The 144,179-nt window shown below is 38.4% G+C and overlaps 1 protein-coding gene across 1 annotated transcript; it reads left to right on the top strand.

The window, feature by feature from the left end:
* Window positions 1-76,006: 76,006 nt before the first annotated feature.
* Window positions 76,007-143,484, top strand: IMPG1 (interphotoreceptor matrix proteoglycan 1). Its single transcript, XM_072857852.1, has 19 exons — window positions 76,007-76,073; window positions 88,672-88,905; window positions 93,747-93,913; window positions 94,128-94,156; window positions 96,809-96,876; window positions 97,919-98,010; window positions 101,031-101,177; window positions 104,237-104,295; window positions 106,072-106,092; window positions 107,479-107,732; window positions 109,205-109,281; window positions 109,764-109,984; window positions 110,084-110,301; window positions 135,195-135,766; window positions 136,551-136,770; window positions 140,569-140,779; window positions 142,671-142,847; window positions 142,945-143,126; window positions 143,453-143,484. Exons 1-19 carry the CDS (start codon window positions 76,007-76,009, stop codon window positions 143,482-143,484), a joined length of 3,048 nt encoding a protein of 1,015 aa, XP_072713953.1.
* Window positions 143,485-144,179: the final 695 nt, after the last annotated feature.

The following is a 144,179-nucleotide window of genomic DNA, read 5'->3' as shown; positions in this document are numbered from 1 at the left end:
CCTTTAAATCTTCAAGCATGCATATTGCTTGTTTGTAATTTCTTCTTCTTTCAAAAATGTAATCAAGTCTTGATCATTTGCACTTAAGTAATCACTTATTATTAGTTCTGTGAAAAAATATTTTCATCTGAATACAAATTGGGTGCAAAGTTCTTGCCTGAAGAATTTGTCATTTAAATTTTTTTTTACTTTCTAGAAAATTGCTAATACTGGCAGTACAAGCCCTCCTGAATGTCTTGGCCAGATTAACGTCCTCCTTAATAACAGGTATTTTTTCCTGCTTCTTGTAGATGGGTGTTTAAATGATTGATCTTTGTGTTTTCTAGTCTGTGCTTTATCTATTAACGCATTGATCTATGCACTTCTGAAATTATTTGCTTTAGAGTTGTCTGCAATTCTGGAACAGGCAATGCTGTTTTGACATTAAGTGCCTCTACCCTTTTCTGTCCTGCCTCTTTGTCTATTAAGTCCTTCCCACAAAAGGTTTATAAACTTTGACTAATATTCAGCGATGTTCAAAGATTTAGTGATAGCCAATAGGATCTATTTTATGCTAACAAAATATGAATTCCCACTTTGTTTAATGATTAGGTTTGTAACATTTATGAGCAAGCAAATAAAAAATTTCTTCCCTTCAGAACCATCAAAACCCTGACTTTCTGTTGACATCTTGATTTTATTCCCTTTCTCTCATAGGACATAGATGATAATTCCATAAAATCCTCAACTTTATATCATGTCCAATTAAGTTATTCACTTGCAGAGTCTGCTTTCTTCCATACACTTGCTCCTAACATAATGCAAGTACTAAAGTAAAGCTGTTTATTTTTGTGTTAATAATTGTTTCTAACTGCTTATCTATAGGCCTAATTTCCTCTTCACAAATTAGGTATATTCCAGTGAATGCACCAGTGTCAAACAAAGGACTGAGAAGAATAAAGCCATTTATTTGACCCTAAATGGGCAGAGGTTTGTACGCATATCCTAGGCACAGACAGAAGCAGAGATAAGCTAAATTTGGTTAGAAAAAATCTGTTTTGCATCTTGGTCTACCATAGTTGGGTCCAAGCAGTTATAATTTTCAGCCCTGCTGACGAATGCCCCTCAAAGTGAGAGGAGCGTTGAAGTCTCTTGCAAGAGAAGCCTGTTCCAGCTTATTCAAGGTGCCATCATACCAGAGCTGAGGCACAGCCACCCTCCCTGCACCACTGACTGCAGCCCAGATGGACCAGAAAGGCTGGCTCAATTGGTAAACCTCTGGCTTTTCAGGAGAGGCTATATTTTGTGGTTTAGCTGTACCTTTCTATAAACAGGGAAGTGATTAATAAGATTAGCAGGCTTCTAGAGGAAAACAAACTGTGGCACCCAGGGGAAGAAAAGAAATTAAGACATATGATAAAACTGGACAGGTAGTAGCAGGGAATTCTCCCAGGAACTTGAAGTAGCAAGCAGTGCTGAAAATAAGAGGCATCTACTTTTTTTTCAGATAAATCAATTTGTGAAAATTAATATCATTTTCTCTCTGGCTCTGATATTCTCTCTCACTGTGTCTCTTTCTTACAAGACTGTTCATTTGTATAAAGAATGATATTCTTTATACATTTCTATATCTGAGGGACTTCACAAACTGTTGTCACAGACATAATTTTAATTACTTTAACAACATAAAAACAAGATCAATACAGCACAGCAGGCAGAAATGCTATCTAACCTTTGAGTTCGTCAGTTAATGTCAGCATGCAGCTGGAGAAGGACCAAGCTTTGATGCTTTTATTCACTCTTAGCAAACACTGGGAGAGTCTTAATGAGGGCGACTGATGTGTGCCCTCTAACACACAGGGCTGAATGCACTCCATGTTGCCTTGCCTTCATAAGCAAACAGTGATGGTTTGCTACGTACTTAATGGTGATATTTCCTAGAAAATCACAAGTCAAAGAATCACAGTCATCAGCAACAACAGCATGCCAGACCACAGACACCACTCTGCTGAAAAGGACAAGCCTGGTGCATATGGCAATACCTGCTTTTGTGAATCCAAAAGTCACTTCCAAGCCCTCCAGCTCAGGTGTGCATGCCACAGTTGAGATACGGGGGGTACTCAGTCCCTGCCTGGGAAGGAAATGGCACACTCCCATCTCCATGGCTGGAAGATTTGGTACCACAGTCCAAAACCACTGAAAAGTTTCTGTGCACCCAGTCTTGCAGCTAAGCTGAGCATTGGGAAGGAGTCAAAGGATACAGGAACGGACAGCACTTTGACAACAAAGGATAAGTGATCCGAAAAGAGAGCACAACTTCTCTAGGAACCAAGGGCATGCAACATTTAACAAAGATTGGACCTAAAACCACCACTCTCTCACCCATGTATTACACATTACCCCAACTTTAGGGGAGCACCCAACTCCCACATACATTTCCAATGCTTAGTGGAAAAACAATGCAATGAAACTCCTACTTGTAAATGAACATTTGCTTAAGTATTAAAAAAACAAACTCCAAACCTCAGAACAAAACCAGCAATGTAAAGCTACATGAGTCTTATTTTGTCCCTTTAACAAAATTAAGATAACTTGCATCTCTTGTTGCTCTACGTGCCTGTTTCCAGTTATTTTTTCATTGCTCAAGTAATTTCCCAAATCAAAACTAGGCCACGCATTGTTACAACTGCTTACAACACTAAACATGTCAACATATTTCTGCAAAATTTACATTTCTAACACAAAACAAATCACCATAGTAACTAAAAGTTTTTTGTAAAGCTAAAAGACTCACACTGAATCAATGCAACTATGTACAATATTCCAGAAACACAAATAAATTATTTTTACTGATTAGATTTTTTTAAAATTAATGACCAAAATATTTGCAGAAGAGAAAGAAATATGTATACACTTTATACCTCAAAGCAAGAAGATTTTGATCAGTTTCTAGGATTTCTTAAGCTCAGAGAGGATCCTTGCTAACTTGCCAGCCATTCTGTGGAAGCCCCAGAGGTGTGCTGATGTGCTGCTGTGCACATTCTCAACCACCTCCCAGATGGGAGGAAGTTCTTTATTTTCTTGTGGATATTCAACTGAAGAATTTGCTTCTGTCATTAGCTGGGGTTTATTTGAATGACAGAAGTGGCAAAAAGGACTTTTTTTTCCTTAATACCTTTTTCTAGTCATTTGGTTTTCACTTCAAGTCACCTGTAACAAAAGACACAGCATGACTATGGTTCCAGGATGCAAGAAAAGAAAAAAGCACTTGTCGGGTCATTTTGTAAATAATAACCTTGAGCTTTTATACACTTTTTTATTAATAAAATTTATGACATCATCTTTATTAGATGATGATTGCTTCCACTGCCAGACACTTTTAGTTCTTTTGTGGCACTACAGCAAGCAGTGCTGTGTTAGGCTCTTGTTCTAGCAGGATCATCTCCCAGATTGACTTCAGACAGAATTTATTCACTATCTGCTCTCAATGATTCCAGGTTTTAGAATATATTTTACTGGTATCATATCTGTAGTACTCTGAGCAAGTCAAATATGAAGTAGTTGTTGCTGCTTTTGTAATGCAGAGATACCAGTTTTTACTCTTGCCCAATGCACGTCTAAAATCTTATACAACTAATAGACAGAACAAATAACTTGTTACATATTTCTCAAAATCTTTGATGGTTAGAGAGGAAATATGTCTTGAAGTCACGTAGGTCTCCATGTCCTCAGTTTTCACTCATAATAATTATGTGCCTGATTACCTATCACTTTCAGCTTCTGGCTGTAACAAGGATCAAATACTTTACTGAGTGATATCAAGTACCTTTAGTTTCTGCTTAACATGACTTAGCTTCTTCTTAACTCAAAAGGGTGGAGACTTGATGCTTCGGTTAAATAATACCAAATCCATTCAGAGAGGCATTCGGGTTTGCTGCCCCATCTTAAATCAGCATTTACATTCTTTGTTAGATTGGAGTTTCAGTGCAGAATTTGACAGCTTCATCTCCACTGGCAAACATAGTGTCTAGCTGTACAAGTTCTAGGTTAATTATTAAATAGTCAATGTAAATGCAAAGAAGCGTATGCCCGGTGGCTTCATGACAGCAACTGGGACAGACATAAGCTACTTAAAAAACACCCACTGGAATGAGAGCTATTTGTCTTCTGCTTTTCATCAACTTTTTTTCCTTTCAGGCAATTTTTTAAAAGATGCTGTAAGCTCAAGTGGCCTATTGAAAAGTTCTAAATTGCCTTAAGTAGGAAGATTTATCAGGCTCATGATTGACAGATGGTAACAAATCTCAAAGGATTTATTGAGCATGAGAGCCTTTGGTCTCCAAGAGCTCGTTATATTATGTCTAACATGTCAAGGGTACAGACTGCAAAGCAGGAAAATCTTTGAAGATTTTAATAAAAAAAGAAAAAGTCCTGAATTGGGGCACTGAATGAATGAGAGTGGACAACACTGCAAAGCAATGGGGGAAGAAGAACACGGTGCACAAAAAGAACATCTGCACATTGTGCAGTGTTCATTGCTCCAGTCTCCAGCTTGCAACATTTTGCCTTTGCAGATGAATCTGCAGATGGACTTTAGGTGATGAAGAGCACTCTAAAATTTATAAGAGGAGGGGAGCCACAAACACTACCTAAACTTAAACATAAGAAGGTGTGTCCCTCTAATCCTGGCTCTCTCCAGAAAGTAGGTACTTAGGGTTTCCCGGACCTGAACTCCCTCCTGAAACAGGTCATCTAAGCAATTTCTTCAAAAGTGGGCCAGGTTTTTCATTCAAAGCTGTGTTTCTATTTACCTAATTGTTTTTATTCAGCCAGTGTGTGAGAGCTTCAGTTCTCTACTGATCTCAAGCAGATTTAGAACCATAGAATCCTAGAATCATAGATCACCTGGTTATCCCGTACGTGCCACGTGATGGCACTCAAGGTGATCTGCTCCATAACCTTCCCCAGCACCAAGGTCAGACTGACAGACCTGTAGTTCCCCGGATCCTCCTTCTGGCCCTTCTTGTAGATGGGCGTCACATTTGCTAACCTCCAGTCAACTGGGACCTCCCCAGTTAGCCAGGACTGCTGATAAAGGATTGAAGGTGGCTTGGTGAGCACTTCTGCCAGCTCCCTCACTACCCTTGGATGGATCCCATCCAGCCCCATACACTTCTGTGTGTCTAAGTGGTGTAGCAGGTTGCTAACCATTTCCCCTTGGATTATGGGGGCTTCCTTCTGCTCCCTGTCTTCCAGCTCAGGGGGCTGGGTACCCCAAGAACAACTGGTCTTACCATTAAAGACTGAGGCAAAGAAGGCGTTAAGTACCTTACCCTTCTCCTCATCCTTTGTCACTATGTTTCCCCCCACATCCAATAAAGGATGGAGATTCTCCTTAGCCCTCCTTTTGTTGCTAATATATTTATAGAAACATTTTTTATTACCTTTTACAGCAGTAGCCAGATTAAGTTCTAGCTGGGCTTGGGCCTTTCTAATTTTCTCCCTGCAGAACCTCACAACATCTTGTAGAGCTCCTGAGTTGCCTGCCCCTCCTTCCAAAAGTCATAAACTCTCCTTTTTTCCCTGAGTTCCAGCCAGAGCTCTCTGTTCAGCCAGGCCGGTCTTCTTCCCTGCTGGCTCATCTTTCATCACTTGGGGATGGCCTGTTCCTGCGCCTTTAAGATTTCCTTCTTGAAGAATGTCCAGCCTCCCTGGACTCCTTTGCCCTTCAGGACTGCCTCCCAAGGGACTCTGTCAACCAGGCTCCTAAACAGGCCAAAGTCTGCCCTCTGGAAGCCCAAGGGAGCAGTTCTGCTGACCCTCCTCCTTACTTCTCCAAGAATCAAAATCTCTATCATTTCTTGATCGCTACGCCCAAGATGGCCTCCAGCCGTCACATCACCCACAAGTCCTTCTCTGTTCGCAAACAACAAGTCTAGCAGGGTGCCTTCCCTAGTTGGTTCATTCACTTCACAGTGTCAGGAAGTTCTCTTCCACACACTCCAGACTGTTTCCTCTCTGCTGTACTGTATTTCCAGCAGACATCTGATAAGTTGAAGTCCCCCACAGAACAAGGGCTAGCGATTGTGAGACTTCTCCCACCTGCTTATAGAATATTTTGTCTGCCTCTTCATCCTGGTTAGGTGGTCTATAACAGACTCCCAACAAGATAAGTGCCTTGTTGGCCTTCCCCCTGATTCTTACCCATAAACACTCAACCCTATCATCACCATCTTTAAGCTCTAGACAATCAAAACACTCGCTAACATACAGGGCTACCCCACCGCCTCTCCTTCCTTGCTTATCCCTTCTGAAGAGTTTATAGCCATCCATTGCAGCAGTCCAGTTGTGGGAGTCATCCCACCATGTTTCCATGATGGCAACTATATCATAGTTTTCCTGCTGCACAATGGCTTTCCAGCTCCTCCTGTTTGTTGCTCATGCTGTGTGCATTGGTGTAGATGCACTTCAGTTGGGCTATTGATCCTGACACCTTTTTGGGGAGAGAAGCTCTAGTTCCTACATGACCATTCTCAGGTGCTTCTGTGGTTTCCAACACATCAATCACCCTTGCGTCTTTGCTGCTGCATGGATCTCCATCCCCTGCCTCCACTGAGACAGCAGACCGAAGGACCTCGCTAGCACACCGTCCCTCAAACATTGGCATGCTGCCCCCAGGCTTATCTCTAGTGAGCCTTGTTTTACCCCTTTCCCCTTTCAACTCTAGTTTAAAGGTCTTTGGTCAAGCATTTCCAGTCTTTCAGGAGGGTGCAATAATTTCAGGGTATGGGGAATACCTGTTTGTTGACTCATGGAAACTATTTCCTTCCTTACAGTAAGGAAATGATTGAATGCTGCTACCCCACAATTCATGCAGAAGGCTCCTCATCATGAGGCTAATCATCATGAGGCTAATCATCATGAGGCTAATCAATGAAAGGGGATGGAAGTATTTCTGGGAGAAATCCAATACATTGTGGGTGGACAGCTCACCTAACTACACCTTTGTAAAAGTAATATTGTTATTTGAAAAGAAAGGATTACTAATATGACATAGTGCAATTTACCAGCAGTACAGTGTTCTTCAAACTTCACTAAATCCTTTGAACATGAAAGACAATTTTCTTTGGTCTTCTGTCAGCAATTGGAAATACCAGACAGCAGACATGAGACATCTTTCCTCTCTCTTCCTCCACCCTATCAAAGATACATCTGTATGATTTTGATGCATTCCCACACTGCAGTTTCCCATAGGCCACAAACGAGAGATAGGTGGTGGTCATCAACTGTTTGCATCTGCAGCCAATGAATCCAAGCCAATATCCCAGTACAAAACCCATTAATTCTCAGCAAGGAGTAAACTCAAAGTTGCCTAGGGAAGTACAAAGGGGTGTTAGTACCACTACATTTTCTACAAGTATTCCACTGATTTCCTTCTTTTTCCTAGCTTTCTCTAGCCAAGTAGCATAGAAACTGTTTGTCCATGAGTGATGAAAATACATAAACTGAAAACAGTACTTTTTAAAAAAATGAAAGAGGCAAAATTCCTGCAGATTTTAATTTTTTTCTCTGTGTGCTGGTATCAAAGCATAAATATACAGGCAGAAAATCTTAATTATGTATGACTGTTTCAATCCCTTTAAAGATCTTTGTTTCTTTCAAGGCAGTGATTTCTGTTAAAAACCAGTGCCTGAACTAGAAGCCACAGGCCATGTAAATTGCTTATCTATTGATTAGTAAGTAGAAAGTGCACAGTTGCAAAGACTGAATCGGTTTTGCATGGAGGCACCTTGAGTTTAACAATAAATGTCATGTGTAATTTGGGACTAAAAACAAAGACGTGAGTGGCTGCCTTTAGACACAATTTGACAGCTCAGATATGTTTGTGAAACCGGAGGGATCCTATATAATAACCTATTCAGGCAAATGTGACATTATCCAGCACAGAAATATGCTGGAAATGGTTCACTTTCTACACAAAAATGTTTTCAGTACCTCACTGATAGTCACTGGCAAATAATGTGGGAAACTTCTCCTTTCTTCAAATTTCTGCATTTTTTCTTTTTTATGTATAACACTATATTCCATGAATGATATGATGAAATGGTTCTTATTTTTCAGTTGAAATATCCAGAATATTACAGTACTTCTTATTACACAGATAGTTATTGTGTGAAACTACAGCAGTCAAAAGTTAAGGCATCAATGTGTATTCTTGTCATCTTCTTTCTTACACAGACTTCACTTCTCTTATGCAATAAATGTTTCCAGTTTAATGGCTGATCAAAATAATGATGCTGTTAACTAATTTCACATTGTGTCTGCTCTTTACCTCCTGCCACAGAGTGTTAATTCCTGGGTCTTTCCTGTCACCTCTGTCAAAATATATAAATGTTGCATTTCATTGATAAGTATTATGGCACCATACGTGTATCCCTGTGGTGTCCCTGTTCCACAAATCATGCGGAGTTGTACAATGTGTCTTATCCACTCTTGGAAAGCTAAGTTAAAACACAGCTAATATGTTTCTAGCTTGCAGGGCTGGAAATGGTTGTGACAGCTACAAGGCTGAGAACTACCACATATAACTGAATACAGTAGATAGCGTTACATGTTTTGTTATGTCACTGTGTACCATTCTGCTAAAATAAAAATCACTGAAAATCTAGGTGAGCATCTTTTGCTTGACCTTAGGCAAACCTCAAACATATACGCTTTGATTTCCTCCAGTAGAGAAACATTGCTTATAGCAGTTATTTGGCTGAAAATTACGGCTGTTGCATGGTTGCACTAACTCAGGTTTCTAATGTAAGCAACAAATGCCTGGGTTGTGAAAGATTCTCTACAAATATAAAGCATCATTGTCAATACCTAGAAATCTTCATGTCACTGTTACATGCACTAGTAACAAATTAACAAATTTTTAATTTCAGCTCTGTTCAATCTTGATGTATCTCCCTGCATTATGAACTGAGGGATAACCAATTGAAATTTCCTATTTACCAGCCTGATGCAAAGCAAGAAAACTCTTGCTTCTACGGCAGAGACTTATGCTACGTTATTTTCAGGTCCCGTGCAGTTCTTTGCTATTTGCCCTGGTGACCCTTCACTTCTCCCTCTCTCCTACCAGGTGCTGCTGGAACTGCCCATTCTCCTACTGCAAGGACTGGCCTCTCCTACTGCAAGGACTGGCCTCGCCTCTCCTGGTGGAGATGGTAAAAGGAAGCTTTTAAATGGGAGAAAAACTACAGGATGAGGGGAAACAAAGTGACTGCAATAGGGCTATTGCAGGTTAGAGACAAAGTGAACTTAAGTTCTCTAATATCTGCTACCAAAGCAGCTACCAAACATCCGTAGGACTCCTTCTGCGTTGCTTTACAGCCACAAGGTTGATGGGGAGAAACTGGAACTACGGCCTTGTCCTGCTCCAAGACTACGCAGTGCCTTATGGCACCAAGCATTTTTCTCCTCTTGTGCTCAGAGGCCTCTAATTCCAGCATCCATGAACTTGATTTGGAAGACGTCAAGCACCCCTAATCCAACCAAAGTCAGTAGCCTACCACTCGTACCGTACCACTCCTCAGATTGGCCTTGTTAGTACAGATGGGCAGAATAAAAAGTTTACCTTAAGAGCAAGTGTGTTACGGAGCAGGATTCAGAGTTCAGGTGCTATGACTCCCCATCTCATACCTTACTTGCATGGTCATGCTCTCTTACTTCTTTCCAATCTTGAGGCCGAAGGCAGAGATTTCAGTAGCAACAGCAGAAGAAAGCAAACTCATGGAGGAGTCTGGCAACTAGATTTCTGTAGGCTCAAATCACCGGCTACCAGCAGCCAGGCGATAAATAAGAAGCTACATGGATTCAGCTCAAGTGGAAAGGCAATACAGCAGCAAGGACAGGTGTAGGAAAAGACATTTTCTAGGCTGATATTGATTGCCATCACCATTCTTTCTTGCCTTTGTTTCAATCCAAATGAATTCTAGTAATTTCAAGCATACTGACTTGATTTCTCTCTGGATTTTATTTTCTCTCCTTGCACTCAGATGGGTTTATTATGCAATAACTCCGCAATGAGTGCTAGGCAGGAAACAATGATTCATTTAATTATTTGTTTGCCTTTGATATAATAGCATTTTAGAATTTGTTTTGGAACACCACATTTCTCAAGAGTCTTAGCAGTTATTTTAAGATTGCAATCCAGCAGGCGCTCAGATGGGCTGGACTAGTAAAATCTGAACAAAAGCTTGGAAATAATGAATAACCTTTTCCACTGAATAATTGTGAAACAAAATGGGCAGCTCTTTCTGTCTTTCTCCCTATAGAAAAAATATAAAGACCATTATTTATCTAAATAAAAAGCAAAAAGCTTCCCAACACCTTAGTCTGTACAGAGAGTTTTAAAATGAAAAAGTAACTGGCTTTTCATGATGCCAGCTAGTGACTTCAGTGTTACAACTGATTTTACCTAGGAACTTTCAATTGCACTCTTCCCGAAGGAGCAGCAGAGGAGCAGTGTGCCATTCCTGTGCAATCCTGAACAGCAGCTTCCAGCCGCCTCGCAGCAAAGCTAGCAGAAAAGTGATAATGCCCACTGTGCTGGAGCCATAACTGAAGTGAAAAGCAGGATCCTTCTTACATGGCATTATAGTTCTTCCAGCAAGAAACAGACAACCCCTTGACATTGAAAACGATAGCACTGCTCTTCACACAGCCAGCGCTGCATTTTTGTGGGGATGAGCCATGATTACCGCACCCGCTGGGGCGTGCGAGATCCACGTTGGACCCAACATCTCACTGCCTGTTTTGGCGAGGAAATGTCAGTCCTACTGTCCCATATCAGACGTGAACGTCCTAATATTCAGACAACTGGGCACACAGTGCAGAGACTCTTACCAGAAATGCTGGCATGTGTCAGGGCCCCACATCCCCAGGCAGGCTCAGCAGCCTCTCCCTCTGCGCCTGTCCCCATGGTGCTGTGGGGAAGCTGTGGGGCTCCTGCTCAGCCTGAGTGCCAGCCCCACGGAGCTCAGCTCGGGGGAAGTTGTCTTACAGACAAGCAACCTCAGCCAGACAGCCTGGACACACAGATGTGTCTCAGCACCTGTGAGTACGGGGGTGCAAGCATGAGTGGGTGCAAGCCAGGGCAGACCGAGTGCCAGCTAAATAGCTTCTGTTTAAAATAAACATTACTTTGCCTTTCAAAAAGATCTCACATGAGGTTTTGCTGATTATTTTCCTGCAGCAGAAGAGCACCACTCTAAAACTGCCCTTCTGAAACTGTTTCACTTTGTACAGGGTGCTTAACACTTTGCTTGCCCTGGAAGAGTGGGAATGCCCTCAGAGCTCCTCAGAAGATCCTCACTCTCTCTGCCCACACAGAAAAGAGACCATGACCATATACAGAAAGCATTATGCAAAATCTAATTGATAAGAAAGGTCTGTGTTTGGTTTTAGAGCCAAAGAAAGCAGGTTTTTCCTTATACAATACAATGGATGACGGAAACTATGACAATTTAAAAGTGGATAAAAAAAATTAATAGACTTGCCAAATTATGTTCCAGAGAACAGGTAGTGAAAATGGTAATTTTGCTTGGCTAAATCTGGGTATACGTTTTTGGCCAGGTGCGAAGTAGTGTGTTTTAGAGACATAAGTACGTTTGAAATAACTTAAAATAGCTACTTAATTTTGACTAAGTCAGAACTATATTCGTTACATTTTCTTCAGTACAAGAGATCATTGTTTTAAGAAGACTGCAATTGCTTTTCATTATGCAAAGAGAATAATCTTCAGTAAGTGGAAAAGCTCTTGTGTACCACTGGTAAAAGTCATGTCAGAAAATGTTTCATACAAGAACTATATAATTGGTATATAAAAGTAATAAAATAAGAGGGTGAAATTGTAAGAGGATGAAATTATTCTGCTCTCATCTAAGGAGGAATATAAATGTGTATGGGAGAAACACATGCAGTACCTTTGGGGATAATCTACCATATCAGTCTAGGAGTCAGTTCTGACAAGACCTTGTTATTCACAGTTTAGTATTTTTGTGAATATGAACATATTTGCTATTCCTGCTTGAAAATCAGTGTGAACCTTTACTGCCTAAAGGACACTTCATGGAACAGAGGATCATATCCTTCCTGTTGTAAAGTTAACAGTTTAATCTCTGGCTTCAGTAGGAGTGGAGACCTCCACGTACATTTTTTTTCTTCATTTAGCATTATCCCTTTTGTATGTAAACATATCCTGCCACGTAACATTTTGGGGAGAATCTTCTTGTATCTATGACAGTTTAAGGCAATAAGAAAAACAAGGTTTGGAGGTGGAAGTAATACCTTTTACAACACCAACTGGTATATTTGTAAAACTAAGGGTCTTTCAGGCTAACAAGCCCTCCCTAAGGTCTTCATCACAGTAAAATTGAGGGTTGACTATGAAGTTATCAATAATAAAAAACCCCACAATACTGGCCTTTTTAAATTTCTTCAAAGTTTACTAACAAAAAATAAACATAAAAGTTAAATAAGCAGTATTATCAATATCTTGATTTTTAAATGCTTCTTGCCCCAAAGGATCACCCACTAAAATGATTAAAAAAAAAAAAAAGTAAAACAACTAAATTTAAAACATCATAGTCCTTCTATAGCATAAACTGACCGTGATATGAACTAAGCTGGACCTTCTCCACCTTCTCCACAACTCTGAGAATACAAAACAACTCCAAAAGGAAGTCTGAAGTAGTTGGTTCTCTTTGCATGGTGATACATTTGCTTAAGAAAAGGGTATCACTTGGATTTGTAAACTTTTTACTAGAAATTTTAATTCTAAATATTTAATTTTATTTTTTTAAAACCTCCTACAAAAATTATTATCTTAAAGAGCAATTGTTTTAATTAAGGATTTTCTCCAGAAAAAAAAAAATAATCACATTTTCAAACAAGCCTAAGCACTTTCAGCAAGAAAGAAATGTATACTTAACATTTTAACAATGATAAAATACTTTCACAATGAAACAAGTTACAAATGCCTGTCTGCACCCATTCATTTAAATCGGTATCAGCTAGCGATAAGTTTAATAGGTACCATAGCTCACACAAAGGTGATAACAGTGCTAGATGAGACCTATAGCCTTCATATGAATAAAACAGATAATACTGGAGATAAACTGCTGTTGGTTTGCCAAAAGGTATTTATAAATTCTTTTAGAACTCTTTTTAATATTAATAACCCCCATCTCCAGACACACGGAGATCACAGTCCATGCACAACTACACCAGGGAAAGCAAAAGGTCACTAAAAGCCTTGGCCAGTCTCAGGCCAGAAATCAAGTCTACTTCACACAGACTGGAATAATACATAACATCATAGACATCTGCCAGGGAACTTCTCCTTGCAGAACTGCACCAAGCACTGCAACCTGCAACTTGTATCTTGGTATATTACCTAAATCAGACTTCCTTTCTTTAGGCATGAATATTAATCTGTACTCTAGTTCTGAGCAGCAGCTCTGCAAAACACACAGCATTTCCACTCTGGATCAAAACAAAACCCACTTAAATACATGCTTGTGTGTCCTTATTTTAGGAAGATATTCTAGCAAATGTTTAACTTTAAGTACATGCTCAAGATGTACACAGACAACTAAACGTTTCAGTATTTTCAGTAGAACAGAGAAGACGTGGAGCTCTAGTCAACAAGATTAAGGTTCTTAAAGTTAAACGTTCTTCTAGGGACTAATGGGTAAAATGATATGAGAATTATTCTACTTTGACATTGAAGACAATTCATCCTTGTTCATTAGATAGAAGGGTAATGAGCCTGTTATGTGTCATTTTGTTAGGACTGAAAGGTGTTTTGACTAAGTAGAATAAAGTAAGTTGATTTGATACTTTCAAATGATATTTATGAGACGAGTTGTTTTGACTTTGAAATAATTTGTTTGTAAGAATAAAGCTAACTTTTTTCTTCCATAAATACAAATGTCTCTATGCTTAAATCAACAGAATATGATGCCCTGCCTTTATCACAGAGTCATAATGACCATGTGCTATAATTTAACAAGTATATAGGCATGCGGTGTAAAAATAAAAAGGAGCTGAGAGTGATTGTTTAGAGATGTTCTCCAAAGTGACAACTTGATGAGTGACAACTTTGTTCAACCTTTTTTTCTGTCATAACAAGATTTTGAACAAGTTCACTGTTAGAACTCACTTTGGTTTAGCAATAAGAGGAATACCTTTTATTTAGTTTGTTTTTTTCTGTGCAAACGTAGGTCTCTACAAAGGATCTCAGGTAAGGCATAGATCTACTGTCATTCCAAGCTGGAGAGTTGCTGAGTTACTTTAGCTTGCTTGCTGTTAGCCTAGAACAGACAGATAACAGCCTTTAAGAGGCAGAGCCGGGGGAGTTTCTGTTCAAAGCCATAAGGCAGGACTGTTTGGCACAGAGGACAGAAGAATTTTGGGACCTGCAGAGAATACCTGTATTAAGATATCAGTGTCTGATGCAACTGTCATCAGAGGACTCTCAGGACTGTGGATGAGATGGGGTGAGGCACTCAGCTACACGCTCAAGAGCAAATGGAGACTTATTTGGAAGTATAATGCAAGTGTTCTCTGGTTTAAATGAAGGAACTTGAAAGGCAGGTGTTGGGAAATGGTGTCTGTAGTACTTATCTTGTTAGTCTTTATGTATTTGACACTATCAAAAGCCAGTTGCCAGATTTTCACTCTCTCACTGACCAGAATGGAAAACTTCCTTTTGTGAAACAATTAATAACAAGCACTAACTTTGCTTGAAGCCCCCCACTTTGGCTACCATTCACCTCTCCATAACAGAAACATTCTTCTGGGCTAGTGTTGGAGTTTCTTTGGTATGAATCAAATGGTGAGAATAAGGAGTCGTACAAAGATTTAAACAAAGACACCAATAATGATATTTTTGTACCATCCACTACTTTCAAAAGCACTCATTATTGCTCCTCTAACTTATTCTGATTCAAAAACATACTTGCAATTAATTTAGAGTGAGGCTTTGTTATGCTTACTATTCTCAGAGAAATATTTAAATTATATTCTTGTTCTTATAGCTTCCAAGGGCAGGATGACTAGCTGTATACCCCAATTGGGGAATCTTCTGCTATTCATTAAAGATACACTGATTAAAAGGATATTAAAATAAAAATCCTTCTTACAGATGAATCAATCACTTGGTTTCTTTTTAAAAGTAGCTTTCTATTCTTGATAATAAGGAAAGGATTCAGATTCTTAGTCACAATTTTCCATATAGAGCATCATTTTATCGGCTTGGCATGCTACTAAGGAAGTAACACATACTGTGTTGCACATTAGCAGAAGGAAAGAATGCAATAGAATGCAGGAGGAACTCCTTTAGATTTTAAAAAAAAAAAAGTTTAAGAACATCTAGGAAATCATGTTTGAGTATTCAGATAACATTTTGCCAAAATGCAAACTCCACTGAAGGACATGTCTCCTTTAGAAAGAGTGTCCCCCTTCCCTGTCTGTAGAGGTGAACTGTGTTTCCTTCAAGGAACAAAAGAGAGTTTTACTAAATTTTCCTTTCAGCATTGTATGAAGATTGAAACAATCATTCGACCGCAGGAAAAACCTGGTCATTTTCTCTGTTGGACAACTCAAATTCATAAGATCAAAACAGAAGAAAAATCTACAAAAACTGCAAGGAAGTTTCTGGGTTCAGAATTGAATTTGAATCTCAAAGGACAAAATGACTGCTATGTGCCAAGGAGAGGATAAAAGGGTTATGATTTAGGGTAGCATCTTCTATAAGGTCTTAAACTTGCGTGTTTCTTAAGCTTTTTTAAAGGGTCAGGACTAATGTGAAATTTCAAATGTGAAAATGGTTGAAAATGTGTATGTCTGTGATGACAACAGAAATACACATTTTGTGTATTCATCACAGACATACACATTTTCAACCATTTTCACATTTTCAGTAATGACATAGTAGTTCTTTGAGGGAGGCTCATAGAGAGCAGTGAAATGCGGAAAATGTTGTGTCTGAGTGGACCAACAAGTGTAGGCTTTGAAAACATCTCAGAGCTACTTCTCTAGAATGCCTCTACTAGTCAATGGAGAGAGATTCCTGTGACCCTCTGACTCAAGTGTAAAAGTGATGGGGACAAACTGTCCTATCCATGACCTATCTTTCCTCATTGACGATAGGAGGTGTCTTGTCAAGAAGGGTAGACAAGACACTTAGCTTTCAGATGGCTAAGCTAGGTGAAACTAATTTTTTCCTAAACAATGTGGAACATGTGCTTCCTATTTCCAGGTTTATCTGTGGAACTATGAGAAGCCACAGTAACCAATCAAAACTCAAAGATAATTCATTATAATCTGCAATTATGTAGCAGTGGGGGAGTAAGTATACAAAAAGCTTTAAAACTCTAATTAACCCTAGGAAATAAAAAATGAAAAGTGACTGAATATTCATCATAATAAATGAAGGATAAATTATGCTGCAGTGACAGCTCAGACAAAAGACTCCATTTTCAGTGGGAAAAAAAACATGATTTCACATTTAAACTGAACTCTCACTTTTTGAATACTAAGTTTGTAAAGGCAAATTAATATAGGATATCTAAGCTGGTAGTGAAATGCCCAGAGCTTTTATATTGTTTTCTCCAGTCCAACACCTTCAAAATATTGTGACTCCTCCATCTGACAAAAGTTTACTCACCTCTCCTTATCATGAGGGGAAAGATACTTAGGAGAATTTCAAGGTTTTCAACTGCAGTAGAAAAGCTCACCCTTATTCTTATTTTCCCATCTCCTACTCTCATCCCTGCCTCCCAAAAGAGGCACCTCCAACTGCACCTGAGTTTTGCTCTGTTTTTTTAACTTCCTTAGTGAAATAAGAGGCAGGGCTCTGAGCTCCATCTCCACCACCTTGAAAAACTTCCCTTTACAATAGCTCTCCCATCATTCATCATCTGCTATTTTCCTATCATCTCCTGTGTGTCTAGGAGCACCAAGCTGGTTAGAGAGGTATTGTTTCTTTGCGGTAGCATTCCTGCTTCACTTCATGTACCTAATGAACAGTGTCCAGGGAAAGAAGCAAGATAATCTCCTGTGTTTTGGAAATGTTTCCAACTTAAATTGATCCTCAGCCCATATTTTTCAAAATTCTTATGATTCACGGCAGCACCTGAATTCAGTCTGAAGAAATTTAACCTAAAATATCAAAATTTAAGTCTTAGGAACCACAAACCAGGAGACAAATTTAATAGAATGTAGTCTTGTGGATCAAGTCACTTGCCTGTAAAATAGATCTGTTCACTTTCTGGAGTGGTGTCAATATGAAATCTTTGTGAAGCACTCAGACTTTATATGATGAACCATCAAGCTACTGAGAAAAATGCATATTTTTTATTTCATAGGAGAGTTTGATTAGCGTGCAGTAAATAATATATATATACATGCATTATCATAAAGCAAAGTCAAGCATATGGAAATGTGTTTCCAGCCTTAATTTCAGCCTGTTTTTATATATATGTGTGTGTGTGTGTATAAGGAATATATTTTTAAAATATATAAATATATATATATGTTGCAATACACACATACATGTACTCTGAAGGTAAAAAAAATTGTTTTCTTTGATCAAATATTTCATTACGATAATTTTTTGAGAATTTGTACTTGGGAATTATGGAGACTTATGTACTTGACATAGACAAGCCTGCATACAAGACATTATGTACTTGGGAATTATGCAGACAGTTCCAGAAAGCATTAAAAATACTTGTAATACAGTATTTTACATGTTTCAGGGGGAAAAAAAGCTATTCTAAAATGTCGGAACATTTTGAAGAGAAAATGGTTTACAAGGCTTTTCTAACTGGAAAGAGGTTTGAGGAAAAGAAAATTACAGAAGATGCATTTAAGATGTTTCTTAAAAAAAAAAAAAGAAAAAAAAAAAGAAAAAAAAAAAAGAAAAAAAAAAACCCACCAAACTCAAACAACTAATGTTTTCTTATTACAAACAACCCCACTTACTGTTCCATCATTCAGACTCTTACAGAACCAGAAGCAGAGTTGAATGGCCCTACCAGACATCTAGGAAATTTTATTGTCAAGAGATATGAAGTCCACATTTTTTACTCTGAAAGGCTAATAGATACAAGATTTTAAGTAATCGCTTCTGCATGATTGAACAACACCCTCCTGTTCTCAGTCCAGCTTGTTTTTGAGGTAAAATTCCTTAGCTGAGGGACAATTAAGTTTGATTTTTAAAAGACAGGGCAGCTATTTAAAGCTGCTTAGAGACTTGGAGCATTAAAATTTTCCTAGCCAAGACAGGTTTGTAGACAGAAGAGTGATGAACTAGATAAAATATTAGAGGCATAACAATTGCAGTTAATGATCTGACACTGCAATTTATGATATATTTATTACTCTTGCCAATAGTCACTGTCTCTGTAATAGAAATAAGTAGTTGATCAGGCCAAAATCATAACAAACCATTAATCTGCATTCAGGGATTATTTTTAACGAACGGTTTTAAGGTAAGGACACAAAAAAAAAGTGGATGAACCACAGTGTAAAAAAGATAGTTCTGACAAGACTAAAAAGAGAACAGATCAGCTGACCTTGATAGCCCAGGAAAAGCCAGTCTGAACAGTTGATCTTTCTAGTCATACTTTTTTAAAAAACTACCTGGATTTCAAGGAGACACAGTGGGGTGAGTTGACCTTGGCTGGATGCCAGGTGCCCACCAAGCCACTCTATCACTCTCCTTCCTCAGCTGGACAGGGGAGAGAAAATATAATAAAAGGCTCCTGCATCGAGATAAGGACAGGGAGAGATCACTCACCAATTACCGTCACGGGCAAAACAGACTTGACTTGGGGAAAATGAATTTAATTTATTACCAATCAAAATCAGAGTAGGGTAATAAGAGATAAAACCAAATCTTAAAACACCTTCCCCCATTCCTCCCTTCTTCCCAGGCTCAACTTCACTCCCGATTTTCTCTACCTTCTCCCCCCTCAGCAGTGCAGGGGGACAGGGAATGGGGGTTGCAGTCAGTTCATCACACATTTTCTCTGCCTCTCCTTCCTCCTCAGCAGGAGGACTCCTCACACTCTTCCCCTGCTCCAGCGTGGGATCCCTCCCACGGGAGACAGTCCTCCACAAACTTCTCCAATGTGAGTCCTTCCCACAGGCTGCAGTTCTTCATGAACTGCTCCAGCGTGGGTCCCTTCCATGGGGTCCAGTCCTTCAGGAACAGACTGCTCCAGCGTGGGTCCCCCACAGGGTCACAAGTCCTGCCAGCAAACCTGCTCCAGCGTGGGCTCCTCTCTCCCCATGGGTCCACAGGTCGTGCCAGGAGCCTGTTCCAGTGTGGGCTTCCCACGGGGTCACAGCCTCCTTTGGGCATCCACCTGCTCCAGCGTGGGGTCCTCCACGGGCTGCAGGTGGATATCTGCTCCACCATGGACCTCCATTCCATGGGCTGCAGGGGGACAGCCTGCCTCACCATGGTCTTCACCACAGGCTGCAGGGGAATCTCTGCTCCAGTGCCTGGAGCACCTCCTCCCCCTCCTCCTTCACTGACCTTGGTGTCTGCAGAGTTGTTTCTCTCATGTATTCTCACTCCTCTCTCTAGCTGCAGTTGCTGTTGCGCAGCAATTTTTTACCCTTCTTAAATATGTTATCCCAGAGGTGCTACCACCACCGCTGATGGGCTCAGCCTTGGCCAGCTGTAGGTCCATCTTGGAGCCGTCTGGCATTGGCTCTGTCGGACATAGGGGAAGCTTCTAAAAGCTTCTTACAGAAGCCACCCCTGTAGCCCCCCTGCTACCAAAACCTTGCCACATAAACCTAATACACACACTGAATCCCATTTCTCCTGCTGAAACAAAGACCAGGAAAACCCCACACTCTTAGTAAATGACATATTCGTTATTGTAAATACTGATCAAATCTTTCTGACTTTTAAAACATACCGCGATATTAAAAAGCTAAAAAGGAGTGAGTTAATTTGAGTTTATGTAAGTGATTTATTTAAGTTTGAACAATATGGATGCTACAAATCAAGAAATTCAGAAATTGTTTGGTAAAGTCAAGTAGCTGACAAACCGTTAGTCACCATCTCCCAGTAAATCAGTGTATGCAGTCTGTTCTGTCAATCCAGGGGAGAAAGCAAGGGTAAGGTGCTGCACCCTCTTACACTCTCTTATTAAATATAATTAGTTTATCTTAGGCTAGTATCTAGAAGCCATAGTCCTAGACCAAGACGTCTCTAGAATCTGTGTAATACATAATGATAATAAACTTTTATTACAGCTGTGCTTAAAGGTGCAAATCAGATTGAGGGCCTTCATTGCAGTCCATGTGGTACAAATGGAAAAAAGACGACATTGTTGTGAGTAACAAATATATGCCTGACTAGAAAGCACAGTGATTAACACATTGAAGAAAGTAACCAAGATCTTAAGATACTGAAAAAATGGGAGCACTAAAATGAAAGCTTCTCTTGGTACAGGGTCAGGAGTTGTAATCAAGTCAGAATGGAATAAGGAAACAGAAAAGGGAAAGAGAATGAACACAGCATTTGAAAGAGAAGATAATACATGGAAAACCAGAACTAAAACAGAAAAAAAGCTGAAGAAAAGCAATACCATGTTGACAGACTCTCCAAAACTGCCTTCAAACCTTCCTCCACCTTCTTTTATATTATTCACTTAAAATACAATAAATTTAATCCAGTAATTTTGAGGTACTCCAAAATACATCTACAAAATACTACAAAGTAGTACTTGTAGGTACTACTTGAGGTACTACAAAATACAATGGACATACATACATCTATGTCCATTTTTGCCTCTTAAGAGATCAGTAAACATGAAAAACACAAGGAACTTTGGGAAAACAGGCAGCTTGGGAAGAGAGAAGCAAAAGACATGCCAAGCACAACACTGCTAAAAAGCTGCTAGGACTGTAAGAAATGAGATAATGAAAAGAGTGGACAGGAGTCAGCTGGGGAAAAGAAAGGTTGACTACAACCTGTAAGAGCAGAAAAATATGGAGGCTACATATTCAGAGTAGCTGTCATCTAAAAACATGGAAAATAAGCACTCTGTTGGCAAGAAATGAGCCTGAATGCCAGGTTCTCTCTAAAAGCTCCATTTTCCTTCCCTGACCCCTGTTGTGGGACCTCAGGAACTCTGTAAAAAAGGCAATGTCTTTTGAGTAGTATGGCAAAATTCAAGCTTCAAAATTCGATCATCTGTTCAGATTATTTTAATTCTCTTACTCTGTACTCTGTCCATATGCACAGTTCCTGCTAATGCAGAATATCAAGTGATATTTACCATGCATATCTGTAAGCAGATTTATACTTAACATTTCTTATTTAACAGAAAGAAACACAGATACTAACACATTAACACAGTTCACTTGAAATATGCTCCTGCTACAGAAACAACATGTTATTTATTGACCAACAACTTTTGCCTGTGATATATTTCTGCACAAGGCAACCATCGCTGTCTCATGCCATGCAAGAGTGCTTCAGTCCTCAGCCTGAAACTTAGCTGTTAGCATCCTGACAGCAAAACACACAAGGCTGTCACGCCATTTTAAAATACATTTATCTGGTTGAGCAGCAATCACCAAATTTCCAGAAAGGCCTTCTTAAAGCTAAGTATTATGTCAAGAACCACAACTTTTAAGGAAAAAAAAGTTAATAGAAGAACATGCACTCTATGTGCATTTTTTAATTCCTTAAGGTTTACCAGCTCCTGCAACACTTACCATCATTACCAACTGCATCAAGCCTCTGTACAGGTGTATGAAAAACTTCCCATTTCCTTCCTCTACAGAGAGTTTTCAACTATTTAGATTTCCTAACCTCCAAACTCACTTCAGATTAGAGTTTGGAAGTAAGCCACTGCCTATTATTTGCCCTCCCCACATATGGTTGTTTCTCTTCTCTCTCCAATATGCTCTTATTAGGACAGACTACCACATTTCATAAAAGAAAATGTAATAACCATGTTCGATAATTTTACTTCACAGCCCATGCCATATGAAGTATTCGTAAACCCAGTACAAACCAGCTTTACATTGCATAGCAGGTCACACCTTCATTTCCTGTTTCTCTCCGTTTGCAAAGCATAGTCAGCTTTCACATGTAAGGAGGATGGTGGATCAAAGCCTCATATACCTTCAGCACGAAAATTTGTATTATTTGCCACCATCATCCTTTTTTAAGCTGTCCAAACTGCAGTGCTTCTGAACAAAGGGTACCACAAGACAAACATATTCTCCAGAGGACAAACTCTTGGCCTAGTTGTTTCCATTACTGAGCCACCAAAAGACTTTCATATGTGCATTCAACCATCAGCATGAAAATGTCTGACGAGCGGGACTGTAGATAGGAGAATAAAGTTCTAAATGAGAAAGCACAAGATTAATTTATTCTCGAAAACTCAAGTGTGCTAGTACAGGAAGAGTATTGTTTTCAGTTTAGTCCAAGATAGCTCATTTACAAATTGAATGAGTTTTAAAAACTCATTCCCAAAGGAAACTTTTTCCTTTGGGAGGGCTGTGTATATGTCAGCATTCTACCTGATCCCTTTTAACACTCAGGGAGAAGAAACATATCAGTGGGTAAGGCAAGTAGATTATATAGCAGATAACAACAGCTTGGTGAAGACAGATTTTTCATGACAGTTGACGCAACACATCTATAAGATATATTACCCATGGAGGTCCATACGCTGCTAGAATGTCTCATAAAGAGAAAAAAAAAAGACATGTCTCCATGTCTCTAGCTTCTTTTTAGCATCTTATTTTATTTAGCATCTTATTACTGCAAGTTCTTTTTCATAACTTGTCTAATTGTTTCACTTTTTTTTACTGAAGGCCAAATGGGATTGAAAAAAACACCTTATTAAATACAAAAACTAAAAGAAACATGTCAGCCTGTTCACTAAGTATCCCCAGTCTTTAATGAACAACACCTTGAGGCCCACTCCATTAGCACTTGAATGACAACATATTCAACCAGTAAAATAGTATCTTTGCACCTGGCAGATAATGCATTATTTTTCAGGAACGCACACTCTTTGCCTCAAATGAAAGAGAAAAAAGTCTTTTTGTATGCAGAGAGCATTCAAAGCCAGGTCTATTGACAGTAACACATTATTTTCATCCACAGGGCTCAAACACAATCCCATGCCCTTAGCTCATATTTTATCACTGTACATCACCTATCTCCTTACAGAAATAGTTCTCATCCTGCATCACAACTCAACGGCAAAATCCAGAACAAAAGCATATGAAGAGCTATTACCCTCCTGCAAACTTTCTGGATAGAAGGAGCAGGTATAGCAAAGGATGCACCTTACATTATTATTATTAAAACATTGCAGCTACATATTTTGCAATTTTGACTTGTGAATGTTGGTGGATGCCACTTAGTGGCTAAAGATGCTCCTGCCACAAGATATCTACCCATATATGTTCCTTGATTGCTGTTGCCAGACAGGAAGGTGCAATAGCCCCAAACCCACTGCAGCATAGTCATGTAAACTGATATTCATTTTCAGTTACCTTAGTATGCTTGACTGCAAATGCTTCAGCTCAGGAACTGGTTCATGTATGCTTCAGCTAGTCTTGCCATTTATAGCAAGATTTGCTACAGAGCAAACAATAGGAAGCACCAGCTGCCTCGGACACACAACTTTAATCCATCTGTTTTCATCTGCATTTCATTAATATTTTACTAATGGATATAAGTTCTCCCTTACTGCTGTAAACAACAGCAAAGATGTGTAATAGATGAACAAACGCTGTATGCTATACATATGCATCCTGAAAATAACACAAAAATCAGCAGAGTGCCAGGTAACAGAGTATAGAGCTGCTATGCACAGTAATCTGATTGTTCCAGAAGATGTATTTTTTTGAAGACCATGCAATTTGCAGAGACAAAACCAAGATCTAAAAACAAAATGGGAGACCACATTCTGAAACACATTTACGCTGAGAAAGATGCTGGGGTCATAGTAAATGAGCTAATTAAGCATGAACATTCAGCACAGTGCTATAGATAAGAAAATTACTGGGATTCCTAGATGCTTAAGCCAGCAAATACTAAGATTACTGAAGAGCTGGTATTTATCTCTGTAAAGAGTATTAGTGAGATCATTACTGGAATATTATGTCATGCTGTGCAGTACACACTTTAAAAATTACTTGGTAAAAAGTTAGAAGGGATTCAAAAAAGGTCTTTAAAATAACGTAATATGGAAAATCCATCTGTGAAAGCGTCAATAAGCTCTAATTAATTTATCAATTAGAAGGCTAAGATATGACTTGATCAGCATCTACAAATATATGTAAGATTCCTGGCTTATAGCTCCTTACAATAACAATTTTAAAACTGTATAATGAGATCCAGTAACCAGAAAACAACGAAATATAAAGTTCAGGCTCAGGTTTACATTTCAACTGTGAGCCTAAAGAATCACAAATATTAGGAGGGGGGTGGATTCTCAAGAACTTTTGTCTTTTTGAAATCATACCATTTTTTTCAACATATGCCATATCTCACACAAAAATTATGAGTTTCAAGTGTCCTGAGCAGCCTAGGGACTGTCACTAAATGAACACAATGGTCTCTTCTGCTCTTGGAAAAATATGTTTCTTTTCCTATATTTCTCAAGTGGATGTCATCTAGAACAGTATCTGATTATATTTCAAAGTCCTTCACAGTCTATTCAGAACCTTTTTGTCATATTCCGTACTCAAATATTAGTTCCTAAAGACTTTTTAAGAGGCATATAAACTGAGCATCAGGAATCACCAAAGACAATTGCAGACAACAGCAAGACCTGGACCACATGGTGTAAGTCACACACAGGTAGACTGAGTTCCAGCAGACTGTTTCTAATTAAAATCTTGTTTATAATGCTCTAAACAATGCCTCTGCTTTGACCATCCTAGAATAAAATCTTCCACTACCATGCATGGTTTGATTTTCAAAGCTTTGCACTTGTTCTTATGAAGTTTCCCCTGTGTAGGGTAGCAGCTGTCAACAGCTGAACAGCCACCCTGCTGCCTTTTTTCAAATTGCGCCTGTATGTCTGGGATGATTACAAAAAGATTGAGAACATTTAGGCTGCTAATAGTCTATAAAAATGTTATTTTCTAGGCAAGCAATTTTGTCTTAATGTACTATACTCCCCATTTATGATACCCCCATTTTCCCCATATGGTTAAACCATATACTTCTAGGGACAAGGACTGCCTTTTTGTCTTAACTCTATACAGGCCTGGGCCAATAGAGTCCTAGCCATATCTAGGTCCAGCTAGCAATAAGTAAGAATTAAACACAGTTAACTGACAAAAGTCCTGCAGTTTATAATATTTTGATATCTTTGGAAAAACTGAACTGTGGATAGAAAGTATAATTCACTAGTTTATTTTTACAATAGCTGTCACCAGGTAGAAAGTTTCTTTTCAATCATGGTGTAGATGTGACTGTTTCAGGACTGAAAAATCCCACTTCAGTTCTTGAAGGTGAGTTCAGCTAAGGGCATCTAAAGCATAAGCCTGCTTCAGAAATTACTTTTTCCCAATATTAAATTATTGTACAATGCTTTTAAGCATTGCTAACTGTTCCCAGCAAGTCAAGGAGCCTTTTGCTATGAGGAATAATATCCAATAAATATCACATTTAACAATTCAAAACAAACTTATCTAATTCTTACTATCAGTCTTCATTTTTTGTCCTTACCTAGTTATTTGTACACCTCCTTTTCTTTAGTTTTCCCCTATTGCCTTTTTTGTCATGTTCATTGAGTGCAACCATCAATTTGTTTACTTCACAGTCACCCCTTTCACAAATACCTTTCCTGACCTGACATGACCATCTGCATCTCCTTCATATTAATCTCTTTGATTTTCAACACTCTGTATCGCTGTTACTGCCCATATACTATTTTCAGTCACCTGCTGCCCTTCTTTCCAGTTCTCATGTTCTCCTGTGCCAATGGCCATTCACATTCCTTCTGTTGACCTCACTCAAAATCTCTCTTTCATTGTTTTTTGTCACCTGATCCCTGCATGCAGAAATGCTTTTGGAAATATGTGTACACACAAAACTTCCACTACCCTCTATAATCTCTCCTCATTAGCTGGCATTTTTCCTACAGTCTCCCCAAAAATAGTTTTCTGATTTCCTATAAACTGAAGAGTCCTGCCTTGTTCTTCCCTGGTCCCATAGCTCATAGCTTAAGAAATCTTGGTGTAATCATTTTTTTCCATCTGTAAGACCATATCTAGTTCACTGATGTTTGTAAAGTTAATCCATCAAGATATGTACCATATGTAAATAACCATATGATATTGTTCCCATTACTTTCTTTTATTCTTTCTTTGTATCTCATTATTTGTTATTCTTACTTGTTGCAGGATGACAAAATTACACACAAAGTCTCTGTAGATATCTCTATTCACTCTGTAATATGCTGTGCTCCCTTTTGGCTGCTGCATAGATGATGTAAGCAATGGAAGTTTTGTATGAATAATATGAAAAGAATTTTGCTAATGCAAGGAGCACTTTAAGAAAGCATAAATCCCAGAGGAAAAAAGAAATTTGAACAGTTCACTGCATCAGGAGAGAACTATGAGGTAGTAACAAAGAGACAGGTGGTTAGTACCAAAAGCCTATTAGCCACTGATGATATAAAATCTGGTAATGTTCTCATGCACACGTGCATCCTCATTTTACATGAGGGATCTACGACAGAGATACACAGCTGCACTGTCAGCAAAAGGCAGCTATTATGCTCAACAACCAGGCCGAAGTTGAAGTAGAATCTGACTCAGAATGTGAAAATAAGAACAAACAAAGCTGTGTAAAAAAATTTGCAATTGGCCCTACATGCTGAAGTACAGGACATATGCTGTTTAGTCTTGTATGTTTAAAAAGGCACTATCAAAAGTAGTTTAAAAATGCATGACAAAGCACATTAAGCTATTCACTATGTAAGAGGACATACTTTGGTACCCATACTTTACTGCTCACCTTTTCATAAAGTGCTTTTGAGGATGTAATTACACTTGAGAAACTAACGTGGAAAGTTTACATCTAGTGGGCTTGTTGATTAGGCATCTTCCTTTCACCCCCTGCATTCAGTTGTTTAGCATGAAGTAGACTACCAGTGCCATTAATCCTTGGTGGTCACAAGCTTTCAGAACTCTTTTTCAAGTTACACACTGCTATAGCTTTGATAGATAATAATTGGGGTGAGCTCTTCATACCATCTCCCTCATTTTCTTTTGTCTTTTGACTATTCTCCCACTCCCACTAGGAACTTAGGTACAAATGCTAAAACAAATATCAACACACCTGTGCTTCCCTATTTTAACATTTGGTTTAACCAGACAATCCTGATAAGCACACATTTAAGACTATAGGCTGCATAGGAGACGTGCATTAATCAAGTAAAAAAAAGTGGTTTAACATCAGTCTTGTTTTGCAAAAATAGGGGGCTCTCTAGGCTCCCTGTTTATTTGTCACATGGAGCATTCAGCAAGATGTGGCTGATTAAGTGAAGGAAGGTTCTTTTCAGATGCACTGAAAGGAAGAAGATGCTTTCAAGGGAAAACAATGCTCTGCTCTTCATTCTGCAGCAAATAACTGTGTGCAAATCTGGTTTGACTAACTTGCTAGTGCTACAAAAGTACAGCACATATAATAAAAGAGGAACTTATTTATTCATGGCTGTCTAGGGACAGTAGGCAAAACCCTACCTTTTTGAGTTCAGTTAAAATAAACAAAGTTATTCATATATTAGTGTGCATTTCAAATAAATACTTAATTTATAAATTACATTATATCTCATTGGGTCTTCATCTTATTAATTCATTTCTGGTAAAAGATTTAGGGCCAAGTTTTGAGAATCAACAACATCCGCACCTTAAGTTTATGTCCAGAAGGACAATTGCCTACATCAAATGTGTCTGGCATCACATGTGTCTTTATTTATCTTACCCCAGTATATTGAAAGTCAAAATCCCATTATTTGTACCCACGTCAATTATGTTCATCAGTGGGTGGTGGCACAAAATTAAAACCTGGCTTTAAAACCTGTTCTAGAACTACTTTACATAAGCTGTTCTGTGAAAACAGAAAAATAATGGTAAACAAACAAAAAGCAAAACACAGTTCTGCTACTTAGCACAGTCTAGATGAAATTACTTTCATATATAATTCATTAAAGCTCCAGTATTAGTATTAAACAGGTTAAAGCATTTTTCCCATATAAGTTATTTAATGGGTTTCAGTGCTATGAATCCTTCAGAATAATAGTTAAAATTGAAATAATCTTGCATTACTTGTAGCTATGGTGGAGCTATGTGTTTTGGTTAATGCGGTTATAAAGGAATTTTCCTGAGCTGCAAATGTACTTTATTAAATTACCAATTATTGCCATAGATGGATGTGCTGGGAAATGCTTGTTTTGCCCGGTCCATCCCGAGGACAGTGCAAATTAGAATGAATGAAACAGCATGGTTCTTTTCAAGCTGCATTTCCATATTTCTCTTCCTGATAATTCTGAAATCAAGAGTATTCTAGACTATCTGCTGTACTATCTACTCTTCCTATTGAGAAATTCATTTCCCATTCAAGCTTGTAAATCTATGATTCTGTCTCTTTAAGCAAATGATTATTCATTTTAATGACAATTAAAAATCAGGTGGAAAAATTATGTATTTGGATCAGAAATGTAAATCTTTGTTTTGTTCAACAAAGCAAAAACGCAGATTTTTTAATTATTATTTCAGAATTAATTAAGAGCCTGTCTTCTCTCATTTTTTTTAACACCTGAATCTTAAGAATTAATGGGATACACTGAGAAGACATTCACAGAACTGATGGGGAAGATTTGGCATCTTTTTTTCAAAGCAAGGCCTTTCAGTCAGATGTGAGACTCATGTTCAAACACACACCTCTTCTTTTTGATGGGATTTGAACCTTTATATCCCAGGAGAGTATCTTTACCAACAGGTTTCAGATACTTCTCAGTAAATTGTTCTCAATCCCTCTTCTTGACACCAACACATTTTGTAGAAAAGTGTGGTATATATTGCATTAGAAAGGGAGTAAGAACTATTTTATGGCTGGTAGATAGCTTACTTGCAAAACCCAGTTTTCAGTCAGTGCCTCAACTAAGATGCATTTTCTGCAAGTGGAATAGCGGGAGAGACCATGACAGATAGCATGCTTACAATTTGCCTATGGAAAATTTGGACAAAAAAAGCTACAGAAGGATCTTTGGTTAAAAAGTGCTGGAAAGCATTGCCTGCTTCTCATTTTTCTGAAATATTTCTTCTTCTAAACAACCAGAAAAACCCAATTCAAAGTCACAAACAGTTTTGCATTAAACTAATTTTTAATATCTTAAATAAATAAAATCACCTTAAAGTATCTATGTCATGGATCCAAAGGCCATACAGATATTTCTGAAAAAGTATTGTTATTTTGACAGTTGGAGCAAAACACTTGCAAAGCTGGATTTTAAGACACATCTATTTCACTGTCTTCAAATAGCAAGTTGGCTCCGATATCTGAAAATGTTACTTAAAGTTTGCACTTGAAAAAGCTTGTAAAGGTTTGCAGACGTCTGTCTTATGTTCAGCTATAATTTTTCCTCTTCTTGCTTGTTTTTCCTAGCAGACCCATATTAAACCAACCAACCAAACAAGAAACATTCCCACAGCTTGGTGAATATACCACATTAGCAAAAGATTGCAGTGCAGCTCCAGATAACCCACAGAGGCTACAGAAAGACAGTCACTTCTATTTTTCTGTTGAAGTGTTGGAGGAGTTGACGTATTGACCAGCATGAATTAGTAGACAATATCTTAACTATCTAACTGAACCCTAGTTCAATCACATGATAAACTTCAGATGATAAAATATTTGCAACTGCCAAAGGGGGCCTGTGAATGCAGAATAACGCAAGGAAATGCAGTACCTGAAATAGCCCCAAGCCTCCCTGTATGGCAAAATGGCACAGGCAGACACAGTGAAATGATTTTAGGTACTGGCCCCAGATGAGTACAGGGGTATCCCACTGACACTTGGTTAAATGAATAAACTATGCTTCATAGTCAAATAAACCATGCTTAGTGTAAGTACTCCACTGCTGTGAGATGGCTACATTGCCTCCAACTCCGATTTGGTAGTCAGTTGAGTACTAGTTCAGGGTTGTCCCTGCTGGGCTCCACTGCATGACATGGGCATGCTCTGAAGAGCTGAGGGACACAGCTCCCAGTGACTTTCAGTGGAGTTGCCACAGCCCACCCTTGTTTTCTAGGTGAGTGTGACTTAAAAGTAAATATTTTTGCATTGGTGCCATGTTAGGTGGAACACATGTGAGATGTACACACACATTTTAATAAAGAATGCTTCCCAAAGAGCTGAAGCAAGTATTAAAAAAGGAAAACATAAGCAGTACCTGTTGAAATTATTTTAGTGAATCATTCAAGAGTGCTCAAAAAGCAAGGCAACTCATCAAGACCCTAGCAAGACAGCCAGCTGGCAAGCCCTCAGCATTTCCAAAGCAACAGCCAGAGCAGACTGTGGCAGCTGCCAGCTGATCAGATGTTGTAGCTGATGAGATACTATTTTCCATATATTTATATCTAACTCTACTACTATCTAAAACATACTTTTTGTTCACAAATATAGTGCATACAATGGAAAACTGATGTGAAGTAGAAATTTAGAGGCAAAATTATATATTTTATGTTTAAATGGCAAAGTTACACTCCATATTCCAAGAATGCACAGGGCTCTGAACCATAGTTCATCACCTCTACCTCAAATACTTCAAGAGATAGAGTATATGAATAAACTTGAACCTTCAAAAAACCCCCTTTATTCTACAGAAAGGCCTTGCACACGATCCACACAGAGTTCTGCAGAAGTGTTTTCTGGCACTGGTCATGGGATCCCCCTTGTGCAGATCAGATTATAAATTCAAAAGGAAACACTGACAGGATCAGCTCTTGGGCTTGAAACCACCTTATAAGACAGCCTGAGAGTGGGTGCTTTAAGGTACAAAGTCAGGACTCCTGTGATAAAAGCAGCTCCTACCCTACGTCCCCAGCCAGAGTCCAAACCATTGCTTCCGCTGGCAAGGCCACCACCACTGCTTGAAGACAAGGGCATGAATGAAAGGTGGCAACTCATGGTCTCAGTACGTTGTTCTAAAACCAGGTCCCTGAACTCTGCATTGGCTCCTGGCCACTGAGCTGCATGAACTTTTACAAAGGCTAAAAATGGCATATTTGCACACTGTTAATTATATATAGTGGGCTAGCCTATTTATACCATCTGTTGGTGTTTGCAGTAATTTAAGCACTTCAGTGGCTCACTGGACATTTATTTCTAAGCTTCTAGGAGGTGTACTAAGGAAAAGAAAACAGAAATACTGTAAAACACTAATCCTGTCTCTCAAGGCTATGAAATGCAAATGGCCACACAAGTCTTTTGATGCTGATTCTGTTTTACGGGCTATGATCAGGTACCAAGTAAGGAAGTTAGCTAAAACCATGATATCTTCAAAAAAGTATTACATGACAGCTTGACTGGAACGTTAGATGAGAACACCTCTTTTCCAAAGCTTTTATTAAAAATCTCAGTGTTCAAGGGCAACAAATTAAAAGTGTTACTCAAAGTTTATTTAAAGACAATTCAGCAGATGTGCACTTAGCCTCACAACTGCTTGAATGTGCAGCATAGGACAGGATACAAGACTCTTCAGCATAGTGATCCAAAGAGATGAAGAATGTGTAAGAAAAACTCTATTCGTTGAAACAAAAGATGATTAGAATTTCTTTGAATAGCAGGTGTCCCTGGCAATACTGGCTTAATTAGGCCCTAAGCAAACTTTGTCATGGACTACTACTAAGACACTTCCCTCCCAAAATTCAGCATTCCCTGTAACACTGGGCCTCCCCTCTCAAATGCAACATGCAGTCTGTAAATCACACCAGCTACTGTGTTAGCTGTTTCATGATGTAAACAAACAGGGACTAGCTGTTCAAGCTCTTATTTTTGTAGACAGAAGACAACATCCTGCTTAAATTGCATTCAGGGTGATTTTAGTGATCTTAATTCAAACCCCAGTTAAATCACAGAGCCACCTAATCCCATGATCTGTTTTTTTCTATTGTACCTAATAGAATTTCTTCCGTTGCTCAGTCTGAAATTTTCACATCCAGAGTTGTTTCTCTGAAGTTCAAGTTCTCAAACTTTATCTCTTTGGAGAGGACAGCCTTCTGGAATGGTTCAAACTCTCAACTTATTTCTTCATCATATTTTTAATGATATTTTTAGCTCTTCATGGTCTCCATGTCTACAGAATCTAAAAAGGCAATTCTGAGTTCAAGAGGATTTTCTTTTATTCAAGGTCAAGTGCAACCCAATCTCCTTATTTCTTCCCTTTCCACACCCAAGGGATGCCACCTTAAGGAAAGAGAGCAAGTTACATAAGGAAGAACAAAGAACTTTGCGATATTCCTACCTGTGTTGCCTGTAAGCCTCTGATCTACTTTTGCAAAGACGAATATGCTATTTTGGCTATCTGTATTGTCAGAGCCTGCTCTGGAAGAGAGAGGGTGGGGCATGAGGGGAGGGGAATAGTTCCTGCAGGGCCGATTCTCACACCACATATATCTGGGAAGATAGTGATGTATTGGAACGAGTGTGGAGAGAGAAACAAAGAGTTGGGGAAAATGATACTCCTCACCGAATGAAGAAGACAAAAGACACCAGATTAATCACAAGCAGGTTCCTGTCTTCTTGAAGCAAACTAAACAAATGCATTGTCTCAGACTACAGCTAGACTGCAAAATTACAAATTAATGACACACAAAAGGATCTATATTAAAAGAGCATTATTAAAGTTGCCATTCAAATGCTGGAATTCAGACTTAGGAATGACAGAACTGTCTGTACAGACATCATTCACCTCTCATCTGCTCCAGGAATATATCATCTACAACAATATTTTGTTGCATAATCACACTCTGAGTGCAGACCTACCAAATCTCACAGACCAACAGTTAGACTCAGACAACGGGCTCACATCCCATTGTCTTCTACTGCAAGCTCTATACCTTTCAGCACAACATGGGACCTTCCTCTTGTTCTGTGACATTACATCAAGTTTCCCCAAGTGCACGGATCTGAGGCAGTCTGTGCGCTGCCCACAGAAGAAGCACTGCGAGAGGAGCTGTGCCTGGTGGGTAATGTGCCACCCAGCGCTTCACCACTGTGGTCCACTTCATGTCATAGTGTCCAGATGTATTGGATTGAGTACACCTAGAGGGAAAAAAAATTGAGGCATGCATCATTTCTTCAACTGCAGAACCTGTCTGATTTGATGTGCAGAATGGACTACGCTCAGCTAATGGGTTTGCCTATTTCCTGCACGCTCTTCAAACCTTTTTACATAGGCAGTATGATTAACTTACTTAACCACAATTCTTCCCACAGAGTTCCTCAACAGAATTTCTGAAGATTTCATGGGCATTCAACCATCTTTCCAAAACACATCTGTGAAAGAGGCTAGTGGCATTAACCTTGTATGGCTGAATCTGAAGCAAATGATAAAATCATACTTTTTCTCACACCATTCCCAAGTCTGGGAACCTGCCTCACTAAAGAGATCCCTAACTAGTTCCCCTGTTCTATAAATTGGTTCCTGACGTACTTGGCCAGCCCAGCTCATTCTTTGACTCTTCCACTCTAATTCCTGTTCTCATGATTCTGCTTTTGAACCATTTCCCATTTATTCACCCTTCTCCAATCCTAAGAGCAGGATCTCCATCATTCCTCATCCAATTATCACAGCAAAATTCAATATTTTGTTTTCTTGCCCTAATTCATCACCAACTGCTTTCTCCAGTTCCTTCTCCAGTTTTCTTTTCTGACTCTCCTCCAGTCTCTGTCTCATCACGCTTTGAATTTATTCCATTTCCCCCTTCTGCTTTTACTCTACTCCCCACAGCAAGAACAGATTACTTGCTCTCCTTCAGGAGACCAGGCTCACCAGAAATCAATTAAGGGGAAAGACTTCTGAAACTCCTGTAGCCCTGACGTTGAGCATACTCAAATATTTTGTAGCAGCAACAGTTACTCAGCATGGTCATTTCTGAGCTACAGGGACCATGTTTGGTTATTCTATAGGGATGATACAGATGTAGCTTGAGCATCATTTTGGGATCTGTCTGAGGAAAACCAGTGTGAAGACATATGTCAATTGAAATTTTTTACCATTTTAAGTATGGTAATTCAAAAAATCTCTACCAAGTATTTGCCAATTTTAGTTTTCATAGAGATTGCAAAAAGGTTCCCCTGACAAAAAGAACCTTTTCTCCAAACATCTGGGAAGGCTAGAGAATTTTAAAGATATAATCTCAGAACATTACAGCATGGGCAAAACAAAAGATCTTTCCTCTAATAGTTTAACAGTGTGCGAGGAGCAAAAGAGAGAGAATGATAAGAGGAATTGACTGGAAAAAATTACTGTATCATTTTGGCTGAAATTTTCTGAAAAAAAATTCAAACATGCAAAGTGAAAGTCTGGAAAGCTACAAACGCATTAAGGCATCCTGCTCAGACCAGTTTCCAATCGCCACTTATTGTAAGGAAATCCTGTAAAAGTTTTGATACAACTATGCTTATGTATCTTTTAATTCCTGTGTTTCTGTGGGAATTAAATTATTGCTTAGGAAAAATTTGTAACATTTTGTATACTATGTTTATAACTTAGATTATAAAACTAGAAACTCTATGTCTTTCTAGGTTCAACAAATATTGGTCAGGAATGGTTTGTGTGCAGTCATTCTTGACTTGGGACAGAAGGATGGATTTCTGTCCTAAGTTTTCTTTCAAACATATTTTCTCTGATTAACATAACACTTTTTACAAGTCCTACACCTACACACCCTAAAAACTACAAATATAGACATTCACATCAGCAGTAACCTAAAACAATCACTCTTGCATCAGCAACATATAAAGAGAGGCAGTAACTGCTTGTGCTAACTGCAGCTAAATTTATGAAACTGAGTATTTTGCCTCTAGCCATTTCAGTTATCACAAGTCGTGCAAAGATACCACAGAAATCAAAAAATCTGAGGACTGTTGAGGCTAAATTTCCATTAGCAAGAGGCAGAGCTGCCAACAGAAGCAGATTTATAGGTTAAACAATTAGTGCTGAGGACCTACTGTTGGCAACAATAGACAAATACATATTTTCCTATGGACTAGCCCTACTCTGGTCCCATGGACAGCCAGTTAACTGTTGGAGTAGAGTGAGTGAGTTCCTGGAGTGCACCTTCTGACTTAATTTCACCAGAAAGGAGCTAGTTCCTGTCCAGCCTCTCCAAATGAGACACTCACTTCAAAAGAGCACTCCTGGCCCAAACCAGGACCGTAACGTAGGCACACTTTGTGACACTTCTGAAGCTATAGTACAAACCAGGACTGACCCTATTGAAGTCAGTGTTATGAAGGGAAGTAAGCAAGATCTAAATCAGGACCCTGTAACAATATTACTGAGCCTTAAAACTGAATTACCAATGCTTACATAAAGCTTTATATTTGCCTACAAGGCAAAGGAAGGAAAGCAGAGAGCTTGAGGTCTGAGCAGGTAAATTAGAGATGATACTCATCAACATTTTAAAGAATTGCCAGGAACTGTTACCTTAGCTGGATAAGCTAGGTAGCCTGCAAATTCACTGCTATCTTAGCTGAACTCTCCAGATATGCTGCAGGAAGAGAAAACCTTCTTTACTTTTTGTTGGGATCATGCAGGACTCAATGCAGAGAACCTGGGTGGACTGTGTGACATGAGGAATTGGCAAACTCTTGCAGGGTAGCTAGAGTAGCCAGGGTAGCCAGAAGCTACAAATTTCTAGATTCCCAGAAGTCCCTATTATAACTGAATTCTAAAAATTTAATGGAAGCTGTGATATAAACATACGTATTTTTCTAGTTATAATGCCTGCAGCCCAAGTAACACTTATCCAAATGAGGCATGTAAATTAATTCTTCTGATGAGCAAGGGAGATTCTCTGCTTATTTATCCAGTGTGGGTGAAGGGACTTGTGCATGTGTGGAAGGGTTTGGGGAGTAGTTTGTTTGATTTAACGAGTATAATTTCTGTATTGGATTTTCAAGCACACATGAAATTTCAAGCAACCCAGTATTTCTAGGCAGAGCCTGATGGAAATATACCCTTACCTTAACAAAGAAAAACACACTATATGGTTTGAGATATTCCTCCCTTCTACTTTTCCATAGAATGAAATTAAAAAAATCCTATAGCAAAACCTGTAACTTTAAAAAACAGTATTCAGCAAATATGGAAAAAAAAGAGGAGGAAGATTCAGGCTCTTTCTCCTTGACCAGCTTTTCTACCTTCCCAATTCAACCAGCTAAGGTCAGTCCAGTAAAAAGAAATCAATGCTTGATCCAGATCCCAGGCCAGATATTATTTCTTTGACAAATTTCTGTCTCTGCCACAAAAGTTTGAAATATTTTTCATTCTTATGTACTTATTTCATTCAAAACTTACTCCAATAGTTAATCATCATTCATGATAAAAAGAAAATTGCACCTTATTCGTATTGTGTATCCCAATAATAATAAATGGAAAATCTTATGTTCTTTGTCTGTTAGGTTAAAAAGTTCCCTACTTCCCAACATCTGCTCCCTTCTTTCCCTGTAGACTGTAGTAAAATATATTTTCCTTAAGATAGAAATAATAGATTAATAGATTAATCTATAGATAGATAGATTAATTTCCTTAAATCTTATCAGTGTAATCCAGTTTTCCAGATGCCAAATCATTCCTCTGGTTCTTTCCTAAATATTCCCCAGTTTTTCAACTCATTTTTATGTGTGAACTCCAAAGCTAGACTTTAAAGCAGAAATTTAAAATACAAGTTTCAGAAATGCTGAGTATGGGCAAAATGTTCTGTGAAGGCCGATCTTCTAAGTTGCCAAACTAGAAAAGAAAATCCGTCACCATTAAAGTGAACCTGCTTATGAAAGTCAGCCAAAGCCCAAGTGAAACAGAATGGTACAAACTGTATGGTTTAAAAGCTCTCTGACAAAGGGGTCTCAAAAGCACCTGATGTGGTTCTAGGTCAGCATGATTCTAGTCTGAAGGATTCTACAAGCAAAAGGAGATGTTTAGCACTGAGGCCATTTACAGATACCTTTCCTGTACATTGATAATAGGTTGAGGCTGCTTATCCCTCTTGAAACTGGTGGAAACACAGGAGATGACTGGAATTTACTGCGAGCTTTGTCATCATAGTTACCATACCCATACCCAAATCCTGAAACTCCTCAGCCCAATTCATGCTTTTATAGACCTGGCCTTTCAGAGGCATTGAAAGTAGATCAGGTCAGACTGAGGAGAATGAAGCCAAGGCTTGTGACTAAATTATGAATGATGTGCAGACTTGGGGTCCTGCTCTTAGCATCTCCTACCTATGTTTTTTCTATCCCTTTTCTAACCCTTTCTTTTCTTTGGCATACTTCTGTCTTCATTCAGTAATATATGGGCTTAGCAGACCAGGAATATCTCTCTTGAAATATCTTTTGAGATCATGATTAGTGAAAAACTAGATGTAATATCAACAAAACATGTGACCGACAAAAATTTTTTCAGCTTTGGAGTGTGCTATTGCAGCAGTCTTCCAGCAATGGAGTTAAGAGTCATTATCATCCTCAAAACTGCCTAAATCAAGTCAGCCAGGTGCGTTTTTCTTCTAGAATTACTCACTAGCTGAAGGAATAAAGAATTTTATCTAAACAAGACTTTTATTTCACAGCTGCTGTTGAAGTTGATGTATACTTCAATTGCTTTAACATCGATCCTATCTGTATTAACATGTAATGCTGGTCATCTACTATAAACTCTAAAAAAAGTTAGTTTTTAAAGAGAAGCCTCTTACTCCTTAAGTGCATTTACCACTTTACTGGCAGACTAGTCACTTTTTGACTCTCCAGCTCAAAAGGAGAGAGGGGAAATTGGCTTCATATCCCAATGAACAGAGAGGAGTGCAGAGTTGTGCACATTCCACAGAAGGGGACCATTGAGAAAAGAGGTGAGATAAGTTCAACTATAACCACATTGGAAGACCCCAGTACAACTCCACTGGATCTCACACAAGGCCTGTACTTTCTAGGATTATAGTAAAAAGTGTTGGGGGTTTTTTACCATTTATAATTAGAATTGTTACATGTTACTAAAAACAACACATTTCCACATAAAAATGACAGGCAAGTACAGTCAGGAAAGACTATGTTGAGGCTTTTTGATAATTACCCATGAAACCTTCCATTTTCTCTTCTGTTTTTTCCCTCTTAACAAGAGGTACCTGACAAGTGGCTAAAATCCAAAGCTGTAACAATCAGCAGAAATATTATTTCTCTTCTCGATCTCCTCATTTTACTCAAAAGTATTTTCTTTTGTCTTTGGAACAACCTTTCAGTCAAAAAGCTACGCAAAATCAATGGGGTTATTTTCTTTGTAAGGCACCATTTCTTGTTTCACATTGAAACCTTAATAACTTTAAAGCAACTCATCCTTCCCAGGGGAGGAGAACTTGTCAGCATCTTAAATCTACTACATGATGTCTGTGCTGTATGAACTAGACAAGAAAACAGTTATACATGATGCAATATAAATCCGTATTACATGAACTTTGTTCAAGTGAAATTCTGTCAGTTTAAACTGAGATAGTCAGAAAGTCAGGGAGACCTCACCCAATACAGGAAAAAGACGAATGGATAACAGTATTGTCCACCTGGAGGCTTCTACCTGCGAACTTACACAATAAGCACAAATTCGTGTTAAATTAGTTGTTAACAATTCGTGTTAAATTAGTTTGCAGGATCTCAGCCCTATCCAAGGGGAGATCCCGTGGCTCCACTTTTCATTCCATTTTGCTGTAACCTCTATCTCGCCCACCTCATTCCAAAACCCATCTTCTCCTAACCCTGTTGGCTGACCCACAGCCAACCTCCACTCCCCCTCCACTCCCCCTACTTGTTCAGGCTTAGCCAAGTGCTTTCAGATAGGCCTATGCTTTCAGATGATTGCACAATCATTAGTGCCCTTAAATTGCTTATGTCTTCTGCTTCGTCTGCAGGAGAGGTCACACACATGCTACAAGCCCTCAGCAGGACCCTGAACCACTCAATCAACTATTTCCAGTCAGCAGAGAGTACTGCTGGAGTGCTTCAAACTGTACCAGGGAGTGGTAATGGCCTGCACTGTATGGTATGAAGAGGAAAAACCCTCTTTTTTAGAAGAGTTCTTTAGGCCAGACCATTACAGCACAGATGCACTGGCAAAGCAATGGGGGCTGAGAGTTATGGCACAAGAATGGGATTGAAGAAGGACAAAAGGCAAGACCAAAGCTTCCTCAGCCAGTTTTGCTGCCAGAGACAAATGGAAATACCATCTAGTCTGCTCAGGTGTTGTCCTGGAGAGCGGGGCAGGCACATCACGGACAGGGCAGGGGCAGGAGAGGCTCACAGCTTGGGCAGGGGCCTCCAAACTCTATGTCCTCCCCACACCCAGGCCTGTCCGTTCTGCTTTGTGAGGGGCCGTTCACAGGAGAGATGTTTGGCTCTCAAGGCAGCCATGTCCCTTCCATTCTAAGGAAAGAGCATCACAAAGGCAAAAGCATTTTGAAATGTTTGTAAAAGCCTGTCCTGAGGCCTGCCAGTTTCTGACACTGTGCAGCCTTGCTTTTTTACATATCCAAAGAAAATGTCCTGCCAGAAAGATTTGTTCTAGCAGAAGTTGTTTTGTGAGGAAGAAAATGGAAGCCCCATTTCAAGCACTCTTCCTTCTTTTATCGTTATCTTGGGTACACTGACATGAAATTAATCTAATCTCAAAGTTTAAAGGACTTAATTCCATATTCTTTTGTGTCTGTTAAAAGAGAGAAGCAGGAGGCAAATTTAACTACAATGTGAGGTTCAATTATTTCAATTACCACCTCCTGCCTGAACGAAGTCTGTTCCTTCAAAGACATCTGCAATTTTACACTCATTTGCTCTTAAAATAGCATTAATTATAATAGTTTCACTGGAAAACATAGAATCATAGAATCATAGAAAGGTTTGGGTTGGAAGGGACCTTAAAGATCATGTAGTTCCAACCCCCTTGCGATGGGCAGGGACACCTTCCACTAGACCAGGATGCTCAAAGCCCTGTCCAACCTGGCCTTGAACACTTCCAGGGACGGGGCATCCACAACTTCTCTGAGCAACCTGTTCCAGTGCCTCAGCACCCTCATAGTGGAAAATGATAAAAAAATATTTAAAAAAGATGAAAGAATACATGAACAAATTAAATAATTACTTACATACATTAAAAAATTGCATACATGTTTAATTTATAAATTAGTTATTTACCTTACATAATTAATCATGCAACCAAGAACAAGTCTGAACAAATATTTCATGTATGTAACATGAGATTTTGTTCCCTTTTTTACAGGTACTGAAGGAGTCATATTGTGCTGGTTTTGGCTGCGATAGAGTTAATTTTCTTCATAGTTGCTAGTATGGGGCTATGTTTTGGATTTGTGCTGGAAACAGTGTTGATAACACAGGGGTGTTTTCGTTATTGCTGAGCAGTGCTTACACACAGTCAAGGCCTCTTCTGCTACGTGTACCACCCCACCAGCGAGTAGGCTGGGGGTGCACAAGAAGCTGGGAGGGGACACAGCTGGGACAGCTGACCCCAACTCACCAAAGGGATGTTCCATACCAGATGACGTCATGCTCAGCATAGAAAGCTGGGGGAGGAAGGAGGAAGGGGGGACGTTTGGAGCGATGGCGTTTGTCTTCCCAAGTAACCGTTACGCGTGATGGAGCCCTGCTTTCCTGGAGATGGCTGAACACCTGCTTGCCCATGGGAAGTAGTGAATGCATTCCTTGCTTTGCTTTGCTTGTGTGCGTGGCTTTAGCTTTACCCACTAAACTGTCTTTACCTCAACCCATGAGTTTTCTCACTTTTACCCTTCTGATTCTCTTCCCCATCCCACTAGGGGGGAGTGAGTGAGCAGCTGCGTGGGGCTTAGTCACTGAGTGGGGTTAAACCACGACACATATTAATATGGGATTCCATTCTGGAGGCCATTTCACAAAACAGAATAGACAGATTCTAAGTAGTTGATACTTACAAAAAGCACAGTAAAGTGGTATAACTTACAAGGGAAATTATCATGCTATCACTTTGGTGGTTTTTCTGGAATGGGGATGGATAGATGTTGGTGGGACTGTTTCTCTGTGTGGGATTTTTGCTAGAATGTGGATCAATGAAAGAACAAAGAGAAAAAAAGAAGAGAGAAAAACAAAGCAGAGGAGCAGGACAGAAGAGAACGAAAGATTGTTACACAGTCAGAAAAGGAGTGAAGGGACTGTGAAGCTGGCAATGGTGCACCATGCAGAGTCCCAGGACATCCACTGCAAAAAGCCTGCTAGGAAAAACATGGATAAAGGCCCACAAAGGAAGGAAGGCAGGTCTTTGTGACATTTTCTGTAGGAAAACAGTATTTGTCAGTCTCCATTTAAGGATTTTATTTCTGTTACAGAAAATGGTAGAGAATAAAGGTCTTACAGTGGAGAAAATACTGTAGCAGGTATACAGGAGTGAAGTGAGTTTTAGTTAAAGGCAACCCTGTTACTAAATTTAGTCAGAACAGAAAATGAACTGACACAAAGGGGTACAGTTCTGAAAGATCCATTTTAAATCATAATCATGTTTTGTGTCTAATCCTAGGAAATTGTTTCTGCACCCAGAAAAGGCAGGTGCTGTAATTTTGAGGTGAATAGGCAATAAAGTAATTTAATTTCTGCTTAGACTGCCAGATTCCATTCAACTTTACCTATGGAAATCACCCTCTATGTATCCAGAGTGAAACGGAGCGAAAGATGTATAAACCCAACATGAACAATCTGCATATCAAAAATTTCATTCCCAGACTTCAGCCAGAAAAACCAGAGTGGGCACTGACAACAAAACAGTGCAAGGAACCTTTAATTTCTCTGCTCTTTTTACTGTGCTCCACAGCACGGATTGATGCACCTGCTTTGCCGGGATCAGTGTCAAAGATACCCCTACTTATTTTCAGAGTATTTCTGTGCAACATACTTACTGGCTTCCCAAGACATGTACATACCTAGGTACCTTAGGTACATACCAATTCTGCATGATTAGCTTGTAAGACTGAGTCAAGAAGACAGAGAAGAATATGCTTCATTTTTTTGCAAAACCATATTATTTGTCCTTATAGATCTAAGGATGGAGTTTGTCATGATTCTGCAGTGGGTGTGGGTGACCAGGTTTAACAGCATGAATATTAATGGAACCAGACATCAAAATTCTCTGCACAACGTTGAAGAACCTCCTGTGTTAACATTGTACTAAACACAATGGCATAATTCTGCAAATAATAATGAATCAGATCCCGGATTATTGCTTATCTCTAAATCAAAAACATGTACATTGATTTTATTCCTCATCTGTAGAAAAATTCGCAAGAATTTTATTCTTGAACCACAGTCTATATGTCCAGTTACACCTCAGTGACTCTCTGTAGGACATGTGAAAGCAGGGACTGGACTTTTAAGAGTAACCCCTGAGTATTGTCAGTGGCATCATGAGCAAAGAAATGGTACACACATAATAAACCTGACGTAAAACAGCTAGCATCTCTTCCCTATTATTTCAAGAAGTTAACTGATAAAGGGAGCAGAAAATCTTAGCCTTGGGGACTCACTAAAGGCATACTTTCTTATTAGGATCTTGCTGAAGGAGGAGATTTAGTGCACCAGGGCCAGGAGATTACCCTTTCTGATAGAGTAGTGATTAATGAGTGATATAAAAAGTGGGTGGAAGCACTGTTGAAACTTGTACTCCTCAGGGATGTTCTATCTGAATAGTGAGATTGCTAGATAATAAGAGGTGCTGGCTCCTTGCTCCTTTCCATCTCAAATAATTCCAGAAGTAAATCTTATATACAACAACTCCCACTATCTGACCTCTGATCCTTCAATCCTTCTCTCTCTGTCTCTGCATTTTACTCTTTGTCGTTCCTTGGTGTTTCTCCTTAGCTGTACATATCGCAGTTGCTAAAATTCTGCAAGTGTGGCATGATAAAAACACCTAGACAAATAGCTAAAGTACATGTTTAAACGTCAAACATTGCTATATTAAAAATGTAAGTCTTTCATTCATTGGACGGTATTTCCCTCTGCTTAATCAAACATTGGCAGAAATAAACAATGATTCACAGAAACAAGAAAAGTACACTTTGCAAAAAATCTGTCAGATTTTTTCCATGATTTTTTTTACACAAATAAGGTAAAATTGGGGGAAAAAAACCTCAAATGCTTATCCCAAATCACCTTCATTCATTCTCCATAGTGATACAAACAGTTCTCTGTATGTCCTCAAAGTTACAGAATATAGTTTAAATAGTTTTAATATTTAAAAGGAACTTTCACAAATGGGAAAAAAATTACAGAAACTGGTAATAGTTTTATTTTCTGATTTTCTTTTACTTTAAAGTTATAAAAGGTATGGCATATTCCTTTATTAGTTTACAGCCTTTAAAATTGCACTTAAAAGCTCTGCCATTGATATCTAAGTAACTATCATGCAGAAATTTCCTTTTCCTACATTGTCCTCATGATTGAACATTACTTCTAGACATGATTCTAATCCATGATAAGTTACAGCTCTGAAATCTTGGACTGAAATATTGTGGCTCCAATACTGTTGACATTTTTCAAGAATTACCAGTTCTGCTGACACTGGAAACACTCATCTGGAATTTGCTGGCCAGTGAGGATGGACAGGAGCCTTCCTTCCTCTACTGTGGCATCACCATCTAAGTGACAGTGAATACAAGTAGTCCCCGGATAAAGGAGACTGGGATCTGAAGTGGTTCCCCTGGAAAATGGTCTTACTGCCTCTTTCAGAGGACAGAGCGAATAGGATCTGGGGCCAGAGAAAAGCAAGAGCTAGATAAGCTGCCTAAAGAGCCCAGCATTCACAGAGATATCTCCTTTGTCATTTTTAACCCATGATCCAGTGGTGAATTCCCTGATATACTAATTTCAAAATGATCCTCTTGGCTACCTACATGAACAGCAGCATGACAGCTACTTTCACAGGAGTCTTTAATGCCAGAAATTGAGACACGGGTAACTTTAGTTCTCACACAAATGCATGTGCTTCCAAGGATAGCCACAGTATTTGCCCTTCTCCGGAAAGACATGCTGAGGTGGGAAGGCACAGGAATACAGGAATGGTGACAACATGAGGCTGACTGTTAACATCACATTTCAGTAGGATATTTCTCCAGGGGCACACCAGCTGGCCTAACCTCTAGCATGCACCAGCAGATGTGGAGCAGAAAGAGACACTGCCAGTAGGTATTCTTGGAGAATACGACTAACAAAAGGAATGGCAGATAAACTGTCCCGTCCTCCCTGAGAAGACTTTGCATGGTCTGAGGCTTACGCCAGAGGCCAAGCTAAGAGGACTGAATACTGCACACACATTTCATGTGTGCACAGAATCTGATGGACTTTAAGGGACAGGCAGGAGCTGGAAACACATGGCAATGGTCAGGGAGCTCCTAACCTGCTAGATGAGACACCTGAGATGCATTCCTAACAGGTGCCTATAGATCATGTAAGAAGAAACTTGACTCACGATCGGGGCATGATTCATGACAGATGGAGGCTGAGAGAGTACAAACAATGTTTTTTGCCTTCCTCAGCACTGTGTCAACCAGGATACCTCATGATATCCTCAAGAGTGTTCAAAGGGCTAGACAGTCTAGACCATCTGGATGCAGGCCCCATGACCACCTCTGGAGTGCCTGTTTTGCTGACATGATGGCTATTGTCTAAGTAATTGTACAATCTGGAAATAAAGCAACTAATCTCTAGAGCAGTCTAATGTATTGAGCATGTTATGAACATTCATAATACAAATAAAAAATACTGACATCATTCAGCACAACCCAAATCAGCAGCGGATAATTTAATAAAAAAAAAAATCTGAACATTGCTGAAGTTGGACCAGCCATATTCTGCATAATAAATCCATTGTTCAAAGTATCCATGCAGATTCTAGGCCTTCCTCAAGAGAAAGGAATACAAAGTCTCATTTCCAGTTTTCTGGAGAAGTCTAACCATTAGGCAGTTCTGTAAAAGGGTAGGCACCACACCTGTGCTGTTAGAGAGCACTGACGCAGAGCATAGTGATAATTTTCATTCAAGAAGCACAGTGGTGGCATTGGCTGTCAACCAGTGTTCCCACTCACTTCTTAAGTTTTAAATAAGATGAGCCATGAAGTTCAGAGACAAGGAACTCAAAACCATGTATTTGTGCAGTATTTGCATTCATCTAGCTCAATGTGTGGCTTTTTGAGATTACCCTAAAACAGCCTCAGTCTATTGCTTAAATACAGAACTTAGCCAACTATTGATGCTGCTGGCAACATCAAGTTGTTCATCCTTGGGCCAATATGCTGCTGCCTAGGAAAATGAGGGGAAAACCGTACTTTAAAGAAATATGTATATTTTTTGTGACAGCTGCAGGTACATACATGTCTTTAATTCACCTAGTCTCATCTTCACTATTTTATAATCCTGTGTCATTCAAATAGGATTTTATGAAAGTATCCAGGTCCCTGCAAACATCTGTAATGACACTGTTCCTGCTGACCTTTCTGTCAGGAGATATGTTGACGTCTTTTAAAGATTCAACTGACCCTCAAAAGAGCATCTCTTATTATGCCAATATAAAACAAGTAGATTTGTGCCCCAGCTCAATTTCTGTCCATCCTTTCCATAAAAGGAAAGACTTAATGCCCTTGATATCTAGGTGAGAAGCCTGGTGAAACATATGGAATTATTTTTATAATTGTTATTGAACTCTTTCTGCAACCTATTAGTAGATGCCTCAGGAATGGCCCATCATGGCATGTTACAGGAAAGAGCATTACTTCAATCAAGAAGGGTTTCAGTTGCTTTATTACTTAGATTTTTTTAGCAGACAATTAAAGTTTCCTTGAGAAAGGAAAAAGTAACATAAATAATACACATACATGTGTATTATGTATGTGTATTATTATGTAAATGCAAATAATACACATAAAGTATCTGCCTTTTGACACTGTTTCATGCCTCCTAAACTAGCCCAGACAGGAGAAGAGGGCCTAAGAAAGGATAGTCATACGGTCAGAAACATCTTCCAGAACCATTACAGAAAAGAAGACTCTCCATATGTTTGTCTATTGCTGTGCAAAATAATTAAGAGTGGAAGCTAAACAACAACAACTTTCTGGCAACTGTACTTTCTGGTACAATTAGCTTTCTCTGGGTTTGTCTCGGTAGAAAAAAACCCTGTAATGTTTTTCACTGACCCCTTTTATATAACCATCCTGTTTCATATATTTCTTCTGATTTCTTTTTGTCTTTGCTATTGCAGGTTTTCAGCATGTCCTCCCAAGGCAAAGGAAAACTAGGCTAAACTGTAATTAAAGGACAATACAGAACTACTCTTGGTGGGCAGATTACAAAAAGAAGAAGAAACCAGCAATATGTTAAAGATATTCTGGAGGTATTTTCTGTTTCCACATGAAATTTCTCATATAAATGCAATTGTAGATACACTTCTGCAGAGTATAAGAAAACAATGATGTTAATATTCTACACTATAACTATTTATAGATATTATGTCATTCTACCAATATTTGATTTCAGCCTTCCTTTGTGTTTACAGCAGTGAAGTCTTTGAAAGAAGCAGCTGTATGGATAGATGTATACTAAAGAGATCTTGCCAGCCAGCAAAGCCACATGGGTTGCTGGTTAGGTAAAAAAAACATGTTTGAACACGGAATTAAGTAAAAGGCTGCTTAGCCCAACATACTCTCTCTGCCCATGGGCTAATGTCCAAGCTTAGGAAAAGAATACAAGAAACAAGGTGACTAAAGATCCTTTCCCTAATGGATTCCCTAGCTTCTTGAAAAGAGCATATTGAGGGACTTCTTCAGTCAGAAGTTGTAGACAATCATGTTTAACAGCTGCTTCATAAATTCACCCAACTGTTATTAAAACCTATATAGGCTTTTGGCCTGTACGGTATCCCCATGCAGTAAATATCAAAGTTTAATTATGTTTGATCAGCAGCTCTTTTTTTTATTTGTTCTGAACCTGATGTCTGATGGTTTCACTGGATATCCCTTCCTGCTTATGTGAAATAAAGAGGAAGTATCCCCAGGTATTTTTTTACCAGCTGTAAGATCATAAAGTTTATTGTATTCTCATATAGAAACAATCCTGTACCTTTGACCTTTTCGTTATCCTTCATTGCCCCTTTTCTTCTGTGTCTGGGGTGAGGAGAGCTTCATTCAGCACATGCAGATGGAGTATACCCTGTTACAACAAGCCCAAGATGGCAAAGTTGTGTTTTCAGCCATCCTGCTAAGCATCAATTTTCATAATTCTAGCCTTCACCACAACTGAGCTTAAGTATGAATTTCACACATAAACTGCTTAAATAATAGATTTTAAGGCAGAGCAATTAACTGTATAATGAAATAATAGACATTGAAATTCAGTTATCTCCCTACCTCCAAGTTATAGAATCATACTTATGAATTTTAGGGTTCTTGTTTTAACTATTAATTTTAGAGTAAGTTTTTTGAGTTTGCATCTTTTTCTAATTAATCCTGCAATGCCCCTAGTCAATCCAAGTTTATTTGAGAAATTACGGTCTGTCACACTATTAGGCTGTGATGTCATAAACAGAAAGATTTGCCTCTCAAGCAACAGCAGAAGGACAAGTGGTGTTAAGTTGTGTCTAGGAGGAAAGTTTCTCATTCAAATATACATTTTTTCAATAAACACAAGTGGAACACAACAAAAAGTGAATTGCTTTTTCTGTCAGTTCTTTTTTTCTTGCAGTGAAAGTACTTATTCCAATGCATAAAATTCACCAAAAAAAATGGTTTTTAACCCTAACTAGTATGTTAAACACTTGACCTTCAATACAAATCTGTAAATTAGCTGTTAATATCTGTACCACATATACTAAATAATAGATTCACTGATGAACGACTTTAGCAAAGCTTCTATAGCAAGACACTGATCTAAACAAAGTAGAAGTTGCCTTAGCTTTTGTGAGATGAGAGTGGTATGTGCCTCTGTGTTTCCTGGACAAAGTTAAACATATTCAAGAGAGTGCTCTTAAATAGTGTTGTATTAAATACCATGTTCAACTCCTATTATTTTCAGGCAGGTCCATTTAAGTTCAGAATGCATTCGCATCTAGCAGATAACAACATCATTGCTTGTACTGTGAACCCTGACACAGAGTAGTTTATACATGAAAGGCAGAATACCCTCCAGGTTGATCCTTTTTATCTAGAGTTCACAATTTGTGACTATTCTGACTCAGCTATTCTGACTGTAAGGACTTGAAAATAAAAATACGACACAATGCCAGCTTAAGGAACCACTGAGAACCTCCTCCCCTGTTAACATTTTTTAATGTCTTTGGATAAAAATAACTGTTGTAGAGAAATAAAACTATGCTTTTACCATCTTGAGAGGATAACAATGGGATTCTGTCAATTCCCAGGGTGTAATTAAGCGACTGAGATCAATACATTTATTTCGCTTTTTCAGTAAGTTTCCATGATTATACAAATGCCTGAAGTGTGGCTTCAGTCATTTTACTACATAGAATTTCAATATGAATGCTTTCTAACATGCCCATGATTATCACAAAATCAAACCCAGTTTTATAGTTATGTCATTTATTAACCATTTGAAAATCCTTCCTTCACATCTAATACAGATTAATTATTGCCAAGTAGTAAATCATAAATCCCAATGAAAAATAGGAACTCTATAATATTGTCCTGGAACTGACAAATTTGTAAGACACAGCCTATCTCATTTCTTTCGGAAGTAGCTATATCTCAGAAATAATTCCTCAACAAATAGCTTCTCTAAATGGCTTTGCAAAGATGGCCACTGAAAGGCTCAATCAGAAAGCATACAATGACAAATTCAACTTTACTGAGAGAAATGGGAGCTAGTCCTAACTGGAAGATGGTATTCAACAGTACTAAGCAAGTATGAAATAAAAACTAAAGCTTGTTCTATGAAGAGAAAGCCATAAAATTAATGTTTCTATAAAAATGCAACCACCGGTACTAAACAAAACAGTTATTCTGAATTTAGAAAATAAAATTAAACTGGTTTTGCAGATTTTTTTACAGATTTGTTTGTCTCCCTTAGGCAGTGGTTAGGTCCAGGCCATAGCAAAGCAGGGAACACTTTGCCACCATTACTGTGTGATACTGACTTCAGAAAAGGCCTTTCGCGAGACAGTGACTTGGCTTTTTTTTTGCGCTAGCGAAGGGAAAGCGAAAAATAATTATTACCGTTAGGAATATTTTCCAAAACATCTAGGGATTGATGTAGTTATTGACCTAGGCTGAATGCTGATTAACTATTTCAGCTTCATGGGATGAGAAGTGCAGGATCTGCTCACCTCTAGGCTGATGTACTTACCTGTATAGGCAAAAGTAAGCTCTGTCTGCCACTAAATGCATCAAAAGTTCTGTTTGTGTTCAGTACTTGTGTGACGTCATGCAGTGTACTGCATCCAGTCCTAGGCTCCCAGGGTACAAGAAAAACATTAACACACTGGAGTGAGTCCAATGAGAGCCACCAGGATGGTCAGGGGCCAGAGCACAAGATGTATTAAAAAATGGCTGAGAGAAATGGGCTTGTACAGCCTTAGGAAGAGAAGGCACAGCAGAGATTTTATGGTTGTCTTCAGCTATGTAATAGGAGGGTATACAGAGGACAGACAGCCAAACCCTTCTCAGAGCTTAACAGTTTTTACTGGGCCACACTACTTTGATAATGAAGACACAGCTTAGTGAAGGCTGATAAACACTCAGCAGCAGGGTGAATTTTCTCAGTGTGCTCTGTTATTACACTGTGGCTACATCTATATATTGTGGCTACATCTGTAGATATGTGTTACATCTATGGCTGCACTGGCAAGATAGTGTGGGCCTGCATACAGTCACACTGCAATGACCGCTGAGATGAAACGACACTAATACAAAATAAATTGTCAGACATTATAAGTGGGGAGGGAAATAAAGTACAACTCAGAATCATCATACAGATTTTTCCTACATATTATTAGTAAAAACACAGAGGGATTACTTCCAACCTCATTGTTCTACTTTAAGTAGTATCTAGAACAAATTGTTCTAGATAAAGTATATCCTCTAGTCCAGGTGCAAAACTGTTCGGTCCTTTAGTGGCAGCTTGTATCAGCCTGCCAGATCTTTATCGATTCAGCAGGGGTGCTCAAACTCTTATTCCAGTATTATGAATGCAGCACGCTAGCAGAGGAGATTTCTGAATGCTGGTCATATATTTGGCCTGCAATATAAAGGCTTTCCCATATCAGTCAAAGGAATCTGCTTATAAAATATCTAAATTTTCCTTTCCTCATAAGAAAATCTTTAATTTACTTTGTAGCATGAATGACATCACTTTAAAATGTTAGCGGACAGGCCTACAAAAACTGTTGTAACTTGCTGTTGTTATTTTGGTTTAGCTAAGTGGAGGGAGCAAACTTTTCAAACAGTTATTAACATTTCAAGAAATTCCAGTCTCTCCCTGGTATTTCAATTTGTGGCAGAAGCCAATGCAGCTGAAATTCTGCAGGCCTTGAGGGATCCTTCAGTTTGTCTGATGGAGCTCTTCAGTTGATGATTTGATGCAGTCAGCTTTTCCTCTAGTTTAATCTAATACTCTGGTTCACATTTGCTATCTAAGGGAAGTTTTGTAACACCAGAGGTTTGTGCTTTATCTTCAAACACGTCAGTAACAATACAACATTCAGTAATTCCCCAGCAGCTCCTTCAACATTAATAGAGCTAAGCTCGGCTTAGAGCAGCAAGGAAGTGTAACTCTCCTGATAGCTCCACATACACCCTAAATTTGCCATTAATCACAGTGCTGCAGATCTGATTTAACAGATTTTAAGAACACATTGGTTGTTTACTCACAGCAGTTGAGAAGTATATTAAAAATCATATTTTGCAAATCTTCCTAGAGGTACTTTGGTAAACATTTGGCTCTTGTCATTCTGTACTAGTTCATTTTCATGTTAGAGGATGCAATAGATCAGGCAAGTTCTCTGAATTCTCAAGAACTCTGAAGTTCTAGAGGTATATAAATGTGAACAGATCATCATTGGCATTTAAAAAGGTATACTTAGATTGAACTTCACGTTTGCATCCAAACCAAGGTAAAAGGGCTCTTTGCATACTTAAATTTGACATCTTTAAAATAAAGTATCGAATTAATCGTGTTAGAGACAAGTTACCATACACCCCTTCTGAAAATACTGCAACAATATGTACTGTGCATTCTTCAAACTAGTTTGCACTTTGTATGTTGGAGAACAGCATTAAATTTGTATTTCACATTCAGAAAGATGAAGAACTTTTTACTTTGAAATGCATAAGAATGACTTCAGCGTTTATTTAAATGCTGTTCAAGCTCCATAGACATAACAAAGAACTTTTCCCCTCCTGTCATTTGAGAAAATGATCTAATTCCACAGTTCACCTGATGAAGCTTTTAATACATATTAATCATGAAACAAATTTATACATCTCTTCAGCAACCTTTAACGGAAAAAATGATCCTGATTCGGCTCTCACTTGCATAAGCACTAATAGTTACCAAGTTACTGAAGTTCAAGAATTTATTTAACCAACATAGCTAAGAACACAAGGTCTGATGCAAGGAGGCACACATTATGTATATGTGATCTGCAGTAAAACAAAAAATTGCTTAATACAAATCCTTAGAAAAGTAGAATTACTACATAGGTTCTGCAGGCATTCTTCAGAGTTTAATCTCATAGCATTTTAACAGAATGGTTTGGGATGAACGAGTTAGTGCTGTAAGAAGTGTCTGAAAAGTCAGGCTCAAACTAAAAACCATTTTGGTGCAAGAATATTCAAATTAGAAATCCAGCAAATTTTTTTTTTCCCTTAACAGGAAAGGCTTTGTGATTTGACTCTTTGGCAGTATATTAAGAATTTTGTATTGCCTGTGAGTCACAATTGCATTCCTATGCAAAATTAAGTACATTGTCAGGACTCAATAATTAACATTAATGGTAGAAAAAACTTATTAAAACAGTAACTCAAATAATCAGTAAATTAAAGCCAGTGAAAAAGAAGGGTGGGAAAGATAGCTGATATTTTTAAATGCTGGGTCATACTGAATACTTCTTTCCAATGTTTGCACTATTTCTCATATCTTTTAGCATTGCGGAGTGACAAGGACATTGTGAAAAATAAAACTTCAGCACCTGATGAGTGAATTAAAAAACTTAGATGAATCTTAAGAGCTTGCTAGGAATAAGAATGCAGAAGAACTGGCCTGATGGTGGCATTAATAAAGTTCCAGCAAGCCAGTGTTTTAGGTTCATCTGACCTCTGCCTATTGCATTTCTTCCTGCAAATTCTTCTGAGAAAAGCTTATTCCTCATATTTTTAAAATCTAGACTGAAGAGTAGCAAGTTATTTAAAGTAAATTTTAAGAAGTGTGAGCCAGCATTCAGAAAATACATCCCATATCTCTGACAAAATAGATTGGACAATAGATTTCAGTTCTACAGCTTTTCATTTATTTTCTCAGCTTATCTATTAAGGGCTAAGGTGTGTCTCTGCATGTTTGAAAATAATTTGTATGCCATCCAAAACTGCAAGCCTACGAACAAGTTCCAACTTGTTACAAAATAAGTAGCAATAAAGTTAAATGATTTATTCTTCTGAGACAATTGCATACTGCTAAAATTTTGTCACATTTAGACATCACAGTCTCTGTGCCCCTTTCATCTGTTTCATGAACTCAAATTCAGGAAAAGAACAATAATTTCCAAATCATCACCTAAACCAATCTGGAATCTCATAGCAATAGTCTTTGCCACACCCCAGAGAAATGCCTTGTCACCTCTACCTTTCACAACATCCGAACATAAGAAATGCTAAACATCAGTGATATTTGAGTGTTCAGTTACGTAGCTGAGGATTTAAAAGTGTTGCCCCTGAAAAGAAAACAAGAGAGACAGAACACAAACATGAACTAGACTTGACAAATTTCTTCTTCCATGACATAGAGAACTCACATAAAACCCTCAACATAACGTTATCTTTCAAATTAAAAGGTGATTCCAATCATTATATTTTTTTAACCATCATAGAGAGTTAGAATTTACTTTCTTGGTTAAACAATGTGATTTCATTAACCAAAACTCCATTTTCCATAAACAATTGTATAAAGAAACTTTTTTTATAGAACATTTGCTGAAAAATGATCAAAAAGATGTTTTTAAAATTAAATTCTGAATCCACAAAATGTGGATAAGTACTTCACCCAAATCCTAGTTTTCCCAGACGTGGAAATGTCTCCACTTGCCTTTAATGACTAAGAAATGTATAATGCAAGAAAATAAACAGCCTGAAGCCAAGAATTTTGCAAGGGGCTGGAAACAATCTCAAGAAATTATTAAAGTCACATTTGCTTGTAGTAGAATAGAAAGATTTGCATAATGAATTTTCCTTCAGTGGCATGAAAATAGTAGATAATATATGTATATAATCTGCATATATGCTATTGAAAAACTCTAATTACAAGAAAAATATGCAGACCTTTTATAGATCTAACAGATGAGAGGTTTACCACAACATACTCAGATAAATTACTTTCAAGTCATATTATTTTTTAAACATTCCAGCAGTTCAGACTAAATCCTTCTTTAACAGGTAACAGGCAACCTAGCTGAGATCAGTGTCTAAGCATTTCTTCAAAGCCTTAGTGTTTCCTGTAGCTACTTCCATGCTACAGTGGACTGTAAACCCAGTAATTTCTTAAAGGGATAGACATGACTCAGATGAAATATATCTCCAGTGTGTTACATCTCTGTGAGAAACTCAAGTGAAGCCAGAGTGCAGTAGAGCCTTAGCTCCCCTCAGGATGTGGCCTATGAAATGTTAGAAATGCAAACAAATTTAATTAAATCAACACTAATCCCCACAAAAACAGAAAGAGCTGCAGCATTAATTCCCAAATATTCTCAGAGCTTATTAACCCAGTGTATCAATCTACAAGATGAATAGTGGAAGGGAGATGGCACTGTGTCAGCACTCCCTTGAGGTAAGGCAAGAAGTCAGACCTTGGCAAAGACTATGAAGTTCTCCAGGCCAATCAGACTCAAGGAGATTAATTATAAAACAACAACAGCATCAACAAAATCTACTGAACATATTTTACTTCAACAAAGCTTCATACAATTACTTCTACCTATTAATTCAACAGAGAAAAGAAGGCTCAAGGGGCATCTTATCACTGTCTACAACTACCTACTGGAAGGGTATAGAAAGGACAGAGCCAGACTCTTCTCAGAATTTAGCAATGAAGGATGAAAGACAACAGGCAAAAGCTGCAGCAAGGGAAACTCCAACAAGATACTAGGAAAAAAAAATCACCATGGAGGTGATTAAGTCCTAGAAGAGGTTGCTCAGATAGATTGTGGAACCTCCATCATTGGAGATATCCAAAACTTGATTGGTCCAGGTCCAGTGCAACCTCCTCAGACTGGATCTGTTTTGATGGGAGGACTGGATCAGATAATCTTCAGAGACCTCTTACAACCCACATCATTCTATGATTCTGTTCAAACATGTAACAGAGTTACAGTACTAAAGAGTTCCAAATATCACATTAGAGAACTCAATATTAAAGGTGGTACATTTCCACATAGCAGCAATCACTGTATGTATGTAAAGATTTGTAAAACCATAACTGATACCACTCATTCACTAAACCTTTAATTGTAGTGAGGAAAAAAAACCAATTTACTTAAGCAACGTGCTAAGTAATATATATTTATATCTATAGCTACAGATACATATTTTAAGAAGTGTATTTATTACATTTATATTGATTAATATATTTTAAGATCATAATCTATTCCTAAAGTTCTGCAAACATCTAAAACAGATTTAAATTTTTCATGATAAGTGACTTACAAGGAAAATAAACGGAGCTCAGGTGGTGTTTTACAGCTCCTTCATTGCAGCCATCCTAAGTTGACCAACTAGGACCATTAATATGGTTTGGACAATGATAAAAAGCTCAAAATGATAATGATATTTGCAACTGATTCCACTTCTTTTATTGAAATTGGATGTGAATTCTACCAATATATTTAACAAGTATTAAGCCAGTATCTTAATTCCTATCATAAACTAAATAACATAAACTTTCAAATTTATGAAACATAATCAAATTTCAAAACAATAAACTAAAATCTCATTGAAGCATGAGGTCACTTACAAAGTCACATTCTATTGAACTTGGAACATGTTACTAACAAAGGAGGTGGCCACAATTCCCAAAAGTAACAAAGTAAGATGCAAGAGTAAGATGCACATTCTCAAATGTGCAGTAGTTCAAGGGATTCCTAGGCAGCATATCTGAAGTTGGGTGGTAGCAGAAGAAGCAAATAAACTAGCAATATTTATACTAAGCTAGCAATATTTAGAAAGAAGGCACTTTCTTCTTACTCTAACTAGTGCAAACTTACCCACCTCCAAGCTATAAGCCATGAATGGAAGCATGACACAAAGAAAGAAATTAAATTAAAGAATATTCTCCAATTTTATTTACAACTGTAAATACAGATACCTCTAAACATAAATCCTGTTGAGTCCATAGGAATACTCTACCCTGAGTTTCCTAGGTCTAATTTTAGCTCTTGCTGCATATAGAGCAAGGAACACAGTTCACATACACCTGAAGGTGCCCACCCTTTTTACCAAGCTAATGGTCCTTTTACCAAGTCTGCCTCCAGGAACAGTTACTTATACTCTTAATATTTTTCCTTCTAAGGAGTGGTCTTTGACCCTCCAGCTTCTCTCAACTTTGCACTAGCTGTGATATGAGCACTATGAACACCTCTATCTAGATAGATACAATACGTTTAGCCTGCTTTTAAATGAACTCTGTTCAAGACATGCATTTAAGACATGAGACTTGACGACATTCTATATGTTTCAATAATATGCACAGAATGACCCTGTAATGGCAAGCACAAGTTCTACAATAATTCTGAGTTGCTCTGCAGACTGTGTCTGTCCATGTTTCAACCTCATAACTGAAGTAGAAGTGGCTATTCCTATTGTAACTAAATTAAAATCATCAGTGTTCAGTCCAATACACTCATTTCATCATTGTTGCCAACTGAAACCTGGTTTGCAGTCCCCAGTTTCATTGTATGAGTGGGGTGCTACTAGCCTGGATCCAGATTCTCAAGTGCCCCTGTCCAAATATATTGCAGAAGACCTGGAGTGTTTACTTCAATATACCCTCCATAATTGTTCTCAGACACACATCCCAACAACACACAGTAGCGAGAAATCCACCAAGCCATACTACTACTACTACTACTTCATTTTTATAATTTGTCCCTAAATATTTGCCGTTGGTTACAGTGGTGAGAGATGGACAAATCAGGAAAAATATTCAGCGTGATCCATTATGTCTATTTATATCTTTCTTGGGTTTTTTTATGAATAAAATGTTGAACATTGAAAAAAAAGGTATCCATATACTGTGGGGTTTATTTTGAATATGATAGTTTTATAGTGTAATCAAATGCTTTCTTTTAAAACCAAATCTTGAATATAAGTTTTTATTAGAAATTTGATTTAAGATCATGAGCTGTCCTTCTTTAACAAAAAGTTTAAAGAAACATCAAAGACTAAGCAGATTCCTCCACTTAAGCAATGCAGTCTCCCTTATATAACACATAGTAATAGTTGTTATTTATGAGTGGTACTAGAACAATTAGCTGTATTTAAAAAAAAAAAAAAAAGAGCTGAAACTCTCTGAGTAATTCTCAGCAAGATTGTCCAGGAGAGATAATAATTTCAGAATTCTTCCAAACTTTTCATAGCCATGGTGTTTAATGCTTTAATAGCTCATACAAATGGTAGAGGTTAATCAGTCACATAAAAATCAGTTTGAAAATGAATTTGTATGCACAGATAAAAGTACTCTCTTGAATTTTATTTTCAGCAGGTGCCTCATCAGAGATAGTAGGATTTTATGAATGATTTATCTCATTTGGGAGGTACAAGAGGTGCAGGATGAGCAGAAAACTTGTTTCACAGGAATTTAGGACTGTGGATTAACATTTAGAATCAATCAATATTCATGGTGTCTCTTTAAGCATTAAAAATCTTTGCCATCTTAAATGCTAATGTGATGTAATAATAATGCTCTGCACCTATTATATCACCTTCCAGCTAGGGGTCTCAAGACAGTTTTCAGGCATCCATAAATTAAACCTCAAAAAATCATTGTTACATCAGATTATTTTGCTGGAAAAGAAACAGGAAAAGAATGGTTCCATGTCCCACTAAAGGTTTGCAAGAAATGTTGTAGAGGAAAGATGATAGAACCAAACACAATATTGCAGGTAAGTGTTTCCAATTAAGTTACATGAAAACTTTACATAAGTTCAGGATCATTTCTCTTCTATCTGGGGTATTCTCTAACCTTGTCTTAGTTTTCACCGAGGTGTCAACAGTGATGGTTAGGTCTTTGTATCTGGGTGGCTCTGTATTCAGACCCCAGTGAGAGATATAAGAAGTTCCAATTATTTCTTCTAACATTGACTACATTGCATATATCAACCATGGATTATGGTTACCATCTTACTGCTCAACTTCCTAATTCCCTCAGGAGTTCCCTTAAAGGTTATTTATAGAATCATATACAAACATAATAGATCTGAGTAATAATGCTTTCCAGAGGCCAATATATCAGCATATATTTTTATATAAATACATTGGGACAAATTCTGTTCTAATGTAAGATGGTATGGCTCCTTTGATGTCAAAGAAGCTGAACACATTTACCACTGTGTAGAACTAAGCCTTTTAAAATTTGAATCAGGAAAGGAGTACACCAGTGCTGCCATCAATTCAACCCTTCCCAGCAGAAAAGAACTATTATTAATATATTAGATAGTTTCCTTTTTTTTTTACATTCTTTCTTGTCTTTTTAATAATCAACTGTGTAGACAAACAGATAGTTCTGAGCCAGAGCATAAATGCACTTCCATACTATTTCTGCTGTCTGTGTCTACAGCTCTGTGTTTGCAAGGATTCTAATAATTTTAGAGGGGCGAGTTTGAAAAAAGTGCACAAATAGGATCAGTGCAGGTAAATTCAATCAATCTCTCCGAATCCAAAAGTAAGGTGGCTATTCTAGTCTTATGTAAACAAACTTAAAACAGCCCTTATCTTTTCTACAAATAAGCTATCACTCATGTTTCAGGAACTGCTGAAGAGATGATAAAAATTATTCCTGAAAATCCATTTTGTAAGAGAAAGACAGAAACAGAGAGAATGTTCAAAGGCAGTATTTTGCTTTCATTCCTTGGGAGAGAAATTTTCAAATGGATTTTTACAAGGAAAGAGAAATTGTATGGAGAAACATTACATCAATGATTTAAAAGTAACAGGGAGGCCTATAAAGTATGAGAAGACATCCGCAGAGTCCACTGACATTTCCAACACAGACAAAATCTGTCAGGGATTCTTTTTTTTTTTTTTTTTTGGTAGCCAATGGAAGTTGGCTACAGTATAAATCCTAGAAAGTTAAGCAGGCAATGACAGGCAGTCTATGTTTTTGTCTTAATAATATAAGAGTTCAATGAAATTTTTTATAACAATACCTACTGACTGAAGAGTCATCTCCTGATGAAAACAGAATTGATCATCTAAAAGTATCTTTGCTAGTGCTTTTATTCAGATCATCAACCTTGACTTGAAGGTGTCTTGCCTGAGATCTGAAAGACCTCAAGGAAACTTATTTGACTATGTAGGAAAGGAAATTTATATTATTATGTCCCTGCTCGTTGCAGGGGGGGTTGGACTAGATGACCTTTAGAGGTCCCTTCCAACCCAAACTATTCTATGAGTCAATTCTAAGATTCAAACAGTCAGGCATCTGCATGCCCCTTTTGAAGGTATAGGTAAGGTCAGCAATTATGCACAAGTCAGCCTTGCAGTTTTGAAATGTCTGTGGTACTTCTCTTACTATCATAAAAGCACACTTTTTTAACATGTTCATCCTCCCAGTACTGCCTTGAGATAGGAAAGTTTTATGGAAATGAGTTAAACTGATCAACAAAGCTCCAGATCATCAAAGGCTATTTTAGGCCCCTAACTCCCCCTGACTGCAGCCTTGGGGATCTGACCCAAGGACTTTGCTGACGGTCACATAGGATGCCTGTAGATGAACACAGAATTCAATCCAGCTTCCTAAATTCCCAGAATACTATTCTAATTACACTTCCTCAAAACCCTATGCCTTAAGTAGATTGCTGAGATAATTTTCCTATATCAGCAATACTCTGATTTTTATATATAGATACCTCCTGTCATTTTAAAGCTACAGACTGTTCAGTGGCAAAAATATGGGGAGTGGGGGGTGTTGGTTTTAAGTCTTTTCAATTAGCTTTAATATTGCATCGGTCAGGATTATCTCAGTTACTTATTCACTTGACAGTCTCAGTTTAATACTCAGTTTTATTTGGATTATGTGAATCCAAATAATACTCAGTTTATTTGGATTATGTGAGGCAATATTTGCATACATGTGAGGTAATTTTCTGAACACCTGCTTTGCCTGCACCCACCCCAGCCTCTCCTGTGTACACTTATCTCTTGTGTGCCCAGGTAGCCTGAGGAATATGTTTAGTTGCAGTCTCTGATTCAGTCATTAGATGTCCCTGTACACTGTGAAGGATTCTGTGTGAGGTGTAGTCCCTGGTAAACAACATAGAGCTGAACTAGACCAGTTCTGGGAAGCCTGCTTGTTGCACTTATGCTTTTACCATCCTTTTTACAGGCCTCCTCTTTAAGAAGGCCTGTTGTTTACCATTTTGCAGAATCCAGGTGATTACATATCCAGAAAGATCAACTGTCCAATCCTAGTCAAATAGCATAGTTCCTTTTATTCAGTAGGAAAAGATGCTGTCAACTGTCCTTTAAGTCAGCCCCTTTAGTTTGTCCAGTTTAGATCAATAGCTTTACGAATGAGAACTAAAGATCAGATCAACTTGCTCATGTGCCATGAGCATCTTCATATCTTCCTTTCCCTCTCCACTTGAGCCTGTGCCTTTGTACAGCTCTGGCTTTTGCTCTTTACCCATCCTCCTTGTGCAATATGCAGTCTCCTGAATAATGGAGTAGATTCTGTGGGGATGAAAACCTGTTCGTTTTCTCATAAGTTTTCAGTTTCTCATTAGATTGTAAATCTGGACTCAGCAATTTTATAACCATTCCCCCTCATATTCACTACAAATTAGTTAAGAAGCATTTTGAAAGTAAACAATAAATCATAAGATACAAATATGGGTATAAAATACTACACACTGATTCCCTTGAGAACATAAACAACTTCAACAGGAGCACTGACTGCACAATTAAACAGAACAGACCAGTTTGTATTATATCCAAAGAATTAATATTATCTGCTGTATCAACAGGAGGAAAGCATTTTTTGCAGTGCACTCAACAAATGGTGGAATTTTCAGCACTGACTGTCAGTATCAAAGTATCCATTCTTCATTTGTGGACATGAAATCAGCCTTGCAAAAACAGGAGAGAAAAGGTGCTTTTCTGCCCTATCAGTTGGCAAACTGAAAGAGTGCTGCACAATATTTTCATATTCCCCAATGCTTCAGTAGTTGTCATGTGAATTTCACAAAGCTCTTTTATATTATGAAGTGGAAATTATATTCAGAAGCATCAGAATTCCCTGATATTAAATGTTTCTCTCTGTAATGAAGTCTCTGTAAATGTAACAAAAGCAACTACTGTAGCAACGATTCTAATTACTTTCCTATAGTACTGAAAGAAATGATGGCATTTTAATGGAAATTTAATCTTTGCAAATTAACAAAGATGTGTATTCCTATTATTTCCCTTATATTGCTTTATGTATTATGAACATGTGTAGGACTGTGTAGGTTTCCCTACCCTCAAAAAACATCTCTGCAAAAAGACTTCTAGTGAACCTTTTACTTGCTGCTCTTTTCATCATTTTTATATTCTGTATAAAATGCCATAAATGTGCTATGTATTTTTAAAGAGGTTCTGACAAAGTGTGTAAGTGTCATGATACATTCCCATCCTAAATTTCTACCAACCTTTGTAAAGGCCAGATGCGCTGAAATTCTTGTGTAAAAATTTTTAATACATCTATGAGACTACAACCTACTTTTAGAATCCAATCACAATCCAAAATAAATACAAATCCAGAATCCAAAACAAATAGCTAGTTTGGCTTGGTATATTATTTATACCATGTCTTTGCCACTTATTTATCATTCTAAGATTTCTTTTTCTGTAAATCTTAGCTGACAATCTAAGGAGACTAATACATTTATCGTGTTGAAGTAGAAAACTATGAACATAACTTAAGAAAAGTATGTATCCAGGGCTTCAGTCATACAAACACATGCATCTGTGCTACACTTTGCTCACAAGTGGCATCGGTAGTTTTGATGAAACTAGTCGTGTACTTTAAGTCAATTATATACCATTTTGTAGAATTCAAGCCAAAACAATGATGGAATCAAGTCCTTTATTAAGAGTACACTTGGGACACTTAGTTACAGGACACTTCAGATTATAGCTCTCCATCTGTTGTGTGTTAATGGGAATTAGAATAAAGCTAATTTAAGAGCTGAAAGGCAATGCACTTTCACTAAAAAAGCACAAATCCAGTCTACTAAGAGGGTTAGAAGAAGAAGAACAGGTAATGCAAATATAAGATACTTATCTGATGTTGCTGGCTCTGTGCAATTTTCTGGAAGGAGAAGCTATCTTCCTGTTCAGCAGAAGCCTTACCTTCAGTCTCTGCAAGTTTTCAGTAGAACTGTCTGCATTCATAGCTGAATTCTATAGAAGAAAATTATTAAGTCCCCTGTGGGACTTTTCAGTTGCTCTTACAAAACACTTAAACTGACAACTATTCTATAGCACACAATCCTTTGTGAAAAGTAATATAATTTAACCAATGCAATAAAATTAAGCAGGTAACATAATACATAACAATTTAAATTTATATGACATTAACTGCTTTTCTGCAGTAAAGCAAAATATAATTTGAAAACATTTCTCCTCCATTTTGAATAAAGACCCAGTTTTGAATTAATGGTGATGCATTACAGAAACCTTTCTGTACCTTTTGGTAGGCTCTGTAATATTGAATAGGGAGCTGTGTACCTTTGTTTTATGCTTCTCAGCCATCCTAGTGGTGGTAGCCAATAGTTTGTTTTACAGACAAGTGTTACTTCTGCCAGGTGAATCATTTATACCTCTAGATCTAGGTATATGCAATCAGCATTCTTCCTCACGGTGAATTCCATTTTTATCCAGTCCGTTCCCATGAGACATGCAGCGCACATTATTTCAAAACAGCTTCTACAAATTCAGTAGTGAGATGTTTTTATTCACCAGTTTTGCTCATTTATTTATTTTACTGTGAAATTTGCCGGATAAGCAATGTCTCCAAGGTGCAACAGGAAATCAATGTCAAAAGTCTTGCTGGGGGAATTCTAATGTATTTGAAATTTTTTACTGTGTTACTTAATCTATGTTACCTTTATTATCAGGAATCTTTTTGTCACAGATGTGATAAGACTTTTTGTTACTGCATTAGAAAAATGAATACTGATAAGAGTCTATTACAAATGATGGAAATTTGATCAGGCTGTCATATTGTAGCAGAACAGAAGCCTGTTTCTAGATTCAAAAAATTACATTAAGAAAGAACATGGAGTACACTAGCTCCCTTTCATAGCTGATGTAGGAATATTGGCAGTGGTCCTACTCACAGATTTGTAAAATATTTGTAAGATTGGATCTCTGTCCATGTCTCCCATCCTCTTGCCTGGCTTAGCAAAGTTCTAGGAGATTTTAGGCAAAAATGACCTCTGTTTCCAGAGCATTTAATAAATATATATAGCATTATATTCCATTGGTTTCCATCATTATTATTTCTCATATCGTAATAACAATATTGTTTGCTACTACTGGAGCTCCTGTTTCTCCCCTCTCTACTTCTTCCTTACGATCCATTTTATTTCTTTACAACATCCGCATTCTATTCTCTTTTTATTGTGTAGGCTTGTTTGGGTTTTTACACTTGCTCTCACATTATGCTTCTGGATGAAATCCTGGTCACCATGAGGGACTTTTGCTAATCACAGTGGGATTTTTGCTAATCACTTCCATAACACCAAGAACTTGGTCTTTTAATCTATGCAAATTAACTTCTCTTTTCTGACCTTCACTTGTCATATTGCCTAACTTGTTTGGAGGTTTTACTGACTTAGATAAGTTACATTTTATAGCACAGAGTTTAAAAACACATATAATGTTTCTCAGAAGTGGCCTCTGATCTCTCCATATCCTAACAGTGTTAGACTTTCTGTGAAAGGGAATATCTCACAGTTAAATCCATTCTGTGGTATAAACTGTGTGCCACTTCTGTGTTGCAGGAGTAGATTTGACAGATGTCTGACCCCAAATCCAGACAGCACTAATCCCGAAACTACAGTCCTGAAGATATCAGTGGGTGAAACTGCCCCACTTGACAGCCAGAAAGCCTATCAAGAATTTGCATTATATATCTGCCCTGCCCTATATATCTGACCTGAAACCCTAACCTGAAACTGAGATCAACCACAGACATCCTACAAGCTTATTCATGAAAGCCCTTAGCACAAAAAAAAGTTCCTTCTTACTAAGTATTGTTCTCTGTTTTAAAATCAGATGTCCAGATTACATTACTACTAATAAGACACAACAATACCAGTTCAGGAATTTCAGCTTAGTGAGGCATTCTCTTGCATTGTTCTCAAAAAGGTGTTGATTTCCCAAAATAGTTAATTCTTTCCAGCTAAGAACAGAAAACTAATTTCAACACTAAGATATGTAGACTGTTTGCTTGGATGAAAATGAGATCCAGGGAAAAATACATGGATAGAAAAATGGGGATAAATACAAATTTGACATCATCTTCAACGTGAAAGTAGGACAGAATGTTGCTTTCACCTTGTTTTTGTAGTCTAGCATAGACAATCATATGCTTCTCATTTTCCTAGGGTAAAGCAAACACCCTATAGACAGAATTCCTGCAAAGCAGGGCCATTTGACTGATGAACACTTCAAAGGTATTTGAGTAAATAGCCCTCATGGACAGCCCACAAATTATTTTCAGAGAAAACTTAAGTCCCAAGACAGCAGGCACTTCTTCACATATGAGGAGCACACTTACCCATGTGAAGATTGTAGGGCAAGACAAGACAGCTGCTGAAACCCTGCATGGACTCCCCATGAGAGGTGCTACCACCCTAACCTAGGATTCCACATGTTCTGTGCTTCAAATAAAGATGACTGTGCTTGTTTTAAACTAGATAACTCAGTCACTGATAAAAAAGTAATAGGGAGCTTTGCATGGCCTGGCTGCTTAGGTTTTTTCTTGCCTCACTTTCAAGAGCAATGCTGAGCGTGTGCTGCTGTGGCTCCACTGCTAGCTGCATGTAAACACGGATGGATTTCAGGTATTGCTACACAAGTTACAGAAGTTCTCAAAAATGCTCATTCAAACTGAAATCAGAGGTATCTGTGGTAAATGGAAGAAACACAGGGCAGTGGCATTTCTCCATCCATTCCTTTCTTTCATACCAAGCTATTCAAGCTGTTTGAGGAAGTAAGTTGGAGCTGCCACTTAATGCCATATGTCCCCATGTCCTCACATGTGAAGACAGGTCAATGAAACCTGTTTGTTTTAAAGTGCTAGTCTGTAAAATGCTCCTGGAACATTTTCGTAGAAGCTGGCACCCAGGAAAGCATCTGATCCCCAAAAAACCTTCTAGACTGACGAGATGGTGCCGATTAAGGTGATCAGTTTCACAAGCAGGACTTGTTTGCAGAAGCAGGATCCCAAACAGATCTCAGACAGCAGTAAAATAGCTGCCACTAGCACCCTCAAGGCATGGCAACAGCAGCCCCTGATGACCTTCAAATATAGTGTGACAGTAGCATTTATTATATTTGTTGTTGCTTAAGATAATGGGGCTCGTACAATACACACACAGCATCCCTATTCCACAACAGCTTCTTATCTAAATAGACAAGCAGATAAAAGCTAGAGAGAAGGATTAAATATACAAATAGAGCAAGAGGAGTAATAGCCTGCACATTTCATGTCAGTTTAGCTACTTTTGTTTACTTGTCCTTTGGGCTGAGTTTAATTAGTAAGGAATTAGTTGACAGAAAGTCAGAGAACAGGGGATGTTAAAGATAGGCATGAAAGAGACAAGGCAACAGCCAGACGGAGGGAGGAGAGGCACACAGAAAGTGGCTGGAGTGAAGATGAGCTGAAAGAGTCTGTAAGAAAGGAAGCTCAGGGGTTTGCAGAAGGTGGCTGCATGGCACAGGGGAGAGGTATTCATAACCAGAACTGTAAAAAGCAGTCTGATGTCTGTGGTGTTAAATGTATAGCAACAGAGGCACTATCTTGTCTTGCCTCTAACAGGTTCATAGCAAAGAGGCAGACCTGAATGGGTAGTAAAGATACTCAGCCAGCCCACAGTGTCTCGCATAGCTGCTATAGAGAAAGGTTTGGGTTTTTAATTTCTTCTGTGCCAAAATCAGCCTTGAGCTGGCTCCTCCAAAACCATTTGTTGGACTGAGAGTCAATGTGGTGCAAAAAGCTGATGCATCCCAGAGAGTGCCTCTCCTTTGCTGTTCCAGATTAGAGCTGAGGAGCCCCAGGAACCCCCAGTTCACTGTCCAGTCATCTCAAGGCTGAGGTGGGAGGACATAAAACATAACATATACTCTTCCATCTGCATTGAGCAGAGCACAAAGTCCAGCTGAAAACAGGGCCTGGTTTCTGGAGCCTGCTTTGGCTCCAGGAAAGGCCCTCATTGTATTGTGGCATGGGGAAGCTGGCAGCCACTGTGGGAAACTGAAGGTAGCAATGAAGAAAGAGGGTTTGGAATTAAAAAGATATCTGAAGAGGAGCTAAATAAACCCTCATGTTAACACAATCCAGGGGTACAACACAATGTAGGGTGTTAACACAACGTAGGGGGTAGAAAGAAGGTACAGTGCTGTTGTTTATTTTTTCCTAATAAAAAGATAAGCTGTTCAGCCTTTCTAAATGATAATTCTCTTGTGAATTTTGAAGGCAGGAACTACCTATATATTGCTGTAGCCATCAGTGAAATGCAGAGGGAAGGGAGGAGGAACTGCCAGCGGAGGGTGGTATTGTATAAGAGAAAATAAGTAGCTTCTCCCTTCTTACCTTGGAGTTACCAGCCGGGGTAGCTAATAAACACCACAACAGTCCTCCACTCCACTCAGCTTTCAAAATAACACACCATAGTGGGCTGGAAAGCAGCTTCAGGCCAAGGACACGGAGGAGATGAGAAAACTGTGGAAAGAAGCAGAATGAAATTAGGAGGTGGGATGAAATGGGAAGATTAGAAAGTAGAGAAAGCAGAAATGGAGAGGATGGACACCTGAGGAAAAGATACCAGACAAGAGGGTAGATAGTCACCAGGGCAGAGGATCAAAAAATGGTGCTTGGGTAAATAACAACTTGGTGGAGAATGTGATTTTTAAAAATGGAGCAAAAGATCAGAGAAAGATTGAATATTTAGGGTTCATTCTGAACTGAAGGGGAAGGAACAATAGGATTTGTGTACAACAGATTTCCTGACCCAGCTTCTCTCTTCCTGCCATCCATATGCACCATGAATGCTATGCAGAGGGTAACTGTACCCTAACTGAAGGATGTAGGTTATAAACTGTATGTAACTTAACCACAATTGATCCTGTTTACACTGTGAAAACATTTTTGAACTCCCGTCCTATTACTTTGATCAGTCCTGTGTATTCCTTTCTGGGAATGGGTCATCTTTAACTGAGCATTTGTACAATGTGCCTTGAATTGTTGAAGCCTAGTTTAGGAATCACAGTTAGAATTATGATTAAAAAATAAAAACCTGAACATGCTATTAACACTATTTCTAACAATACACACAAAGGAACTTTTGCCACATCACGGAATTCTGTTCCAGAAATGAACAAATTCTAGAATTTTTTCCCTGTTACTCAGTGTAAAGTTTTTTCTTTAAAATGTAATTTCAGCTTTCTAGACTTGATAAACTTCTAACTGTATATGGAATAATTCTTCCTGTTCTGTGTGGGTTATACTCTAAAATTTTTGTGTGTGAATATATTTGCCACATCAAAGAATCTCCCATTGCAAATACCATTTGGAGCTGAATATGACTTATAGAGGCCCTACAGTAGGCTCAAGTGGTGCTCAAACAAATTTGAAAAATAGTTACTTGCCTCTTTATGGGGAGTTGTTTCTGTTCGCTCACTATGAGAGTATCATAGAACCATAGAATGGCTGAGATAGGAAGGGGCCTCTGGAGATCACCTAGTCCAACCCCACAGTAAGATCAGGGTCAGCTAGAACAGGTTGCTCAGGACCATGTCCAGCTGGGTTTTGAGTATTTCCAACAATGGAGACTTTACAACCCCTCCGGAGATCACTGTTCCAGTGTTCGATCACCCTTATATTAAAAAAGTTTATTCAAATGGAATTTCTTGTATTTCAGTTTGTGCCCATTGCCTCCTATCCTTTCGCTGGGCAACACTGAGAAGTCTGATTCTGCCTCTTTACTCCCTCCCATCAAGTATTTAAAAATGTTGTTAAGATTCCCCTTCTGAGTCTTCTCTTCTGAAAGCTAAACAATCCCAGCTCTACTCAACATGCAGAATAACACATGTATAATACATTTGGCCTTGTAGAATAGTACACTGAAACTGTAAACACTTCCAGAAATACAAATCTGCAAGAAAGAAAAATAAATGGAAGTGAGAGGCAATTGGCATTTTCATAGAAAAGCAAGGTCGCAACCTTACTAAATAATACATGAGAACTTCTCAAGCTGCTTAATGAAAGTGAAAAAGCAATTTTTAAACATGAGAACAACTTCACAATTACTACTTTTGGAAACAATAAAAATATACTTGTCATCACAGAAAATAGTAAAAAAGTTCTCAAAATTTTTCTGTTTGGAATGGACACTGACTAAGAACTCATCTGACTGATATTTCCCTTAAAGTTTATCAATAACAAAATAAAAAAATGAGAAGGGGCAACTGAGCAATACAAACAAGAACTATAACATGGTTTGAAAGAACTAGTGCAAATATTTCCATATCCTTCGTCTGCATCGGCTGCATTTCCAAAAATGTAGCTATGAGATGCAGAATAAGTCCCAACTGGCACAGAGCCCTTTGGAAATAATGTAAAATAATAATAATAAAACTTTATTTAACACTCTAAGATAAGATGACTAGTAATACAAGGAACAAAGCATGATCTGAATAATGGCAATGTCACACTGGTAATGTTATACTGAATAAACCATAAAGGAGTTTATTAGTGGTAACCACAACATCACAGTTAATTGTGTGAGATTCCATGGAGGGATCCAGCAGCAACACTACTGGGAAAACAGCTTCTGCACATACACAGAATCCATTATGTAAACAATGACAAGTATGATACTGTCGGCTGGATAGAAAAGAGATAGGAATCTATCAAAAGCATAAAACAAGCTTGTTAGATGAGAGGCCAATACTTGTAAAGTTGACATATAACCTGCTTCTCAAAGCATCTTTGACAGAAGAGGTTTTTCACAGCATTTCTCTGAGTTCAAACACAGTAGGTTTGTTACTGAAAGTAACTGAAGCAAAAAGACCAACAATATAGATAACAGCAGTGTTTACTTAAATATTACTTAAATAGTACTTAAATAATTCTCCAAGCCTTGCCAGGCCTACTTAAGTGCAACCTCCACACTACTTCTTCCAATTTTCCTACATTTTGTTAAGAAAATATTGGAATTTAATTTGGATATTTACTCTTGCTGGAACTACATGTTATCACAGCCATTAACTTTGTTAATGACAGTTATCATCACACATACAGATCAGGAAGTTCCAGGGTATGGTCAGGTCCATAAGAGTCCTGCTGACTGTCACCTGTCCCTTTCTGAAAACAAAAGCAACACCCACCCCTCCTGAAAAAGGAGAGGAAGAAACTGTTAAGATAAGTATAAAAAAATACAGTTTGCACCATAAAGGTAATAATTTTCCATACATTTGCACATATTTTTATCTTTCTGGGTAGGTTTTTAATTTCTCTCCTTTCAACAGCTTCAGTGCGATATAACACTGGTGCACATACTAGGTTTTTTTTGCAAGACCTTTTCTTGAGCCAAAAACTCTTACCTACCAGATCAGTCCTGTGCACAGAAAATATGGTCATTTCATACTTCACTCTCATGTGATAAACCTAGCAAGTAAAACACCGATGAACAAATGCAGCCACTGTGCATGACAAGGAATATTTGAAATAAAAATTGTGAAAGAAAAAACTGAACAGCTTTAGGCTAAACAATAAAGACTAATTATTATCTCATGCCAAATCTCTGAAAGAGGGGAAAACTAAGCTAGTATAAAGATACAAGCATACCTAACACTTTAGATATCTCCCTTCTTGCTTTCTCACTCACTACTAAACATCTTCTCCCATTACCATAAAAAGAAACTGATCTACCAGCTACTTCTATGTTTCCTGCTTCTGATTAGACAACACATATTGTAAAAGACCACATCTCTTCAGGCTTGCTTCATGTACAGAGACAAATTTGATAGCTTGAATTTTTAATAGCTGATAACTACAATGTTCAACTTAATTTGCTACACTGCTGAGGACAGTTTTGTGAATAGTAAATCCATCAGTTAGCTCTGGCAGGTAAATCTAGAAAGATCTTTTCTGAGCATCAAGAGAAAAGCAACTTGTCAAGCATGGGAAGAAACATGTTTCAGCTCATTATGGCTCCCCATGATATAAGTTTAAGCAGCTCCAGGAATAACCGGAAGTTGTGTATTGGTATGCAAGCAAGTGCACGATAATCTGTTTGAGCAGATGTACTGTAGTCTTTATCTCCACTGACTGGAAGCTAATGGTGAGCTTGCTGTATCGCTGCCCACTAGAAAAAAATCATTTTAACCCCATTTAGATGTGTGATGATACCAAAGAAAGATCATATAACTATCAACATGAGCATAATTTGTTTATCAGTGATCACCCTGAAGCAGCAGTCAGGCTCGTGTATTTTCCTCATAATTATGCTGAATGACTCAGTTAATACCATGTTTTTTTCATACCCTTATCACACTAAACAGCATCTAAATACATTAATCCTTTTAAGAGTGTACAGTATTAAAAGTTTCAGAAGAAGGCACAGATGATGGGGTCAAGCAGTCGTCAGATATATCTGTAACTCGTCATGTAAATGTATGCACACAATACTTTTTCCCATTCTAAATAATAAGAGGTGCTAGGACTTCATAATTGTGTTAGTAACAGCAAAACAGCAAAGCTTTTTAAAGACCCCAGAGAATCTTGGAGATATCTTTTGATTGCAGAAGACGTCTATGCTTATGTTCATGAAAGGAGACAAAGAACTGTATTAACGCATCACCTGCTTCAATTTTGTGTTCAGACTAGAATGCCACAATGCTTGCTGCAACTGCAGAACAGAGCATCAGGCTCATTGTTTTGGAGGAGAGAGGTATCACAGAAAATGGATGAGTTTGCTGCACCATTCAGTATGAGCAGCAGTTGTTATAACTACTGCGTAAGCTTGACTTTAATGGCAGGTTAGTCCAAGTTAGGGACTACAGCTCAGTGCCTAACAGTAGTCATGCTGGATCAGATCAAAGACCCAGTTAATCTACTACCTTATCTATATTTATGGTCAACAAATGGGTAGTGAAATAATATAAGGAACAGGCAAGCAAAAGTGGTCCAGTTCCTAGCTTGCCCTCACAGTGTTTGATGATCAGTGATTAATGGACTTTGTGCAAGAGGTTGCAACTGGAACAGCATGCGAACCCCATTCTTTGATGGACCCAGTGTTCATGAATTTGTCAAATTCCTTCTTATTCTTATATAAAGGAAGTAAATTTTCATGAATTGCCTAATTAAGTTGGAAAATTTATTGTCCCATCAAGGTGCAGAGACCAAAAATATAAAAGGCTCAGGAAGAAGGTAGACAATAGATGCCTGAAAATTAAATTTGGTATTTTCCTGTTCTCATATTACAAGAAAAACTAAGTAATTTAGTAATTTCCTCAACGTTTCTGTCATCTCTCTTTCAGGCCAAAGACCCCTAGTCTGTGTAATATTTCCTTATATGGAAACCATTCCATTCCTCTGATAATCCTCACCACCATCCCATTAACATTTCTAGTTTTACTAGGTATTATTGCTACTGCAGGACCAGAGCATCATCAAATATGCATGATATACCATTTTATTAAAAAAAAAAAATTGCTTTCTATTCCTTTCTAATAAAGCACTAGTATTCTATTTCTCCTTTTGATCATGGCTAAAGATTGAGCTGCCACTATCACAAAAACTTTCGAACTCTCCTTGCCAAGTGGCTATTCCTAATTTAGAGTAAATAATTATCTGTTCATTGATAGCATTATTTTTTTCCCATGGATATATTTTATCTCCAGCTTTGTAATCCACGTTCAGCAGCAGGACACAGGTCTGCATCTTTTCACTATTGGTGTAAATCTTAACGATTCTGAGCAATTCTGTACCATCAGCAAATTTAGTTACCTTATAATTTGCCCCCTCTTCCAGCATAAAACCTAATGGTAACACCTAGTCTTTGAAATGCATATTTCTTTCCCTTATTTCTCATCTTTTAACAAGCTATTAATGCAGAAGATTTTTCTTTTCACTCCATGACAGCTTAGTTTCTTTAAGAGCAGACCTCATCAAAAACCGTTGGCTGTCCAAAGATATTGTATCAGCCAGATCATTCTTTTTATTGTGCTTATTTCTATTATTATGGTTTCTATCAATTTGCCTAGTACAGAAGTTCGACTTGCTAAGTACAATTCTGTAGATTTGTACCAAAACCTTTCTGAAAACTCTTTCCTTTGGTATAGAGGCTGATTTAAGCATTCAGTTGCACAGTCAGCAACTCCGAACCTTAATCTCTGAGTTTCTTTTGAACTCCTGGGTCACTGATACCTATTACTGTCTATTTCTCACAATTCAAATTTACTGTTTTATTCTAAACCAAATTATTACTCCACTTCTGGCATTTACTCAGAGTAAAAACTAACTTCATTTCCACAGCATTTGCTGCATTACTATTATTTTAATGACATCCCAATAGAAATGTAGTGCATTATCTCAATGCTATCACTGTCTATGTCTATTAGCAAAGTGAGTTATATGGCACTCTTCCAGGATATACTGACTGAGTTCAGTTTTGAAGGAAGAATGTAAGAATTTCCAGAAGAAATAGGTCTTCTCTTGAAAAACAAGAGAACATTTGCAAGCACAATGTCTGGACACTGATCAGTTCTTCCAGGGAGAAAATATTTTGCTTAGTTTCAAACTGGCTTTCCCTGATGTGATCATATTTGTTCCCTGCTACTAAGGAGAGACACCAGAAAAGGGAATTGTCTATAAAATATAAACAAAAACAGTACGCAAAGCATAGGTATTTTTTACCTGTGCTGAGAGATACATATTTATTTTTCTTTTGTATTTGATTTAATTTACTGACTAAATATAAATCTTGTATTAGTTCAGTATGAAAAAGAAAACATGGTGGCTGGGCAGCAGTAGAGGGCAAAATACAAATATTGCCCAACTAGAAAAGCTCAAAAACCAAAAAGACAATTTGTTCTTCATTACAAACTCTTTAAATCCACTACAGGACTACTGCTGATGCCTAACTTTGATATGCAAACCAGAACATCTAAAAATAAAATATTATTTTTAAAATTTAAAATAATAATTTGGAAAATATTTTATCTACATTTTAATGCATGAGAAAAGGGGAAAAAAAGCCATTCTTACTTACACGTATTATCGTGTTTGTTCCTACAGAGGCTTCTCTAGCTCTCCCAGGGTCATCCCCTCCATTTGCAGATATGGAGGCTGAGACAGCACTTGATTTGGCCAAACTCAATAGCAAAGAAGGGAGCAGAAGAACCCAGGTTTCCTCACTTTTAATCAGAAGCCTAAAGCTGTGCCTGGTGTGTGCTGGCTGCCAGGTACCAATCTGGCTCCTATGGAAATAATGAATACCAGAGAAAGATTTGAGGTTACTTAAAATGTACTTCATAATTATATATCTCCCCTTCCTCAGAGCGGGACAGGTCGCTCAGGTAAATGCAGCATGGAAATTATAAGGAAAACAGTTGGCTAGACCAGTAGGAGAAATTACTCAGGACAACTAAAACCAGAAGTCAAACTTAGATGGTATAGGCTCTGACTCTGATGGTATAGAATCTAACTTGCCTTTATGGGTAACATGAGTTGGCTGGCACCCTGATTTACATACCTACGTAGGGTACCTAAAATTCAGCACTATGCATAGCAACTTTTAGATCATCTTTATGTGACAATGCGTTGAGCCCCAGACTTACCAACAATTTACATCAAAAGTCTTCTAAACAGAGTCCTTGATGGCCTAAACTGTCATTTTTCTGCAAGCAAAGGAAACAGATTTAGTTGTATTTAAACAGCACATCAGTGTATTATTCTAGATATGTGCAGTGATTCACTGATGTGCTGGTTTTGGCTGGGATAGAATTAATTTTCTTCATAGCAGTGAGTATGGGGCTATGTTTTGGATTTGTGCTGAAAACAGTGTTGATAACAGAGGGATGTTTTTGTTACTGCTGAGCAGTGCTTACACAGAGTCAAGGCCTCTTCTACTACTCACCCCACCCCACCAGCGAGTAGGCTGGGGGTACACAAGAAGTTGGGAGGGGACACAGCTGGGACAGCTGACCCCAACTGACCAAAGGGATGTTCCATACCATATGACGTCATGCTCAGTATATAAAGCTGGGGGAAGAAGAAAGAAGGGGGGGGCATGTTCGGAGTGATGGCGTTTGTCTTCCCAAGTAACCATTGTGCATGATGGAGCCCTGCTTTCCTGGAGATGGCTGAACACCTGCCTGCCCATGGGAAGTAGTGAATGGATTCCTTGTTTTGCTTTGCTTGCGCACGTGGCTTTTGCTTTCCCTATTAAACTGTCTTTATCTCAACCCACGAGTTTTCTCACTTTTACTCTTCTGATTCTCTTCCCCATCCCACCAGGGTGGAGTAAGCGAGTGGCTGTGTGGTGCTTAGTTGCTGGCTGGGGTTAAACCACAACAGTTAGAACAATAGAACAAAGTACATGAAACAATATACATAAAGCATTAAAATGAGCACTGAAAATCAGAAAAAGATCGTGAAAATACAAAAAAGCAGATCTTGTTTGGTCCCAGCCCAGTCTCTGTAGTAGCTGGTCTGAGTAGTTAAAATCAGGCAATCTCGGGAAGGGAAGGAGGCTACCATTGTTTAAATCCTAAGTGAAAATAGAGTACTGTGTTCAAATGAAGGTTGTTCTTAAAGTAACTTGTACTTACAGGTTCTTTCTGCTAGTCTAGATACTTCCTATGTTAAAGCACAGTTGCACAAAAATCTCTAAGGGGGACAGACCATTACAAATGCCTACCTGGTAGCTTTTTTAGGTGTAATGCAACAGTAAAAAACATTCTGGAAAATAAAAAGTATGGAACACTTGCACATGCCAAATATGTAACTGGAATAGTTATTTGGGAAACTGGAGCAGAGCTGTTTGAAAAGTGTATTCACTCACTGCCAATTCTTGGCCTGGTTATAGCTATGTGCTTGACACAGCATTTCTCAAAACCATTTCTTATTCTCCCTCCATGCAGCACCTTCCCTCCCCCACTCCCAGTTTGGCATCAGATTGTGCCAGCCCTGAACACTGCTGCAATTTACTGCTGAGTCACATCATTTCACCGTTGTCACATAACATCATCATCACTGCTCTGATGGGAATATTGCAACAGCAACCTTTTGGTATGAGAAGGGAGAGAGGCTTCCAAGATATATGCAGTGGAAAAGCTGAGTATAGTATGTTCTTTCAGAAAAAGCTGTCTTCCTCTTCAAAGGAAGTTCCCTGGGTTTTATGATCACTGGTTTGGAAATAGCACAATTAGGTCTCCCTGTGATTTCGCCTCTGCTCACATGCCGTACCTCCGGAATGCTGAAAGGATCAATATTCGAAGGCTACGGGCCCTAGAAGAGACTTCCGTTGTTTATCATGGTGCTGCTGAAGTCTTCTGGGGTTGACAGATGCTGCTCCAGAAGGTTAATAAGATGAAGAAAGCTCTTCCAGCTGGACCGTAAGAGGGATTATGTCTGAGCAGCAGATAAACAGATTATTCCAGAAACAGACACTGCTTTTTTTTATAACTTCGTCACTCTTATCTTACCACTCCAGTCCCCCAGGCTAGAAGTGTGTGCGTTGGAGGGGTTTGTCCAGTTCCTGCATTCTGGCACCTGTTGCATTCTTTGCCTAGTTGCAATTCAATGCATTCCAAGGCTGGGGACACCTGAAAATAATAAGAGGGAAGACGTTTGGGGATTTTAGTTCTTTAAGAAAACAAAATTCTTCTACTTGACCTAAATATTCTTATTTCCTGCATGACTGATCTTGAAAACTGTGAATGATCAATAGGCAGCATGCATTTGAAAACTGGATTAATATTTTTGATCATTTGCCTTGCTCTCCAAGTTCAGGGAAGCAGAGGTAAGTTCATATATTAAAGGTTTATATGAATTTACATTGCATATGTTGAAAAAAAAAATTGAAAGATCAGGGTATTTTCACATTACAGAATTCTTTGTTTGGAATTTGGTGTTTCGACAATTCAGCAAGAGACAGTACAGTTACTGACACTGCTATAAAGTTGGAAAAGGAAATGTTGGCAAGATTTCTTATGTGTGTTTCCCAGGCTTTACAATCTCTGTAAGAGATGCCATTTAGTTTTGATTTACCTGTGTGTGTTCTGTTATGAAAAAATATAATTTAAAAAACAATTATAAGGAAGGGGCAAAATAGCTGAAAGAACACCTAAGTGCTGACATTGTTAAAGATGGTCTATTATCCTTGAAATGAAAAGAAAGTAGTAAAGTATATCTTTGTATTTACTAGACATTTGCAGAAATTACTTCAAAAACTTTTAGATATACAAATTCTGGAGGAATAAACCATACTGGCAAATATACAAAAAATGGCAATACTAGTAAGAATTACTGTAATAATAATTGTAAAATTATTTTCAAGAAAACAGAAATACAGACAACTCCTCTGTACTTAGTACAACAGCTAACTATTGCTCCTTTTAAAAACATTTAAAAGTTCACAGCAATTTTAAAGCTTCTTCAACAACAAAAAAGAAAAGATGGTGATGTGTTTTTTCCCTGTTCAGTTCCATATTCAATAGATTTAGAGCTTTGGGGAACATGTTTAATTTTGGGGAAGGTTTCTTACTAACTTTTCCATCTATGCTTTGATATTTATATAACTGAATGAAAAACCAACATTACCACTGCTTTATGCTTGCCCAAGTCAATGACCTCCTATTTTATGTCAATCTCAGGCATGTTAATTAAACACAAAGAACGTAAAATGACAAAAGAGAAGTCTCCTCATGGGTATTTAAATATTTGTGAAAGAGACAGTGTGAAACATAGTCTGCTGTCAATGCTCCTTGGAAAGTTTTATTTACTTTTTTTTCTTTTTTTGGTCTTGCTTTTCTTTGCACAGATTTTCTTTAGAAAATAAAGAACACAGTTCTTGTATCTCACTGAAATGATGTAAATCTTCTCTAGTGGACAATTACAATACTGAAAAAAATCTTGGGAAAAAGTAATGTATTAGTTAACACTAGATTTATATTCTGTTGCTCTTTGTTTTTACTTTTTAATTCCATGTAAACAGTGTCATTTAATCATTAATGATATTTTGGAAATGTGGCAAAAAGTGAGAGAATGACAGATAGTTTATGTCTGATAAGAAGAAAAGTTATATCAAAATGCACTACTTTTGCATTTAAGTTGAGTATTCTACGACGGAAAGAGATATAATGAATTCCAGGTAATTCGTGCATGCTTGATGGTATCATTACAGTCCATATTTGTAATTATGAACTGAGAAAGTGATAATGTAAAAAGTGGGGTCACACAGTTTCACCCATCGCAAATTGTGATTGTATGTTACAAAACATTTCCCATAAAAGACTTCAGCAAAATTCTGGGAGGCTGTCTTGACAGAGAGGAATACAAAACTGTATATTATCTCCCTAAGAGATGTAGTAGAAGACTTGGTGCATAGAATGTTTATCAACAGTCAGGAAACAATGACCAATAATAAACTTCCCATAGCATCTTGCTTATGTAGCAGTGTTGGAATTTTCTCATTTTTGATGGCTTTCAGGGGAAAAAATATTTTTTCTGTACATGCATGTGAATGATAATTGGAAAAATTCCTTCCCACCAGTTTTATAAAGTACATGTGGTATGCATAAATGCCTAATAATTACTTTTTATTGCCAGGTAGTCATGCCATATATAATATTTTAAAACTACATTATCTGAAATATATGCACACAGATCTCAAAAGACTTAATTCTTGTGTTAAGAAACTTCTTTACCAGAGCAGGGATGCTTCCACAACTATTATTTTATGACTTAGCATTAGGGTCAGATATTACAGAAAATATTTTCAAAAGTACACAGACTCTCCCAGTAGTCTGAATACTTATATTAATCACTCATTAGTGGTCCTAACATGAATTATTTGAGGCTTTTATGGCTATTCAAGTTTGCAGTACATGTCAGCTGTGACAGACTAGGAAATAAGAGACTAAGACATAAAATACACACATCTTAAAAGAGAAAACATAGAGCTAATAATCTCTAAATATTTATAGGGTTAATCAGTTGATTTTTTTTCCCCTCATGAACAAAACTATCTTAAATTCAAATTCCTGATTTACACACATCTATATTTAACAAAAAGTGGGTTAACAAAAGTGGGGTTTGCTCAGTAATGTCTTTTGGTCCTTCCTCCTTGTCCCTATTTAAGACCAAAAGAGTCCTTCTCCCAGCCATTTGGAGGCTGTCCAGGAGCACCTCCAATTCCACAGTAAACAAACAGGAAACTGTAGGGAGCAAAATAAAGACTTTAGAGATAGAGTGTTTATCTTTGGCCATGACTAGTGCCAGAATCCAGGAAATGACCTCAGGACTTGAACTCAGGTCTTTGCCACTGTCCTGACACAAACTGTCTCTAACAATGGGAAGGGAAAGTGAGGGGGAGAAAATCTTTGCAACGGCAAAAAATCTACGTGCAAAATATGGCAGTAGAGTAATTTTTAACTGTTGAATTGTAAACCACTGAAAACCCAGACTAAGTAGCAAAATACAGAGGAGCTTTGAACTCCCAAAACTATACATTGATGCTGACTACATCCTAGCACTTGATACTGAGAATGTAAGGGAGCCAGAGAGTGTTCAAGGCTGTTTAGTGTTATTTTTTATTCAGCAAGCAAATATCCGCTATTTACTCAGCCATTCTTTAGGACACAAAGACTTTGTGTGTGCTCTATGAAATCGTTTTAATTCATTCTGACGTACTCCTTCCCGCTCGGCTATTCCAATTCAGCAATAAGTGTTGCAGATCTTCATTACTATAATTGCCCTTGAAAAAAGGGTTAAGCAAATTTGTGCCAAAAGGAAAGGGAAGTCAAAGAACATAAAGCTTCAAAGAAAGAAAAAAAGGACATCTGCTTTTTGCACTAACATTGTTTTCTGCTTTCATCCATAAAATAAGAATTACCAAGTTAAAGTTAGCTTTCCTGGTTGTGCTTATAAACAAATGAAAAGTAAACCTTTTTTTCCCCCTTCCCAAACAAATGTAACACTGGATTATATGTGGGTTTTAATCTTATCTATTTCCTGGCTAAAAGCCAAACTTGAATAAATATATTAGAACATTGTCGCTGAATCTTAAAGATTAATTCCAGATATAATCACACCTGTACCATAGTGATTAGTGAACTATATGTGAATGAACAGTTAGATGTGTGGGATTTTGTGTTTTGTGATTTTGTGGTTACAGCACAAAATGAAGACAGTTCTAATCAAGTTCTTTTCCACTTCTGCCTCAAAACTAGATCAATTTCATCTACCTCAGACGCTGGCCATGCTTAGAGCAAGGAGTTGGACTAGGTGACCTTCAGGTGTCCTCCCAACCCAACTTGGTCTATGCAGCTTGACACATAACTAAGTTAAGTAAGGTTAAGTCCAAGTCACTCTCTGTCAAAATGAGATGGAGTCAATTAGCCAGAGACTGTAGATTTTATTGCATGACGAGTGCCTTAAACTATGAGTAAAATTCACCAGTTCCAATTACACAAGTTCAAGTTAAGAGATGGCACTGTGGCTTCTGGCTCCTGTAAGCTTTCTCATATGCCAACCATCCTAACCGTCATCATATTTGGATACAGTTACCTTAATAAGCCCATTCTGCACTGCAACTCTTTGATTCACACCATCAAAATTGTTGAAATGTTAACATACATGGCAAAATATCGCTGGAACTTGAACTTATCCTGTCTCACTCATTTTCTCAGAGGATGGCTGTATGTCTTGAGTAAGACTGATGAGAAAATGAATAGCAGAGGTGCCCAAATGAGTGTTTCATCACTGCAGATTGGATGCATCCCTCCAAGAACTACTCAAACATTTAAAGCATTTTCTTGCATCCTTTGATGCAAACCATATCAGATAATAGAACAGCATTTCAGGTCAAATGCTTCTAAGATGGTCAAGGAAATACAAATAGATATATGTTTCATACGTCAACATTAAAACCAATCATTCTTCAATGCTGTTTCTAGTCTGGGTCCTGGACCTTAAGCAGACTATGATAGGATTCAGATGTTGGCAATGAAACCATTGATGGCCTTTGTTATTTTCTATGAATTCCAGCAGCAGAGGTTAGTACAGCTGATGAATAACAAGGAGAATTCTTCACCAGAATTTGCACTTATCTGTCTGAAAGAGACGGTATATATTTCTACCTTAAATGAGACATATGATGTCAAGGAAAACATGAGTTTCTTATCATGCTCTTTCAGGTAGGAAAGAAATGTGTCAAAATCACATGTGTTGACTCATAAAGCTTTCAGCATATTCAGTATTTGTGGCTGTGTACAGACACAGTGTACAGACTGCATCTATTGTGAACATGGATTCATTGTTAGCCAGTATATGACAACTATATTCACAAAAGCAGGAGAATCTTACCAGTGGCATATTATGTTTTCTATTCTCATCTATAATAGGTAGATAATTCACCATAGTTATTTTGCCATGAATTGTATAGTTAGCATAGTTCAAAGATGTTACCAAATTGTCTGTTTAGAGAGGGAGAAAAAAATATGTTTATCTGTTATAAGGCCCAAGCATAAATTTCATAAAAATAGTTTAAAATTATCTTCTCAGCTTTCTTTCTGAAGTTGGTTGATTTAACAATTATGTTTCTCATAGAAAACCACACAGATTTGTATGAGTATCTGGGAGGAGGAGAAAGCTGAGGGATTATGATATCTAGTTTAGTTTCTCAGTGTTACCTACTTGCAGAAATTAAATTCTTCACACTTACTGAAATTCCAAAGCACATTGGTTGATGACAACAGTGATCTTTCTTTGGTACCAAAATATAAATCCAGGTTAATTTAAAGGGTTCTGCAAAAGAACCATTATCTAATGCCATCTCTTAGCTTTGAATGTAACACCATTAAAACAAAAAGTTTGGGGGTTTTTATTAAAATTGAGATATTTACTACTGTCATTGCTATACCATATATTTCAAAATAATTTATCACATTCTTCTCCAGATTTATTTTGATATATGTTCTGAGGTATAGATTGTTTCATTATAACCAAACATTTAGTATTTTTAAAATAAGGATAACAACAGGAATATATCACATAAGGATTCATGGGAGCCTTGCCTTATTTGAGTACTATGTTAACAGTAACTAAGTTCTTAATCTTCCATAAATGTTTAAAGGACCATCATCACACATTCTTGCCAAGAAGCAGGATTTATGAAAAAACACCATTTTTCTGAATTCTCAAGAAGGAAAATCCCTTGGTACAGATCTAATTCAAAACAAGAACATAGTCTTTAAAAGGTTGAAAATTAAAGAACTTCCCTTTTAAGCAGAAGCCTGGAGCTCCTCTCCTGTGTCAGAGAGAGCTTGAGCATAGATTGTGAACTTGTGCAGGCAGCGTTTTGTCATGCTGAATCCAAGCAAGAGATACAGGGATCAGATGTATTTTGTCTTCAGTACAAAGTCCCCACTGCACAGGCAGGGCCTAGCACCTCCCTGACATGTAAGGTGATGCTGAGTCTTGCATAACACAAGCTATTAGTAGGTACATGAAAGGTTCTGTAGTGCTGGGCGTGTAGACACCAGTTTTGCAATACTTGTGCAGGAAGTCTGCTAGTGGACATCAGTCAGCTGAACACAGGATCTTCCAAGCTGGAGGCCTCAACCTGACCCCATAGCTCTTTGCCACAATTAGATACCCAGGCCTCATTCCACAGGTAATGTTACTATTTAGTGACTTTTAAGAATGGTATTCACACAAGCCAACATACCAAACAGGAATTACCAAGCTCATCATCGTCAATATTCATTTTGAGGAATTAAAATTAATTACTTTTAATATAAATGCCTTAGCCTTCTTCCTCTCTTTTAGGAACACAGGCATTCTCCTCTGGCCAGTGTTCATGTTCTGAAGCTAGGCATCAATGTCAGCTCCCTATCTTTCAGCAAACCATCCCTACAGTAGTGGACACTGCCCTCCTACCCAGCAGTTCACTGGCTAAGTGCACTAAACCTGAAGAAGTGAGATCCAAACTGAGTTCTCTCCTGTGCCTCAGTTACCCCAGTTAGCTCCCAGATAAGATCCACTACCCATCAAGATGCAAGAACTGTTGGGGCCAAGTCCCCTCAGCAATTCCTCTCAAAGTTCTTTTACTGTGTGCATTAAAAATAGTTAAAGAATATATTGGACCCAAAGATAGTACAAGCAAGGCATATAATCTTGTGTTTAAGGGCACTGAGCTCTCAGAGACAAGACTTTAGCAGATTAAATATTAGTAGTAATTTTTCTAATATGGGATTCCATACTCTCAAGTTTTTAAAGTTGTGAGTCTTCACGGTTGTGAAAACAAGCTTGGAAATGTAATGCAAACACAGTCAGACAAAGCACTGGCAAAGCAGCCCCAAACATCAGCAAGAGTACAAGGAAAGGGCCTCTGCTTCCACATCTGCATGGGAATATAGAGGCTGTTGTGTGTTTCTCTGGGAGAAGATAGGTGCTGCTCCACGTACTCATATGCAGGATCTAGGCTGCATTTGATGATAAGCCATGCCATATTTCAATCTGTCCCTGCTCATCTAAGCCCCTTCAGTCCAGTCAGGCCCTTCCCATGCAACTGGGACTGAGGCAATGTGCCATAAAAAAGATTTAAAAAGGAATATAAGGAGAGAACATGTCATGGGCACCCATGTCAATGGCACTGGCAAGTGCCATTAGAATTTGGGGTCCTCACTATTCCCATGACAGGAGAAGACTGCCTCTAAGTGAAGAGTCCAGGATATTACCTCTCTTTGTACTTTCTGTGTTCCATCTGGTGTTTACATGGAACAGCCCTTTCAGAGATCTCAAGATCAACTTTCCATGACTAGTCATCTTTGCTTTTGTTACTGGTTGAATTATCAACACAGGGGCTGTTGGCTCCGCTGTATATTTAATTAGATCACAACAACACATTTATGGGATCTTTGTTGCATTAACCTTCTTTGATAAGCTTTCCTCATCCTATTTCAGCAGTTCCCCTTAAATAAGCCTTGTATTTTAATTAATAATTATGTTATTGTGCAGGCAATTGTCGTGGCTTAACCCCAGCCGGCAACTAAGCACCACACAGCCGCTTGCTCGCTCCCCCCTGGTGGGATGGGGAAGAGAATCAGAAGGGTAAAAGTGAGAAAACTCATGGGTTGAGATAAAGACAGTTTAATAAATAAAGCAAAAGCCGTGCACACAAGCAAAGCAAAGCAAGGAATTCATTCACTCCTTCCCATCGGCAGGCAGGTGTTCAGCCATCTCCAGGAAAGCAGGGCTCCATCACGTGTAATGGTTACTTGGGAAGACAAACACCATCACTCCAAACGTCCCCCCCTTCCTCCTTCCTCCCCCAGCTTTCTATGCTGAGCATGACATCATATGGTATGGGATATCCCTTTGGCCAGCTGGGGTCAGCTGTCCCAGCTGTGTCCCCTCCCAGCTTCTTGTGCACCCCCAGCCTACTCGCTGGTGGGGTGGCGCGAGAAGCAGAAAAGGCCTTGACTCTGTGTAAGCGCTGCTCAGCAGTAACAAAAACATCCCTGTGTTATTAACACTGTTTTCAGCACAAATCCCAAACATAGTCCCATGCTAGCTACTATGAAGAAAACTAATTCTACACCAGCCAAAACCAGCACAGCAATATGTCTCATTTATCAGTCAAGCATTCCTCTCTACCCTAAGCACATCCACTTATTTTTCAGGCTAATCTGCTTTTCATACATGTCAAACCTTGTGATGATTTTAATGATGAATTATTCAGACTTCAACAGTTTTGTCCTGATGTCACTTTGAATTTTGCTACTGAAACCTTTAGTTACCATAATTTAAATTGTTCTCTCTGTATACAATGATATCTTAATTTTCTGAGGTCAAATAAAACTAAAAGTTTACTTCCAAATTAATGGTGTAGGTAAATGTTCCTAGACAGATTGCCTACATTGCTGAAAAAAACCCAAACAACCCACACCAAAACTGGAGGCCTTGCAAAACTGATACTATTAACAGCTAGAAATTAATAAAGCTGTATAGAAAGCATCCACTACAGTTATACAAAAAAGGTATGAATAAAAGCTTCTTTCTCCTGTGTTTATAAAAGCAAATTAAAAAAACCCAAACCACTGAGCAATTATCTGAATGGCTTTAAACTTTTTTTTCTAGAATCCAGTTAAATAAGGATGTACTTTACCTTTTTCATCACGCAGATTATTAAAAACACATAGAAACTCTCACCTTTGAAATCTACTTCTCCTGCCTTGTTTTTTTAGTGAGGGCATAAATTTGATAATGCGGGGGTCAAGAGACGCAGGAGAGAGGCCTGATCTAATTCCGAGGATTTCAGATTTTTAGTTTGAGAAATGAATACCACTTACCCACCTGAAAACAAAACCTGAAGAACAGTACTGTGTTCTTGAGAGACCTGTATGGACATCAAAGCACTTTGATTAGGTCCCATACGAATAAGATTGCTATAACTTATTTTGAAAATATTTTGTTATGTTTGTCTAAGTTCAGGACTAGAGGTCAGGAACTCCAAATTTTAATAATGGCTGACAGTGACTCTGTAGATCAGCTTGGTAAAACTACCTCGACTTTTTTCCTCAAGTATGCCACCTGGAAAATGGGGACAATGATGCAGATTCTTTCATGTGAGAATAAAGAAGGAGAGTTACAGCTTTGTTTAAGGCACCTTGGATATTAAGTTAAAGTACAGTAAAATATTACCAGATTTTGACAGTTATCTGCCCTTGTGCCCTAGAACTATCAAAGAAAACTAAAAATCTTAGACATACCTTTTAAAGGTAAAACTGAGACAGTGACCTTTGTGAAACAACAGAGTTAAATAAAAAAAGTCAAATTGGGCAGGGTAAACACTAAATATATTAACTGCATTTGTTTGTTTCAGAAAAGAGAATGAGAAAAGAAAATTACAAAAATTACTTATTTTTAGAAAAGTAAACCAGCCTAGTATTATTGGGATTTTTTACATGATCAGATGATGTACCCTGTAAAATTTGCACCACTCCAGTTTACTCAATTACTATGTTGCATGGTAAAAAGAAAAGGGATCAGCTAGTATATACGGGTTCAATTTCATAACAGCACAAGTCTTTTTAGATTATTTTTTTTCAACTCAGGACACTGAAAGAAAAGCATCTATAAAGTTGTAGATGGAGGCACATTATAGTAAAGTATATGGCTGAAACATCTGGGAGTCTTAGGTAAAAATTTCTCAGTTCAGAATTTCCACAGACACAGGGGAAAGCACAGGTCTGAAGAATTATGAAAAAATAATGTTTGTGCCAGAAGACAGGTTTTCTTCCATTCACGTTCAGTAAATATTACGAAATAAGTATTGGACAATCACGTGGAGAAAGGGGCTGATGCTTTCTCCAATTCATATTTTGCTTAAGTTTAGTAAAAAAGTGATTTCAAGAACTGATCATAATAAAAGTTACTTTAGTAAGAGAAATTTACTAACCACAAGTTATGAACAGAATTAAACCTATTGCAATAAGCATACTTAAGCAACAGATCCCTCCCACAAAAAAATGGAAATTGAAGGGAAAGAATGAAAAGAGAAAAAATTGACACCTACCCTGAATAGGCTAGCAGAACAGTGATAACTGGAAGCAGCTAATGTATGGTCACTTTCTCAGACTGAAAAGCCCAAATAGTGACCCTAACACAGAGAGTTTGAAATCATTACAACAATCATTTGAGAAGAATCTCCTTTGTCAGTCTTATGAATAGTATAATTCTTAACTCAAGTTAATGACTTAGGGATAAATCCTGGGGAAGAAGCAAATCCTTCAAGACCTCTGCTCCATACAAAAGCTATCAAAGAGCTTAGTGACAAAATCCTCTGCCCCAGTTGGTCAGACTGCCTGGGCAGCTGGTCTATCGCAGTTAATATACCTTGTAAAAGGTAATAGACTTACAACTTTCCATGCAGAATTTTGGCATTTTATTCTAGAGGATTTCAGGGGTCTGCTTTGAGATTTCAGATTGGATCTTCTGCTCTCACCCCATATATCATTCAAATAATTCAGTGTCTCATCTGATCTGGTGTTTGGCCACTTGTGGTTTCTGATGGACCCAGAGACATGTTTTCACAGGGAAATTCTTTTTATGCGGTTTATGGTTCATGATCTGACATTACTGTGGAAAAATTACTTCCATTTCATTTAATGACAAACACTATATGACTGCATCATAATTTTAAATTATCTTGCAACAATTAGACAGTTATAGGCCTACCAGTTGCTGCCTCTGGCGTGCTTTACAATGGAATAGCAATCACCTGTTGCCTTCATTGTATAACTTCCTGTCTTTCATACAATATTAATCATAATCAAGCAGTCGACTTTTTTCAGTATCAGAGTATCACCTACCTCATAATATATATGTCATTATTATGATTTCTACACAGTAAGCATTGAATGTTCATTCTGAAGTTAAATAAGAACTGAGACATATATACACACATACATATACGTATATTGAAATATATGGTAGAACTTTTCCCATTCTTTACTTCAAGTATGATCCTTTTCGTAACAGTATGCTTTTCAATTATTTTTCTCTTATCGTTTATCTACCCACTTTTCTTTAAACATTTAATTAACACAGTTCCAAATTGTCAAGATAATATGTTTTTACCTTCCTTATTTTCTCTTGATTTGCCTAAGAACATGTTAATTAGTGTTCGTTATATGCAACATGACATTTCTTCTTTCTCCAGCAAACTGATAATTTTTTATTCTTAATTTTTTGGTAGTATTACTCTCACTGAACTTGTTCCTTTTGAACCCTATTATTTCCTTTTATTCTTCTTTTACAAGTTTTAAATCATTCCTTAAAGCAATGTTTTCAGTTGATTTGTCAGCATTCAGGTACACATATACCATGTCTTTCTTACATTTTCTCCCCTGAAGTTTTCCAGTTATCTACAAATTTTACACTTTTCTTTCAAAACATCTTTTATTCTGTTTACATATTTCTTTATTTTTCATCTGTAATGACTGTACCAAATGTATGAAACCAAAAAAAGGTATTTCCAAATTAACTTTAACATCTTTATTAATATGTATGCAAAATTTTGGAAGATAATCTAAAAGATACTAATTGCTGCTGTCACATGATCCTGCAAAATGCCATATTTCAGCTCCGTTAAATGTGTACCTTATAGGCTATTTTTATCATTAACATTTTTACATTAAATTTAGCTGCTATGTCATGTAAGACTGCATCACAAATACTTAGGAAGTGGAATCAAATAGGTCCTGAATTTTTGTGTGCCTTTTAAGATGGGGGTTCCTATGCTTAAGGCTATTTTGACACCCTAGAATCATTTCCGTTTTTCATAACTGAATAGCTCCATAAGTAAAACTTAAGCCTAGACCTTCAATTCCCACTCACTGATTTCACTTTTTTCTACTGTAGCTGTTCCACTTTGCCAGGAATACTTAAAGCTCTACTGAGCTACAATGCCAGCGCATTCACACTATCTATCATCCAGTGCCAAAAAACCATGATTGCAGCCTCTTCTGATTAATACTTCAGTTTATGTGAGGGAAGGATAGGGGAGTGCACTGTGGAGTAAAAGAGGGAGACTGGAAACAGCTCTCTCTTTCCCCAAAGACAATCAAACTCCTGTTCAGCTTTTGAAAGAAAGTGTTTCAGGGTGCAGTTCTTGAGATGGGTTCAAGACTGTGAACCTGATGTGAAGGGAGATGTGCCTTGAAGCCCAAAGGAAAGGTAAGAATACCTTAAAAGGGTGCAGATTTAAGGTGCAACAGTTTATTTCAGTTTATTTATATATTATTTCAGTATATAAATATTTTTTCAGTATATTATTTCAGTATATTTCAGTATATTATTTCAGTAAACAAATATTTTTATTTATTTATTATTTCAGTTTATTTAAATATTCTCAGTTTATTTATCTGCTAGCATAGGCTCCTTTTTACACTGTAAGCTGATACAGATATGCTTCACTCTCCCCAAGCTCCAGACCATTACTTATCACGGTACTGTAAATTTCCCTACAGGGTGATATACAAATGAGATGTTGTAGCATGAAGTTCAAGCACTTAAGTGTCCTTTGTGGATCTAACCCAAAGTTGCTTTTGAAAACAAGATTTAGGGCTTCTGAAACTTTTACCCTGTTTGTCCTGGGGTCATGTGTTGAGATATGAGGAAATTAGTTACCAGGTCTCTTGAGTCCCAGTTCCCCCATGTGATCCTAGGATGTTTCTCCTCAGCACATTAATTCAGTCAGGGTATTGACACCAATATAATATAACAAAAAGAAGTCAGGTTCATGCCCACTTTCCAGACATGATCTTGCATTGGATACCTAACTGCCTATGCAGCGTGTGTTTATGTACATGCTTACTTTTGATCTTTTCCAGAAATCCCTAACAAAATAAACCGTGGTGAAGCCAAACATCTTGCAGACGCCTCAGGGTCAGACAAAACAGAAAGAACAACAAAGAGGTCCAGAGTATCAACCATAAGGCGGATATTTGACATGGCAAAACACCGAACAAAGAGGTCATCCTTTTTCTCAACTGGTGTGAAAGTTTGCCCACAAGAATCAGTGAAGCAGATTTTAGCCAGCCACCAAGCTTACTATAGATTAAGAGGTAAGATGATGCATGTACTTCATCCTTGAAAATATTTATTTTAATTGAGGAAATAAAATAATTTTCCAGAATCTTGTTCTTTAGCTCTAGGCAGTGTATGTGCTATTTGCTTTATGCTTTATTTTTACATAGAAAATCGGATGTTACATGTACATCAGCATGGTTCAAGACAGACAGTTACCAGAACAGAATAAAACAATGCACTCAAAGGACTAATGAACTCAGTGTAATTGCATAGTGTTCTAGCACAGCAGAACGTGAAGACCAAATTATGCTTGCACTACTGTGTAAAGATGTACCACCTTTCTCAAAAGTGCAGTAGGTACCATCATTGCTACTCAGAATGAATCCCACCAATCAAGACAAGTAATGAAACTATTCATTGGTCACTGCACAAATATGTCGGTGTATCTGTAGTTATATTAAGTCTGTGGCAGTGTTGGTATGCTACAAACACTGAGATAATTGCCAGCAGCTCATGCAAAGACCTTAGTCTTATTTTTTAAAAGTCCAGAATGTTTTTTTTTTCCCTTTCCCAATTAATTCACTCCCTCCCCAGCCTTTTCTTTACCTCCCTTGACTGTAGAGAGCCTATAGAGTTACCACTCAGATTTTAGGTCCCTAGAGAGCATGGTGCAAGTAGTCCTCCAGTTTTTATATTTCCTCTCTTCCTCCCTCTACCTCTCCCAGTCTTTAATTCTGTGGCTGTTCCCATTCATATTAGAAAAATGCATATTTTTGTGCTGCAGCTGGATGGTCCAAAGCTAATTCTAAAACCTAGTCAGCACTTCTGGGATGCAAGTATCTAAGGCAACATCTACTCTCTAAATCAACTTTGCTTATATATTTGTCCTCTGTATTGGTCTCCAACCATTTACATACATGTATGTAACTTGGCTGCTCCTCAGCTCTCTTTCAGGGAACCAGCTAGTTCCCTCTGAAATGAAATCTGGATGTAGAGCTGCAAAAATTTTACTCCAGCAGCCACTTTCTATAAGCACCATGGGCAAACTACACCAATGTCTGCAGGCATTCCTGTAGATACAAACATATTTAGTATCCATTGTGGGACTGAATTCCAACCCAATGGGCATTAGACAGAATTCTGAAACATGTTAAAGAGGCTGATCCAAAAAGCCTTTCTTAATTACTAATTAATCCTGAAAGCCCCTAAACTGACTGGTCACATCCCTGGTTGGGCTGAAAACAAGCTATCCTGGGACAGGCTGGTATCATTGACCTGAACTCAAAGAACAGCAATTATGACATTTTCATTTAAAAACTGATGATGACAATACTACCACCTTTTTGGAGAGCAGCACACCAGCTGGGATACTGGGCTCTATAAGTCTTGTAGTGCAAGCAGGTTTACACTTACAGCTCCTCTTTCCCAGCAGTGTCCTACACTCACAAAATTCTCTGAGTAGGTGTCATCCAGTTCTTCAACGGAAGCCGGAGTACTTCCCAAAAAGTAAGCAAGAGAACAGATGACTGCAGCTGAATAATTTGTACACTCGTTCAGAAAAAGGTGTTTCTGCTCCCTTGAATAGTTGCACATTTTCCACTACCATGTCCTTCATTAAAACCTCAAAAAATCTTTCCTTTAAGGAAAGATCAGAACCCAAGACTTCTACAATTCCAGCTAAGCATGCTAACATACCTGATGAAAGTGATAAATGAAAAAAAAGGTAGAAGTGAAAATGTGGTGATGCAAGCATTATACTTGAAGCTGTAACCACAGTACAAGCCTTCATGAAAATCTGGTAGCCACGCTGAAGTCTTACAGCCTGTGCCTATCTGTGGGACAATCTTACCTTCATTTTGTTTTGTAGACATACCTTTAGGTCCATTCTTTTCCATATCTAAAGTCTAGGAGACCACTTCCACCCCACCAAGTCCCATGACACATTTAGAACTGTAACAGCACTGTGGATCATATCTGTCCTCTAGAGAATTTTACTGCTTCCTAAGAAGAATTACACAATTTCTTTTTTATGTCATACATATACATCTATATATATATTCTATGCTTCCAGGAATGAGCACACAACACAAAGCAGCTCAGATATAGGAGCTCAGACAGTTGCTGTTAGATAACCTGAGCCTACTGTGACCCTACACCAACTCTGAAATAACACACCATAGCTTAAGTCACCCTGAAGACAGTCCCTCATGTGGGGCAAACTGGGAGCATGCATGGAATTAGCTATGACACCTTCTCAGCTGGCCATGTGTCATGTTTTTCTAAACCCTGGTAACTGGATTATTTTTCATCAGATAGTATATCTTTATTCAGCAGTTACTGCTCAGAAAAACAGATACCAGAGAGTTGTAAGTGAGAAAAAGATGACAGACACTTAGCCTTAACTACTAGCTCATAATGAATAGAATTCTTCAAAAGACAGCCTGTTCCTTTTTAATAATCTGACCACATCTGCTCCGCATGCAGCTTCTCTACTGGGAGGGCAGGTCATTCCCGAGCTATTATTGAGGTGCCCTAACACAGCTAGGTGAGTACAGGCCTACAGCAAGTTTAGAGAATACCTAGAGAAATCGACTACACTAATTTCAGAGCCACCGATATTTTAGATAATGCAGATAATTATCTCACTCTAAGTCAAAGCAGGTATCAAGTACTGAAAATAAATGTCCCATCTCACAGTAATGAACTTTGTAAAGTAAAGTGCTAAAGGCCACAGCTTTTAAATTGCTAGCAAGTTTTTGTTAAAATGTTTTTTCTAATGTGTTTGAAAATCCCCTTCTCTAAAAGCATTTAACTTTAAACAACATTTTGAAGAAGTGTGTTCCTTCACCTTGAGTGAGTGTACATTATGTTTTCACAAAGCCAAAAATACAGCTGGCTTCGGTGACTCTAAAAATACCAGAAGAATCAACAAGTAGTGACACAGGCAGTCACCCATGAATGAGAAGTTACAGCAACAGCTGAGATAAACTGAACTGGTTCTGCTCAAAACACATTGGTTCTAGCAGCCACCGAGCCATGTTGGTTATCCTACACAACTCACTTCACAGACCCTGAAGAGGACAACCTGCGTAAGTGGGTATTTCTGCAGTTAAGCAGGAAAGTCCACCCAGAACAGCACTGCCTGGCTGGCTCTGTGCTAGCTTGAGGATGTCTCTGGACCACTCAGTGATTTTAAACATAACTCAGGTGCAGCCAGGATTCATTCTATGTTTAGTTTGAGGCTGTGTAAAGGAAGTTAAGTAAAACCCAAATATTTTGGGTGTGGGGAAGGGCTGGTATCTGAAGAGAAATCCAAAGATATATTAGTATAGTTAGTCACGTAGGCAGTAGCTGTCTGGAGGAGGGAACAGTTTATCCTCCAGAATCTTTCAGAAATGGTTTCAACTTACAAAAAAGAGGAGAATTCAGCAAGATGTTGGTAAAAGTGCACTCAGAAGTATAGGCCCACCTGGCCATCTGTGACTCTCAAAAACTCACTTCTGCAGACATATCTAAGACCTATGTTATCAGAATCATCAAGGGAAAGTAAAGCCTATAAAGTATTTCTGAGCAGTCATTTTATAACCTAGCTGCTGCTGCTTTCTCCCCTCCCTCACATACTCATGCATGTCATGATCCTCACTCACAGCGCTAGAGAGCAAGGTCTTTGCAGCAGGAACTTATCTTTTACAAGTTTTCCCTGAAATGCCTGACAAAGTTCTGACTGCTAGAAAATAGTTCAAAAAACTGGACACCAAGCCCAAATATGCATTCTAATATATTTTGTAATATAATACAGCTGAACTTCACAGCTTTCTTGCATAAGGACTGAGCCAACAGAATATATAAAACTATTAGTCTCCATTATTATATTATGTGCTTTTACATAATCTCATGTAATTAAGTCAATTTGCATCCAGTAAATTAAGCTCCCTTAGAGGCATTCCTGAACACCACCTTTTCAAAATCTCCCCCACTGTCTTATTCTCTGTATGTTCATTTTCATTTCCCCAAATGATGTAGAATGCTACTGTTCTCTCTGTAGCCACAGTACCTGTTAATCCTGTCTGGTGTAGCCTGGCATTTAACTGGGTGATTCATCACCATGGAGGACATACTTAACATTGAACAAATCACTGTGTACAGTTGTGTAGAGAGGAAGGAAATCATGTTCTTTCCAAAGGAATTTTACCTATTCTAAGTAATTCAATTTTTCCAGAAGTGTTTAAAGAAACATAAAAGCATGTACCTGCTGTAGAATGTCCTTAAGATTCTGAAAAGACTAATTACATTGAAAATTTGGACTATAATCAAGTCATTTTAGCCTGCTGCATTTAAAAAATATTTTTTCCATTAAAATATTTTGTAATATGTGTGGGGAATATCAAAATCTTAAATATGTTCTGTTTAGCTTGTTCTATGCATAGTTAACCATACTAATGTACAAAACCTTTGTATACAGTTAAAATTATGATTACTCAAGCATGGTGACTGCTAGATTTTTTTTTCTCTACCTCCCTGTTTGCTCTCACTAGAACATGCAGTATGTGTGTATCTTTGTATGTATGTACCTTTGAGGTGAAGGAAGCGTGCTTTGTGTTTGCTCCGCATTTGTGATGATGAAGTCAGGCCAAATTAATCTCTTTTAAAATGAGGGAAATTAGCAATCCTTAACTCAAAGATGGTTAATCCTTCAGCATAAAGGCAAATGACTGTCAACTCAAAAATACCTAAAAGAGCTAGATATCTAAAAATACCTAGAAGCTAGATTTGTTTACTAAGTACAGTAAAATGTGTAAATCCCAAATCACTTTAAAAAGGCTTTCAAGTTTACTTTTTGGTACAAAGCATCCATCCCCAGCCCCTTTCTTCTTAGTCTGCCAGGAAGCTGTGTGGGAAGCCTTTCGTATTTTTCTGGATCGGATTCCTGATACTTCTGAATATCAGAACTGGGTTACTGCCTGCCAGAGGGAAACCTTCTGCATATTTGACATTGGCAAAAACTTCAGCAATTCCCAAGAGCACCTGGAAATAATCCAGCGGGTAAGAATTACTGACATTCGTTTAGAAACTCAGGGACACTTCCAAGTCCCTCCCCATCTGCTTTTTATAAGGGCAAAGTATTGCTCAGGAAGAGGAGGGGGTATGTGTTAGAAGGGAAACATAAAAGTACAGTAAATGAAAGAGCTAACAGGCTTCTGCTCAATGGTTGGATACACCCACTAGTAAAATGCTGTTTTTCTTAATCTTTTTGCAGCGAGTAAAACATAGAACCTTCCAGGAAAGGTAAGTAGCACAAGTAGAACCTTGACACTTGATGTTACTGCCTTTTTTGAAAAATATATGTGTAGATGTGCGTGGATGTGAACAGATCTACAGATAGCACTGTGGTGTATTTGGTGTGTGCTGTGAGAGATGTGTATACTATATGTATCATAGTACACAGTAATTGAATCACAAATAATGAAGGTGGCCAAATGTCTGAGTTGCCTGTTCACTTTGAGACACCACAGAATGTCTTCTTAGACTAATGTGAGCATGAAACCCTGACAGAGCCCCGGCTTTGCGTCAGCCTAGTGTTGATTGGGAGTGTGACAAAAGATTACCCACAATTGCTACAATTCTCAAAAGGAAAGTCAGAGAGCTTAACAAAAGTTTATCTGGGAGGCTACATTAAGCAATAATATGAAAACTCTATGCCTTCACTTTAGCTTTCCCCTGTATTTTTAAACACCATGATAGTGTTAACTGATATGGTGCTTTATTCCATAAACCCTTGGAAAAAATGTATGCTCCTGGCAACGCTCAGAAGTCTGAGAATGGCAGTACGGAAGCTACAATACTGAACTCTGTCTCTCTGCATATAAATACTATAGTACAGCCAGACAAATCATTGTCCACAATTTCTCTGATTAACATATTATTTTTTCCTTCAAATTTTCTTAGATTTTCAGGTGTAGCAAATAATCTCTTCCATTCATAAGTTATACTGTCTCATGATCACAGAGGTCTTATGTATATTCATTATGACATGGGAGCTTTGAGTGCTCTTCTTTCTCAGAAATGTATTTTTAATAATGTAGGGCCTAATTAAACTCCCCTGGATGTCCAAAGGGAGGTCTTTTCACTCAGTCTAGTGCAAACAGCAGCAGCAAGGCAATAAGTGAGGTGACTGATCTCAGAGTTCTTATGCTCTTTGTGAACAGTACAGTTTTCCCTAGACACAATTCAGAAAATGAAGTAAGTTCTATGAAATTACTTATATTTTAGCTGGAAATACAGGCAGCTGTGATTATGCATTGTTGGACTTTACTACTACACCTTTACTACTGTGTGGTTTGGGAAATGTTTTGTGTCTTCTGTAGATGCCATGTAGAGAGATCAGTCTCCAGTTAAAGACACAACACATAATTAGTGAACATTGTGAACACATTACAAATAATACTTTAGTTCTCACTGCACCAGATATCCAGAGGATGTGGTAAATCAGGAGTTGTTCATGTTCTTTATCATGTTATTAAACATCTAGGTTGGTCCTGTATAGGAATGCAGCCCAGCCATCTTTTCTGTCTATGCTACAAACTTCATGTTGTCTCAGTTAACACCACACTATGCATTTGCAGTGCCCTTAGTTCTTTCACTCGTATCAGTTTTCACGAGCACTCCACCTGTGTGCACTGCCTTAATAATAGCTATTTCTACAGAAATTTTTAGGAATTCTATCCTCATTTATTTCCATGATTGGGCTTTTTATTTTATGCTGTGTTTTTTTCCACACTTTACTTAGAACACAAAACAATTGAAATTCTTCACCCCCCAATTTCAGGAGAGAAAAATCTCAAAGTGTCACTTAGAAGATTCTTATCTAAGAATCTAAATGTTTCCAAAAGCTACAAATTAATAAAAATTTGGGTTTAGAGCAGAAATTATTCTATAGCCTTAACTGCAGGAGTCTTTAACACATCTGTTATAAAATGTACTTATATACACATACCACTTCTGCTTTTCATGCAAGCTTACCATCGCAGTTACAAAATTTATTCATCAGTACATGACTGTAAAACTAAAAACAGAAAATAATATCAGCAATACAAAACCAAATCCTGTGATGCAAGGCAGACAGTCTGTACATCACACCCACCATATTCTTCCTTGAGTTTTCAGCTGGCTGCCATGGGGACCGTGGTAGGCATTAACTCATGAATATTAAATCCAGATCCAAACATAAACTTCCCTACAATTCATAAAAATCATGATCCAGGAATCTGATTTGAAACTATCATTAGTTGGAAGCGTCCTTATGATATTATAATGCAGGCTGACAACTGAAAATAAGTACACCCATCCTCTCCTCATACCAAACCATATGAAACATCCTTGGAACCATGAAATGTCCATTGGATCTAAAATTAGAAGAAGCCCAAAGACCTCACTGAACTATGTTGACAGGTTGAGATATAGCAAAGGAGACAGTAGTTGGTTTAGATAATGTACAAGAAGTCTTGCTTCCATTTTATTCAGTGGTCAACCATTCATAGACTTCAAAGAGAGAAAAAGCAGACCCTGTGCACTGATTTAATCTCTGTGATCCTATCCCTCTGATTGCTTGGAGAAAATCAGTCATGAAACCTCATGAGCAGACTCCTGACAGGATTGGGAGTCCTTGGTAGAGGAATATATCAAATCAGTATTTTTGTTAATTTTAAGAGCAAATACCATATTGAAGGAGAGGAAAGGAAATATATAAACTGTTGAATATAAAATATGATCTACTGTTCCATTGCCTGTTTAACCAGCTTATCAAATATTCCATTAGAAATAACTTCTCTCATTTAAAGTACACTTAATATAGGGGTCATTTCTACATTTTTTTACACCTTTGCCATTGCCAGTACAGCATGCTGATCATTAAATCACTCATTTCTATTTGATTGATAGGAAAGATGAAATACCCACAGAGAAAACAGGTGGCAAAAAGCTGGAAGACATTCCTTCCATTTCCACAGGTAAAATCAAATCTGCTTGCTGTGCATCTGCCCATTTAATAGAATTGCTAAAACCAGTGATTCATAGATCTTAGAAGGCTGTAATTTAATAAATGCAGTAGAAGCATGACAAGTTCAGTGACGTACAATGAAAATGCTTTAGCAAAATAATCTATAAGAAGCATTTTTTTATTTCTTTACAGCATGTCTGCTACTCAAATGTAGCATTCCAGGTTTGTTTCACAGTCTTTAAATGCATGTGTTTTCCTAGTTTCACCTGTAGACAGTAGAGCTAATTTTGCTTCAGTTATGAAATAACATTTAGAGTGTCAACTGCTGCATTTTGTAAGCCCAAATAAGCAAGCGGATGCGGATGAAAATAAAGAATTACTTCAGCCAGAAAGTCACAGTGATGCCAAGACATTAATTTGAGCAGATTATTCCAGCATTGTGTACTACAGTTCTTTAAAATAATGTTAGAAATTTATGCAGTGATAAAAATCTGTAAATATGAGCATTTTGGTTCAAGGAGGAAACACCCTGCACACATATTTTTATGAGGGACAAATATGACAGAATCTTATTGATAACGACTTCCAGCATGGTAATTGTGCCTCTAGCTGGAAAACTCTGTCAAAGCCTCTTGTTACTTTAAATTGAGCCCTAAAGAAAGGTGGCTATCACAGAGACAAAGATCTCAATTGGCAAAATCAGGCTTAGACATTTGGTGATATATAATGGAGTATGACAGGAAATGATCAAATATTGTTATTATTTAATTCACACAATTTCATTGATGCATAGTCAGTAGCATTTTTGCCTTCAGTCATCCAAATGCAACGTTACTGATGTTTTGACCTGGAAAGAAAGACCATCTATTGTATAAAAAGTAGCAGCTTTACCCAAGTCATGTCACGATTACCTTTCACTGGCACAGGCTTTTGGTCAAACACACCCTCCATAAGGAAAGCTTCTCCAGTGAGCTGACACCTGACCAACAGAGAAAGGGAAGATTTTTGATGTGCAAACCTGTTCTTGCCTGATTTTACTTTAAACCCCTCAGGCTCCCCTGGCACACCCCTCTCTCCATATGCACCAGTACCTAACGGCACGCTGCTCAACGAAATTGTTAACGACACGAAGACTCCAGTGAAGGTGAGAGCAGCCTGTTTTCCTATCCTACTTTTTCACTCACCTCTTCTTTTTGAGATCAGCTAGCAGAAAAGAGGGGGAAGCCTTATAAACCGTGTTTATAAACCATGAGTGCTCCCCTCTGTTACTGCTAGAAGGACTGAAGGGTTTTAGTAGCATCTGTCCTGTACTGGAATAGTGCATGAAGTTTATTGCGTATGCGGTAGAAAATATAAAAATATGGCAACCAGCTTTTAGGCAGAGTCTTCATTCTTTTAATGAGGGGCCTGTTGCCTATTTTCCACCATTTTGTAACCTTGTTCTTCATTAAATAATGTAAAAATGCATGCCTTCTGAGCTTTCCACAACACAGGGGATAGGACTGGACCTTCTTGCCTTTTTCCTGTCAGACAGCCAGCTGTCAAACAGGGGATCTCTGCTGATGTCTCCTCAGAGCAGCCATGCAGCATGGTGCCGGGGCTACCCCCTCCTCCACAGGTTTACTGCAAATACCACAGGCCACAGGTTACGTCTGAGACAGGGGTGGGGGTGAAAGGAGGGACAGTTATTTTCCCTGTCCTGGCCACTGCTCCTGGGGGTGGCAGGGAGGTGGCCCTGGCCTCAGCGCAGCGGTGTGGCTTCAGGGAACCTTCCAGAACCTCCCTCTGGAGAGAGACCGAGGCGTCACCAGGGCCCGAGGGCCCAGGGTGGACCCTGCTGACAAGGAGCACCAGGTGGGAGCCAGCCCCTTGCATTTCCCCTCTGCTTTGCTCTGAGATTTTTTTCAATTTCTAAAAAGTTTGCCCTTTTAGAGCACCTCCTCGAAAAGCCACTCTGGGTTTTTTTCGTTGTTTGTGCATACTGGCTGTAGGAAGAGGCTCACACTGCCTCCTCCCCACTTGGGTGAGCTCAAGGTCTCTATGCTGCCGCTGCCAAGAATTTGAGGGCAGAAATGCCAGCTGAAGCCTCGCCTATCACAGCCCTGGCAAATTGGCACCGTTCTCCATCCCACCTCTGCAAGCTTCTCAGCTCTGGCACAGGAATTGCACCGGACTGATCCCAGATAAATGCTACTTTTACTGTCTGAAATGATTACATCCTCAGGATCTAAGAAAGCAAAAGAATCTTAATATTCTCAACTGTGTATTACCTACCTGTCATAGCTGTTGAAGTGAAACAGCAGACAGAATATGAGGAAAAAATGGTTTTTAAATGACTTATTTGCGATGTTTGAGACGTACCGGGATACTGGCATTAACCCGTTCCTCCATGTTATAGGTCTCCTCATTCTTTCTCGGCCCAGTCCTTTGTGACCAGCTCCCTAAAGGCTGGCTCCTCAAAAGTCATAGGGCAGCTATATAGAAAGTGCCTATTCCTTAATCTTCTGTTTGTGTGACAGAACATTACAGAATGCTCTTTCTCTAACTGATGAGCCATATTTTTATATACAGCACAAAACATAGGTTCCTTTAAAAGTGAGGCATGCTAAGGAATGACTTAGCAGAGCTGAGTTGTGCAGAATCGATGGGTGCAGAAAGCGTTCTCTCCTGTTCCACTCATTCTTTATTATATTAACATCTTATTTTCTCTCTTATACCCTGACACACTGTAACTGCACATATTTCTTGTTCTGCTTATTGTTGGAAGCTATCAAAACCTAGGTGTTATGTATGGGACAGATACCTCTAGCAGCCTCGTGCCAACCCACCTGGCAGCAGAAGTGGAAACCCCACCTCTCTGTGGGATTCAATCTGATAAGCTTGCTGCTCTTTTGGGCCAGTTTCTTCTTGATCGTTGTCTTGCTCTTGTTGTGTTTGTTTGTTTATCCAAGGTATAAAAAGCCTGGCTGAGAGTAGAATTGTCCTTGAGCAAATAAAAATATTAAATAGTGTTTAAAGAATACCAAATATCTAAGTATGGCTAGTACATATAAACATGCAATGCATATGCAGTACATGCAATAAAGAAAAACTTGTTTTGTGTTCCAAGACCTTTATATTTTTAACAGGCAAACTTTATAGAACCCTGAAAGGTTTTATTAAGAAAAAACAAAATGCTTTTTTGTGTAATAAAATACACTGACAGTGGAACGCAGGGATGGTATGTGTTAACATTAGTAACAAAATTTGTGAAGACAGACTGAGAGATTGGCAGAAGGCAGGAGTTTCCTGGGTGGCCTCTCTGCATCACCTCTTCAGGTACTTGCGTTCCAAGACTTGAAATTTGAAGCTCAGCTCTGTTTGTGAATAAGGAATATGAGATACCTCCTGATCTTAAAATTAGCAAATGTGTATTGTTATATCTAAGAGGAGTTAGGAAATCTTTCTGAATGCGCCCATAGTGGCTCTCCTCCTTGTGGCCAGCACATCATAGCCTACAAATGAATTGGCTTTTGGAGTTTAACATTATTAAAGGAAAAAATTAGTAAGTGTAGGCCAAAACTGCAAATAGTGTCAGGAAACAATAAACAAATAAGAGTACTTTTAATAGCAGTAAAGTCAGCTGCACAGTAAGTGTAACAAACACAGGTAGGGGTAATTCTACTTTATTATCAGGGAAAAACAAATGCAAGCGTCTGAACATGAAACAGTAACAGAGTCTGTCAGTCTGCTCTGGCTGACCACGGGCATTCTGAGGGTAGGATACCAACCAGCTTTTAGCATTTGCTTGTCGCTCTCCTTGCCGTCACACACTTTCCTCCACAGTGGCAAGTAAAGCTATATGACTTTAATGATGATGGAAATAAGAAGACTTGGTAACAGCCTCTGTGCAAGAAATTGCTTGATTCTCTTCATCACCTTCATTTATGCATATCAAAGGCAACTCTCAAGTCACAGTAATAGAAACTTGTTTGCAAAGGCAGAATTAAGCCAACAGGTGTGGCTAGGAACCCTCGCCTTTTCTAGGATATGGTTCAGAAAGGATATGTTTTTTTGGGGACAGGTTTAAAAGGGAACCCTTCTACGTATTAAATACTGAAATATGGGGAAAAAAATCACTTAGTTTTATTTCTCCCCTTTTTTTCCTCTCCTCTTCTTTTCCAGGAGCTGGGAACAAATACAGTCCCAGAACTGCCTGTGGAGCAAATGGTAGAATTCAGTGTCACTCTCACTGATCAGGAGTACACAGCTGAACTTAATGATCCCAACTCCCCACAGTACCAACAACTTGCTGCCAAATTTCAGCTACAGGTAAGGAGGCTGAGTGAATGCCAAAATGTTGGCTTTGTACCTTGGCTGAGATTCATAATAGGAAACTACCTTCACCATGAAACAGAACTAGAATCTACTGCCCTCATTTGAAATAGATAATTCCTGTTGTCTCAAGACCTTCAGTTTTCCTTCATGTATAGCCAGCTTTTCCCCTTGTTTAGGCCATCTGTTTAGCCACCAAGCTAAGAAGCCAACATCTTTGTCAGCAGTAGAGACTCAGATAACTGATGAAGAGTAACTTTAGGAATACCATTTGGGCTTAATCAGGAATTCATGGACAGTACTTTTTCATAATTTACTTTCTACAATAAAACTAATGAGAAATGTAATATGAATGTTAAAAGTAATTAGCTACTGTTGTCTGAACTATTCTTCAAAGGACTTCCAGTCATTTTGTTGTGCATTACCACAGTTTCTGTAAGAACTGGAACATCTGTAATGTTTTCATATAATTAATAATATTAACTGAATGTTCAGCTATCAATTTAATAGATAGCAGTTAATGACTTGAGGTTCCCAAAAGGTTTTCTTAGTAAAATTAACTAAAGCTTCTCATCAGTTTCACGAGCATTCCTTAGTGCAAGCTATTTCACTATCCTGGTTCAGTTTCAGATATGCATAGAAAAATGGTGAAGGATGTGCTGGCAGAGCTGATAAAAAGTGGCTTCTCTGGAGATTTTCAGTATTATCCTCAAACAGAACTGCCTGCAGACATTGTTTACCACACGTATAACGATGTAATTCAGCAATCTGACTTTTAAGTTATTTCATTAATTTCATTAATAAGAGGGGGTGAAATGCAAAGTTTCTTGATTGTTAAATTATTTTCCATTGTCATGAAATTTTATCCGTCACTTTAAAGAGTCCAAAGCTGTTCTTGACATGCAGTGTTGAATAGAAGATGATTTGTAGTCCAGTACCATGAAATACACCTGACGTGCTTTCCTCCAAAGATATGTCATGGAGGAGGCAGAGGGCAATCTTGATACAAGACAGTTTTACAAGTGCACTCAAAGGGTGAGAGTGAGGAGATTGGATTCAGAATTAAAACCTCATCCAGCTACATAAGCTCCTGTACAAATTCCAGAGAAGCCCTTGCAAAGGCTGGGACCGTGGAGTTCCAAGCTCAGTTTCTAACTCATTCCAGGACATGGCAAGAGGGAAGAGTTACAGCAGGTATTACAGTGCAAATATTCAGAAGTACATCTGTATACCACAACAGACATTTAAAATCACATAAAAAATGGAATGCAGATTCAGATGCTTATGCTACTCAGTGAATCAAGATTAATTTGGCAAAAGTAGGAAATAGGAAGCTACCTATGTGCATACAGTCAAAAGAAAGCATCAACTTCATTATGATATAAAGAGAACCAAGAAGAGACTGAACAGAGCCCAAGCCGAGAGTCAGCTTGCAGAACATGGCTAAAATGGGATTCAGTTGCCTAAACGTGGACATCTGGTACCATTTTAGGTGCTCCAGGTTATCCAACACATTTGCAAGGGTCTCTCAAATGAGAGAGCTGCACTCTTTTGAACCAGCAACTGAGCAGAAGATGACCTTAAGACATCTTAAATGATAGTGCTTGCCTAAGTTTAGGAAAATTAATTGCATCCTAGTGATTTAGGCCCTTAATCTCCATTACTTTCAGTGAGCATTAATCACATGAATAACATTTAAAATCTTCCCACGGTCTAATTGTTACTTCTGCACCCCTTTTACTAAGTCAGATCAAGTTCAAAATGAAGTATTTACCTCAGCTCCTTTCCTCCTATCCTCCTGCAGGAGATGGGCAAGGGGAGTGTATACGATAGACCATTTTCTGCGCTAGATTTCAGCTTCTCTTCTGCTTGCTGTGATGAAAAAGACATCTAGGCTGATACAGTGTGGCTGATACCTGATATTGTGATAATAGACTGATCTTCTGCTACTTCTTCTTCACTTAACCTATATTAGAGATGCAGAGAAAGCTGTGGGTCTGACTGCCCATTCCCTACCAGTTCTGACAAACTCTCACGCATGAATGAATGAGTTTTAAATGTATGCTGGGTTTGTACAGAATCATATAGCTAAGGAAGAGGAAAGATCTCCACATTGGTTCATATACTTTTTAAGTGATATGATGAATTAAAAGGACTTAATGCCTCAAAAGGCTTTTTCACTTCTCTTCAAGTGCTGAATTCCATCAACTCCACAGGCTTTACTCGCAGATGAAAGGCTTAGACGATGTGTTGCCTGGTACTTACCATGACCAGGAAGTGAATCAGAAAGGAACTGTGGAACTGTGTGTTTAAAAAAATCCCTTTCCTCTGACATAGTAGTTTTACATAAAATATTTCATTTGATTTAGCTGTATAAATGTCGCTACAATTGGAAAAGACCAAAAGACCAATCAGCTCGATCTCAAAACATTGTTAATTCTTGAGGTGCTGATAAAAACACTTATTATCCTGAAGTCTGAAAAAGTATATAGAATTCACCTTTTCTGCTCATTGTTTATTCTTCGTATTCTCTTCTATTCAAAACCATGTAACTGTACAATTGTTTACATTAGAATTAAAAATATATGAAGTTATTTGTACAAGACAGATAAAACTTTAATTTATAAATTTTGTCAAATAATCTAAATCTATCTGCCTTTTGTTAATATTTCTAAATAATTAACAATTTACAGTTAAGGTGACTTGAATCATGAAATTATTCATGAACCAAAACTGCTGAAAATGAGAAAAATATTTGATTCATGTTGTTTGACTTGCTCTATTATGAACTAGATTATCACTGATTTACATAATTACATTACTAAAAAAAGCTGTATTTTGTACTTCATTTTGCCTATTAACAGGTAATACAAGCAGCATATACAAACCAAATATTGTGTTTAAGTTGAGCAATGATGATACCACAAATAAGGCAGTTGAGACTGTTTCCCAAAGCTCTTTCTGAAATATGAAAAATCTTGTCTAGGTAGTCAACCTCTGCTTGCTTTTTAGTGGTAGAGCTTACACTGAATTAGTGATTTTATGTTTTTCTATAGATGCAAAAAATATTTGAGAAACTTCCAGGATTCAAAGAAATACGCGTATTAGGATTTAAGTAAGTAAGAAAATGGGACTCATTTTTCTACTGGTTACTAGGATTCTCCTCTTCTTTCTTTCCCTCCAACATGAAGACACCTATATAATAGGGGGGTGTATTGCTATAAACAGAAAATAGATTTCTGGGAACAACACAGAGACAATATGGAGAGAAGTGCAAACACATCCCGAGTGAGACTATGAGGTTTTGAATTACTAAGTAGAAGTAGCTTTGATTCCCTGAGGGGTGAAGTAATCAATAAATCCTTTGAAATTGTTTGCTAGCAACATTGTATTAAAGACTTTCTTAAATGACAAGGTAAAGAGACTTGAGTATGATTATTTTGGTGGTTATTTTTTTGTGTGTGGACCCTGTGCCCTTCATAGATCACAGTGAAGGTGCCTTGGCAAGAGAAGGTTGCAGGAGGATACATGCTCACACATATAAAACTTTTCCAATAGGTGTTTCCCAGGTGTTTCAAAATTAAAAATGTTTCATTTTTTAATAAATTTGTGTTCTGTCTTGCCATTTCTTTTAGTTTTATCTTCCTATGTTTACTGCTAATACAAGTATTTTTTCAATAGAGAATCTACAGGGGAAGAGTGGGTTCAAAAACTGAGTATTTGATATGGTTATGCTTCTGTAGATAAGAGCACATTAGGTAAAGAATCAATGGAAAAACAAATTACTAATAGTAAGAAATAACGTAAAATTGAAAGGGAATAAAAAGAGCAGGAAAAAAGACATAAATTCACATGGGCTTATAGCAGAGCATCAGGAATGTTCAGTCCTAGTAATATTTAATACATGTTGAAGAACATTAATATCACAATGCAATTTTAGACAAGAGCATACTTCTTCATAGGTTTTCTCTCTGCAAAAGTGCTGGGGGAAAGGAGAGAGAAGAGCAAAATAGAGTGAGAATTAGTTGCTTACATTTTGATAATGAACATCATAAAATAAAAAGTTGGCTACTGCAGAACAAGCAGAGAAAATCTCTAGTAACATCTCATAGTTACAACTTGCAATAACTAACCTCTTTCAATTGTGACTCCAGGAGATCTGGGATTCATTTCTGTTTAGTATCTTGGTCTTAGGAGCTGATATGAAAGTACATTCATCAATATGGAAGACCAGGATTGCTTCCCATCATCTAGTAATTTAGTTAGCTCCTGAGAGTTACAGATCAGCAAAGACAGGTGTTGCTGTCCATTCTCTATTAGCCATATTGTTACATATATTACTGGCATTTCCCACAAGGCAATATGAAAGGACAACTTTAGAGATATGCTAGAGATTTCATCAGGGAAAATAACAGGGCATTATATTACAGAAGGTCAACAGAGGCATGTCTTCCAGAGGTAATTAATAGGCCAAGTTACCCCTGTGACTAGGATCTGAGTAGGCACCATGTGTGGTAACAGTAATAGTTGCTACTACTGTCACAGGTGTTCATTGCCACCATAAAAATATAGATTAGCAATGACAGTGGTCAAATTGCACCATTTGTAGTGGGAAATAGGAAAGCAGATATTTCAAACTATCAAGGTAAAGTAAAATTCCTGTGTCCCCACTGAAAACATGGAGACTCCTGTTGTTTAGAAGGGAAAAAGTGAAATGATGGAGAGTGGGCTGTCATTTTCACACAGAGATAAAAATTATAGACGACACAGAGAAGATAAATTGTCAAAAGATTTTTATGTACGAATGATTGATTTACCAGTATACATGAATCTTTGTTTTTCTTTCTTTTGCAATCCTTTATCACACCCTTTCTTCTGTGATGAAATGAAGACAAAAGAAGGAGAAAGATGGGTAATTTTTCTGTAATTCATAATTAAGACTAATATTTTGTAGACTATTAGATGTAGATAGATACATCAATAAATGTTCTTTATCTTGATGTGACAAAGTGAATTGATTTGTGTTCTGCCTAAGTACAAAATTTGTGATATAAAGCAGCAGGGACAGCTTTTACCTTAATCTGAACGGTTCATGTAATCAAATTTTGTCAGGATCTCTCTGAAGGAAAGAAAATTGTTTGACCTAAGAAAATTCACATTCAGATGACTAAAGATCTCTGTCAGCCATAAACTGAAAGTGAAAAACAATAGGGAAACTTCATATTTAAATTTTCATTTTTGATCTGCTGTTTCCCAACTGTATTCCCATATACAGATTATCTTCAATAAGTATGTAGAATTTGATTTGTTATCTCCATTATCAGGCCAGATAGAATGGCAAAGAGACCAGTTACTAGCTTGATAAAATGCAGGGAGCTTTTGACTGGTAATACAAACAGCTACAGAGTCTGTTGTTGTTGCTGAAACATGCTGCTGGGGAATAATTTGTCTAGCAGTTCCCAGAATTTCTTTTACTCGTAGTTTAAAAGGAAGAATTGCAAGAATTCAGGAAAAGCATTAGACAATGTCATAAATGTAAATACATAGCACATACTAGATAAAGTGAAAATCTTCTCTCTCCAGTTATTTGATATTATAAAAAGCAACATAGTGGAGTGCAAATGTTTTACAATGTACTCACTATTTTTCATTTTAATTAGGTGAATTTAGCATTTATGAGAAGTGATGTATTAATAACTGTGAAAATTTGAGACTTCTGTTAAACAAGTACATCTAGGGAGAAGCACATTCATTTGGACTTGGAAAAGCTAACTCCCATCATGAAAAGCGATTTGCTTGCCACATTAGCTAACTTTCTTGCTGTTCTTCAAAGAGTAAAAGATTGCCCCAGATGTGATAGGATTTTTGCTTATCTGTAGTTTTATGAACTGTCTAATCCCTTTCCATAGGTTCCTGTATAATTAATAGGCGATTATGGCTTCTAGTAACCCCAGCATGCATTTATGACTGTTTGAACCAATAATCAATGACTTCAAACTATATTACCAGTTCTACAGATCTCTGATTAGTCAGATTAAACTGGATTATGTTAGACCATTTTTATAATTTTCTTCAATATTGGAATTTTTATTAAAAATTATGCATAGAAGAAAAACAGGTTTAGGTATAGCAAAAGTAATTTGAAGATGACAGTTTCATTAGAAAGAAGTATATCTGCATTATTTTCACAGAAGATATGTTATGGTTCAATATATTTTTGTTTGTTTGTTTGTAAGATCAGTCCTCAACCAGTAACTGATTTTGCTGCAATGGGCATTTTTGCATCTTCCCCTTGCAGATCAAGCAGCACTATAGCACGCTATGTGGTAAACTTTGAGAGAGATGGCTCAGAAATCAAAAGCGCAGTGGATGACATCTCAACTATTGGATCTAATAAGGTTGAAAATGAAAAAATTCCACTTTCTCCAAAGGAAGAGAGAGAGATATCAGCAACTAAACTCACAGTAACAGACCTTCAGCAACTGGTTGCTATAGCACTCCACGAAGACCAGTCCCTGCCAATGGACCTTGGAACACTTCAGTTTACTGATGGTCAGTAGGCAGGCCAGTGCCAGGCACAAGTATGAACCTTGCCCTTTCAAACTGATGCAATTTCAGTAAGGTCTCCTTTGCTTCTCTAACAGATTGTTTTCATTTGATGTGTCCCATTCTCATAAATGTATAACATCCAAAGGATGCACAGATCTAAGTTAAATTTTATAGCAAAATGTACCTTTATAATTATACAGCCTAACTTTCAGTCATATTGGAAGATCTATTTTTCTTGATTGTTTGTTTAGAAAAGCTGGATATTTTGCACACTAAGACAAATAAGAGGGGAAAAAAAATAACTGTGAATATTCACTATATTATTTTAATTTCCCAGTATGGACAGTCTCCTTTATTTAATAAGACAAAAAGTTAAGGCTTCCTCTAACTTAAATTTAGTTTTCTGAAAGCTAAGTCTCAATTGTAAGCAAGCCATCTAACTTCCCAGTGAAGTCAGAGACACACACACACCTTAAAGAGCATTTGATCCCAAGCTAAAATCGGTGGTGTGAATCTCACTGTAAAGGTGAATTTTGCTCTCTGAAACACAGAGGAAGTGTAGATGACAAGCTGGGTGTGAAGACCTCCAGCAGAAGGTTGAAGGGCTGCATCCTGTTCAGTAATCCAGCTAATAAATATCCCCTTCTAGTCCATCAATGATTTTTTCAAAGCTAGCATAGCCCTAGTTTTGGGGCGGTGGGTTAAAAATGGGGAAAATAATTTTAAATATTTTTTAATATGTATATTTACCAAAACAATCTTAAAAAAACACACCAAATTTTAGCTGTAGTGTTTCATTTACAAACAGCAGCTTTTTCTTGCAAAAAAAAAAATTTAGATGAAGTAATACTTTCTGTAAGAGTAAAATGTTATATTTTAATGTAGATCAAAAGTCCCAAGAAAAAAATTAATGGATATAGAACACTTTAATAATAACTATTTTAATCAACTTTTTCCCACTAGTTATTAAAAATAACCAGTTTTAGAAAAACAGCTTGCATGCAAATATATTTAAAGAGCTCCTCTGAAGGGGTGAAGGGAGCAACTGGGCACCAAAGCCAAAACACTGAGAGTAACAATGGCGTGGACTCTGGGTAAAACTGAAAAGAATTTAGGCTTAATGAACAGCACAGTATAATGAGTCATCATAGCCCATGTGGATTTAACTGAGCGGTTCATACTTCAGCTGATTTTAAGCATTCATCCATGGTTCAGCTCTCTGCAGAACTACCCCATTTATACTAAATAAAGAGTACAAAGAATACTGCATATAAAATTCCTGTTTTCCTCATAATTGAAAGTTTAAATGGAAATTTATGCCTCTTTCTTCTTAACATGGATTTTTAAAGTAATTTTTTGATGGAGATTAGTTTTAATACTGGCTTTTGCTGAGTTTATGTGTTTTGATCAGTTTTCAGTGTGCTACTGCTGAAATATCATGCTTTCGCTCTCTAATTTTTTTTTTCTTTTTGCAGAATCTATTATACCACCTAGTGATTTTGATAATGATATCCAGGGCATGGTCACTATTCCTCTGGCAGGCCCTGATTTGGTAAGTTAATACTGGTTCTTACATTTATTTATTTCAAATGAAATTAAACAGTGTTAGGATGTACATAAATATACAGAAAAAGGCCTTTATGCTAAAATACATATCTGCCTTTTATAAATGCTGTAAGGATTAATGTTGTGGTGTTATGCTGCAACAGAGATACTGTTTAGAGCATTTACAGGTGAATATTACTGCTTGATTTCCTTTTCCAGTTTTAATTACAAAGTAAACAGTGTCTCACAAGTTCAGTAGTACATCTCAATGACAGAAGGAGAGCAATTTACAGGGATAGTGAAAGTCATCTTTCTTTGACCATTTTCAAATTACAGGCACTGTGATTAGGATCACATGCACAAGCCAAACATTTTATACATCCCATGACTTCATGCTGAGTTAGCTGTTTGCAAGCTCCTATGGCTAAAGATTATTGGCTTTTTAAGTTAAACATAATAATGAAAGCTGTTTTTTGAAAACTTTTTCAGGAGGACTCCATGAGTATGGAACTCCCACTAGGCTACCCCAGCCCAGCAACAGTAGACCAAACAGGAGACATCTTGATCAATGAATTTACAACCGGAATCCCTGTGCTAAGTGGAGAGATCAGTGCCCCTGAAGACTTTAATAATTTTGTTTCATCTGAACCTGTGTTCCCTACAAAACCCTCCAGAGAACCATTTCAGGACAAATCTTCTCCAGACACAGAAGATACCGCTACTGACCACCAAAGTTTCACAGTGCCTTTCAATGCTCTGGGTAGCACTAGCAGTCCTCCAAAACCAGAGGATTTCTATTTGCCTCCTCCAGCAGATGATTCTGCTAGCAATGACTTAATCACCGATGGCTATGAGTTTCCAACGGAGCAGGCTACCACACTGGCAGTTTATATCACAGGTAGCTTTACCCCACCTAATCTCCTGCAAGCTGGAGATGAGAGTAGTGAAGCTGAGGAGAAGAAAGAACTGAATGATATAATAGAACCACCTTTCAAGGAAACTGACCAAGACAGTCTGTCTGGACAAGGTAAGACACAAAAGATTTTTCCGTAAGAGCGAGTAGGAGACATCCAGTTGTTACTACACATACAGTCACGTATAAGTACAGTAAGCATTCCTTTCAGTTGTGACGGAAATTTTTCTGGACCATCAAAGGTGAAAAATTTACATTTCTGATGCCCACTTCAAGAAAATCCTGATGTACCTAACTTCAAGGTTGTCAAAGCAAAAAAAAAAAACAACCAACCCAACCCAACAACAAATGCCTAAGGATAAGGCACACTTTCTACAGGGTATTATGGTAAAAGTTCAAAAAGTCAGAGCAAAAAGACATGTCAGGGGAAAAAAAAAAAAGGAAATCCCAGGCTAACACAAAAAATTCTGGTATTTACAACATGAAAATTACTTTTGGTTCTACAGACAGATCTGGATGATAGCAGCAAGAATATAACGAAATTATTCCAAGCAAAGAGTACCATGGCTCAGAAAAGTTTACATATCTACAGGTCTGGTGAATGTGAAAAACTTTTAAAATTTTCTGTTTTCGATGTTTGTTTATTCAGTTTTATCCATACAGTAGGGTTTTTTAGAGGCACCCAGATATATGAGAAAAAAAACATAATAAATCAAAAAAGTATATACATATATATGTCTGGGTGGAGAAAAGTCATTATAATTTAGCCTTTAAAATGAAAAATACATGATAGACATGTTTCCCACAGTTATCAGAAAAGTGTTGACCTGCAGATGAAAAAAAGTTCAGTAAAATATCATAGGGTCATCGTTAGGGCACAGGCAAGTTATGCTTTCCCCTAGAACAGCAAAATGTCAATAAGGCTGCTGCCTCCATCACCACCCTCAGCAGCTTGGAAAGCCATGCTAGACACTGTGGAGAACTGTGGTATGGGGGTAACTGGATTTTATGGGGCAGCAGCCTCCACTGGCAAAGCAGCGAGAGCACGGTTCCTGCCATTGCCCTCTATGTGTCCCAGCTCTTGTCTGCTCCCCAACTTGGCCTCACCAACTCAGCATTAGGTCAGTAAACTTTAATTTTACTTACACTTCTAAGAAGCCTGTGCTAGCTGTGCGAGATGCAAGAGGTCACTACAAACTCATGGGAGGAATTAGTTCTTTGATGAATATTCAGATGTGCTTTGTCTCAGATTTTTAACTGACCCTCTCAACAGAAAAGCAGAGGGCAGGTGAGAACTTCATAGGAATCAGCAGGATTCTCCGAAGTTCCCACGTAGCCTTTAAGCAATACTAAAAAAATCTGCAAAGCAAAACAAACAAAAAACAAATTCAGTGGTAAAATTCCCACATCAGCTTGCACAATCACACTCAGTGCTTCTGGATCCCCAAGAATGTCATGCTCAAAGCTTGTAAGTTTGCTCCCTGCTTCAGGGAAGTCCCCTGCTCCCATAGGAGGCTCTACTTTGTCCCTGTTCTGCCAGCTCCCTCCTTGCTCAGTCCTTGGCCTTTCATGTCCCACCCTGCACTCCAGAAGCCTCTTGGAGTGAGCATAATGAACCCTCCTCCCCCTTTCAAGATGTTCCTCCTGAGCCAGCATGCCCAGAAACAGCAAAAAGGCACCTTCATCCCTGCTACTAAGCCGCATCCTGTAAGGCAAGCAGGCAATGTTTGATCCTTCGCAATGGGCCCACACAGCAGAAATGTGAGGGGGGGATGCCCGTGTAGTGTACTGTCTATAGTATTGTTCTTTCTGGATCCAGTAAATAACAAGATCAGCATTTTAAAGAATAAAGAATGTAAAAGCTGCCACTTGGGATCATATGCTAATCAGCTCCGGACAGGGAAGAGCATAGTATATTCCACGGTCATGTTGTTGTACCTGGTAGTTTATGTACTAAGACCTTCCTGTTCTATAGTCTTGCCTTTATACACAGAGTTCTGAAGTGAGAGAAAGGCAAATACTTTATGATTAGCAGAGTGACTTAAAGATCAGAAAATCACTTCTTATAAGAATCAATTGTGAAATGTTCCTGAAAATAAAGTTTATGATGATGAGTGTTAACTATTTTCAAATGCATGCTGAGAAGTCTTGTAGTGCTACTGATAAAAGTACAGCATACCTTCAAATAACAGTACAGCATACTTTTAAATAACATTCATAACTATGGAAAAGTGTTACATTTGCAGGGGAAAGTCATATGCATTTTTCATTCTATTCACTCATTGGGTTATTGCCAGTGCCCAAAGAACATGGAATTGTTCGCATAAAGAGGTGTGGATATTCTGTAAGTGCAGGTCTGATCTTGTAAGCACCTGGTACTGACCCTTTAAACACTGTTGGATATTTAGGTTGGAACCTGTCAATCTGCAAAACAGAATGAACTGCTTAGAGCTGTAAAAAAAACTTCCCCAAAATAAGGCCCACTATCTTGTTCCTCCTTGTTGAACACGTTATGAACACAAGCACTAGAATATAAGAATTCCATCATAATCTCTGCAACTGAGTAGAAGGAGAAAAAAGATTGTTCCCTTCTAAAAAGAAGGGATGCTGTGTTAGCAATGACACAAAGCTGTAATTATATTTGCTTAAAATCTTATAGTACACAAAACATACTGCATGCTTAACAGAAGAGAGATGTTGAAAATCTATTTACTGAGTTCTTAAATGAGTAAATAGTGTATACTCTTTAAAACTTTTTCTCTTTTTATAGCTTTTTCAGTTCTGGAAGTCCTGTGTACAGCACCCCCTGTATTCTTTTATTTCCCTAGATGTTGCATATTTCATAGGAACTGATAGAATTTGATCCAGAAATTCAGGACTTAACAACATTTATGACAGAGGTTTTATTAAAATCAACAGTGTCGGTGATATTAATTTTAATATGGCAAGCAGAATTCCTCACTAGCAGGTACAGAATTTTTCACACTTTTTGCCTGGCTACATTTCATAGCTGTGTTTCTTAGTAATATTAAAAAAAAAAAACCACAAAACACTTTTAACTGTTGCCGGTTTGAAACTGCAGGAACTACTTAGACAGTGCTATATAAGATTGGACAGAGGGACAGGGTTTAAACAGTTGCCTGCAATTCTACTACATTAATTTCCAGCCATTTCCCCACCCTACAGTCCAGAAGATGGAGCAAGTTTTCTTCATCACATGTTTAGACCTTTAAATTGACTCTTCTATACCACGAAAGGAAGAGCTGGCTAGCAGAAATAATGTAGTTTGAGATTGTTTTAGGTGTCCTCACCAGCTGTATGTTTCACAGATGGACTTTATTGCATTGGTTATCACACGTGTGTAACTACAGGCTGAACATTACTACAGATTCCTGAACACTAAATGCCTACAACCTACACCAACTACTTTAATTGTGCCTACCTGATGTCACTGAGAAAGCAATAAAAAAAAAATTCTTTCACAGCTCCCAAAGAGATAATCAGACTCAGCCTCACACATACAAATAAACAAAGTTCTGCATACAACATCTAGGGAAAGGAGAGTAAAAAACAGATGAGGGACAAGGATTCAAACTAACAAGAGGTGTTATTTTAAGCCATGCAGGCTGGGATTTGTCAGGCTTGGGCAGACAGTGGGAGGAATGAGCCCAGAGCAGGTGCGAAGCTTCTTTCAGATGGTACTGTGCTCCTTCTGGGCAGTGATCCTGTCCATGGGCAGTAAAGAGCAGGCCAGTGAGGATTAGACAGTCGTGCTGGCCAAATGGTGATGGCACTTATTCCACCCCTTGAAGTAGCCCAGAACTACTAGGAAGTTGCTAAGCTGTCTTTAAAGTAAGCCTAACCTTTGAATTTCAAATTCTGTTTTGAGATTTTTCAATAGCATTAAGAGAAAAAACCTGGTACAAATTTCCAGACCTCTTCCTGAAAAGTTCTGAAATGCCTGGATCGGATGTCGTGATTTAAACATTTGACTACTCAAAAAGGTTTTTCTTTGCTGTAGCACCTTGAAAATCTAATCTATTTCCCTTTTCCGTTTGGCAACCAGTGCAAAAAATCTGCTTTTTTTCTACTGTCTGAGATGATACCTGTTCAGCGTTCTCTAGCATTCCTCTTTCTTCTTCATATTTTTTTCCCCTCTGGAGTTAACTCATCAATATCTCTTCTGTATGGTTAAGTTTCTTCTCCCTCTCTTTGCATTCTTCCTGTGACTCTATCTAAAGCAGTATGAACATTCAGAAAGGAAGCCACTTGAGTAACATATTAGACAGATTGTTATTTCAAAAACCAAGAAAATTTCGGCAGTAAAACAAAGCAAATAAATGTATAAACTGATAAAAGAGTTCATTAAGTATGTAACAACAATAATGATATACTTTTACTTCCTAAACAGTAAGAAGAATTTTAATTTGTATTTGTTTTAATTGTAGCTACTAACAAATTATACAATCCAGGTAAATGGTTATCCCAAAATCCTGACCATCATGGAGGAAGCAATATTTCTGGAGAAGTTATTCCAGAAGCATAGAACAAAATAAAGATAGCAGTAAAATACTTCAGCTATTCTGTTGTACTACAACTCAGTCTCACCAGCCTGGATCACCCTCAAGCTCTCAAGAAAGACTCTGAGAGAAGACGACTCTGCAGGGTGTATCACAGAGTTGTTTCTGTGAGAAAAAAACACTGATGAGGAGTAGATGGTGGTCTTATCTCTGTATGTGTAACTGATAAGAACCTCATTAATTTCCATAATTGCTCTCATGTTCACACAGCCTTGTTGTGAGTGGTCCCCTTTGATATCTTCCTCCTGCCCAACAGTTAATTTGGTTGTGCACTCCTCACTCACTACTATTGCTAAGCAATCTCTAAAAAAACTCGGTTTTCTGGATGTTTGGGGATTCTTTCTGCCTCTGCTTCATCCCCAGCTGCCTAAGCACCATCAGTGCTTAGCATAGCTTTCTATTTGGCATAACCAGCATTGTCATGGAAAAGAAAACCCCATTACTTCTTGCAAGAACCGCTCTGGATGTTCCCAGGATCGGAATTCACCCATTCTTTGTGCCAGGAATGCTCACCAGTTTTTTCACATCGATGGTTATACAGGGTAAGAACTCCTCTGTTTCCTTTCATGTTTTTCTGGTTTTCTTATGTTTTCTTTGACCATAAACTGACAGGCTTTTCTCAACATTCTCCCCCATCAGCTCCTCTCTGTGCCCTTTCACTTGTTGCTTGCCACTTCAGATGTGCAAAGAATGCTTTTCATGGAGGTGCCGCTTCAGTCTGATGCTTGGAGAAGTGAACAGGTAGGTCTAGCTACGTGATTTTCTCAAACTTTATATATGATATTGATTAGCCTAAAAGTTACCTGTGAATTGAAGATGAAGCTGAATGCAAAAGTTTCAGCAGGCCCCTATTAGGATATGTCAGATTTAACAAAAAGTTCATAGTATGTTAAAGTTAGAATTGCACACTCGGAGTACTACAGGTATCGTGAAGAGTCCTAAAGATACGAGACTATGTGATTAGCATAGGGCCAAAATTTAATGACAGTCTGCTGCTCAGCTATCTCCATGCTGGGTACAGCAGGAACAACCTGAGTAGAACAAAGCCTGCATCACATCTTCAAAACATACTTAAAAGTGCTAAAATGAAATGACTAATCCAAGAAAAAGGTATGAGAGAAACAGAGTACTACCTATTTTCCCAATTTAGCACATCACTTGTTTAAATTATTAAACTATCCAATCACTTCAGTTCAGTTTTACTTTAAGGTTAAGCTTTGCTTCCTTCAAATATGATTTCTTATTCATGCCCCCCCAAATATGCAATATAATTGCACATTAACCAAAACAAGTGAAACTTTACTTTATATGCAATTGGTAATTCCAATGACTCATTGAAATTACTGTGTGAAGTACAGAAAACAGTTTATATTTCTGCTAAGAAAATTTGCTAATCCAGAGGCAAATCTTCGGAGCTACATGTATAATGGAAAAATGTAATGCCTCATTCTCTACCGATATAGATAGCAGGAAGATATACTTCAGTGCTCTGCCACTTGTTCACTCACACTTTTTACTCTGAAGCCTCTTCCCCAGATGCAGGCACACATTGCTATCCCATTGTTTCCACAGGTGCACACCTGCACCAGATGCTCATATTCTGCACACACACTTGGGGTTTCTCGCTCACACAGTCATCACTGTTGCTAGTAAACTCCATTGCTCCTGCAGCTAATTCTCATGTACCTCACATGCTGCGTTTTAGGCTCTCAAAGCTAACCATCCTTCAGCACCTCTGGTTTTCCAAATGCTGTCACTTCTCCTATAATTAGCATTCCCTGATGATTGTCCCTTTCCTTGTTCAATGCTATTTCACTCCAAACTAATCATCTCCCTCCAAATTCATCATAATACTGCTGACTTAAAATCAGCCCAATACTCAAAACTTAAGCATTTCATTCGTTGCAGGTAACCCTCCAATACAAGCGAGATGTTAACATATGTAATACAGGCTTTCATACATTCCAGTCTTAGATCCCATCTTGTGTTAAAATCAATCCATGATCACCTTTCTGCTTGTGTACAGAGACAAGATTCAAAGCTGAAAAATAGCACATTAATGTCCTGAATAAAATTATTTAAAAACCTGTGACCAATGCAGTAGTAAAATAAAAAAAATATTTTAAAAGAAATAATACAGATTTTTAGGCTGAGGGTGTAAGATTACCCTTTGCCAGGTTATAAGTGAATGAAGCTAATCAAGTTTACATGTCATATACTCCAGTTGGAACAAATATCAGGTAAAGTGGCACTGCTGAGACTAACATGCCCTAAATGATGCATTTCCTTCACTCATTAAAAATCCTTGGTCTTGCTAGAAATGCTGGCTTTGAGAAATAACCTGTTATGATCAAATGGTAGTAAAATTTTGATTTTCTAAAATTATTACCATCATTTCTTCAGAGGATTCAGTATCCTTCCAGCATAAGAAGGTCCATTTTTGCTCAGCCTGGTGTTTTTCATAGAAACATAGAATCATTTAGGTTGGAAAAGACCTCTAAGATCATTAAGTCCAACTGTTCACCTAGCACTGTCAAGTCCACCACTAAACCATGTCCCTAAGCACCACATCTACACATCTTTTACATACCTCCAGGGATGGTGACTCAACCACTTCCCTGGGCAGCCTGTTCCAATGCTGGACAACCCTTTCGGTGAAGGAATTTGTCCTAATAGCCAACCTAAACCTCCCCTGGCACAACTTGAGGCCATTTCCTCTTGTCCTATGGCTTGTTACTTGGGAGAAGAGACCAACACCCACCTTGCTACAACCTCCTTTCAGGTAATTGTAGAGAGCGGTAAGGTCTCCCCTTAGCCTCCACTTCTCCAGGCTAAACAACCCCAGTTCCTTCAGCTGCTTCTCATAAGACTTCTGCTCTAGACCCTTCACCAGCTTCGTTGCCCTTCTCTGGACAGGCTCCAGCACCTCACTGTCTCTCTTGTCGTGAGGGGCCCAAAACTGAACACAGTAGTCGAGGTGCGGCCTCACCAGTGCCGAGTACAGGGGGATGATCACTTCCCTAGTCCTGCTGGCCACACTATTTCTGATACAAGCCAGGATGCTATTGGCCTTCTTGGCCACCTGGGCACACTGCCAACTCATATTCAGCTGTCAACCAACACCCCCAGGTCCTTTTCCACCAGGCAGCTTTCCAGGCACTCTTCCCCAAGCCTGTAGCGTTGCATGGGATTGTTGTGACCCAGGTGCAGGACCCAGCACTTAGCCTTGTCAAATCTCATACGATCAGCCTTGGCCCATCAATCCAGCCTGTTTAGATCCCTCTGTAGAACCTTCCTACCCTCCAGCAAATCAACACTCCTGCCCAACTTGGTGTCATCTGCAAACTTACTAAGGGTGCACTCGATCCCCTCATCCAGATCATTGATAAAGATATTAAACAGAACCGGCCCCAATACTGAGCCCTGGGGAACACCACTTGTGACCGGCCACCAACTGGATTTACCTCCATTCGCCAGAACACTTTGGGCCTGGCCATCCAGACAGTTTTTTTATCCAACAAAGCATATACCTGTCCAAGCCATGAGCAGCCATTTTCTCCAGGAGAATGCTGTGGGAAACCGTGTCAAAGGCTTTACTGAAGTCTAGATAGACAACATCCACAGCCTTTCCCTCATCCAGTAAGCAGGTCACCTTGTCATAGAAGGAGATCAGGTTAGTCAAGCAGGACCTGCCTTTCATAAACCCATGCTGACTGGGCCTGATCACCTGCTGGTCCTGCACGTGCTACATGATGGCTCTCAAGATGATCTGCTCCATAACCTTCCCCGGCACCGACGTCAGACTGACAGACCTGTAGTTCCCTGGATCCTTCTTCTGGCCCCCCTTGTAGATGGGCATCACATTTGCTAATCTCCAGTCAACCGGGACCTCCCCGGTTAGCCAGGACTGCTGATAAAAGGATTGAAAGTAGCTTGGTGAGCACTTCTGCCAGCTCCCTCACTACCCTTGGATGGATCCCATCCAGCCCCATAGACTTCTGTGTGTCTAAGTGGTATAGCAGGTTGCTAACCATTTCCCCTTGGATTATGGGGGCTTCCTTCTGCTCCCTGTCTTCCAGCTCAGGGGGCTGGGTACCCCAAGAACAACTGGTCTTACCATTAAAGACTGAGGCAAAGAAGGCGTTAAGTACCTTACCCTTCTCCTCATCCTTTGTCACTATGTTTCCCCCCAGATCCAATAAAGGATGGAGATTCTCCTTAGCCCTCCTTTTGTTGGTAATGTATTTATAGAAACATTTTTTATTACCTTTTACAGCAGTAGCCAGATTAAGTTCTAGTTGGGCTTTGGCCCTTCTAATTTTCTCCCTGCAGAACCTCACAACATCTTGTAGAGCTCCTGAGTTGCCTGCCCCTTCTTCCAAAGGTCATAAACTCTCCTTTTTTCCCTGAGTTCCAGCCAGAGCTCTCTGTTCAGCCAGGCCAGTCTTCTTCCCCGCCGGCTCGCCTTTCGGCACATGGGGATGGCCTGCTCCTGTGTCTTTCACATTTCCTTCTTGAAGAATGTCCAGCCTCCCTGGACTCCTTTGCCCTTCAGGACTGCCTCCCAAGGGACTCTGTCAACCAGGCTCCTAAACAGGCCAAAGTCTGCCCTCTGGAAGCCCAAGGGAGCAGTTCTGCTGACCCCCCTCCGTACTTCTCCAAGAATCAAAATCTCTATCATTTCTTGATCACTATGCCCAAGACAGCCTCCAACCGTCACATCACCCACAAGTCCTTCTCTGTTCACAAACAACAGGTCCAGCGGGGTGCCTTCCCTAGTTGGCTCACTCACCAGCTGTGTCAGGAAGTTATCTTCCACACACTCCAGGAACCTCCTAGACTGTTTCCTCTCTGCTGTACTGTATTTCCAGCAGACATCTGGTAAGCTGAAATCCCCCACAAGAACAAGGGCTAGGAATTGAGAGACTTCTCCCAGCTGCTTATAGAATATTTCATCTGCCTCTTCATCCCACAAAGAGGGATGATCCTTCTTCATCCCTCTTCATAGGTAGTTTATAACAAACACCCAACAAGATAAGTGCCTTGTTGGCCTTCCCCCTGATTCTTACCCATAAACACTCAACCCTATCATCACCATCATTAAGCTCTAGACACTCAAAACACTCCCTAACATACAGGGCTACCCTACCGCCTCTCCTTCCTTGCTTATCCTTTCTGAAGAGTTTATAGCCATCCATTGCAGCACTCCAGTTATGCGAGCCATCCCACCATGTTTCCATGATGGCAACTATATCATAGTTTTCCTGCTGCACAATGGCTTCCAGCTCCTCCTGTTTGTTGCCCATGCTGTGTGCATTGGTGTAGATGCACTTCACTTGGGCTATTGATCCTGACACCTTTTTGGGGAGAGAAGCTCTAGTTCCTACGTCATCATTCTCAGGTGCTTCCGTGGTTTCTAACACGTCAATAACCTTTGTGTCTTTGCTGCTGCATGGATCTCCATCCCCTACCTCCACTAGACCTTGCTAGCACACCGTCCTGCAAACATTGGCGTGCTTCCCCCAGGCTTATCTCTAGTGAGCCTGATTTTATCCCTTTCCCCCTTCAAATCTAGTTTAAAACTCTTGCAATGAGCCCCACTAACTCCTCTGCAAAGATCCTTTTCCCCCTTTGAGACAGGTGTACCCTGGCACCAGCAGGCCTGGTGTCATGTAGACCAACCCATGATCAAAAAATCCAAAATTCTGCCAGTGACACCAGGCTCAGAGCCAGATATTGATCTTCTGGCTCTTCCTGTTTCTTCCCTCATCATTCCCTGCAACTGGAAGGATAGAGGAGAACACTACTTGTGCTCCTGATCCCTTAACCAGTCGTCCCAAGGCCCTGAAGCCTCTCTTGATTGCCCTCGGAGAGGGCAATCTTGTCGCAACTTCATCGCTGCCTACCTGAAAAACCAATAATGGATAATACTCTGAGGGTTGTACCAGGGAAGGGTACAGGGTTGTACCAGGGTAGGAAGTTTTCTCTTCACATCTTTAACCTGGGCCCCAGGGAAGCAGCAGACTTCCCTAAGAAGTGGGTCTGGTCTGCATATTGGGCCTTCTGTTCCCTTCAGAAGGGAGTCTCCTATGACAGTGACACATTTTTTTCTTTATGGAAGCAGTTTTGAGGCAAGGCATAGGCTGACTTAACCTCAGCAACACCTCCGAGCTAGATGAACCATCAATCCTCGTTATTGTTCGGTTCCACTTGCAGAGCCTCATACCTGTTATGCAAGGGCACCTGGGAAGGTGGGGTAGTCACAGAGGACATGCACCTGCTGCGTCAGGCAGGAACTTGTCGCCATTGCCCCCTATCCCTTAAGTCACTGTGTTCAGCCAGGCGGAGAGAGGATAGGGAATCCTCCATATCACGTGTCCTGTCTGCCTGTTGGGCCTGTCTCAGGGAAGGTAGGGTGCAATTCCAGTAGTTTATCTCTCTCTTGCACTCCTTGATACTCCTCAACCTACTCACCTCCTCCCAGCGCTCTGTCACAAAGCAGAGGAGTTCCTCTACCTGGGCGCACCTCCCACGGCTGTGCTCACTGCTGCTGTCTGGTACTGGCAGAAGAGCAGGGCACACCCTGCAGCCTGACACCTGGGTGACAGCGTGTTCCCACCAGAGCTCGCTCTGGGGAGCTGCGTCCGTTGTGGTGGGTGCAGAGCTTAGAGAGGCCATGGCTTTCTGCCAGGTGGGTACCATTGCTCCCTGGTCAGGCTGGCAAAGCTTCAGCACTCTTCCTGCATGCCCTTCCATGTGAACTACCATGCAAACTGCCACGCCTATAGTGAATTCCTTGTTAGGGGATAAGTCATGGCACCTGTACTAGGCAATTATAGGCAAGTTGTAACTTGTGTGCTCTGAATCACACCTCTGGATGGAGTTTTATACCTCTATCTGCTAGCTACAGAGAGGGCTTGGCCTTCCAACTTTGATTCAGCCATACCTGAGATGCCTCACATAGATGGTACTGATGCTAATATCAAATTAAGCTGCATGTTCTTCAATTTGAAAGATGCCATAGTATTTAAAACTAACAGACAAAAAGACAAAAACCCCTTAAATGAAGGCAAATTTGCAATAACATTTATACTAAATTTAATGGGGTTTGTGTTTGTGAAAATCTAGACTGTGCAAAACTCTTGCCAGGATAGATCTCATATATTTGCATATTGCAGTTAAAAAAAAAAAAAAAAAAGAAAAAAAAAAGTTCTGACTTCTGGTTGAAGATGAAGATAGCTTTTTTCCCAATACGTTCTTAACATTGATTTCTCAATGTAACTTTATAGAAAGGTATATAGAGGAAAGGACTAAACACAATTTCAAGCAACAATAGCCAGGTGTAATTTATTAGGAGGCAGAAGTTTCACTTTCATTCTGTAGAATGGTAAGATCATTATGTGTGTCAGTAAGAAAATGATTAAACCAAGCCTGGATGCAAATGAATTTGTTTCTTGTTCATTTTATTGCATTTACGTGTTTAGGTTTCTTTTTCATTCTTCCCTCATTGGTGGATTTTTTTTTAAATTAAAGTATTGTAGAATACAATATTTGTAGAATACAATATTTGTAGAATAGTGGTGCCAATAAGTCGCGGTTTAACCCCAGCCGGCGTCTAAGCACCACACAGCCGCTCGCTCACTCCCCCTCAGTGGGATGGGGAAGAGAATCAGAACAGTAAAAGTCAGGAAACTCGTGGGTTGAGATAAAGACAGTTTAATAGGGAAAGCAAAATCTGTGCATGCAAGCAAAGCAAAGCAAGGAATTCATTCACTGCTTCCCACTGGCAGGCAGGTGTTCAGCCATCTCCAGGAAAGCAGGGCTCCATCACGCGTAACGGTTACTTGGGAAGACAAACACCATCGTTCCAAACGTCACCCACCTTCCTTCTTCTTCCCCCAGCTTTCTATGCTGAGCATGACGTCATAGGGTATGGAATATCCCTTTTGTGAGTTGGGGTCAGCTGTCCCAGCTGTGTCCCCTCCCAGCTTCTTGTGCACCCCCAGCCTACTTGCTGGTGGGGTGGGGTGAGAAGCAGAAAAGGCCTTGACTCTGTGTAAGCACTGCTCAGCAGTAATGAAAACATCCCTGTATTATCAGCACTGTTCCCAGCACAAATCCAAAACGTAGCCCCATACTAGCTACTATGGAGAAAATTAACTCTACCCCAGACAAAACCAGCACACAATACCAGATAACTGAGTTTACAGTCAAAATTTTATATACGGCCAAATATTCCTTTAATAACCATCTTTATTGCCATGCAGTTTGGAATGATGGGCTTTCAAGCAGAGTGGGAGGGGGTATTGTTGGCATATCAAAACCTGTCAGGGGCTGACTGAGAAAACAAGAAGTATTACTCATGAATGACATCTTCATACCTGAGGATTTCAATTCCTAAGCAATACCTTTCAATAAAACTTGCCATTGTTTTGATTTATTTTTCTAGAGATCAGGAGGAGTGAGGTTGGAAAAATACTGCAGCAGTAATACACTTCAGTCCTTTCCCCTAAATGTATATGTAACCTAGAACAGTGGCTGAAGACCTGGCCAAACTTGTCTTAGATCATTAAGAAGTTCCATTCTCATCCCTATTAAATATCTTATTCCTCATTTCAGAATTGGGCATTAACTGCCACTCTAAAGTGAAATAATATAAATCAAAATTATGCTGAACAATTCTTGAAGAACTTCAGAATATGCCTACATGATACTGCAAAGCTCCAATAAAGAAAAAGGTAGTGTGGCTTGAGGAGAATGCATGCCTGAAAGCATCAGGACAGACAACTTTGCTGGCGATACATGGCAGGGCAGAAGAGAATACACTCAGCATCAGGTGCAGTTACAAACAAAAAGATTCTTCCTCCTCTGTTGGGAAGGGCTAATGAGAAAGTATCGGTTTCTCTTTGTCCAGACACATTACAATCTAGTTTTCTCCTCTTTTATTGACAATTTGTCTTTAAACTATTGTAAGGCTAGTACTAGTTATACCTAGTATTTCTTTCATGTGAAGAGAGCATGGTCATTTACAGACAGCTAACTAGTTATTTTTTCCTTGTTTTAGTTTTCCATTATATCTGTACGTTCTAGAATCAGTGACTCTTTTTGTTACAGTAACAAATCATGTTTCATCTTTGTATTATCACCGCTACCCAACAACAGTTAAGAAAAGTTAAATGCAATCCATGTACCTTAATCCAAACGTTTTACATGAGAATACTCCCAAATATTTATTTAAATGTCATTTTTTGAGAAACTAGCATAAGTCTTAAGACTTCTGCACCCCAGTGTTATATGAAGGTCTCTTAGGGAAAGCAAACATACAGCTAAAGGCTGTATGGATCCATTTTACTGTACTGTGTAGTTATTGCTGGTTTTAACCTTTAAACTGCCTGCTCCTTAACAACAGTGCTCTGGCTATTATGAGCTGCTCAGGTTCAGAATCCAGCCATGATGGGTGGATTTAACAAGCCATGTCAGTGCTAAGGCATGTGGTCCAAAATCATTATCAATATTAATAAAATTGAATTGTATTCTTACAATGCAACATAGTGCAAAAGCAGCAGGATCTTCCCAGTTAAATATCTCTGTCCATCTCTCTCTCACAGAGTCATTTGTTCCATTCCAAAACTATGAGAAAAATCAGATTACCTACATCCAAGGCACAACAGTTTAGGAGAATAAAATACTCCTCATTCTGTGACTTTCATTCTATTAATTCCATGGTTTTCACATACAAGTGACTATATAGTATGAAAAAAAAATGTGTATTCAGTGTTTTCATTTTTCTTGGCAAGTCTTAAAGTGTTCATCTGATGACAAGATTTTAAGAGAGTCATGGATTTTAACTTTCTAATTTCATGTTTGTCTTTTCTGTTTTTAGGTCCTTGGGTCAACACATTACTTGAATTTATATCATGTGACTTCTATTTTGTTTTTACCATTTTGCAAACTAATAAACTTCAATACTACAAAACTGTCTGATGGTCCCATCACCTACAAAAGCTTGCTCTTTTTTTCCCTATCACACTGTTGAGAAAAATAGAGAAAGTGGGCAGGGATTTGGAGGGTACTTTCAGTTCTGAAGGACAGGTGTTGTAACCTGTCAGATTTTTTTTCTAATTATTCTAAAGTAAAATAAATCAAATGTAGTATTCTAGGTTCCAAGTTCTCCATTTGGGGAGCTCCAAAATCATTACAGTGGCATGCAGGAGTATTTGCAACATTTAGATGGATGCTTCTTTATGTTTCCAGTGTTCGTAAAGCTTTAGGTTATTTTTACACAGATATTTTTATTTTAAACTGATGAAACAAATTTTTCAAATTTAATTATAGACTAGTCAACAACAGGCATAAGGGAATAAGAATTCTCCTGAAGCTACGGTTTTAAGCAAGGTGTTTCTTATTCAGCTTTTATTCCATTCCTTTGTAGAAGTGTATTCATATTTGTAAATTCACTGTTTCTCAGTTTTGCTTCTCTATTTAATTCGTTGATGTGAATACCAATCAAGTCCAGACTTCTCACTTGAGCATGGTATCTTACTTGTTTAAGATATATTTTAATATGATTTTACTATGGTAGCAAATAGTGCAGAACTTCAATACGAAATAGCTTACAATAAATAATAGTCACAGCAGTCTCTGGCATTTTTAACATGTTTTCATTGTAAATGTACTTACTAATTCCCCTACTTCACAAGAGTATTCTAATCTCAGTTGAATCATTTCTTTAGTGAGGACTTTAATCAGAAAACTGACTTTTAGAGTGCTTGAGCACTAGAATGTCATTTTATCTGGCAATGTCAGTAGCAGAAGAGGTAAAGGTTCTGTAAATGGTAAAAGTGACTTGTTGTGTTATGGAAATAACCCACCACTGACCTACTGGCCATACACAGTATCTAATTATACTCCTGTCTATATAGCATTCTTATAAAACACAGAGATACTGCCTTAACATCCAACTTTATAACCCCTTAATTACGAGTGTGAATACTGTTAACTGCTTAAAGCAATTAATATAGAAATACTGACTTTGCTTCTGCTGTGGTCAGAAGAGTGCTGAGGCAAATGGATGTTTCTGCATCTGTTCCAAGTCTTAACGTAGAGAGGCAGAACAATGACCATAATCAGGTGCAGCAGCTCTTGAAGTCAGTGGAGAGATTGTAGTGGATGATGGTTCAGGCCCAGGTTTAAGAGATTATCACTGATTGCTCTCCAGTCTCTTTTCTGCAGATACTTCCATTACATAGTTTCAGTGCAGAATGAAGTCAAACAGTGCTTCTCAGAGCTTTGGGGATGCTTTAAACACCAGCTACTCCTGTACTGTTCAAAGTACTTACGTGTTTCTGAAATGCTTAATCCTTTAGAACTGCTGAAACATGAGAATGCCAAAGGCAGTCATTAAAATTTAACAGTCAAGTCTCTCAGTATATTAATTTGACACAGGTCTGTAAAGTAAGCTTGCCCAATTAATTGAATATCTATCGTATTTCCACCTGTTGTACTTAAATGACTACTCTGAAGCTGCAAAAGTTAAAAAAGTCATATACTAAATATATTTATTGCATTATTTCAAAGCTTTAAAGAAGTAGGCTTATTCAAAAAACATACAAAAAGCTTTAATGAGAGAAGTATTAGCAGATAGCTAATTGAAGTAAAGAAAGTCCTTAATAAAACAGAAGATGGAAAGCTGAATTACTATTTTTCAGCCACGCATTGGCCGATGTATGTGAAAATTATAATCAAAGAAGAAATGAATTTGTAATCGCAAAAGAAACCAATATTTCAGAGGGCTCTTACAGGTACAGTGACCAAACATGAAATTGCTGAAGGCAGACGTGACTCCCTTTTGCTAGTGACTGACTTCCATGAAGGCTAAGGGAGCTTGCATTTCCACAGGAGAGATGGATCAACGAAAATATTAACCCTCAGGCATTCCATAAAGGGAATTCTTGCCCTGTACTGAAAACTTTGTGTGAGTTGAGTAAGACCACCTAACTTACATCAGTGAAAATTTTCTGGGCAGACTGTTGTGTGATGCATCATTCTGTGTTTCTCAGGCAGAATTAGCTGCACTGAGGGAAAAGTTGCAGAGGAGTAAAAGTAGTCAAGGCTTGGCTTTGTTCTTAATGATTTTGAGGAACAAGTGAAGAATTCTTTTCTTTTTATTTCTTCAGTCATTGCAGAAGTATATAACACTACTGACCTCCAAAAAAAGCAATCATGGTAAAGATCCCAAAGTGAGATGAGGGCCATGTCATAACTCTGTTTGGGAGTAAATGTCCCAAATCAAACACACAGTCTGTTGCCTCGGTCAAATTACTCAGCTAAGCATGAAAGTCAGTAAAACAGGGTTGTCCAGGTTGTCCAGTTGTTACCAAATAGAAGGTGGGCCTCGATGCCAGTGTGTGGAGCCCAGCTAAAGAAGCACTCTTGGAAGATTCTTTCATAAAGAAAATAGACAAGATTAGTAAGCTGTAGTTGCTCAACACCCTGAATTCTGCAGTGTTTTAGCTTTTCAGGTCTTGATTTTGCAAATTTTATGTTATCCTCTTAGTTTTCAGAGTGTCAGGTAGAACTGAATTGTTCTGACAATAATGAGAGATTATCAGTACTAAGTAGTAGTAGCTCTATCTATTAGGATAGAACATACTCCTCTTGTGACATCATGTCAGAAAGACATTTATTTGTACCTTTGGTGGTGAGAACATGATGACGAAGCACAGATGCAAGGTATGAAAATTTTCAGAATAAACTGAAGGCTTCTGATATAAGTTACACAGAGCACTACATAGTAGTGGAGCTAGAGCTGCAGCTATCAGGCTGTTCTGTGAAAAATTAGACTACTCAAAAAGTTTCAGCCAGGATGCTAAGGAAAAAAGGTCAAGAGATACAAGAATTTTTAGTACTGGAGATGGATAAGACATGGGGTTCACTCCTGGTGAACTGAGGTTCGTTGGAGTCAGTGGAGAAGGAATTCTGTTGGTTTCACTGGACACTGAACCTGGCTTCTGGAGAATTCATATAGACAGACAGAATGACAGCCATAGATCATTCTGGCTCTTCTGGCTTGGCTTTACAGTTAAAAAGACAAACTTAATCAGTAATTATGTGCTGCGAGACATTTGTTGTGACACATTAGGTTAATGATCCTCTTCTTTTAATTCTCTTAATCCTCATCTTACTTGTGCCCTAGTTAAAAATGAAAGCCCTCAAAAACAAATTCGGCACTTTATCTATTTGTTCGTACACAATGGTACGGCATCCAGGGATTTTGTAGCATTTCAGACACCAACAAAATATGTAAATTTGAATCCAGCTACTTGCTGTACCAGTCCATCCGGTATTAATATCAGCAGAGCTGCCCATAAGGAGGTTCTTACCCTGCATTATGGACCAATCTCTTCATTGCACACTTTTTCCTTTATTAGTTATTTTCTTCAGCCAGCATGTATACAAATATATTCATATACATTGTAATACTCTAACTTTCATATACAGAACAATATCTGTCTGTGGACTTGGAAAATTTGTCTATTGCCAATAGGAAATGTCAGTACTTATTAAGCTGATGAATGAAATGAAATGCCAGGACCTCTTAATGTATAACCTTCTCGGCCTGCTTATAAAGAAAAACCACTAGAAAAATGTTTCATGATAATTTGACCTTTCCCAAACAATAATTCCTTATTTGTGGTCAATTAGGAGGGTTTGCCTCACTTAAAAAAGTATGAGGACCAACTAATTAGATACCTAAAATAAAGTTGTTGAAATGGCAGTTGATTTTTTCTGATAAGTCAAACCTATGTATTTTACTCCCTCAGTTGGGAATCAATGCCTGCATGCAGCATTCTTTTTACAAAGATTTAATATAACAGTGCGCCCAGAAAATTGCCTTTTAATTTAGTGTTTACACATCCTTGCCAACAGCAGTTTAATTTTAGATATAAAACTCTCCTCAGTACAATATTGTCCTGCCTTGTCCACGTAATACAAAAAAACATCTGGAGAGTTCAGTGAACATCTTTGTGGGAGGATAAGTGCTGGCTCAGACTTAGAGCTGAGTTTTTTATTGCTGACAGCAGTTCTTAATTCCATGCCATTTTTTAACCTTCAATATGGTTACTCTGGGGCTATATTTGAGTTTAGCATCTTATTTTGTGCTCTCTGTGGGTTCCCTATACCTGAACAATAGTGTTGCAGACCAAACTGTATGCTGAAATGAAATATGCTGAGATTAAGAATGTCTAAATCTTCAGTGTTTGTACTTTTAGAGGTTTCATAAAATAATTGTCTGTGTTTTTTCTAGCCTTCTCCTGTAAAAATCTCATCTACAAGGAAAACTGGGTGAAGTTTTACAAATAATTGCTTTATGATGAACCAGTTTAAGTGTATTTTGTGTTCCATTTCAAAATTATATATATATATATGCGCCTATAGAATCATAGAATAGTTTGGGTTGGAAGGGAGCTTTACAGGTCATCTAGTCCAACCTCCCTGCAATCAGCAGGGACACCTTCAACTAGATCAGGTTGGTCAGAGCCCTGTCCAACCTGACCTTGAGTGTTTCCAGGGATGGGGCATCTACTACCTCTCTGGGCAACCTGTTCCAGTGTTTCACCACCCTCATCATAAAAAATTTCTTCCTTATATCTGGTCTGAAAAACAATAGATATTGGTTTTATATATAAACCTAATATTTTAAATGCACAGAGTTTGGTTTTTGTTTTGTTTTGGTTTTTTTATCATTCCAAATGTCTAGGTCTTCTTTATTTCATCCATAGTTTTTAACTCCTTAGGATTGGTTTCTATCAAAGTCTCATGTAGACAGTGGAAAAGCTTGGCAAAACCAGTTGCAAATAATTTTACTGCTGATTTCAACATGTCACTTGTATAGGCAAGTCTTGCAGCAGTAACATGACATGCGTTAGACAAAGTGCAACCAACAGAAGGGGTCAGTAACCCCTGGGTTCAGGACTGGTGTTGTGCTCCAGTAAGCGCTCAGCAGCCTTTTAGGTGAGCCCGTTTACTTTCGCAGTGCAGGGGACTAACACCACCTCCGTGGTCAGTCACGGTCTATCTCAGCTGGAGAGACAGTGATAAGAATTGGCAGCTTGTGAAAACAGGTGATATGTGCATGGAGATCATCTTGGTATGTCCTCAAGGCCTTTTAAGTTACTTTGCTTGTAATAAGAGGATGCCAGAAGACCTTTATAGTCTATGTACAGACTATATATATACACACACGTATACACAACTGTATGCCAAATATGTAATATATATATGGTTATTCTGCTTCAAACTTGCTGCTTCAAACTTGCTTTCAAAGCCATTTCAGTACTTCTTTCTCCTGTAGCTACCTCCTTCTAAAATATAATCTGCCTAACAAATACCATCATGATCATATGCTCGAGTGTGTGTTGACATGCTGAGAGAAGGTTGCTCTGTGGAGCTGCAGGTTCATCCCATCAGTAGATCATCCTGCATTAATGCCTCAAGCACTAATGCTAAGAAATCTGTTCTGACTTCCCTTAACTAATAAGTGACTCTCACTCCTTATCAGCGTAACAAGTAACAGCAAGAGCTTTGTAAACAGAGAACATCATTAGGCTTTGGTTTTCTAATCTCTCCGTATCCTTGATTACACAAGAAACACAAGGACATGCCAAGAGAAAAGCATCTCAAGTTCTCAATGAAGTATTAGGGCATCAAGCTGTGGTGCAGTGTTTGGTGTTACCTGCAGCATGCACAACCCCGGGTTCCATGCAGCACTTTGCTATTGTTTTTTGGCTACTCTGTAGGACTGGAAGGACTAGGACTGTAGTCCTTGTATTATACTGTCAGCAGTGCAAATTACATATCAGAACAAATAAAAGGAGACCACACAACTGTGCTAGTTTAAATGGGAATTTGCTGCACTCACTTTGTGGTCCTGTTGTGCTTCCAGATCACCACAGTCTGGCCTTGCAGTAAAGGAGAATGCTGCACCTGGTCTTTCTCCGCATCCCATCCAACACGGATGCTTCATCTTAGCAGTCTACTTCAGAGTCTTTTCCAGGATCACCAGTACTATAGGCTCATTTGTTATTTTGTACACTTCAGTCATGAACAGCCACAGGGGATGTGGGAGGGAGGTGGGAGGACCTCATCAGGTGAAAGGTAAGGACCTATTTTATAATCTGTCAGAATGCTTTTCCCCTAAGGGCCATAGGACTGGGCACTCCTGATCCTCAGGGCAAATACAAATATCCTGATCCCACTTACTCAGGTTTTATGCTACCACCGTTCCACTGATTTCAGTGAGTTCACTGATGATAAATATGGGATTAGAAATCAACCCTAAATATCAAACCCAAAATAGGGGAAATATAGGCTCTTATCAAGTGGGAATTTTTGTCATCTAAATCATTCTGGTTTCCAAATATTCTGCCAGTTAAAATGAGGCACTTGGGGGAAAATGTTTTCATGCATGCAGGTGAAGGCAACAAAACTAACTATAGAAATTTGCCTTGTCCAGTACGGGAAAGGGATACTAAATATTGAGAGAGATGAGTGATCCTCAATAACTTACTATCAGCCAGCTACTGTTAAGGGCAAAATAGGCATACCCTGTGGCATGCCACTGCTTTGCAGTTGCCTCCCCTAAAACGTGGTCTCTGGAAAACCTTGGCACCCAGCTCCTACTGCTTTGTTCCAATGTGCCAAAGTATAACAAAATGTTTGTCCATCATCATCAGTTGTCCAGCCCAGTTTGGGAACTGTTTGGAAGAAGCATCTTTGGTGACTGCTCTACTTTCAGCTGCAAGGTAACAGGGAATCCTGTGAGAACATGTAACAGTAGCTAATAACCTGGTCTTCAAAAGAGGGGGAGCATCTTGCAGGCAGTTGCCTTGCAAACTTGCAATATTTTGTGCATTCAGAAAGCAGCAATGTGGAAGGTGTCCTTTCCCTGATTAACCCTGTCAGAGTAGTCCACATCTTGTTTCTAGAATGCTTTTTCATGTGTAGCTATGAGAACATGCACTGCTGCTGTGATAAACTCTGCTCTAGCAAGAATTTGCCTGATATTCCTCAGCACCTTGCTGAAATACAATGTTAGCATCTGTTACTCAATATCTGTTAAAAACAGTCTTAAAATACATTGTGCTTTCGGATAGGTTTATTTGTAATGGAATAACATTTGCACTAGTTACTGAGGTAGTGACTGCATAAATAGAAGCAGATGCAGCAATGATCCTTCCAGGCTGCTTTATCTGAGGAGCTCTGCTTCAGAGTACCCAGGTTATTTTTGGACATTGTTTCTAGAAGTTCACTTCCCTGTAGAACAGACAAAAAACCCCTAGTTCTTCCCTTAGCCAAGGCATGCGAAACACTTGTAACAAATGGAAAACCTTAGAACTGAGACTGGGAGGAGGAACACTCCAGTAACACCATGTTACTGGTAGTCCAGAGTAAAACTCACTGACCCGTCACCAGAGCCAGAACCACACTGCCCTGCTGGTAGTGTCAAACTATGACACAATGGAATGTGTTTCCCTTTTTCAAAAAACTGTAATAGTCTTTATTGCTCTAATACTTGAGCAACCTCAGAGAAATCACTGAACCTCAATAATGCCACAAGGAGCTGAACAGATAACAGAAACTACGTAAGGGGAAAATCAGGCATCTTACATAAATTCGTTGTGTATGTTCTGAAGTCAACGGAAAGATACAAGCACTTCAAAAGATCCAGCATATGACTGGATGGTTTTCTTCATGTGAGATAAATGTCTCTCTATTGACTAAAAAGGGAACAAAGATGACTGACTTAGAGGATGCATCTCACTTTTAAATGCCTTCTAGAAGTGAGATCAATACCACACAAACGTGTGTTCTCAAGACTCCTGAGGAGTTAGAAGAGGAACCAAAAAGTAAATCTAACTCTCTTACAACCTACTTCAATAGTTTAACCACTGGTCAGTCTATTATGTGTTTTACTTATTTTATGACTATTCATAGAATCATAGAATCATAGAATGGTTTGGACTGGAAGGGACCTTTACAGGTCATCTAGTCCAACCCCCCTGAAAGAGCAGGGACATCTTCAACTAGATCAGGTTGCTCAGAGCCCCATCCAACCTGACCCTGAATGTTTCCAGGGATGGGGCATCTATCACCTCTCTGGGCAACCTGTTCCAGTGCCTCACCACCCTCATCATAAAAAATTTCTTTCTTATATCTAGTCTAAATCTACCCTCTTTTAGTTTAAAACCATTACCTCTTGTCCTATCACTACAGGCCCTGCTAAAAAGTCTGTCCCCATCTTTCTTATAAGCCCCCTTTAAGTACTGAAAGGCTGCAATAAGGTCTCCCTGGAGCCTTCTCTTCCCCAGGCTGAATAATTCCAACTCTCTCAGCCTTTCTTCACAGGAGAGATTCTCCATCCCTCTGATCATTTTTGTGGCCCTCCTCTGGACCTGCTCCAACAGGTCCATGTCTGTCCTGTGCTGAGGACCCCAGAGCTGGACGCAGTACTCCAGGTGAGGTCTCACCAGAGCAGAGCAGAGGGGCAGAATCACCTCCCTCGACCTGCTGGCCACGCTTCTTTTGATGCAGCCCAGGATATGGTTGGGCTTCTGGGCTGCGAGTACTCATTGATGGCTCATGTCCAGCTTTTCATCCACCAGTACCCCCAAGTCCCTCTATGGAGGGGTGCTCTCAATCCCTTCATCCCCCAGCCTGTATTGATACTGGGTGTTGCCCCAACCCAGGTGCAGGACCCTGCACTTGGCCTTGTTGAACCTCATGAGGTTCACATGGGCCCACTTCTCCAGCTTGTCCAGGTCCCTCTGGATGGCAAAGTATCTATTGATACTATTTATTGTTTATATACATTAATTTTAGATATGTTTATATATGATACTATTTATTATTTTTATATTATTAACTTATTAGCATGTGTTTTATTTATCTTTTTACACTACTATCACTGAATCACCATACATATACTACAACATACATAATGAAGCAAATTATAAAGGGGAAAAAATATATATGTAGCAGCTCTTAACATAAGTTTACGCAAAGTGGTAACCAGATGGGAGAAAATTCTTTTCAAGCATCTAATTCTAGTAAAACCATACACCATGCCTTAGAGCAATTCTTTGCTGTTTTGAGAAGTATGGTCAGCTTAGCAGAATGCAGCTATATATGGCTATATAGAAAATAATCCACATTAGACCAAGGTGGTGTATCTGTAGGGAGGAAGCAAAGAGCTAGTACGTGCTGTTAAATTAACAGTGTCAAGAAAATAGTCAGCTATCCTGTATTAAGCTTTTCTTTGTTGAAAATGTACATTTGTTTCTAAAAACAGCAATACAATAAGCAGAAGATTGGACCTCATTCATTTAGAAGCAAGGAAACGGAAAGGGACACAAAGAACATCCACGGGCAACTCCTATGCCATGGACAGCATAGTTGCCATCTTCTTCAGTAGGGGTTATTCCTAATGCAAAAGTTTGCTCTCTCTTAGTACTTTCATTGGCCACTGGGAGGAAATTAGTGCGTAGGGAATGGAAGAGTTCATCAACTGGAGAAAAACATCTTTCCTATCAGCTGAGAAGTGATTTTGCCTGCAGGGGGCTGCTAAAAGTCCCACGTGAAGAGCCCACATACATGTATTACTGGAAAAGGACAAAGTTGTCAGCTTGGGTAGATGTCTGGTGCTTGGAGACTATCGTTTTCTGCGAAGCCATTGTGGCCAGGTAGCTGCAAGCCAAATTCGAAGAGTCTCATCATGCTTTAGATTTGGATTTCAGCTACAGCTATCACACATCCTAGATTCACACCAAGCCCCAGTGGAGACCTCCTAGAAGTTCAGCATCTGGATCAAATGGCTGCTTCAGGCACAGCAGATGATTCCTTAAGGTTTGAATTTGTTTTCACTGGTGCTGTTGTCTTTTAGGTAAATCAACACAGTTTGCATCTGAAGAGGCTGTACTTTTTTTCTTAACCACATTTTATGATTACTGGCAAATAATAGCTTTAACCTCTCGCAGAGGGGAACACAATGACTCCAGCATGTAACTGATCTGACCAGACAGCTCAAAGCTACGATCTACTCTTTCAGTCAATATAAACTGACAGTGTGATTATGTACCTTCAAAACAAGAATGCGCTTTGGAATGGCTCAGGAAATATTTACCAAGTGTAATTATTATTTAAACACAGCACCCACAGAAATCCCATCACTCAAACATTTGGATGAGGTGTTTTATTCCAGTAGTCGTTCCTTGGTGATGGAAATAACATTTTCATGTTTAGATAGCGTTAAAGCTTGTTTTTAAAAATGCTTCAGTGGAAATACAATATACGTGTTGTTTCCATGCTTGATGTTTGTTATGCTTGCTTTTCAAAATAGCTATTTGTTTTTCCCCTGTTTTTCTGCAGCAGTTAAGATCATGGATGAACCAGAATCATCAGGCGATGACATTTCAGTTACAGCCAGCACTTACAAAACGTTGCCTTTCTTTATTGGTTCAAGTGATCTCTCTACCACAGAGCCTGAAGATGTTACTACAGACATGCTACCGTCAGACCAAACAGCACCACTGCCTGCAGCAACCAGCCCATCCTACAGCCACTCTCAGATCATCGAACAGTCCCTTGAAGTACCAGATTCCTCGGTGCCCGCATCCGAGAGCATTCCTCCCGATGGCACCGGGGCAGGGGTGCAGGATATTGCTGCCGAGTTAGATCACATCAGTGTGATGAGCACAGCAGCACTGGATGAAATGGAGCATGGCAGCGGTTATATCTCAGTGCTGACAACTGAGCCTGCAGAAGCCACCCCAGCTCCTACGCTGAAGTATGTAACTACCAGCTCCATGACAACTGCAGCCAAAGGCAAAGAGCTAGTGGTTTTCTTCAGCCTGAGGGTAACCAACATGCACTTTTCTGATGACCTCTTCAACAGGAGTTCGCCAGAATACAAAGCACTAGAACAACAGTTCATGCAATTGGTGGGTGAAAATCAACTTGAACAGCATATGCAATAGTCGGGCACAGTTTAAAGAAATACACTGAAGAGCACAGTGTATTAACAATATCAGACTCTACTACAATTTGGTCTGATAAGCTGTATTCTTAAAGGACAGATAAGCCTGGGATGCTTTCAGAGTATGAAGAAAGAGTTTATGAAGTCAGTGATGAAAGTTTTTACTTGTTCAAGAGACTCCAAATATATGCCTGGCATGTAATTTATTTGGCTTTTTCTTAGATTCATGTCAACAGTATAGCTGTGCTGATTACATCTAAGGCTTGTGTCTACATGCCACATTTAAAAATAGGCCTTTTAAAATATATCATAGCTCAGCAGGGGGAACGTGATTAGATATGGATTTTCTCTATGGGTACAATAGGGCAGCAGGTCAGCTCAGTAACATGCCTATTATGCTATGTCCTAACCTGCCTGGATTGAACATTTGAAAATAATTAAAGTTGGCTTTTGAGTGAAGTGATTATTTTTTCTCTTCCAGATGAATAAACTCCCCAATCGCTGTGCATTTCATTACAGGGGAAATTGCTGCCCATCCATCTCAATACATTATTGAGAAAGATGCAAAAGTCCAGAAAAAGATAGTCCTAAACAGAAAAGTGAATTTGATGGAGTTTAACAATTGTATTAAATTCAGAGAAATAAGTGTGTGATGTGTGTACTTAATAATGACAAGTGACTATAAGAGACATTAATAGCAGGTAGACATTGACAGTAATTTAAAATAAAGGCAAATTTCTGTTTTGCAGCTACTACCATACCTTCAGTCCAACCTTACAGGTTTTAAGCACCTGGAAATACTTAACTTCAGGAACGGAAGTGTGATTGTGAATAGCAAAATGAAATTTGCCAGGACAGTGCCATACAATATCACAGAAGCAGTACACTGCGTTTTGGAAGATTTCTGTGATGCTGCAGCCCAACACCTCAATTTGGAGATTGACAGCTATTCCCTGGACATTGAGCCAGGTAAGATTAATAATGTATGTGCAAAACCAAAACCAAGCAGATAATCTTTTCCAGATTGTTACAGCTTCAGAAGTATTAGTTTTGGAAATAACAATATTAGCAATAGCCTCCCAGTGATCAGGAGTCATAAGAAAATCCAAGATGTTGCAAATTATCTGCAGACATATTTTCCTACTATAATGAAACGCTGGGTGGAGGTGTTGGTCTGTGCACGTACCCCAACTGCTTTTCAGAGCCATATATAGGGAACTAAAAACTCTCTAGAATAAGGGCTGGGTGAAGACAGGTGTAAAGAATGCTCATGTGCAGTTTACAGGAGTGACAGGCAAATCTTGCGCCTGAGTATGTAAACATAATTTCTGATTATTTTTGCAATGTTGTAAGCAAACTATAATTTAGAGCATCATTAAATCTATTTTTAAAAGGCTACAGAGTTCAAGACAGAAGGAGATAATTTCTAGGAATAATTGGATTCTACAGAGACTCACTGACCAGAGCATTACTATATGCAGCAATCCATAGATCTGTAATTCCAGAATCTCTCCTGATTTAATACCTTTCAAATAAGCCTGTAGTCTTTGTTAAACAGTAGAAAGTCAGTAATGACATATCTGGACACTACTGTAATGTCAGAAGCTTAAAGATTTCAAAAACTATATTTTTATAAAATTGAAGCCTGGATCTATTTTCAGGTTCTGGTAATTATCTCAGGGCTGAATTTAATTTCATTGGCATGGAGAAGAACAATATCAATACCTTAGCATGCAGATGCCTTTAGCAGTTTTGGTTAAGCTGTCTTTTTCGTACAGATCTCTGACAATTCCAGAACAAAAAAAATCCATTTACAATTCATGGAGACAGTTTCTAATCTGTTTTCATTTTAAGTAACTCCTTGTGGCCACTAAGAGAATGGGTAGTGTGTGGTAAAGAAAGTTAATAAAATCACAGTATTTAAACTGTCAAATATTGCCGTGATAAACTGATGTTTCGCTGAATAAAGTAATAAATGAGTTCACTAGAAAGAGTGAACTTTGGGCTACCACACGTTCTCTGCTTCAGTAGTAAATTTTCATGAAATAAAAATTAAAATGAAAAAGTTGCTAAAATGTAAATACAGAAAAACTTTAAAATCTTTCATCTTCATCCATATCAGCTGCTTTACTGATGTGGTATTTCAACATTAATTCAAGAAAACTATATCACAATGAGTTTGCTGCGACAGCTGTTCTTTCAAGGCTTATGAGCAGTAGTAAAATGTCAAAATAGAAGAAATTATGTTTAGAAAGCCAGTATATTCCCATACAGGTGTTTCAAAGCCCTACTGTCTTTTCACTTCATAAAAAGCCCAACAAACAAACAAACAAAGAAACCCCAACCTGTTTAGTAAATTAAGGTAATCTAAGCAAATTCCTATTTATTGTGAAAGTAAGAGCCATCTAGTGGTAATAATGTTATACCACATTGAAACACTGATGGGAACCGACAATCCAAAATACATACCAAGACTCAGCAGCTGCAAAGGACTGACTGCATTGATCATAAATAATACCATAAAGAATAACATAGCAGGCTTTTAAAAATACCTGCATGCATTTTTTTTTTTTTGTAATCTAAACAAAGTGAAAACACAGAAAAGATGACAAAGTATGGCAGATATGTAGCCCAACACTTTATTAAGGAAAATGAAACATTATCACTCAAAAATGATCCTCTAACCCAGCGAAATGCTCATGCCGAACTCTACTTGCCAAATAGAAATGCGCTGAGACCTTTCAGCTTCTGAAACCTGCAGGGCTGTAGCACACAACCCGGGGTGATGCTTACGCAGAGCCTGTGTCTCCTTACTAGCAGTATCAGCCTTTATTTCCACTAACATGAAGGTAAACTGTGACCATCAAACTGGGGAGAGACTTATAGGAGACATGCAGCTAATGCAGCTGTTAATGCTTTAACCAGTTACTCAATTGTACAAACTCTTTTATTAACCATTTTTCCTTCAGAAGTGTTCTGGTTTTGGTTGGAGTGCAATTCTGTGTGGGATAAGAAAAGAAATCTGTAAGAACTACTACCCCCTTTTGATTTGCCAGCTGTTTTTCTTTCATTAGGGACTAAAATTTGTAATTCCTAATCAGTAATATCAATGACCACAGCAAAATACTTGGAAATATATATACTTTTTTTACATATACGCAAGAGTTTGCCTGACAATAAAGTTACCTTGTAATTTATTGCATTACTTTGAGGCCCAGTTGTTAGAGTTCACATGTACTTACATTTACAGTCCAGGAGCAAAGTAGATCCCAAATTAACATGCACATTGTATATAGCAAAGGGAAATTGAGCATGCTAATAATCACTAGTCTTAAATTAAAAAAAAAAAAAGGAACTAGCCATGGAATTATAGAGGGGTTAAAATTGAACAGCTCTGCTGGATTAATTTCTACCTGTTAAGCATATCCTAGTGTGTGTCTGAGATTTCCAGTACTACTATAAAGAATGCGATGCTCATTTTTCATTGAAATTGGTGTTACAGACCATCTAGGGCCATGAAGGGGCTCCAGAAGAAAATTCTCAGCCCAGATAGCACCTACGGGTACTAGCTGCAATATCCAGTATGAATCTTCTTTTTAAACTACAGATTTTTCTTCTTAAGAAATTTTAAGCCCACATAACTAAAAAGGGCTGGTTTTCTTCCACACTGATGTATTAGGTGATTTTGATTTCTATAGACCAGACCTGAGATCAAGTTCCTCTCTACAGCTAAGACTACGTGTGCAAACTTCCTTTGAACAGGTCTGGTCACTGCTGTCCTGCGTAGCCCAGCTCATATCTGTACCTCTGCTTTCATGTCTTTCTCTGTGCTCTCCTTTCCTGTGCTCTTTTTTCTTGTCTTTGTACACTCTTTTTTTTTTGGGGGGGAACACAATTTTTATCCCCTGGTCTGTTTCTCATCTTTTGCTTTCTATCTAAGGGCTTTACCCCATAGTATGCAGGAAACTGTCTCCATGAGACAAGTCTGGTGGATGCAGCTCCCCCTCCTTACCATCTCATCAGCACACAGCTGGGCTGAGCACTGGGTTAAAATGACTCCTTCTGGGTCTTTTTTTCATTTCTAGTTAGAAGCAGAGAATGGGAAAGGAGTAGACGACTTGTGTGACAGGTGAAGTTAGGATTTAGCTAAGCTGCCTCTGATCTGGGCCTTCCTATAACATCAGCAGACTCATTTTCCCTTAATCTCACAGAAGCATCCCTTACTAATATTAAAAAAAAAAAAAAGGCAAGCAAGTTTTCCCAATGCTAACACATCACTTCCAAAAAAGCTCTGCAAGCACGTATTTTCTCTAGACAGTATTTCTAGGTTGCAGTCCTCATAGTATTGTGCAATATTCAATAATCTGATTCCCTCCCCTTGACATGTCCTAAATTATGTGTTTAAGATTATTATAGTCAAAACTATTTCTTACACATATGCAGGGCTGTTGCATAGTATCCATGAGTATAAAACTAGTTACTTACAGTAAAAAAGGGTAAAAATATCCAAATGTGAAAATCCTTGTCAGTGAGATGAAAATGAAATTGCAGTGATGGGGTAAACAAATGTACAAGTAAATATAAGTTTACATGCTTGCTGTGTCATCTACAGAAAGGATGTATGTCCTTTTATGCTAGACCATATCCTCCTATTAACAAGCACAAGTAACAGGCCAGTAAATGTGACTTGTTTTCTCTAGCTGCCACAAAGCCTGCCAAGTTACTTCGGGGTAATGCACCAATTAATGATTTACCCATCCTTTACAGCTGATCAGGCAGACCCATGCAAATTCATGGCATGTGACGAGTTTTCCGAATGCATAATGAACGAGTGGACAAAAGAGGCTGACTGCCTTTGTAAACCTGGCTACACAAGCCAAGACGGATTACCCTGTCGGAGCCTGTGTGAGTTGGAACCCCATCTTTGCGTCAATGGTGGGAAATGTGAGTTAGTTCCAGGAAGAGGAGCTGTCTGCAGGTAAATAAATGGTGCTTAACATGAATTCTGTTAACAGACCCCTGACATGTCTATTGTATGAACAAGCAGGGCTGAATATATACTTTTCGACAGCATAAACTATGCTAATAAGCCAAGACCTCAACATTCAGCCACTTTAAGCCACACTGCAACACCCTTCTTCATTATAAATAGTCTCACTATCAATAAATCCATTTCTGCCTGTTGATACACATAGAACGTCATGATCTAGTTATTTTTCTAGAGATGCTTTAGAAATTTATTACAAATTCAGCATCACTGGCAGAGATGACAAGTACAAAACCACGCATTCTTTTCAGATTTCCAAATACATGTTGGAAAAATGAAATAACACATTCGTGCTATTGATTACATAGTAGTATTTTAAGAAATTATTTTTCTCTAAGTTGTATTAAAAAGGAAATCTATATTCTTATAAACACACCTATGAACACTATTCTGGTTCCAGACCACCCAATAAAGCACTTGAAGGCTGCGGCTGCTTTCAGGGCTTTCTGGGAAAGACTTGAAGATTAGCAGCTCCACGTAACTGCAAACACATTCTGTAAGGATTTTTACATGAAATTGTGTTAAGCTGGTACTGAGAACTACCACAGTACTTGAACATATTAATTCTCTTTTAAAAGTATCAGGTTTCATCTTATTGTAAGTCTAGATTATCCAGGGCATTATGTGAAACTCTGTATACCAGACTGGCACATGGTAGTTGACCAGCCATGTGTATAAGCAAGAGACAAGTTACAATTCTTGCACTTATTTATTCTCTCTTAATATTGACTTTACCAGGTTAATGATACATCTTTTAGTGTATTTAGGATTAACGTCAAAAAATAAGACTACTGAGCAAATTATTCATATGATAATTTCACTGTAACAACATAACTGCCATAATTCATTTTCTGCAGTGGGCGTCACAGAAGTTATAATAGAAGATTATATTGAATTCACCACAGTTACTGCTAAATTTCTGACTTGCAGAGTCACGGTAGTGCAGCTGCAGTATTTTGTAGTAGAAATTAGCCTGTGAGCTAAAGAGGTCCTCTTCAAAACTTTACTCAAGTAGCAAAGGGTATAGCCTACTCCTCCAACATCAACGCACTAAGGAAAATAACACCTTTCCATTTCAGAAAAGCCCTGACTTGATGTACAGTAATAACCAAGCCATCATTTGGAATGATAAAAGTGTTAAAAATAATAAATGAAACTTTTGCAAATTATAGCAAGTTACAAACAAACAAACTTACCACCAGTCTCAGACTGACGGCTTGGCAAACTTGTACAGTCTGCAGAGAGAAAATTATGGCCTATTATTTGCTTTAGTTAAGCACTCATTTTGCTTGTGAATTTACTCAGAATCACGCTAGTTTTTCCCCTAGCTGGAACCCCTGTGTTCTCATATAAAATATGGCAATTTCTCCCGTGCTTTAATGGGAGCTATTTGTAGTAGAACTCTTATTTCAGACCTTGCTACTCAGATTAAAATAACTCATAAACAGCGTATAGGCTTCAAAGATGTGTTTAGACATTACGCCAAAACACACCCGAACTTCTAAGGTTCTAAACCACAAATGTTATTTCAACTTTACCTGCAGGGCTAGAAATTTGTCAGAGATGTTCCAAATGCATAATTTCCTTACAATTTGTAGGTTGGCAAAGAATGTATCAGTTTAACGCTCACTCTTATGTATCTAAGAATATTTTCTTTCCTCTATTATCAATCACATTATTTCATACAGACACATAACAAGTAATTGTATTGGGAACACTGTGCTCATATTTAATTGCAGATTTTCCTTTGTTTTCATTTGAGGTACTTTGTATTTTCTGCCTTCAAGTTCTGTATATTTTTCTCTTCCTCTCCCTATTTTAGATGCCCTGTACGTAGACACAAGCTTTACCAAGGACAGCGCTGTGCAAAATTTGCTCCAGAACCCACACAACCCTTCATTTTTAAACCTCTCATTGTTGGCTTACTAAGCCTTGTTTTTCTTTTCATCATTTTAATTACTAAGTTAAGAAGAAAAAGCAAAAGAAACTCTAATTTGCAGTAAGCTGCTCACGATCTTTTTCTTCACATTTCAAAATATTCCCATTTTCTTTTGCAATTTAAAATCTTACCTAAACAAAAATGTTCTGCGTTGTAGAAGTTCTACTCTCAACAGCTGCAATTCAGAGAATGCTGTAAGGATTAATCCTGCTTTTGAACACGATGAACCCATAACTAGCTTTTGTCATACGGCTTGTAGTGTAAGTGCTTGTGTCAGTTCCTCAGAGATCACTGATCACGAAGCATTACATGAACTTGAAAACGCAATTCAGCGTGGAGGTAAAATGCATGGAAATACTTTTCTTACCCCTCAACAAATGGCCCCATCTCAAATAACAGGTCCATCTTCGTGTATTAACTCTACAACTAAATCAAATCTGATTCTAATCTCTTGCTTGGCAATTTCAGAACTAAAAAGACTAATTCATTTATTTGCTTTCCACATCTACTGCTGCGTAGATTTCACAACAGGACTGTAGAACTGCTTTTCTTACAGCTCTCTTGCATGGCTTTGGTGGTCCATCCTATCAGGGTGCTTTTTGTGATTTAGTGAAATAACTAATCTAGTGTTTTGGTTTCTTTCTTTCTTTTTTAAACTGTTGTAGGTCACCAGACCAGTTTACAAAGCCAAGACTGACAAGTTAGTCTCCGAAATTCTTCATTTCCAGCATCAGCCAGACAAAACCAAGGTTTGTGACTATTTTCAAGAGCTTTAAAAATCTGTCGAGTTTCCTGTTTGTTAATGTTACCAGGAAGCTTCTTTGTACTAATTCCATACAAAGACAAGCTCATTTTTCTTTGGATGCTTGATATGACAACAATCCCTTCTTAAGTGCTTTTATGCAGCAAAGTTCCATTCTGTATACTCATTCGCTAATGTGGCAGTCACTGACGCACATGAAGGAAGAAGGAATATCTAAAATGAAAAAGCAACACAGATCATTTAAAAATAACTTGTGTCTGTTTAAGCTACATAGAGTTTGAACAAGTAGGAATTCTAATTTGAGCAGAATACTGCTCATATCTCAAACATTGTTTCAAGTTTTGCAACTTGAAACCTCTTGTATCTTTGGGGGGAAAAAAAAAAAGACAGAAAGGAGAAAAGCTGAGTCAAAAAGTTCTCTAAAATTGCAAAACTGTCTCTTAATTCTGATGTATCCGAGTATGCTCTCTTCAAAGGTAGACAAAAAGCTTTTACTTTGCCATTTTCATTTTTCTGAATCACAGCCCAATTAGGAACAAAAAGATTTTACTATAGCTGTTAGTACCCATTATTATTGAGGGAAATACCAGTACAGGATTGCCCTGGCACTAGGTATATACTACGGGAGA

This window comes from Ciconia boyciana, chromosome 3 (assembly GCF_034638445.1).
Source record: "Ciconia boyciana chromosome 3, ASM3463844v1, whole genome shotgun sequence".
In the NCBI taxonomy this organism is placed as follows: domain Eukaryota; kingdom Metazoa; phylum Chordata; class Aves; order Ciconiiformes; family Ciconiidae; genus Ciconia; species Ciconia boyciana.
Note: the sequence above shows the minus strand (reverse complement) of the source record. Positions and strands in the feature narration are given on the sequence as shown.

Coding starts and splice junctions, on each gene's coding strand:
- IMPG1 (XM_072857852.1), top strand. CDS start 76,007: ATGCATTTGAAAACTGGATTAATATTTTTGATCATTTGCCTTGCTCTC. Junction 93,914..94,127: donor ACCTGGAAATAATCCAGCGG/GTAAGAATTACT, acceptor ATCTTTTTGCAG/CGAGTAAAACATAGAACCTT. Junction 94,157..96,808: donor CATAGAACCTTCCAGGAAAG/GTAAGTAGCACA, acceptor TTTGATTGATAG/GAAAGATGAAATACCCACAG.